The 117,404-nt window shown below is 40.6% G+C and overlaps 2 protein-coding genes across 2 annotated transcripts; both read left to right on the plus strand.

Moving 5' to 3' along the window:
- Window positions 1-34,955: 34,955 nt before the first annotated feature.
- LOC126277893 (inositol oxygenase-like) lies at window positions 34,956-55,611 on the plus strand. The gene is made up of 6 exons (XM_049977448.1): window positions 34,956-35,045; window positions 44,902-45,073; window positions 46,774-46,982; window positions 51,832-51,968; window positions 54,107-54,337; window positions 55,252-55,611. Exons 1-6 carry the CDS (start codon window positions 35,025-35,027, stop codon window positions 55,358-55,360), a joined length of 879 nt encoding a protein of 292 aa, XP_049833405.1. The 5' UTR covers window positions 34,956-35,024; the 3' UTR covers window positions 55,361-55,611.
- Window positions 55,612-70,282: 14,671 nt separating this feature from the next.
- On the plus strand, window positions 70,283-87,112 carry LOC126277894 (inositol oxygenase-like). Its single transcript, XM_049977449.1, has 6 exons — window positions 70,283-70,380; window positions 74,583-74,754; window positions 77,828-78,036; window positions 80,357-80,493; window positions 83,263-83,493; window positions 86,780-87,112. The coding sequence occupies exons 1-6, from the start codon at window positions 70,360-70,362 to the stop codon at window positions 86,886-86,888; spliced, it is 879 nt and encodes a 292-aa protein (XP_049833406.1). The 5' UTR covers window positions 70,283-70,359; the 3' UTR covers window positions 86,889-87,112.
- The last annotated feature ends 30,292 nt before the right edge of the window (window positions 87,113-117,404 follow it).

Genomic DNA, 117,404 nt, shown 5'->3' on the forward strand with positions numbered 1-117,404 from the left:
CAAAGGATACGTCTATTTATGTCACATATTCCGATATTAACTCAATCACTCATCAAAACCGGTAGGGTCCTTGCCGTTGACCTAGAATTATGAAGTTTTGCAAGAATCATGGTTTCCTTGTAGAAGTAGTGGAAAAAAATTCTGAATTGTTAATTTGTAATTATATCACACGAGAAAAAAAATGTTGTCTTTCTATTTTACGGTTGTCTGTCCATCCGTTTGTCAAGACCCCTTTTTCTCAGGAACGTGTGCATTAGGTTGAAATACATGTGATATAACGAAGTCGACGATACCTAGGCTGCGCAAAACAGTAAACGTCTAAGTAAAAACAATCAAAAGATACGGCCATTTATGTCACGTGTAAACTGACTCATTAAAACCTAAATGGTACTTCCCGTTAACATAGAATCATGCAATTTGGCAAGAAGGAACGTCTAACAGTAAAAGTAACGGGGAAAAAATCCGAAATTGCTGCTTTATCGTTATATCACATAACTTATTTTTCATTTGACATCCAACTGTCTCTTTATCCGTCCGCCTGGTAAGACACATTTTTCTTAGAAACGAGTAGACGTGTGTAGTTGAAATTTGTGTCAAATACTGAAGTCTATTGTTCCTTGATGGAGTAAAAAAGCTAAGCTTCTAAGACAGTGAAGTCACAAGACGCAGTCATTTGTACGATGCATTTTCATACTCGAAAACTCAGTCATTACTATGTATAGGTCACTTTCCGTTTACCTAGAACCATGATATTTGGAAGAAGCACAGTTTCACAGTAAAAGTAAAGCAAAAAATGAGATTCTTTTGAGACATCAGTCGTCCGAATGGTCTGATTCCTCCCGCCACGAATTGCTGTCCTGTGCCAACTTTTTCATCTGAGAGTAGCACTTGCAACGTACATCCTCAATTATTTGCTGAATGTATTCCTCCCTCTGTCTTCCTGTAATGTTTTTATCGTCTGTGTCACACCAAAAATATACATTCCTTTTGTCACTTGTTACGGGACTTCTAACTTATGATTAAAACATTCTCGAAAATCTTAGAATTTCCAGGACAAATCTCTTGCCAGTATCGATGTCTATAACGAGAAGAAATTGTCAATATTCTCGAATCCTGGTGTGTGTGAACTGTATATACAGATATTTAAGTTTGTATGGAATCCGTAGAGCGCGAGTTCTGCTCATACCTGAGCAGTTGTATCTTATCGAAACTCTTAAAATGTTGGGCAATGTATTTCTATCAACAGAAATGAACGTCTTTCCGAAATCTACAAATATTTCAAGATGGCATTTATCATAGTCGAAAGACACGAGAGGGAAGCAGTGGTTGGGAAGGGAGTGAGACAGGCTGTCCGCGATTTTATTCAGTCTGCATATTGAGCATGCACTAAAGGAAACAAAAGAAAAATTTGGAGTAGGACTCAAAATCCAGGGAAAAGAAATAAAAACTTTGAAGTTTGCCGATGACTTTGCAATTTTGTCAGGAACAGCAAAGGACGTGGAGGAGCAGTTGAACGGAATGGGCAATTTCTTGAAAGGAGAATATAAGAGGAACCTCAACAAAAGAAAAACGAGGATGATGGAATGTTGTCGAATTAAGTCAGGTGATACTGAGGGAATTAGATTAAGAAATGAGATATTTAAAACAGTAAACGAGTTTTGCTGTAGGGGAAGCAAAATAACTGATGATGGTCGAATTAGGGAGGATGTAAAATGTAGACTGACAATGCCAAGAAAAGCGTTTCTGCAGAAGAGAAATGTGTTAATATCGAGTATAGATTTAAGTGTCTGGAAGTCCTTCCTGAAACGATTTGTATGGAGTGTGGCCATGTATGGACGTGAAACATGGACGATAAACAGTTTAGATAACAAGAGAATAGCTTTTGAAATGTGATGCTGTAGAAGAATGCTAAAGAATAAATGGGTAGATCACGTAAGTGTTGGAGAGGTACTGAAGAGAATTGGGGAGGAGAGAAATTTGTGGTACAACTTGATCAAAAGAAGGGATCGGTTGTTAGGACCCATTCGGAGGCCTCAAGGGATCACCAATTTAGTACTGTATGGAAGCGGGTGCGGTAAAAATCGTAGAGGGAGGCCAAGAGATGAATACAGAGTAATGCAGGTTGTAGCAGTTACACGGAGATGAGGGGTAGGGTTGGGTTGTTTGGAGAAGGAGACCAGACAGCGAGGTCATCGGTCTCATCGGATTAGGGAAGAATGGGGAAGGAAGTCGGCCGTGCCCTTTCAAAGGAACCATCCCGGCATTTGCCTGGAACGATTTAGGGAAATCACGGAAAACCTAAATCAGGATGGCCGGACGCGGGATTGAACCGTCGTCCTCCTGAATGCGAGTCTAACCACTGCGTCACCACGCTCGGTACACGGAGATGAAGAGACTTGCGCAGGGTAGAGTAGAATGGAGAGCTGCATCAAACCGGTCTTTGGGCTGATGACCACAACAACAACTGCATTTCAAGCTTCTGATTTCCTAATTTTTAATACGAGCTTGAAGTTTACAACTTGTTCCTTACGTCTTTATATATTTGTTCTTTATTGTAATTTGATTCAGGTTTGTTATTGCTATAAATGTGTCGTTACATAAGAACTTGGAGTTTTTGGAGTGCTCTGCAAAGTGTGACGCACGTGCTACGCTACCAAATCTATAAATGACGTGTGAATACCTCTTGGCGGACGCAAGCGCCGTTCGAGAGCCCTTGACGCCGGCTGACCCCTGCGGTTCTCGCGTCGCGACGCCCAAACGTGCCGGCTGGTCACGTGGCGACGCTCTGCGGACGCCTCGGCTCTCGTTTCGCAACGGCTGGTAGCCGATACTCTTCGACATGGCGAAACTGCTTACTGTTTTGCCGCGATGTTATACTGATAAATTATTTTAAAATTTACGCTCAGAAATAAACTACTATCAACAGTTTCCGAGCTTGTGAAATGGAAACGAAGACAACAAGTCTGTACGAGGCAGTAACCAACCGTTGCAACGAATAAGATTAACCAGTTGACGACTTCATAAAATGCGTATCTCAAAAGTAATAGATACTGATATTTACATGCAAAACTTCTCCGTAATGGCTCGTTAGACAGAACTTGAAACCCCCCCTTAGAAAAGTTATGAATGACAGTGCTGGAAAAACTCTTACTGTTATTTGATTTTCAAGCAGCTGAGTAAAAGTCACCGTACTCAGTTTCCTCTTTACTTATTCTGATCGTCACTAATCTGGCACACAATATTTTTTAGCGCAACGCAAACTGAGTTTCAATAATCACTACAAAAGAATGGTCCTGACTAACAATAACTAATACCTTTCATGGATCACTTACCTCACAAAAATCTTCGTTACTCGAACTACTGCAATACAGCGAGAGCCAGTACTGCCAAAAAAATAAAAGTTTCTAACTACTTAAGGCACTAACTATTGATATGCATAGCTAGCAAATGAAAGATTTTGATAGAGAACAAATAATGTATTTACCTTAATAGCATTCAAAAGTGTGACATCCATCTTTACAAGTTTTCTTTATCTGAAAATGAACACACGTCCTGATCGTCAGCTCGAAACTCTGGCTTCTCTCTTCCCACTTACACCACTGCTGGGGGCTCACCTCCAACTGCACAACGCTACGCGCTGTTGACATCCAACGGCCCAACGGCCAACACTACACTAGCGAATAGTCCAACAATGCCAACCAATCACAGACTGCACACAGCGCAGTCAGCGATTTTCATACAGAACACTACGTGGCGTTACCAACATAAAAATCTAAACAGCCTACTTACAAACTCCACAACCTCAAGGATACTGCGCAGAGACTATTATGTTGACAGAAATTAGTTAACAGTTTTTGACGTCGTGAATACTACAGATATCGCCCTCTTGCGGATGTACGTTGCTCAGTGTTGGTCACATGTAAACAGTCGTGTGAGATCCGTGCCTAGCACCGAAAACTGTCGCTTCACACCTTTCAGATCTAAAACGATTGACAAGTTAGTACAGAAAAAAATTGGTTCAATTAAGTTTTATTAATGCCGTAAATGCTTTAGAATGACAAAGCTAACCATCGGATGGCGGGTGGTTTTGATTATACAACTAAATTTTCGCGCTGGAAAGCGTCGGCGCCGAACCCGAGAGGAAGAAGTAGTTTTTATACAGTGTGTTCAGAGAATAGATCGCTAGACATAAATTATGGAATTATAAGCCACCACTATACTATCCGTTTGAGCTGAAGAAGATTGGCACTAGAAGGAATCGGATGGCGATACTTGTCCGCAGCCAATCACAAATGAAGCTTCGTAACACTTCCTCGCGTAATATACCGACGAGTGCTAACTTCGGCGTATTACTGGTGTAATAAATTCATATATTAGTCTGGTACATTGTTTGCTACAGCTGTTTGTTGATGACCTTGTGGTCTACAGGAAGGTGTAAAGTATACAGGATTACTTAGATAAAATTTCTAGCTTATTTCATGAACGCCAGCTTGCTCTAAATGTAGATAAATTGGAAGTTAATGCAGATGAGTAGGAAAAACAAGGCTGACAGTCACGTTGATTAAATATCTAGGCGAAAAGTTGCAAAGCGCTATGAAACGGAATGAGCACCTTAGGCGGTAGCAGAAAAGGCTAATGATTGTTCTGGTTTATTGCGAGAAATTAGGGAAGTGTGGTTCATCTGTGAAGGCGACTGCGTATAGAAGACTAGTGCAACCCATTTTTGAGTATTGCGCGAATGTTTGTGATCCCCACCAGGTCGGATTAAAGGAAAATATTATAGCAATTCCGAGGCACGCATCTGGATTTCAAATCGATATTAAGAAGCTGCTTTGTGATCTCAAACGGCAGTCCCTGGAGGAAAGGTGATGTTCTTTTCACGAAACACTGTTGTGGTAATTTCTCCTTACACGAGGCATCACAACCACGTTTCACCTGGCAACGTCGGTCAACTGCTGTTTGTGTATGAGAAAGTGATTGGAAACTTTCCCCATATCAGCACGTTGTAGTTGTCACCATCGGCTCCAACCTTGCGTGAATCCACTGAAAATCTGATCATTTGCATATCACAGCATCTTCTTCCTCAAGGTTGAATTTCGCGTCTGTAGCACGTCATCTTCGTGGTGTAGCAATTTTAATGGCCAGTAGTGTAGCTGGTATGTCTGCCCAATATTTGCTATGTTCAACGTTAAAAACGGATGCGTGTTGTTTAAGAAAAATGTGGCACGGCATTACTGGGCAGATCGAAATCAGAAAACAATCAAAGAATGTAACTAGACCCATAATCCAACTCCTGAACTCTAGTACTCTAAGGCAAGTACGAGTAGCCATGGCGCTAACTTGTAACGCAACCGGACAGTATTGAATTAAGAAGCTTATCATACATGTGATTTCTGTATTGGCCAATCACCTTTAACTGGCGTACATTTACTGCCGAAAATATGCAAGGGAGCAAGGATTGAATGTTTTGTTCACCATGTATCGAGGGGTGGGTTGGGGGGGGGGGGGGGGGGGGGGAAGACTGCAAGCTGGAATCAGAAGGGCTTAGCATGGTTTGCAGAGTCAATGTTTGTTACGACTTCCTTCAAACGAATTCTGTGGTGTTGGTAAAGTCGAAGTCCAACGTACTTTCATTATTAGTTTCTTAAATTAATTTTATTTATTTAGTTGCTAAACTCGAATTTAAATATACGACTGCAAGGCAGTAAATCGATGCCGTGACTTCGCCAAATGGAGCGACATCATGTTTTCGACAGGTAACAAGATGAAGCGTGGCGAGACTCGCTTCAGATGCTTGACGTCATATTTGCAGAGTAACATTTTCAGCAGATTGCTTTGACTATGCACGTTCTGCTATACACCACTTTTGCCTTGCCTTTACAGCACTGAAGATGAACAATTAAGTCTTCAGGTTTCACAAATGAATACCCTCTTCTTCTCATAAAGCGTACTGTTAACTTAAAGTTAGGTTATCTCCCGCTCAGTGTTACTTGAAACGTTTCACTTCTATCATGACGTTAAATGAAACAATAAGTTTATTGTTACCAGTCACTGTTTATTTGTTTCCACGACGCGTTTCAAAGGTTTAAACCTCCATCATCAGGTGGATATACATCAGTTAATATGGCATTTGTGTGTTTGTGTTGTGTTACGATTTCTTTGGAGGAAGTTGTGACACTGTCTCCAGTGGTCACAGGATCCTTTCACAGTCGTAACACATCACATGAACACTATCATATTGTATAAACAAATATTTTTTTATATTTGTTTATACAATATGATAGTGTTCATGTGATGTGTTACGACTGTGAAAGGATCCTGTGACCACTGGAGACAGTGTCACAACTTCCTCCAAAGAAATCGTAACACAACACAAACACACAAATGCCATATTAACTGATGTATATCCACCTGATGATGGAGGTTTAAACCTTTGAAACGCGTCGTGGAAACAAATAAACAGTGACTGGTAACAATAAACTTATTGTTTCATTTAATGTCAATAACAGTCACGGTAAAGCCTAACCTAAAAATGTTCGCATTTAAAGTCTATCATGACGAATAGGTTATTTTATTTCTTCGGATGGTATACAGTTTGATACAAACCTTCGCAGTCAAAAATTGTGCAGCTAATGAAGGATCCTAAACAAGTAAATTTGAGAAAGGTAATCAACAACAGGAAACGAATATTTGTTTTTATTGACATAAACAATTTCTAACTGATTTCACGATAAGCACTGTTGCATTCCGTCATTGATATTTGTTTACACGTTATTTAATTTTATTATCAGGGAGACTTTCGTTGGATACCCTGCAGTATTCCATGATCTGCAGAGAATCGGAGTCGATTTATGCTTCTAAAAACGTAAACCTGGTAGACTTTTATCAACGTCCCTTCAATGTGCTGCTTAATCTGTAATAGAGCTGCGCAATGTTGGAAAAATTTCTGGGCTAAATAAAGGTTTCTTAAGGACGTGTGTTGGCAGTGTTTGAGGGGAGATTGCCATCGTCGTTTATCCCCGATGCGCCTTGACCCGTTGGCCTCGACGCCGAGGAGAGGCGTCGGGACGCCTCAATGTGACGGCAGCGCACGTGCCGACGCTTGCAAGGCATCAGACATATATAAGGAGCAGTCGACTCAAATCCAAACACCCGCTACAGCGGGACCATTGAATGTTTCCATTCAAAGGTAATCACCACGCTCGTTACGAAATTCTTGCCAATGGAAGACTAGACGATCGATTCCGGTTTCGTTGAACGCGGTCGGCAGATGACGGATCCATAATCCTATCATCTCTTGCACTTCCTCGTCCGACTGAAACCGACTCAAAACACGTCTTTAATCAGGTCGTCAAAGACGGGAAAATCACAGGACGAAAGATCCTTGCTGAATGGAGGATGCTCAGGTATTTCCCAACCAAATTCCTGAAGTGTAGCCTTCGTGTGATTGGCAGTGTTTGCGAGGTCGGTATCGTGTATCAGGACGATTTCGTCCCGCAGCATTCCTGGACGTATTGACTTCATGGCCGTCGCAGTTCGTGCAAAGTGTCTCCGTAACGATGCGCATTTATTGTGGTACCACGCTCGAGGAGCTCGACGAGTAGAGGACACCTCCCACGGAAAAAGGATTTTCACATCTTTGACGACTTGAAGAAAGTCATGCATAGACACCGCTTTCAGTCGGACGAACAAGTGGAAGAATGAGTGCAGTTGTGGATCCGTCAGCGGCCGACCGCATTCTACGAAACATGAATTTATCCTACCGTCTCCCAGTGTGATAATTGTGATGATTACTTTTGAAAGAAACCGTTCTGTGTCATCTTGTGGAGGGTGTTCGGTTTTCATATAATTTCCCCTCATACATTACAGCTGTTACACAGGGTAGAAGAACAATGCTCCAGAATACGCCACCTTATATCCTACAGATAACGTCTCTGGCCAATGATATCGCTCCAGAAATTACAATGACATGAACGCCCTTATCTGCTCACAGGCGTTGACATATGTCAACGGGGCAGATGAAAATGTGTGCCCCGACCGGGACTCGAACCCGGGATCTCCTGCTTACATGGCAGACGTTCTATCTATCTGAGCCACCGAGGACACAGAGGATAGCGCGACTGCAGGGATTTATCTCTGGCACGCCTCCCGCGAAACCCACATTCTCAACGTGTTGTCCCGCACTACATTCGTAGTGCCCCCTCCCATTATACTCATTACTCGCGGCGGGTTGCCGATTCCCGTAAGACTTCGGGCACTGTTTGTGCATTCGCACAGAAGAAGAAGATGGTCGTGTGGCCGGTGAGCCTTAACTATATATATATACTAAGATGGTATCTGTCCTTTCTGACGTGTCCGAAACCATCTTAGTATAGATATCCCTCCTGTTCCTATTCCGCAACTTCTCTAAATCTTCCGTATTTCTGCGAGAACATTGTGAAGCTAAATAAATAATAGTCAGTCATGCTATTACTTTTATGAAATACACTCCTGGACATTGAAATTACTTCACCAGCAAGCTTAGCAAATTAAATTTTACTTAGTACGTGCAGCACCCTAAGTCCTCAGCTTATGTTTTGACACTCAAGTTCAAATTGGTGGGCAATGAGTTATTCTGAGACAAAGCCTAAATCAAAATACTAACGTAAAAATTATTGTGCTTCTGTTCCGTTCTGCTCCGTACCAGTGATGGCCGTGTGTTACTTATGAGGAGGCCTGCAAATAACCCGTCTGTGTGCTAGATCCACTGGACCAACATCTCGTGTTATGGTCTTGGAGCACTCTCGTGGTTATCCCACGCATCATGACTGCAAATCTGTACGTCAATCTGGTGATTCCAAGTTTCGTGCCGCCTTTCATGAACATCATTCCGGGTGGTGTTTTCCAACAGGATTACGCCCGCCCAGATACTGCGGTCCCAACATGCTCCACAGAGTGTCGACACGTTGTCTTGACCTGCTCGATCACCAGATCTGTCTCCAATCGAGATCATATGTGACATCATCGGACGACAACTCCAGCATCATCCACAACCAGTATTAACTGCTTGTGAGTTGTTTGGCTAAGGGCAACGGACATGGAATTTCATCCAACAAACTGACCTCCGGCACCTGCTCAACACAATGCATGCACGTTTGCATGTTTTGATTAAACATTATGGCGGTAACACCTGATATTAATGTACCAGCATGTCACGTTTGCAATGCTCTTTCTCGCGCTTCCATTAATATTTGACCTCGCAATATTAATCCTTACATATGTTACCTAGACAAATGTATTCCCGAAAATTCATTGCTCTAGATTACTCATTTTGTTGTTGTTACGTATTCTTTCTGTCGGTGTATATCTATGTAAGTATCGCAACATGTTATTTTCTTTTTATATCTGAAAATACGATCATAAAAATTTCGTAATTCCACTGTTGTCATAGAATTGAAAAAGAAGACATTTCCTTTTGCTGAATGAAAAAAATGGTTCAAATGGCTCTGAGCACTATGGGACTTAACTACTGTGGTTATCAGTCCCCTAGAACCTAACTAACCTAAGGACATCACACATCCATGCCCAAGGCAGGATTCGAACCTGCGACCGTAGCAGTCGCGCGGTTCCGGACTGCGCGCCTAGAACCGCTAGACCACCGCGGCCGGCTTTCCTGAATGAGATTTTCACTCTGCAGCGGAGTGTGCGTTGATATGAAACTTCCTGGCAGATTAAAACGGTGTGCGAGGAAGCTCACACTCCGCTGCAGAGTGAAAATCTCATTCTGGAAACACCCCTTAGGCTGTGGCTAAGCCATGTCTCCGCAATATCCTTTCTTCCAGGAGTGCTAGTTCTGCAAAGGTTCGCAGGAGAGCTTCTGTGATGTTTGGAAAGTCGGAGACGAGGTACTGGCGGAAGTAAAGCTGTGAAGACGAGGCGCGAGCCGTTCTTGGGTAGCTCAGATGGTAGAGCACTTGCCCGCGAAAGGCAAAGGTCCCGAGCTCGAGTCTCGGTCCGGCACACAGTTTTAATCATCCAGGAAGTTTCAGTTCCTTTTTCTACTAAACAGAGATCTATTTTTCATCTTGTGCAGTGCACCAATGTGAAAATCTTTGATTGAGGAAACTCCCACCTGGAGCAACTTTTCTGGATTTCATTCACCGTCCCAGGTAGATCCGTGATATGCGACATCTTTGCTGTTGGTAATGGCACATGCTTTGCTATTGTAAGGCGTTCCTTCGTTGGAACAGCATGATCTTTGTCGTGACCTTCTCACCTTGTTTGCTTCCTTCTTCCTATGCTTTCTTTCATGTGAATGTGAAAATATAGGTCGTCACTGAATTTACACTTAGTGCTACGTCGAAAGAAATATACATGGCATTATTATTTGAAGGAAGTAAACAGCGAATATATCATTAGGTTATACTAGAGTACTGCAGCCTATTCTATACACACTCTAGTTCGAATCTGCTGAAAACAAGCAGAAATTACGTGTGTATTTAGATTTAAGCGAGGAGTGAATTTTTTTTTATCAAAGCTGGGATTCGAACCCAGAACTCCTGCCCACTTGGCAGGTGCGCTAACCTGGACGCCAATCTTGCACAGTAGATTTGCATAACTGCATCGATTCTCTCCTCAACCCAAATTTCCATTCACGCGGTATCTCGCTTGGTCCCCCCCCCCCCCTCCCCCACCCCCTCTTAAACTCGAACAGCATTACAGAGGCTCTCCAACTGTATTGGAACAGCACCTCAGCATCGAACGAAACGACTCCTCATTGAAGCCCAGGCAGAGGTGCTTAATTAAATGGAACAACATGGTTCGAGACACTTTCTCAAGTATCAGACACATATGACGTACATACGTAGACGAATGAAATTTGTACCATGAAAGGTATTCGAACTTGGGTCTCCTGCTCACTAGACAGCCTGGCACAGCGGATTTGCGCAACTGCACGGAGTACCGTGGACGTGATAGTCCTTGCAGTTCTACACTCACTGGCAGCTGATCTACATGCACCCAAATTTATTGGGTTGTTCTTTGATGACACATATGACGTCACGCAAGACATCATGTGACACGATGTAACGATCTCTGCCAACGTTTATTCCCTTCCATTGTTCAGAGTCTATCTTCCAAACGGTGCATTTTCAGACATGGGCTTATTACCGAATATTACAGTGCTGAGTCCCCCCTCTACAGCACTTACAACTGTTTAATAGGACTTCTGAGTCACCCTGTATACAGAACGTAGATGGCATTATTCATACCTATATCGTGTGGTTGAGCTGAGACGTTAATGATTAGAGTATCCAAGCAAGTAGCACGCTTGTTTATGCCAATTCGAAGTTCGCTGCGTGCCGCAATAGCGGTTTTGCTCATTTAATGGCCAGCAACGTAAATCCTAAATTCGGTTCTGTGTAGTACGCAATCAAGTATAACTTAGAAGACAGAATCCATTGGCGTCGGAGTCACTGTACTCTCTTTCCCACATAGCCACAAACGTCATAAAAGTTGCGAATTACTGCTACTGAGAGCTCAAATGTCGTTAGAATCAGGTGCTGCAAAGTTTGTCATGAACAAAATCTACTGCACAGCTAGCATATACCTACGCTGTTGACATGGTGTCGCGACGTTGCAACCGGCAACGTGAATGTTATTCAATGTGTCGATGCTCTGGTGGGGCAACCGCCTCTTCGAAGAACCTGTAGCTCACAGTTATGTCAGAAATATTCCACACTAATAGTCCACTTCAAGACAACTACACCATCTGACGAATGTTGTGAAGCACCCAGAAGACTTGATCGGATGTCAATGTAACTTCGTACGTGCAACACACAATCGTCAGGTAGGTAAAAGGTTAGACTGTAGACTGTAGACCAGTAGAACGGCCACGAGAGTGCATTAGTCTTGTTCGTATTATGTACCCTGGTATGGCATACAGAGGCACTGAACAGTGTCATATATTAAACGATCAGCATGAAAGATATGGATGCCGCGTACGTCTCTGAGACAGCGTTATCAGCATCTAACAGAGATTGAAAGGGGCATTATTTGTGCGGTTGATCGAATCGCGCTGTATACAGATTTGTGGGAAATACACATATGACAGCGTCCCGTGTTGGACGGCTCTACTCGATCTGACCGCCACATGGGACGATCGCCACATTGTGCAGAAAGCATGTCGTAAACCATTTACATTTGCGCCCACCATCAAAGAACAAGTAATGGACTCCCTGCAACATCGTCTGTCATGCTATGAAAGAAACGTAGCCCTTGGTAGGCTATAGTGTTTTTACATACTGTATGTAGCATACGAAACGACCAATCTTCAATTCTTTGTTAATTTTAAATTTACTATGAATGTCCAGGTTGCACCAATCCGAATCGCGATAAAATGAATTAAGTACAAACTGTGGAAAGGCGTATCTGTACATGCTATAGAAGCCCACGTTAGCACATTCATGAAATAATGATACATACATATGTATTATGCAACCAGTGTGTAACGACAGTAGACTACGTATTATGTATATAAATCAAATATCTTGAAGGCTTATACACATTATGTAAATTTATAATTGTCCTCGTGTAATGCACATCATGCAATGGTTAACTGTCGTTTCTATATCTTCACTGAACCATTTATGTATATGTTTGAAAGATACTTATCAAGTCGTAATCGATAGCTATCAACATTATGTATGAAAGAGGTTTTTGACAACAATGAGTAACAGCGGACTGTAGCTGTAAGTTTACATATTCAGTGGCTTCGGCTTACACGTATTGTCATATTTTCTTGTGGACGTAATTACACTCTTTAATTCACGTTTACTACTGGAAATGGACTATGTACAATGAGGCCTCAAATGTAGAATAGAAATTTTAATTACGTGCCACATCTTATCTTATGTTCTTCCCCGTGTCAGTAGAGTCACATGTTTATGTTATGCCTGTAACAAGATTGTTATTACGTCTTGCAGGTGTTTGTAAAGCAGGTACTGATGTTACAGTGTGCTCCATTTTGGTATGTTTCATTTTAGGTGCTTGAGATGACGTAAGTGTTGAAATCTGACGATATCACAGCTAATAAGAAATAAAGGCAATACAGCTTACTACGGATCACAATTTTCTTCATGAAATTTGTAGAGACTGTGGCTCCACACAAATGCAAAACTTTCTGTCATGTCGCACCAATGTTCGGAGATGGCAGCAGCGAGACTAGTGAACTGCAGTCCCATTCGTAGTCTACCATTACCGCCACAGCACAAATGGCTGCGTTTGGAGTGGTACTGTGAACGGGAAGCATGGACTGCTCATGAATGGCGTCGCACTGTGTTCGGCGAAGAATCGCGGTTCTGCACTGCCCGGGATGGCCATCGTAAGTCAGTACAGGGCGACCTGAGGAGAGCTCCCATTCTTCAATACATTTTCTAGTAACTCAATGACGTTGCTCCTGGCGTTACGGTGTGGGAAGCCATCTGATATGACTTCAAGTCGTGGCTGATTGTAATTGATGGGACTCTGATGGTTCAGTGGTACGTCACGGACATTCTACGTCGTTTTCTGTTACTTCTAATGTGGGAGTATCGTGGTGTGATTTTTAAAACAGGTCAATGCTCTTATCCGCACAGGGCTTGTGTGTCTGTAACTGCGAGCTGTTGAGGTACTCCTGTGACCAGCAAGATCCCCATATCTTTGCCAGACATAACATGTGTGGAGACCTTCTTCGACTTGCCAGTGGAGGTATCAAGCGGCCAAAAAGCCTTTATTACACAATCAAAATAAGGTGAAAAGGTTGGACAGGACACCAGTGTCCTAAAAACTAGAGCGTGCAACAATAGTCCAAGATTTATGTGCTTCGAAGCCATCGTCGAATGTTTGTTCACCGGGTTCGTGGCAAACATATGAAGAGTCAGTGTGAGACAGTGATGGTGAGGCCTGATGAAGGGTCGGTCGTGATATGAGGATCTTTCACAGTTGATGGAACATTATAGAAGGAATGATATCACAGGATAATAATCAACATTGCCATTCCCTATGGAAGGGACTTATTGGTCGTAGGTTTGGTATGCAGCAGGACGGTGATTCCAAACATACTTCTGAATTAAGTCAATAGAAAAGAGACATGTGGATACTAAAGAATCTGATTTGGCCACGTCAGTTGCTTGACATAAATCCCATTGAACTCATGGGATGAACATGACAGGGAGATTAGAAATCGAGGTCACCTAATTCTGAAGATCGATGGGATAATTTTTAGACGTATTGGATTGTAATATGTGGAAAAGCTCTACAAAATCTTATCTCCAGAATGCCAAAAATTTGTGCAGCTGTTCTGAAGGCAAAGGGTTTGTACTTTGAAGGGGTTAAAATCTAAACCATATTTTATTCTAAATAATGATAGACAGAGAGAAAATATATGTTTAGTTGGTTTGTTTAGTTTTTAAAGTCCGTTTGTGCATTGAAGTACATTATGCAGTTTTTATCATAGGTGATCGTAATCTTTTGGCCGGTAGTGTATATGTATTGTGATCTCCATAAAAGGCTACCTACATGACGACTGCGGATGAACACCACAGATTATTCGCACTCGTGTAATGAACGCCTTCTTTATACGTAATGAATTACCCAAGTAAGTTACAACATAAGACATTATTAAGTCGAAATATGCAAAATATGTCCGAAGGTTGGTCCGTTTTATTCCAGGACTAGAAGTTATGCAAAGAGAAAAAGTAGCCGAACTTACTTTGTTTGAGGGGCATAGTAATACGCTTCTTCTTTTCCTAGTTTTCATCAATAGATACACCCAAAAACCTGAAACTTTATGCGTAATTTACTGAGTCCTCTTCATGTGTTACATCAGTTGTTGGTATGGCACTATTTGTTGTAAGGAAATGAATACAAAGGGTTTCCTGAAAATTTAGGGTGACCCGATTTTCAGAGAAGCCCTTAATAATTCTTTAAAAACATCATTAGAATCTCTTCTGTTGCTTTCTCTCTAATGGGATTCATTATGACAGTAGAATCGACAGAGGAATGTACCAATTCTGCTAGCTGAATGTTAAGTGGAAAGTCAGTCGCACATGTGTAAGTCGGCGCAAACCGCAGCTGTCGTAGCTAAGCTGATTGCACTAATTAGATGAATAACATCTCCAGTTTCAGATGACAATTAATGATGTTTTTACTGAAGCAACAGTAATGACTACCAGTGTCCCTGTACACACTCGTTACCCCTGCACGTCCGTCTTTCTAACTACTCCTCCTCATTTCCCAGTATCTTAGCTGGCGCTGTACCCAGAAGCCTCTATATGAGACATCTTTTTTACGCCTATAAATTCATTTTATCTCTGCCACGATGATTATTATTATTACTATTATTACTGTTATTATCATCAATAGTGGCAGCTGCAGCAGCAACAGTTGCAGGAGTACTGCCAATATTAATTTTATTACATTCATGGAAATTGAAATACGAACACCGTGAATTCATTGTCCCAGGAAGGGGAAACTTTATTGACACATTCCTGGGATCAGATACATCACATGATCACACTGACAGAACCACAGGCACATAGACACAGGCAACAGAGCATGCACAATGTCGGCACTAGTACAGTGTATATCCACCTTTCGCAGCAATGCAGGCTGCTATTCTCCCATGGAGACGATCGTAGAGATACTGGATGTAGTCCTGTGGAACGGCTTGCCATGCCATTTCCACCTGGCGCCTCAGTTGGACCAGCGTTCGTGCTGGACGTGCAGACCGCATGAGACGACGCTTCATCCAGTCCCAAATATACTCAATGGGGGACAGATCCGGAGATCTTGCTGGCCAGGGTAGTTGACTTACACCTTCTAGAGCACGTTGGGTGGCACGGAATACATGCGGACGTGCATTGTCCTGTTGGAACAGCAAGTTCCCTTGCCGGTCTAGGAATGGTAGAACGATGGGTTCGATGACGGTTTGGATGTACCGTGCACTATTCAGTGTCCCCTCGACGATCACCAGAGGTGTACGGCCAGTGTAGGAGATCGGTCCCCACACCATGATGCCGGGTGTTGGCCCTGTGTGCCTCGGTCGTATGCAGTCCTGATTGTGGCACTCACCTGCACGGCGCCAAACACGCATACGACCATCATTGGCACCAAGGCAGAAGCGACTCTCATCGCTGAAGACGACACGTCTCCATTCGTCCCTCCATTCACGCCTGTCGCGACACCACTGGAGGCGGGCTGCACGATGTTTGGGCGTGAGCGGAAGACGGCCTAACGGTGTGCGGGACCGTAGCCCAGCTTCATGGAGACGGTTGCGAATGGTCCTCGCCGATATCCCAGGAGCAACAGTGTCCCTAATTTGCTGGGAAGTGGCGGTGCTGTCCCCTACGGCACTGCGTAGGATCCTACGGTCTTAGCGTGCATCCGTGCGTCGCTGCGGTCCGGTCCCAGGTCGACGGGCACGTGCACCTTCCGCCGACCACTGGCGACAACATCGATGTACTGTGGGGACCTCACGCCCCACGTGTTGAGCAATTCGGCGGTACGTCCACCCGACCTCCCGCATGTCCGCTATACGCCCTCGCTCAAAGTCCGTCAACTGCACATACGGTTCACGTCCACGCTGTCGCGGCATGCTACCAGTGTTAAAGACTGCGATGGAGCTCCGTATGCCACGGCAAACTGGCTGACACTGACGGCGGCGGTGCACAAATGCTGCGCAGCTAGTGCCATTCGACGGCCAACACCGTGCCTGGTGCGTCCGCTTTGACGTGCGCGTGATCATTGCTTGTACAGCCCTCTCACAGTGTCCGGAGCAAGTATGGTGGGTCTGACACACCGGTGTCAATGTGTTCTTTTTTCCATTTCCAGGAGTGTATTTCATACTCAGTATTATTTACTCAGGTTGTCTCTAAAGTCTATTTTTCGTTTTAAAACTGTTATTTCTTGTATAAGTGTGATGTAAAAAAGGCACTGTATTTGAGAAACCTTGATCAGATGAAAGACAGTGTTTGATGGCCATAGTCAGATAATCTTAAATAAATGAATAAATGAAAATTAATGAAAATGACTTGATGAATTGGTATTGTCACCTTTGTGAGCTGTGTCCAGAAGTGGTCTTCCTCTTGTACCTCAACTTTCGTGCACCAGGGAATCACGAGCAATAACACTGCCACTGGACCCATTGCTGATGCGGCCATGAACATCTATGTCATCATTATCACCTCATCTGGGTCCATATGAATACTGTCCATGGTCTAACAGTAGCAGGGTGGACCTATCATTGACGGGGCTATCGAAGTCTGTGTTATCGTCATCACCTTGTCCGGGTCCATCTGACTATTGCCCCGATGTTTGCAAAGTTTCAGCTTGTAATGACAAAGGGGATATTCCCGTATGAATACCTGAATTCAGTGAAGAGACTCTGCAAAACCACATTTCTCGATATAATTGCATTCGCCAGGAAACTCTCAGGGTTACTTTTATAACATGTGCGGAGTGTAGGATTCATTGAAACGCGTTAAGCATTTCTGATTTAGAATGATTTGTTGAGTTTTACGTGGAGACAGATGTCGTCTTCGTCACGGACGTTTTTGAGAAATTCTGGAATGTATGGCTGGATACATGCTCTCTAGATCCTGCCTTCTATTACACTCTGTCAGGACATTCGTGGGGTACATTGTTAAAAAGGACAGATATCAACATCGAATTGTTGACTGATATTGATATGTTGCTTTTTTTCCAGCTCAGGATTCATGGAGGACTTTTCCAGTGCGTCCACATATACATCAATGCGAATAACCCACGACTGAATGAGGAGGAACACAGGCCATCTGACATTTTGATTTACAGCCTTTACCTCTATGTCAACAATCTCTATGGGCATACCATGCAACAAAATCTACTGTTGCGGTGTTCTGATGGCTATCCAAAGATCACGTCGTCGGACTGAAAGATAAGAACCAAGATGTAGTTGCCGATGCTGGTAGGGGATGTGTCCTGGAGGCAGACCTGAAAAATTCCATCAGTTTGCATGACGAGCACAGCGACATGCTATTGAGTCTGGAGCGCCCTGTCTCGCAAAACAGTTCCATCCCCAAGCTCGGAAATAAGCAGGAATAAATCCTACATACAGGAACCTCTAGGAATGGATGTGACTTCTTAGAACCACATGCGGCGTTTCCTTCGACCAGTGTGCGTCACTGAAGAAGAGCATTGGTATTAACAATGAACAGAGGGCTCCTGCAACGTGCGATTTTGAAAAAGATTTTTATAATTTTATGAAATCTAGTTTTCGGCAGAAACGTGGTGAATGATGGAATCTGTTGCGAAATTCTTTTAGTTTACCGTTGGGATAGGCATTGTGACGCAGGGGATTACGTCACCAGGTCAATTTTTAAGCATGTCACAATTCCACTAAACTAGTCGTTGTGGAGAAAGATAAGATTTAACGGAGTTCCTGAAGCATGTTTATATCGGTTTGTGTGTTCTGCACCTCTCCAAACTGTGCATGTACCAATTCCACTACAGGTTTGAAAAATTAGCAAAACCACACTTCGCTGATGTCGAGTTGCTTTTATGGACACAGTTTCATCTATTGGGTGGAAGGCTGAGATGCATATAAAGTAATTAGCTACAACCTTAAGAAACTGGACAAATCTGGATATGCGGCCGATAATCTTTATGGTGTAACATCTCAGAACAAAGTTATTGACCTGATGAAAGACAAGACAAATGGCTTGCAAATTGAGGAGTTGGTAGGGTGTGTATGTATATTGCCTAGATGCAGGTGTCACCCAGAGAAAGGCTAAGTGTGTGTGGTGTGCAGTCTCACAGACACTCATGTTCGAAGAATGTAAGGAGTGGTTGCTTGGTGATGATGAATCTCCTCTTAAGGTGCAGCTAGTAGTCTTTTGGTCGTGTGGCCGTGAGATGCATACTGCACTGCTAACTTGAACTGTCATACCATGATGCTAAACGCTTCATCTGTGCCGTTGAGATAAGGGCCCTCCCGTTCGCACCCTATTTGCTTGAGTGATGATCTGTGTATGTGTGACAGGAATACATGGATGAAGTGTACGTCATAGTTGTGCGCATGTGAATGACTACACACTATGGTTGCTTGCAAATTATATATTGTTATATATTGTTATCTGTACGAAGTAAACTTTTTATCTTGCACGTTCTAGTTGATATATATATATATATATATATATATATATATATATATATATATATATATATATATATATATATACAGGGTGTTTCAAAAATGACAGGTATATTTGAAACGGCAATAAAAACTAAACGAGCAGCGATAGAAATACACCGTTTGTTGCAATATGCTTGGGACAACAGTACATTTTCAGACAGACAAACTTTCTAAAATACAGTAGCAACAATTTTCAACAACAGATGGCGCTGCAAGTGATGTGAAAGATATAGAAGACAACGCAGTCTGTGGGTGCGCCATTCTGTACGTCGTCTTTCTGCTGTAAGCGTGTGCTGTTTACAACGTGCAAGTGTGCTGTGGACAACATGGTTTATTCCTTAGAACAAAGGATTTTTCTGGTGTTCGAATTCCACCACCTAGAACACCGTGTTGTTGCAACAAGACGAAGTTTTCAACGGAGGTTTAATGTAACCAAAGGACCGAAAAGCGATACAATAAAGGATCTGTTTGAAAAATTTCAACGGACTTGGAACGTGACGGATGAACGTGCTGGAAAGGTAGGGCAACCACAGAGAGCAACGCGCAGCTAGTGCAGCAGGTGATCCAACAGCGGCCTCGGGTTTCCGTTCGCCGTGTTGCAGCTGCTGTCCAAATGACGCCAACGTCCACGTATCGTCTCATGCGCCAGAGTTTACACCTCTATCCATACAAAATTCAAACGCGGCAACCCCTCAGCACCGCTACCATTGCTGCACGAGAGACATTCGCTAACGATATAGTGCACAGGATTGATGACGGCGATATGCATGTGGGCAGCATTTGGTTTACTGACGAAGCTTATTTTTACCTGGGCGGCTTCGTCAATAAACAGAACTGGCGCATATGGGGAACCGAAAAGCCCCATGTTGCAGTCCCATCGTCCCTGCATCCTCAAAAAGTACTGGTCTCGGCCCCCATTTCTTCCAAAGGAATCATTGGCCCATTTTTTAGATCCGAAAGGATTACTGCATCACGGTATCTGGACATTCTTCGTGAATTTGTGGCGGTACAAACTGCCTTAGACGTCACTGCGAACACCTCGTGGTTTATGCAAGATGGTGCCCGGCCACATCGTACGGCCGACGTCTTTAATTTCCTGAATGAATATTTCGATGATCGTGTGATTGCTTTGGGCTATCCGAAACATACAGGAGGCGGCGTGGATTGGCCCCCCTATTCGCCAGACATGAACCCCTGTAACTTCTTTCTGTGGGGACACTTGAAAGACCAGGTGTACCGCCAGAATCCAGAAACAATTGAACAGCTGAAGCAGTAGATCTCATCTGCATGCGAAGCCATTCCGCCAGACATGTTGTCAAAGGTTTCGGGTAATTTCATTCAGAGACTACGCCATATTATTGCTACGCATGGTGGATATGTGGAAAATATCGTACTATAGAGTTTCCCAGACCGCAGCGCCATCTGTTGTTGACAATTGTAACTACTGTAATTTCGAAAGTTTGTCTGCCTGAAAATGTACTGTTGTCCCAAGCCTATTGCAACAAACGGTGTATTTCTATCGCTGCTCGTTTAGTTTGTATTGCTGTTTCAAATATACTGGTCATTTTTGAAACACCCTATATATATAAAATAGTCCACTCACGAACTACTGCTTGGACTGTCACTCTTTAACTAACTAGGAAGTCACAGTGCACTCAAGTAACAGAAATGCACATTGCACACAAACATAACAACATCGTACCTAGCAACTACGCAGATTGTGTAGCCCCAAAAAGTGTAGGGGTGGAAATCTCGCAAAATTTAATATCTCGTAAGCGACTCGCACTAATGTCCTGCAACAAATACCACTTACATTCTCATTTACCTTGTGCATTGTTCACTTTAGAAACTGTATATTTACAAATATACAGTCCTTCCATACCAGACTGGAAGCGCGTATTCCCGCTGCCAGCGGTCATTTTGAACACAATTGTAATGGTCAGTTGTCTTGTTACTCGTTAGAAACCACATAACGATTGTATGCATTTGAGTCGTTTTTTGTTGTGGTACCACGGGTATTGTTCAAGTGTCAGCGTGGAAACTTTACAAAATATGATATCTTGTAAACGACTCGCACTAGAATCCTGCAAAAAACACCACTGGCATTCTAATTTACCCTAAGTTTCGTTTGTTAATGCCAATTCGTACTGCTGTATTTAAAAAAGTGAACGTCTGCACAGGAAATGCACTTTCTAAGTGTTATGACAAACTGTTGATTGCCTATTAATACGACACCCTGACTACGAATACGTTCTGCAAAAACCACACATCAGCAGCATTTCCCATTTCCACAGTATTTGAGGTGCAAGTTTTGGGGTATTCACCCTATATATAAGCCTCTGGAATTACAGTACTGTTAAACTAACTGTTTTCTATAGCGTTTGAATTCAGCTTGAATCATAGTCGGGCGTATAGGTCGCATTGTGTACATCGATATCCTTTCATTACATTTAGCTTCCGCAGATTTTATAGTTACGTACCCAACACTAACACGCTTGAGTACAATGAAAATAGACATTAATGTACTGCTCCATGTGTTCGGAGGTTACAGTGTTGTTCTGCTAACACCGAACAATTTCATAGTACACTGCCATATGGATGACAGTGGCACAATCTTTCAGTTTAGGTATAAGTGAATGTTTTAGATATGTATTTGAATTGTTACAGTTAATTCTAGCATTTCCTCAACAAGCATACATACCATAAACACTTTATAAGTAAACATGTGAATGTCAGTAGGAATATGAAATGAGCCATACTTCTCACTCACCTTCCTGTCTGTATTTTGCATCATACCACACAGATAGTCCCATTCATGCCACTCAATCCACTATTTAGCACCAACACATTGTGAATTTTCTACTTCTATAGCTACTTCAGAGTCATTGTCAGACATAAGACCTACATCCACATTTTAAAGCCACTGGCGGCCAGAGTAGCCTAGCGGTTCTAGGCTCTACAGTCTGGAACCGCGAGACCCCTACGGTCACAGGCTCGAATCCTGCCTCGGGCATGGATGTGTGTGAAGTCCTTAGGTTAGCTAGGTTTAAATAGTTCTACGTTCTAGGGGACTGATGACCTGAGAAGTTAAGTCCCAAAGTGCTCAGAGTAATTTGAACCATTTAAAGCCACTGGCAGTCGCATTGCAAGTATTGGTAACAGTACGCTTATGGTATTTAGCTGTTGATGTGCTACGGCTTAATCGAATGACACCAGATCCAAAATGTTGGGAAGACATCCTGTGGAGAGTGAGAGCTACTGCTGCTGTGGTTCAGGTGGGAAGATCTGAGCATCCGCATCCAGCACTGGATCAGACACTCGTTGTTGGAGCTGCAGAAGCTGTACTACTGCATAGTTGACCAATGGTTGCAGTTGTGAGATAATCAACATCTGTGTGTATTCCTCTGCAATAATGGCAAAGCCGTAAGTATAAAGATAAACACACGCGCACACACACACACACACACACACAATACTAATAATAATAATTAGGGATGGACTGAAAAATACATAACAAAAACCTTCTTCTTCCCAGATGATCGCTGATGCCACTATTGCTGGTAACACTTCATGCTGGGCAGCAAATAAATGCGCGCATACAATCAAATTATTATAAAAAACGATATACAGAGCGTGATGAGCTCAATTTTTACGCCACTGGCTGAGCAGGAATGTGGGAGGCGTGGCAATGACAGGGGTTGGACAGGGGGAGGTCTTGTGGGCACAGGGGATGGTCATGAGGCTGTGTGGACGTGGGTGTGGGGGACGAGGGTGTCAGGAGTAGCCTTGTTGATAAAGAAACTGCACATTGCTATGTCAGGATTCCCATGACAGCCTTGGTGCATTTGGCGGGATGCAATGATGACAGTAATCTGGGAATGGACTTGATAATAAGAAAGTCCTGTTGTTTACATCAGCTCGTTTTCTGCCAGAACAGGCAGTGATCTACTACTGATAATATCTATCATGAGCATGCAAAAAGAGTGCTCATAAGAGAGTACAGCCACAGGGTCATAACATTTTTGAAAAGCAAACTGTGTTGGCAATAGGGTGAAGGTCATAAATATCTGTGCCACATTGCGGTGTAAGCGCCTTTCTGGGGATATAATAATGAAATGAAAGTAAATTAAAGTAAAAGTCTTTATGAATGTTAATGTTGAAGCTGAACAGTTGCAACACAGACTGTTCAAAAAGTAAGTCATACTTAACCCTTTCGTGAGCGGTGGAAAATATGCTTCCCACTACAATGAACTCGCTCCTTGTCACGTGGGATTCACAGTTCCCACCTCTGTACGGTGCTACCACCTAGTGAACAGTTTAGGGTACTAATTCCAATCTGAAGTTCCCGCCGTTTTTGCTGTACCTTCGCGCAGAGGCATTTTATAGCTGAGTGTTGCTCTGTAGAGGAGCATTTCAATGCTGTTTGCGTGACATTTTGTGATTTTTACCCTCAAAGCTATAGTATAAGGTAAATACTTTTGATTTATCCAAATTTATGAAGGAGCACGTAAAATTGGAACGAGCAGAATTCCAGTTTGAAACAAAAGGAACCATTTCTGCAGTAAAATGGATGGATAACCATTCAGTCACTTTCCTGTCCTCAATTCATGACCAATGAGAAACAGCCACAGTGAAAAGGAAAAACAAGGATGGTACTTGTACAGAGATTTCTTGTCCTGAGGTTATGGCAGAATACAACAAAATAATGGGTGGTGTCGATAAGTTTGATCAATTGCGAGAAAGGTATGCTACTGGCAGACGTTCCGTAAAATGGTGGCACAGAATATTTTATTTCCTGGTGGATGTTGCTACAGTGAACAGTTTTATCCTGTGGAAAATTAGTAAAAGAGAAAGTGGAGAGCATGATTAGCTCACATACAGGATCCATCTAGCCAGACAATTGATCGCTGGCTTCTCATCCCAAAAAAGGCGTGGACAAAAACCTGTCTTTCTGGCAAAAAGGGGTAAAGTACCTGAAGATTTTTGTCACGTGGCTGCAGGGGAGCATCAACCCATTTTAGGAGAAACCTACTGGACGTGCCGTCATTGTAGTACCAAAGCTGCGGAAAAGAGCACTCGCTGTGTTTGTACATATTGTCAAATACCACTTTGCATAGACCCATGTTTCAGAAAATTTCATGGCAAGTAATTGTGAACAATCATTGTAACAAGAGGAGGAAATTTATCAGATAAACATGAAATATATTGAAAAAGTTATTTTTGTCATTTAACTCCAAGGAAGGGCAGTAGGAAGAATACCTTATTGTGTGACCTCACTTTCACAGTTGGAGCAAATTTTATATTCTGTATGATAAATATACCTATCTTTTAACTACTATCTGATCTCCATTCATTAAGAAAAAAACTGCTCAATAATTTTGCTCACGAAAGGGTTAAATCTAAGTAAACCATACTTAGATCTAACAGAAATTTCTTTGTGTTGACACAGTAATGTTGCTGTATACTTCGTATGCCCTGCAATACTTTGCATCTAAATTGTTTGCTAATGTTATCTACTACTAAATGTCATGAGACTGACTGTAAATGTAGTCAGCCTCACCACATTTAATGGTAGATAACATTACCAAAAGATGTAGAGGCAAAATATTGCCGGACATATGAAATATGGTTATGTTGTTCCATGGTTAGATAACAAGTAAAAGCTCATACTTCAAACTGAAAACTGGAAGTAAACTTATCTTCGTGTCCATTCCTCAAAACCCATTTCAAGTAGCATATATCTATATACAAAATGAGCCTGAAATGAGTGTAGAAAATTAGAAGGCTGGTGTTGCGTGTCATTACAAATAGCAACCCACGTTCACATACCTTAACGTACGGCTCTAGGCATCGTTGAACAGCATCACGCGCAATCAAGAGGGTAGGCACACAACATAGCATCCGAGCTGTCATGTTAGCAGGTCTGCAGGACAACGTTTTGAATGCATTTGTGGCATCAAGGTAAATGAGAATGTGAACTTTTATAACCTGTATTTCAAAATAGCTACAAGAAGTCATGGAAATTGAAACAAATTTTAAGTGGGGTCAGAAGAAAAAAAATCAATGGGTTTGAAGTCGGGGAAACGCCATGCCATCGGCCCGCCGCGGCCTATCCGGTTCTCACCAAACGTTTCACCCAAATACATTCGCACTGCATGTGAGAAGTGCGCAGGTGAACTATTGTGTTGGTACCACAGTCTCTGTCGTACGTTGAGTGGAACATGTTACAAGAACTCTTCTCGCAAAAAGGTTAAGTATCTGTCTGCGTTCAGTCACCGGGGGAACATGTATGCATCGACTACATTATGTCCTACCAAGCTGGCCCAAATGTTGACAGCGAAGCAATCTTTCCGACCACGAACAAAGACGGCGTGAGGATTTTCCCTTGCCCTCACGTGTTGATTAAGGCTGTTGAATATATTCTCCTGTAAATGATGCCCTATCCGTAAAAAGTACACGGTTTGGGAAATGCGATTGAATGGCAGACCTTTACAAAAACCACTGGCAGAACTCAATTTGTCATGGAAAATTGTCTGGGTTAAGAGCGTGAACCTTCTGAAGGCAGTAGGGGTGTAAATCATCTTCATACCACATTCATAGTAAAGATGTTTTGCTATTTCGGAAGCAAAATAATTGATGATGGTCGAAGTAGTGAGGTTATAAAATGTAGACTGGCAATGGCGAGGAAAGCGTTTCTGAAGAAAAGAAATTTGTGAACATCGAGTATAGATTTAAGTGTCAGGAAGTCGTTTCTGAAAGTATTTGTATGGAACGTAGCCATGTATGGAAGTGAAACATGGCCGATAACTAGTTTGGACAAGGAGAGAATAGAAGCTTTCGAAATGTGGTGCTACAGAAGAATGCTGAAGATTGGATGGGTAGATCATATAACTAATGAGGAGGTACTGAATAGGATTGGGGAGAAGAGAAGTTTGTGGCACAACTTGACTAGAACAAGGGATCGGTTGGTAGGACATGTTCTGAGGCATCAAGGGATCACCAATTTAGTATTGGAGAACAGCGTGGAGGTTAAAAATCGTAGAGAGAGACCAAGAGATGAATACACTAAACAGATTCAGAAGGATGTAGGTTGCAGCAAGTACTGGGAGATGAAGAAGCTTGCACAGGATAGAGCAGCAAAGAGAGCTGCATCAAACCAGTCTCAGAACTGAAGACCACAACAACAACACCACACCAAGCAAATTGTGGAACGGCTTACACCTATTGACGTGCAACAAGCCGCGAACTTGCGAAGGGTGTGTTTCCTGCTGTGCTAACGTCTTATCTTCAAACCTGGTGTATGCATTGTCGTTGAAGACCGCACCCGTCAGGCCATCACACCAATGAATACAACAGGTTTAGAAGTAGGTCTTAAACGCACAGATAGCATTACGAAAACGTGCCACTGGAGAACGTACGTAAAGTGAACCTCTCTCTCATAGGGACCTGTGGATGGCAGTAAATGTGGGCGAGTCTGATTCGGAAACCACCAAAAGTACAAACTTTGGGTAGCGTGAGCATTTACATCCGCCGCTCCTTAAACACAGTGCATGTCTGCCCTTTCCTCCCAAGAACAGCGCTCCATTCTTCTCCGCGCCACACAGTAACAAACACAACTGTGTCCCCATTTAATGACAAATGGACGCAGGGCGAATCAGACTCTACAATATGCACAGGTGTTGTCCTCTATACAACACCTATCAAACAGGCATTTGCAGAGTCAAAAGCAACACGTTCAGTTCCTTTTAAGAGGCGGAAAACCAATAGTGTTGTCCCGCCTGGAATACCCGCAGCTACGTCGATTAAACCGTTTGCAAAAAAAAGGTCATAAAACTTAAGCCGACATCTCTTTTTTCTTGGTGTCACAAATACATTGAAATCACCCTGCAGACTGATACCGGTACGGCTCGGATGACATGTTGTGTGCCGATCCTCCTGGCAGCCCACGACGCTGTTCAACGACACCTAACACCATGAACTAAGGAATGTTGACATGAGTTGCTGTAGAAACATGTTTGTTTTCACCCACTCTACCAACCCTCTCATTGTCTACATTCATTTCAGAGTGGTCCATTGATCGTGACCGGGCCAAATAGCTCACGAAATAAGCGTCAGACGAAAAAACTCCAAAGAACAAAACTTGCCTAGCTTGAATAGGGAAACCAGATGGCGCCATGGTTGGCCCACTAGATGGCGTTGTCACAGGACAAACGGATATTAGCTGCGTTTTTTAAATAGGAACCCCCATTTTCATTACATAATCGTGTAGTACGTAAAGAAATATGAATGTTTTAGTCGGACCACTTTTTTCCCTTTGTAATGGATGTCGCTATAATAGTCACAAACATATGGATCATAATTTCAGACAAACAGTTGGTAACAGGTAGGTTTTTTAAATTAAAATGCAGAACGTAGGTACGTTTGAACATTTTATTTCCGTTGTTCTAATGTGATACATGTAACTTTGTGAACTTATCAATTTCTGAGAACGCATGCTGGTACAGCGTGATTACCTGTAAATAGCGCATTAATGCAATAAATGCTCAAAATGATGTCCTTCAACCTCAATGCATTTGGCGATATGTGTAACGACATTCCTGTCAAAAGCGAGTAGTTCGCCTTCCGCAATGTTCGCACAGCATTGACAATGCGCTGGCGCATGATGTCAGACGTTGTCAGTCGATCACGATAGCAAATATCCTTCAACTTTCCCCACAGAAAGAAATCCGGGGACGTCAGATCGGGCCATAGTATGATGCTTCGACAACCAATCCATCTGTCATGAAATATGTTACTCAATAACGCTACAACCGCGGTGCCGGACATCCATCATGTTGGAAGTACATCGCCATTCTGTCATGCAGTGAAACATCTTGTAGTAACATCGGTAGAACATTACGTAGGAAATCAGCATACATTGCACTAGTTAGATTGCCATCGATAAAATGGGGGCCAATTATCCTTCCTCCCATAATGCCGCAGCAATCGTGGATTTTCCGTTGCCCAATATTGCATATTATGCCGGTTTACGTTACCGCTGTTGGTGAATGACGCTTCGTCGCTAAATGGAACGCGTGCAAAAAATCAGTGATCGTCCCTTAATTTCTCTTGTGCTCAGTGGCAGAACTGTTAAGGACGTTCAAAGTCGTCGCCATATAATTGATAATTGCTGGTGTATAGAAATATGGTATGGTGCAATCGATGTTGATGTAGCATTCTCAATACCGACGTTTTTTGAGATTCCCGATATTCGCGCAATTTGTCTGCTACTGATGTGCGGATTAACCGCGACAGCAGCTAAAGCACCTACTTGGGCATCATAATTTGTTGGAGGTCGTGGCTGACGTCTCACATGTGGCTGAACACTTCATGTTTCGTTAAATAACGTAACTGTATGGCGAGCGGTCCGGACATTTGGAAGACGTCGTCCAGGATACCGAGCAGCATACATAGCACACGCCCGCTGAGCATTTTGATCACAATAACCATACATCAACACGATATCGAACTTTTCAGCAATTGGTAAACGGCCCATTTTAACACGGGTAATGTATCACGAAGCAAATACCGCCAGCACTGGCGGAATGTTACATGATACCACATACCTATACGTTTGTGACTATTACAGCGCCATCTATCACAAAGCGAAAAAAGTGGTCCAACTAAAACACTCATATTTCTTTACGTAATACACGAATATGTAATGAGAAATGGGGGTTCGTATTTAATAAAACGCATTTGATATCCGTTTGACCTATGGCAGCGCCATCTACCGGACCAATCGTAGCACCATCTGGTTTCCCCCTTCAAGCTAGACGAGTTTCGTTCTTTGTAGTTTTTTCGTTTGATGTTTATTTAGTGAGATATTTAGCCCTGTCTCTATCAATGGACCACCCTGTGTATGTCATCATGTGAGTTTCTTTGTCTGATAATGATGATATTTGGTTTGTGGGGCACTGAATTGTTTGGTTATCAGTGCCTGTACAAATTCCCATTCTTCACACTGTTCAGTCTCGCCACTTTCACGCATGACGATGAAATGTTGAGGACAATACAAACACCCAGTCGCAGGGCGGAGAAAATGCCTGACCAGGCCAGGGACCCTGTGATCCAGAGGCAACAACGCAAGCCAATACACAATGAGCTACCAACTCAGTTTGTATATTTCAGCTGTGCTGCGCTCCTAAGCCAACAAGTTTCCAAGACTTTGGAGAGATAAGTCTGTATGTAGCCCTAATTGGTTGTGGATTTTTCAAAAATTTTGAGAGATCCAATGTATGTCAAAAAACCTCTTAATCTCACTGTTTATAAATTTTAGATTGGCGTAGCTCTTAATTAACAAAGTCTCCACTTTTGAATTCTGTAGGTTTCACTCTGCTGCCATGTCTCTGTTTTGTTTTACTATTGCGTTGTTTCATGGTCTTCCTATGTCTTATCTCTCAGCTGCAGAAATACTCTTACATGTTGTAAAGTCAATTAATTCATTGGTAAGGTAGGTAGGTTTCTTATAATATAATATTCATATAGAGAAAAAACAGTTGTGATGTCCTTAGTTTGTTGTCAAGTCATCCAATATAATGTATCCAGTTTGAGTGATCTTATAGTAAGTACTGTCACAGACGACCTGTCTTCTTCATATGTCTCTCAGTAGGATTATAAGATTGTGAGTAAACAGAAATAAGTCGACGTTTTTGTATTATAATCATCACTTAAATCTTTCCGTGCTTTTGTTGCAAATTGACTCCCATTGTCACAAAAAATAGCGCCGGGGAAACTCCCAGTGCGAAAATAATCTTGTGTGATTTTGGTTATAATATATCTACTAGCAGCTATCTTCAAAAGATAAAGTTTAACGAATTTATAAAAAAGTCCACTATAAAAAACATATAACAGTATTCTCCTTTTGCTTTAGGCAGTTTGTCAAATAGATCGATACCAACTATATCCATCTTTTAGGAATTATGATTTTCAAATAACCTTAATATGTTTGGCTGTTGACTGACTCTCTGACATTGTCACATGTGACTCTCCTAGCAATATTATGGAAGTAAATATTTTCTTGAATTTTCTGTATGCATTTCAGTGAACCTCATTAACCAAATCTTTCCTGTCTGCACACAATAAGTATGTCAGTGTACTGCTCAGGCCGACAAACTTTCCATCTGTCACTATCTGGGCTGTATCTATGAAGCAGATAATATAGTTATACTTTCTCATAATCTTTCTTCCCCAAGTAACTTTTAACTAATTTCCAGATATCATCACGATTTTAGTTTCTCCTTAAATGATTGCAAATTCTTCTCATATACTTCTTATCTTTTACTCCCTTCATGTACATAATTTGTGAAATTTATCTTTTGGTTTGTACTTCAATATTCAACATCACCTTCAACTGATAAATTAGAAAAAAATATCAGTAATAACATTCGCCTTTTCTTTAATGTACTCTGCTGTGTAATCAAATTGTTGTAAGTAAACAGGCCATCTGCTGATCGTTCCATGATACTATCTGCATTCATTAAAATAATGTAGCGCTTTAAGATCTGAGTAAACTTTAACTTAATGAGCAAGAAACTAATTCCTGGATTTCTTAAAACTATTGTTAAAAGCTCATTCTATGTGATGCTGTAATACTTCCCATGTGCTTGTGAATGCAGCTGAATGAGATGCAGTAGCTCCATCTACTACCTTTTTCTGAAAAAAGTGAACACCAAAGCCTGTATGCTTCTATGAGTCATTAAACAGAATGACAAACAATGATTTGATCTGTGTACAACTTCACTTTTACTAATTTGTTCTTTTATCTCATTAAAAGTAACTTGACACTCCTCATTCCACTACCGTATACTGTTCTTTTTCAAAATATTGTTTAAGCAAGGTACATTTAAATCTTGTTTTCTGACATGCTACAGAAACCTACAAGACTTGAGAACGATATTAGCTCCTTCTTAGACATAGGCTTACGAAATTTTGCAGTGGCTTGGATTTTCTCATTATCAGACAAAATATCGTCTTTCATTATTTTGTGGCCAAGAAAATTGTTTCAAAGAAAATCTGCATTTCCCTAATTTCAAAGTCCCACCATTCTGTCTCAGTTTTCCCTAATTTCCCTCAAAGTACGCATATGAGATTTCCTTGTCATAGTGGATAATAGAATGTCATCTACCTAAATAGTTGATCTGGCTAAAAGTTCCTTCCACTGTTAAAAATCCAACACCCTAATAAATTCAGCTATAGAAACATTCAACCCATGTGTAACCACATAATACTGAAAATACTAATCATTATATAAAAGTGTAGAATACTTTCTAGACTCATATTCTAGTTCATTTTGATGAAAAGCAGAAGTTAAGTCATGGCTAGTCATGTATTTTATATAATCAGATTTCTTTTGGAACTCGTCTGTGTTTTCTGACTGATCAGTCTCCCTTTCCAAATACTTTTTCAAATGTCTTCAGTCCACAACTAGACCAATCCCTCCCCCTCATCAAGAAACAACCACCAAAGGATTTTTATATTGCCTGCAACATATTTCCATCCTCCTCCACTGTAGCATTTTCTCTAACTGCTTTTCTCTTGCAGATTGATGCACCATAGGGCTCAATGAAAACTGTGTCAGAGGTTTTATCTTTAACTTACATTGAGAAAACTTCGCTTTGTTTGGTGTCTCCTTAAAAATATCATAATATTTCCATACTATTTTCTACTTCCTCTTTATCTTTTGTGCTCAAAGCTTCAGATTCTCCTACTGTTTTCGCTCAAGTTCACTCTAAGAACCATTAGTTACTTCCGCATTCCAAAATCCTTCATGTCCTCATAACATCCTGTATCATAAAATTCTTATACCTCAGACTTGATTGCTATTGCTTTTATTTGCCGTCACAAAGTCGGTCTCCCCAGAAATGTCCCTTTTAGAATCAGCAAAGGATAATTTCATCTCATTCCAGTTAAAAGCAATATTAAAATTTCATTCCAATCCTCAGTCACTAAACATCTCTGCGCAGAACAAACATTATTTATCTTGACACACAACAGAACATCCTTGTTATTCCCTTTACTATTGTTCGAGAGGCACGTTTAATCTGGACTCCAGCTGCAGAAAAGTGTGTAAAATCCTCCCTCTCCTTTATTCTGCCTGTAAGCTCTTTTAGAGATCCACAAGTAGGACTTCTAGTATCGATTAGGCAGTTACAGCTTCAATTATCAACTTACACACAAATATACATACTACTTTGTGTATCACAACGATCAGTGTTTTCATCTTCTCATTTGGTTTCATTGTGTCGTATATGTCATCCAAGAGCGCTGTGTATTATGCTATGAGACCAAGATATTTCTGTGTTCGATTATATCACTTATTACAATAAGATTATTTCGGCGGGACTGCCATTTTCACATCACCTTTGGAAAGTGCATAGTTTGATAATTTAATGTATTATAGACATGATTTATTATGTACATCAGGTGGGCTTGCTACCAAAAGACATCGACGTCTGAGTTGCTGTCACACTGCTTTATAAGTTTGCTCCTTTGATGTTGAAGGAGCTATAATATGTGTTAAGTTTTTCCTAGAACATATATTTGTGAAACTGTCGAATTGTGAGAATTTATTTCATAATGACATTAATTGACGGTTGTATTGACAACTGGGTCAGCGATGGTAAATGGGTTACAGGCAGTTTGCTTCTATGGTGTTCTGAAGATCGGACGATACAGAATACACTGTAAAAACATATCAAATATCATGTTACTAAGTTAGAAATAAGCACTGAAAAGCATAGTTTAAGTATAAAACAACATCGGAGCATTATCGTAAACCATGGGCACTGTATCGATATCTGGCATAAGCAGACAAAAAAAAAAAATTACACATGAGCACAGAACCACATAAACACGAATCTTACAAAATACACAATATTCCTGGTGAGAACAAAGATATGACCCACAGAAAACCATAGAAACAAACAGCTTGTACCATAAAAAGTCGCCAACTCAACTGTCAATGCATCCATCAAGTAAAATTGTTACGAAATAAACTTTCAGACCATCTAATGTACATAGCATATCATAATTCTATATAACATTACATTATCAACTTCAAAATTCTAAATATTCTACCAGACAATGTACTTTCCACAGACAACGTGAAAACGGCAATGGAAAACACCTAAATAGGCCTTGTGTAAAAAACGATATAATCGAACACAGCAGTGCCTTGGTCCCATACTTTAATGTGTTTTCAGCCTCACGCAACAAATACTCTTCTATCTCCCTGAAACCTATACCTTTCTCCTTCTCTGAAGTTTCTCCACTTTCCACAGGCTGTAAGCTTCCCAGAATTACACTGCAGTTTACTGGCTCTTCATGAAGCTCAACATTCACTTCCACATATCCTGAAACAATCCCTTTAACGCATCATGTATTTCACTACCGTTACTAGAATTATCAAAATAATCACAAGTAACGTTCAAAATCTCATCACTATCACCATCGCATTGCTTGCTAGCACCGGAACAAGTGGCCACTATTTCACTTAAGTGATATAAGCAGATCAACAAGTACGTCCCTGTTCTTCACTAAATCTTCACACCGCTCCTTGTACACGTCCACCGCAGCTCTCGGGTGTCACAGCACTAAGTTACGACACCTGAAGATGGGCTTATAAGAGCCAGAAACCGGTCGTGTGATAATAAAAGAACTTTACGACTGTAGCGAGATTTTCAACCTCTGGTATAATGCTGATTACATTTTTGTTAACTGCACTGAACTACATTATTTCAAGTATTTCTACAATGTTTCCTACTTAAACTATTACTACGTTAATTTGTGGTCAAGACGGGATTTCAGTATGTAATCTAATAGCCTATGAAAACACTTCGTTTACATTTTCAGGTAGTTTTGTATTGTGAATTACAGTAATTACAAAGTAATTGTGTGTCATTATGATAAACAAAAGTACAACAAGTTGACAGTATGATAAACGGAGTTGTTACAGGTTTCCATTGCAAAATGCAATATATTTTGTGTATTTTTTATTCAATTGTTTGTAAATGAAACGTCCCAACTGCAACTAAATGAATCGGCGATACATATTCCTATCAACAAATGGACGTAATACTAGCCAGTCCTTTGGAATGAAGCTAAAAAGGTGAAATTACATATATAGTTCCTGCCTAATGATATAACAATTAATCAAGTGATCGAAATTAACATTGAAACCATATGAAAAAAATGTGTTGTTACTTTCTGTATCAGATATATTATAGGCATAGTGAAATGGACACAAGTAAAGCTGAATAATGTGGACTGGAAAACACGAAAACTCTTGTGACAACTCAACATACTATTCTCATTTGCGAAATGCCTCCTGGGATTTTCACCGTAATCCACCAGGTTATTTATATGTAATGTGAAATGTAATGGTCCTATAATACCACCCTGAGGTACCCCCAAGTTACTATTACGTCCGTAGACTTCTCTCCGTTGATACTTGTTCTGTTTTTAGAAACTCTTCAATGTAATCACACAGCTGTTTTGATACTGTGTTCGCTTTTATTTTCTTCATTAGCCGGCAGTACTGCTAACTACTTTAATAGGCTTCGTAACCTTATCAGTAAGTATAGACAGCACTTTTGCACACTGTGGGGTCAAGAGACGGCGAGAAACGTTTCTGACGCAATCTCACATGACATTCGCCATTGTCGGGTGTCGTGACCTTGGAGAAAATAAACGATAATTACTCCGAATAAATAGTGGAGCCCCTGCGACTCTTCCTAGCGCCACAGACGCAGCTACTGACTGTCCACGGCTGTCTGCGGTCTCGCTCTTCAGCAACATGGCCACTGCAGTGCCCCTGGTGAGTACACAGCGCATTTACTGAGCACCGGAGCTCTCTCGGCGAGACGTGGGATACATTACCCTGTCCGCCATTCGAGAATTCACGTGGTTTACGACTCGACAACTCAGGTCCGTTCTCGGACGGTCTCTTCAAAAGGACCGTACGCTACTGTTGTCCCAGGAATGAGCAGTGGATGCTTGTGCTTCGCAGCTAATGATTTTGCCATCGACAAAACTCATCTTCTTTCCTGTCCGCCCCCGGTAGCTGAATGGTCAGCGCGACAGAGTGTCAATCCAAAGAGCCCGGGTTCGATTCCCGGCGGGGTCGAGGATTCTCTCTGCTCAGGGACTGGGTGTTGTGTTGTCCTAATCATCATCATTTCATCCCTATCGACACGCAAGTCGCCGAAGTGGCATCAAATCGAAAGACTTGCACCAGGCGAACGGTCTACCAGACGGGAGGCCCTTGTCACACGACAATTCATCTTGTTTCCTCCCTTCTCAGAAATTTATTAAATCGGCTCAGTATCAGATATTTACATGTTATAAATTATTCCATATTTCCCATGTTCGATCTATTGCGTTATTTTACTGTCTTAACAATAGCCTTTATAAATATTTATCTGTCTGGTAAATTATTTTGCAGAATCTAGTTTAAGTCGGGTAGGACGTCAAACTGGCCGACTTGGAGCAGGAGAGGCACCACACGACATTGTAATTTTCACTGTCTATACTTTTAAAAACAAATTTTAAACATTGTCAGCATGACCCGGAATGGTCCATGATTCACGCTCATAGCAGTGGAAGTTCAAAAATATAACAATATATATATATATTTTTACATGTGAAATGTCATCATTTTTTCACTTGCTACTGGCTGCATTCGTTGCTATAGGTACACTTTTCTTCACAAGTAAGAGAGATTCTTCGATGAATTTTGCACAGCATACAAACCATACTTACAGGTGTATGAAACTCTAGAATTTTCCAAATCTGTGAAAAACTGTGCTAAAAATGGAGATAATTAACCATAAAATACAATTTTTTTCGAAACATGAAGTTTAAAATTTAACAGCTCTTTCATTTTTCCATTAATCAAATAAATTCTAGAGTTTCATACACCTGTAAGTATTGTTTGTATGCTGTGCAAAATCCATCAAAGAATCTCTCTTACTTGTGAAGAAACGTGTACCTATAGCAACAAATGCAGCAAATAGTAAGTGAAAAAATTATGAAATTTCACACCTAAAAAAAATTTATTTTGTTATACTTTTGAACTTACATTGCTATGAGTTTGAATCCTGAATCCTTCCTCGTCGTATTGACAAAGTTTTATGAATTTATTTGTGAAAGTATAGACAGTGGAAATTAAAATGTCGTGTGGTGCCTCTCCTGCTCCAAGTCGGCCTGTTTGATGTCCTACTCCCCTTAACACACAATTGTCGGAGGAGCAAGAATTCTCCTCAACAATTTGTAACGACATATTGTTACAACTCTGAAACAGAGATTTTCAAGATTCCGTAGCCTTTACCTCTTGACTGGAGTTACTTTAGTGAATATATTGTTGTAGGCTTTTCAAAGCTTAATTCTGTGTAAACGTAGTATATTCGAAAGCTATGAACCTAAAAGTCTAATCTTGATGTTTGCCCAGTGGTAACGATGGTAGATACTAAAGGGTGTCGTCAATGGGAGAAGCGAGAGAGTGAGGTGAAATTCCACCCTCAGTAATAGTGCTCGGTAGTAGAATAACAGTATTGTCATGCAACAAGACATGTGAAATGAGTTCCACAAATAACTAATAGTGACATAATATGATAACTAAACTCTATAGACGAAGTTACGCAATATGACTCTCGTTCTGTTTTCGAGGAACAACCAAAATCCAAAGTGATTCACTTACTCAGTAACTTCCTCTAGCAACGCTTTAACTTGTGTAAGACTCAATGCTTAACAACAAGTAAAAAATTGTAAAAATTGCGAGCTAAATGTAGGCTGTACCTTATCGTGTCACAATCCTTTAAACAACTGCAGTTATTGTGGAACAGTAAAAACATAAAATGATAAGATACATTTTAAAACCTGTACCCTAAACTTCAGTTACGTAAGCAGGAAGAAAACTGAGACATTGATGTTATCATCTCTATATAGCGTGAAGATATGTTTAGTAACAACTTACACAATAATTTTTTCAATTGTGTAACTAAACTTTCTCCTCTCCCCGTTCCGCCAAAGAAATATGTTACAGGACACACATCATTCGGTTTACTTGAATCACCGATTAGAAGGCTATCTGGATGCGCAGTCCAAATGGATAGACAAATACTAACATGTAAAGTAGTTAGACGATACGTCTCTTTAATTCTGCAGGTTTACAACTCAAACACCATTCTCAAATATACCAAACACTTAGGAATTAGTAAGTGGGGATCGTCTTTAACGCTTATGAGGTTATATGTACATTAGTAAGAAGAAATAATTTTTTATTTATTTAACGTCATTTGGATGATATCTGGAGATAAATGAAAAATAGCTGACTTTGGAGAGAATGTCATCACAATAATCTGTGATTTTCAATCATGCTCTTCTAAGACAATGTGGTAGTCATATATAAATTTATGTAGGGACAGGAATGCTTAATTGAAGATACATGATATGTAAACTCTTCGACGAATTTATTTGCTAACAGTATGCCATCGTTGAAAAGGAATGATAGCTGCGATGCAAGACGAAATCAATTAAATTCACCACTTTTTGTAAAGTTCACTGAACCTAACAATAAGGATGATTTGTTATTGTGACAAATATTATTGATACCTGATTTATATTAACTTTGATAGCAAACTGAAAATGATGTATAGCCAAATTACATTCAAGTATAAAGATTAATTATGTTGTTAATGTAAAGAGAATGCTTCCAGATTACTCATGTTTGTCAATAAAACTAAATAAGTAATGTGATAATTCGTTTTTGTAATATAAAAATGGAGTTTTTGGTAGTTAGATGGGCCGGGTAGTGTCGATAACTAATAACTACAGCAAATAACTTTCCAACTTTCCTAATAATGGTGATAATTTCAAAAGCAGATCTCTGCTGAACATCCATTTCATGTAATTAACTGCATATCTCTGTAGGAATTATCCTGTCGTCCTTGACTGGTTTACCTCATGTATCAGCATATTATCATCTACGGCAAAAATGAAGAGATGTAATTTCTTGTACAATCATCTTCTGTTGCTACACATCGACAGGTGTGTGCCGTTCGCAGTTATGATAGGAATACACTACCTTCGCCTTGATAAGTAGATTCCTCTTGCTGCCTGTACAATCAGTTTTCACATATTCTCATACTCACCGTATTTATTTTCCCATTGTCTACTGACTGTTCGTAACTCCGACTGAACTCGCAAAATGCATAAGCGTCTGGGTTCGTTTCGCACTGTATGCAGTGATTTTAATTCGTTATTTCATGTCTCAATATGTTTACAACTACGTATTTTATACACTTCTAACAGTAATATGACCTTGGAATCTGCGTAGATGACCACAAAACTTAGCGTCACACCATGTTAGTATATTTCCTGCCTATAGACATTGCCTGTATGCTGCGTGTAGTCAGTACACCCTTCTTCGTAGCTCCCTTTGTACTGTTTCACAGGAGCAGGTTTCATTTTGGGCCAGGTACTACATCTTCTCACCCACAATATGTATAGTAATGTTCGTTATAACACAAATTCAGCTGGACACTGCACTTCACAAGTAATTGCCATAGTTATCCATCCAAAGCAGATACATCTTGACATTCCATGCAGAAAAAAACAGATGTTTATAAGTATTTCAGTGCGTACCACGAACACTCATAAAAAAAAATTCAACGTACGCTCTAATACGTAATTCTAGGACCCTCACAATCGAAAATCTTCGGATCATAATTTTGACTGAGAGCACGACATTAGTCCGCAGCCGTCTGAGGACTTAAAGAATATGCTGCTACAGTTAATGGAAAATGAAACGAGATGTACGGATAGTGCTGAAAGGACTCAGAATTATGTACCATTTTTCACGCAACCGATAGATACGGAACTATCGTTAATTCTCTGTAGCTGTCAAACATCGAGTCGGAATAATAATGCATACACAAAATTATCACATTATAAAGATTTCTCTTAACTGCCTACTCCAAACAAAACACATTGGTCCAAAAGTACGTGGAAAGTTCCGGTAGGGAAGTTAGTGATAGTGAATAAGTAGTAGATGCTCGACGGAGAATCTCAGGCTGATTCCATATTTGCAGATTTTCAGAAGTCTTTTGGTACGTTTCTCATAAGTCAGTTGTAATCGAATTACATGTCTATGGACTGTCGCTTCCGTTGTGCGACTGGATTCCTTATATCCTGTCAGAATGCTCACAGTTCGAAGTAGATGACGGGAAGTCATCCAGTAAACAAAAGTGGTATCATTCATGTGACAGTTGAATTTCAGTTACACAATAAATGAAAAAAAATTGTTTTCAGCTACATGCGTGATGTTTACAATTAGTAACAAATGAACCTGGAATCATCACATAGAAAACAAAGTGGGAAAGAAGACCGAAAAATAAAGTTTTGTTCGCAAAATTCTTGGAAGATGAAACAAATTTACTAATGAGATAGGCTACAGTACAGTTGTCCGTTCTCTTCTGGAATCCTGCTGGGCGGAACGGTATCGTTAACGGAGGAGGTTGACGGAGGACACCCAAAAAGATCATAGAAGGATAGTTTGTTTTGTATCACCACGAACTAGGGGAGAGACTGTTATGGATGTGATACGCTAGTTGTGGTGGCAGTCATTAGAGCAAAGACTTTTTTCGTTGGGTCGAGCTCTTTTCACACAATTTCAGTCACCAAGAGTCTCCTCTAGATGTGAAAATATTTTGCAGACCCTTACCAACATAGGCAGAAATGACCACTGTAATAAAATAAGGAAAACCTAACGTAAATTACTTCCTTTTTCTCTCAAGCGTTACTCTGGAACGGTCGACAAACAGTCTGAAAATGCTTCTATGACCCTTCTACCATACACCGAAATGTGTCTTGGAGAGTAATCATGTAGGATATGGATGTAGACAAGTTAGTAATGTTGGTATCTTGTACTTTTACCAGGCTTGCCTACCTGCTACGCTTCTTTCTATTTCAACTACGGACACATCTGTACAAGCCATCGGTGGTTGCCGTAGGTCGTTCCTGAAATAAAAAACAGAAAACTTTTACACTGACTATTGACTCAACAGTTGGCAAAAGAATTTTCGTCGGGAAGTTATCCAAACTTACTGCTGATAACGCCTTGCATCAATGAATGTCTTTTTTGGCACGTTTTTATTACGTCGCTTTCTTCTCTGTCTGTTCGGTAAAATTTTTCAGCTGATTTTAATCTGTCTTCTTAGAGAAAGACTTTAAATTTTAAGCTAAGAACTGGATGCAATACCAACTCGGATTCTGTCCGTCTATGGGTAGCGTCAGGAGCGGCGGAAAAAGGGTTGGTGACGCCTGACGTCTCAGCTGACATGCGTGTTGTGCGGGTACATCTACATCTCCAGCTACGTACGTACTCCGCAATCCAACGTCCGGTGCATACCGGAGGATACCTTGTACAGCTACCAAACTTTTCCTTTTCTGTTCCAGTCGCAAATGACGCGAGAGAAAAACGTCATGCCTACGTATAAATTTCTCTTATCCTCGTAGTCCTCACGCGAAATTTACTTAGCGGAAATAGAATTGTCCTGCAGTTAGTTTCAAATGTAGCTTTTCAAAACTTTCTTAACAACGTTTCGCGAAAATCTCCCCAGTCATTCCCATTTGAGTTCACGAATCATGTATGTAATACAGTACTTCCACCCTGATCGAACATACCAAGAACAAACCTAGCAGCACACCTCTGAATGCAGCGATATCTCTCTTCAGTCAGACATGGTTGGTATCCCGAATGCTCGAGCAGTACGTAGTGTGTCGAAGTAGTGTTCTATACGAGGTCTCCTCTATAGGTGAGCCGCACTTTCCAAGAGTCTCTCAGTAAACTTTTCCCTACTACCGTCCATCCTTTTCATATCGCTTCGCATTATGTCGAGATATTTAACCGATGTGTATCTAGCAGCACACTACTAATGATGTACTCGTACATTACAGTACTTTTTTCCAAGAGACAGTCGCATGAAATTTTAAACAAAACTCAGATATCAAAGACATTGCAATATTAACTCGCTTTTTGACTGTCGTCTGTTCCAATCGCAAATGATTTTTGAGAAGAACGGTTGCGGTAAACCTCTGTGTGATCTCGAATACAGTTTTTTAATTCTGGGTTTTTTCACCAGATATACGTAGGGTATGGTAAAGAGAAATTAAAGAAATCTGAAATGTATCAAATGCCTCTGTTGTAATCTAATCAAAATTTTAGATATCGATTGAAAAATTTCAGATAAACAAGACTAAAAAGCACAAAATATTTATTTAACTAAAATGAATTTTTAATATACTACGGTTTGCAATCCGACTAAAAGAATAAAATGTTTCTCCCAGCCCCATACAGATTTATAACCTCACATAAACGATCCGGAAAATTTGTTTGCATTTGTAATAGCGTCCGCCCCCGGTAGCTGAGTGTCAATCCGAAGATCCGGGTTCGATTCCCGGCTGGGTTGGAAATTTTCTCCGCCCGGAAACTGGGTGTTGTCTTGTCCTAATCATCGTAATTTCATCCCCAAGTCGCCAAAATGGCGTCTACATCTATATCTACATGACTACTCTGCAATTGACATTTAAGTGCTTGGCAGAGGGTTCATCGAACCACAATCATACTAACTCTCTACCACTCCACTCCCGAACAGCTCGCGGGGAAAACAAACACCTGAATCTTTCTGTTCGAGCTCTGATTTCTCTTATTTTATTTTGATGATCATTCCTACCTATGTAGGTTGGGCTCAACAAAATATTTTCGCAGTCGGAAGAGAAAGTTGGTGACTGAAATTTAGTAAATAGAACTCGCCGCGACAAAAAACGTCTTTGCTTTAATGACTTCCATCCCAACTCGCGTATCATATCTGCCACACTCTCTCCCCTATTACGTGATAGTGCAAATTGACTTGCACCAGGTGAAAGGTGTACCCGACGGGAGGCCCTAATCAAACGACATTTCCTTTCCATTTGTAATAGCTATAAAAACGCAACACGAACGAATTATCCGAATGGGAAGGATATCCGTAGATGTTATGTACATTTACACACGAAGAAATGATTACAATTTTTGAAAAATTGAATGATTTATTCAAGAGGAAAAGTTTCACAAATTCAGGAAGTCAATGAAACGTTGCTCTATCTCTGGCTATTATGCAAGCAGTTATTCGCTTGGCATTATTGATAGAATGGTTGGATATCCTCCAGACGGTTATCGTGCCAAATTCTGTCCAATTGGCACTTCAAAATCCCGAGCTGATTAGAGGGCTTTTTTCATAATGCCACAAAATTTCTCGATTGGGGAGTGATCGAGCAACCTTTCTGGCCAAGGTAGGGTTCGGCAAGCACAAAGAGAAGCAATAGAAACTCTCGAAGTGTGTGTGGGCATTATCTTGCTGAAATGTAAGCCCAGAAAGGTTTACCATGAAGATCAACAAAACGGGACGTACGATATCGTCGACGTGCCGCTGTCCTACAAGAGTGACACGAACGACAACCAGAGGGGTCCTGCTATACAAAGAAGCGACATCCCAGAGCATCACTCGTAGGTGTCACGTTGTATGGTGGGTAACAGTCAGGCTGCTATCCCACCGCTACCCACGGCGTCTCCAGATATCTCTTTGCTATGAAGAAATCATCCACTTTTTCTGAAACTCTAGTGATTTGTGGATCTGCACGTGTACATCACATCTACAGATTTCCGTCCCATTCGGTTCTTTGTGGGCCTTTTCCGCTTTTCTTCATAGGGAGTATTTTCATGGCTATTAAAAATTCACAATAAAAAAATTTCATGCCGTCTTTGTGGGGATAAGAATCTATATGGGGCTTGAAGAAATTATTTTGCAATTTTTACTCCGATTTAAAAACGTGGTAAATTAAAAAGTCATGTTTATTAAACTATTGTTTTAATTTTAAGTTATGTATTTGCTGTGCGTGCGTCCTATCTTGGACTCAGTGCGTAAGATCAAGTGCTCTCCAAGAAGTAATCGCCAGGTGAGGGCTGTAAATTCAACTAAATACTTAGGGATCACAATTACAAATAACCTAAATTGGAACGATCACACAGATGATATTGTCAAAGACTGCGATTCATAGGCAGACCACTTAGAAGGTGCAACAGATCTACCATAGACTGCTTACACTACGCTTGTCCGCCCTATTCTGGAATATTGTTGTGCGGTGTAGGATCCGCATCAGGTGGGACTATCGGATGACATCGAAAAAGTAGAAAGAAAGGCAGCTCATTTTGTATTATCGCGAAATAGGGGAGATAGTGTCACAGACATGATACGTGAATTAGAGTGGCAAGCAATAAATAAAGGCGTTTTTTGTTGCGACGGGATCTTCTCGTGAAATTTCAATCATCAGTTGTCCCCTCCGATTGCGAAAACATTCTGTTGGCACCCACTGTGGCGATACCTGTGTGTGGTGCGTCGTGCGAAGCACAGTAGAAGTCACAGCACCACACCACCTACGTAGGGAGAAATGATCATCACGATAAAACAAGAGAAATCAGGACTCGCACAGAAAAATTTAAGTGCTCGTTTTTCCCGCTTGGCGTTCTAGAGTGGAACGGTAGAGAGACAGCATGAAGGTAGTACATTGAACCCTCTGCCAGGCACTTTATTGTGAATAGCAGAGTAATTACGTAGATGTAGATGTTATTTGACTGGATTTGTGATTTCCTGTCAGAGAGCTCACAGTTCATAGTAATTGGCGGAAAGTCATCGAGTAAATCAGAAGTGGTTTCTCGTGTTCCCCAGGGTAGTGTTATAGGCCCTTTACTTCTCCTCATCTATATAAATAATTTTGGAGAGAATCTGAGCACCGTCTTCGGTTGTTTCAGATGACGCTGTCGTTTATCGACTAATAAAGTCATCATGAGATTAAAACAAACTGCAAAACGATTTAGAAAAGACATCTGAATGGTTCGAAAAGTGGCAGTTGACCCTAAATTACGAAAAGTGTGAGGTCATCCAAAAAGGAACTCGTTAAACTTCGGTTGCAGGATAAATCAGTCTAATCTAAGAGCCGTAGGTTCAACTAAATACCTAAGCATTACAATTACGGATAACTTAAATTGGAAGGAACACATAGAAAATGTTGCGGGGAAAGTCAGCCAAAGACTGCGTTTTATTGGCAGGACACTTAGAAAATAAAACAGACCTACTAAGGAGACTGCCTACACTACGCTTGTCCGTCCTCTTTTAGAATACTGCTGCGCGGTGTGGGTTCCTTACCAGATAGGACTGACGGAATACATCGAAAAAGTTCAAACAAAGACAGCGAAATATGGGAGAGAGTGTCACAGAAATGATACAGCATTTGGGCTGGAAATCATTAAAAGAAAGACGTTTTTCGTTGCGACGGAATATTGTCACGAAATTCCTATTACCAACTTTCTCCTCCGAATGCGAAAATATTTTTTTGTCACCGACCTACATAGGGAGGAACGATTAGGACGATAAAATAAGGGAAATCAGAGCTAGTACTGAAAGATACGTGTTCATTCTTTCAGTGCGCTATACGAGATTGGAATAATAGAGAATTGTGAAGGTGGTTCGATGAACCCTCTGCTAGGCACCTGAATGTGATTTGCAGAGTATCCATGTAGATGTAGATTATATTGTGTTGTTGCGGCCACGCTAACCCTGGTTTTCGTTTGCCCACAGCCGCAGCCGCTGCTCGACCCTTCGGAGCTGCTCAGGCCGGAACCTCTGTACGCAGGGAAGCCGGTCTCGCAGTTCCGCGACTACACCATCGACGAGAATGACCCCGTCAAGGAGCGAGTGCGCAGGCTCTACCTCGCCATGCACACGCACCAGACAGTGGACTTCGTCAAGAGTAAGTACCCGAGCGTCTCTCACAACACAAGTACCTACAAACGGATGGCTCAGAATAGGGGCTATAAAATTCTTGTCGACTACAAAACATTATATTGTTGACAGAATATCAAGCTACGGAAGACAAGCTGAAATTTAATACAGAAGGTTTCAAAGTGCTTTCCTTCTGTAGTGTTGATTGTATAGAGCCCCAAACTGAATTCCGACGTTTTGAAAAGCATTGTTTTAGACTGCACAGATCTCTCTGGAAATTGCAATACCAACGCCCTGGAATGTTGTAGATGTATCTTCGAAATAATCCCACGTGTTGAGATCGGTACCATAAGGAGACCATTACGCAAGATTTCCAGTGACTGGTAAAGCGGACAGGAGGACCATCGGATCTCTGAAGGTCTCCAGAAAGAAATCGAAAGCGTTGTACGGTGTGGATATGCTCTATCCAGCGTGAACCAGAAGTTTCGGGGCATTCAGCCACGTCTCACAGCCGGTAAAAATACGCGTTCCAGTACCTGCTGTATTTGTCCGCGGGGACAGCTCTCTCCATAAAAATGGGCACGTAATGGTTTGTGCACTGACTGTGCCCCGCACGTTCACTTTTTGTTGTTGAGATGGATTAGCAGCTTGAGCGTTAGAGATACAATAGCCCTTGGAGCCAGTTGTGTTTGTTGGTGTACCTATGGAGATGGAAGATGCCTCATCACCAATTACATCTGATCCGTATCGACTGTTATATTTTCAAAGGCCTCAGTCATCCCATTTACAAAATAATATCGCCGCTCCACATACGTAACCTCCAAAGGTTGCCACCTTTGATTTTTGTGAGGGAAATGGTTAAGTTTCTCTTTGATTATCCTCTGGAGAGACCGTCGTGACGTCCTGAATCGCTGTGCAGAGTGTCCTTGTGTGTAGTGGGCTCCTCGTTGTACAAGGTTCGCACCCGTTCCATATTCTCCAGTGTCGTCCTGCTGACTGTCCCTCCATGTATGGATCCGGTCTTTTCAAAACAGTTAAGAAACGTGTTAATAACAGTAAGAACATCACACAGACTCTGTACGAGAGGATGTTTGAATTTTAATTCAAGTTCTGTATCGTAACCTCACCGAGAGGTGCTCATTCCGCATGGTACTGTTCTTGGACGAGTGTGCTGTTAAATGCGCGTCTCACCGGCAACGGTACGTCCAGAACTTGGTACGATCAACAAATGCTGTTCCAATGTTAGTGCCTCTATTCTGGTACGTGAAATGAGACGTCGTGGCCTTAGCTATAGAGCTCCCAGAGCTACAACACAACAGTATCACAACGAAGCCGTTTGCGGCATACAGTTGAGCCACAGTATAGTAGTGCTTTTCAACACCTATTTTGCGCCACCCTATACTTCATCGTACTAAAGCAGTTACTGCGCTTTGCTAGGGCACAATAGCACCTTATATGTACCTCTTATAGCGTCCATAACTTCATTCACCTATAAGCTCCAGCGAATTTTTGACGTAACATATTAGCACTAGGGACACCCGATGTTGGCAAATCACATGGTAAAGTAATAAGGTAATTGTACTTATTTGTTCGTTATTGTGTATCCTTGCTCACATATTTTAAGTTGCATTAGAAGAGAGACTTTATCAGAGCTACAGATCTCCATCTGAGGGTAAAAACTGCACGAGGTAAAGGGGACAGCCGAACTTAGCCCCTTTTTATCCTCAGGTCGTCACGAGAAGTGGCGCAAGTTCGACAAGTTCCGCGCTCCCGTGTTGGAAGCCCTCGACACGCTGAACAAGCTGGTGGACGAGAGTGACCCGGACGTCGACGTGCCCAACATCGTGCACGCCTACCAGACGGCCGAGCGCATCCGTGAAGACTTCCCGGACTGTGAGTGGCTGCAGCTCACCGGACTCATACACGACCTGGGCAAGGTGTGTCTACCTCGCTTGTTTGTGTTTTGTACGAAATCACATGAGACTCTGTAATGTCGGCTGGCACTTCACCTGTTTAAACGGCGACCCTACAAGGCACCAAGCGCTATGTGTCACAAAAACTGCCTTTTGCTTCAGGTGCCAACAATTTCTCGGCTATCGACCTTCGTTTTACTTACGGTATTCAGTCACATTCAGTATTAAACGTCGTTTACTCATAACTGGGGCTATCCCTCAGATCGAAAATCCCAACGAATGTTCGTGTCAAATAAGCAACCAGATTCCTAGCTCTGGGACGCAATGTCTTCTTTGTTATGAGGACGTACTGCAAAGTAGGGCCCCCAAAATTTTTATCTGAATACTCTTAAAGATTTAAAAAAAGCAAGTGTCATTAACATTCTACTTCTTTATTCTTCATTTCTCTACATAGTCACCATGGCGATGAACACATTTGTCCCAACGAGAGATCCGTTTGTTGGTACCGTTACTGTGAATGACTTTGTTGACGAAGTCACACACTAGTCTCTGATGGCACCGCTTCATCACTATCAAAGTACGGCACTTGAAAGTATTCTTCAAGTTTCAGGAACAGACGAAAATCAGATTTGGCCAAGTCGGGACTGTATGGAGGATAGTCGACGGCATTGAATCCAAACCGTGGGATTCTTAGAGGTGACGCGGCGCTCTTGTGTGGTGTAGCATTGTCATGCTGAAGGCGAGGATGTCCCATGTGTGGACGAACTCTTCGAATCGTTAACTCGATTCTCGCACGTGCCGACATAGTTACGTTACCCATCGCCGTGTTACACGCTTCAGTTTGGAGAGTTCTAGCAGCACAGGGCTGTTAATATGTAGACACGAAGAACAAAGGTGCAGAATGTTGGTAACGTTTGTTCTATTCAAAAAGTTCGGAGGCATTACTTTTGAGCACGCCCTCGTACGTACTCTTTCCTGTTGAATCGTTAAATCCTTACTCATTCAGTCCATCAGTCTCCTGTAACACAAATTTCAAAAACTTTTGATCACTTCATTTCAATTTTAACCACTGTCAACTTTCTGCACCCATAGCTTTTCATGAATACCATTTCTTTTGCCTTAAGATCTCTATTTTTTAGGTATTGTCAGCTGCCTAATTTTTGCTACTTATTCGGAGTACGTACGAATACGTATCCTCAAATAGGTCCTCAATAAATGCTCTCCTCTTTATAAAGTTGAGTTCCACGAATTGATATTGTAAAACGACTAGAACACACTGGTAGGGTGTGCATAACTTACTTCGCGCAACGCGAGAGAGTAGTGGGTATCAATGAACATTTGAGTGAATTCTATGAAGGCACTAACTTGTGATAAGTTCATAATCTTGTTTCAAGAGCGTTTAAGCAGCCGACTTTGTAGGAAAGTTACATTGAGTGATTATGCATGGCCCAGTCTGTTAATCTAACCTTCTGAATTTTGAAATCTGAATTGTAAATACACACAGCAGTCACGTAGTACACCAGCTCTCTAGGCATCTCCAGATAGTCGTACCTTCTGGCCTGAAAAGCATGCAAAGACATGGCTGAAGCGTATTGCGTATTTAGATACTGAGAAACGTGTATACTGATTATAATAGCCGCTCTCTAACACGGGAATACCTGCTGAAGGCAGAAAGTCTGTAAAGTTGCATGTGGTAACTGGATGCAGGCACACTATCGAATGTTTAAACAGTGACTCAGGATTAGGAATAAATCTCGAACATTTGGATTCAAATATTTATTATTTCATCTAAAGCAGAGTCATAGCTACAACAAAGCTCACAATCGGGAATACATGAAAAATGCGATGTTAGAGTTCAACACAAGAGAAAGAAATGAACAACAAGAATTCCATATTAAACTTCCAGGAAGGCTGGAACTGCTTTTCGGACGAACACTCGAACTCGGGACTTTTGCCTATCGCGAGAAAGTGCTCTCCTGACTGAGCTTCGCAAGCATGACTCAGACCTATCCTCTCAGTTTAACTTCTGCCAGTACCTAGTCTTCTATTTTCCCAACTTTAAAGAAACACTCCTTCACATTCATTGGAAAATAATGAAAACATTCCATTAGACGTGGGTGTGATGAATTAACAGTGCTATTACTTGAGTGAATTAACGTAAACCCGGTTTTGTACCATGCCACGAAAACTGATCATTTCACCTAACAACAATCGCCTATTTTGAATACAGCGAAATGAACGTTAAAAATCTGGAAATGCTGGAGCTTATACTATTCCATGCTGCGCGATGCGAGTCAGAATCTCAACAAACATTTATAACACGAAATATGTGAATAATCAGCAGACACTGTCTTCAAAGCGACTTAACACATTACTCAACCATAGCAGCGCTTCTGACCCGAAACGCACCCACACGAAGACGTAAACAGATTAAACTTCTCCTATGTCATTTCATAAGGCCAGTTCCCAGTGATATAGGGGGCCCGATCTCCTTTCGTTGGATTTTTTTGGATAAAGTCATACACACGACCTGGGTTCTTTACTTATTTCTGCCTCAGACTTTTACGTCAGTATGCTACGAATAGGCTGATGTGGGAGCAGAATCGCAAAGTGTTCTCACTTTACGTTCTAGTGACATATCGTGGAGGTCATGTTACAGTTAAGTAAGGGACGAAATACAACCTTCTTCTGTCGGCACCTTCAGATAGCTGGAATTCGATATCCTGATAAATCTCGTACATTTGGATTCAAGTATTTATTATTTCATCTAAAGCATAGTCATAGCGACAACAAAGCACAAAATCGTGAGTGCGTGAAAAATTTCGATATAAGAGATCAACACAAGAGAAAGAAATGTACAACAAGAATTCCACAGAAATTTTTCACTATGTCGGCGATCTAGAAAAATTAGTTTCTGAAAGTTAGCATTGTAAGAGGAAACTTTCAATGTTAAAAGCTCGTTTCTTTAGTGTCCTGTCCCAGATTAACATTTAACCATCCATCATGTCTATCTGCTGCACAGACACACCAATATTTTAATTTACGTTTTCTTTATGTGCGTTTGTAGCTAACAGCCTGCTCACGTTCGGTTTCTTTAAGTTACCGAACCAGTTAATATTGATTTTCAGCGACCACGTCTGTGGAGCCATCGAACCGTATCACTCTGATTTCCTGAATAAAACTTCACTAACGGAGATAATCTTTCGCGTCTCATGTTGGATCTTCAGTAAACAAATTACTATGAATGGTGGCAATGAGCAACGTATTTCCTGATTTTAAACTCTTGCACTAGTCTGAGTGTTAATTATTCGAGCCTCCTTCGCATTATTACAATGGATTTCCTTTCAACCCTTGCAGTTGATAACAATGTGTCTTAGAACAGCTAACATTTTATTCGATTAAAGATTAGCGAAGCCTTCTCTTCTTAGCCTTATCATATAAATAACGTACAATGCCATTCTTAGAGGAGGGAAACACTTTAGAAAGATGTCTTCAGCGATCACAAGAATTACGTTACATAAATCCTCCAGTGATTCTGGATCGAATTGGAGAGAAATGAAATTTATGCCACAACTTGACTAAAAGAAGGAACCGGTAGTTCACACACTTCCAGAGATATAACAAATTACTCAGTTTGATGACGGAGTCACCTGAGGTCTGTCAAAACTGTATACTGAGACTAAGGCTGCACTGTAGTGAGCAGATTGAAATGAATGTCGGTTTCCATCACTATGCAGAGATGAGGAGGCTTGTACAGAGTAGACCAGCAAGGAAGGTTGAATCGAAACAGTCTTAGAGTTGAAAACGACCGCTGTCATAAGAACAACAACCAATCCTCCATAGTAAATCGAATTAGTGTATGAAGAAAGATATCTTTCATTAAACATGGGGGTCTTTCGTTTACGAACCGACCGGTGGAACCGTTTTTCATTAAGTTACTGACTGCTATAGGTAATACATGATCCAGGCATTAGTTAATTGTGTAGATAAGGGAGAACAAGGAAGAGAGAAAGGAGAACAGACGTGGGAGAAAACAGGAGAGAAACTGGAATAAAAGAAAATGCTTGAAGAAAATGGGACTCGCTGGCCGAAGTGGCCAAGCGGTTCTAGGCGCTTAAGTCTGGAACCGCGCGACCGCTACGGTCGCAGGTTCGAATCCTGCCTCGGGAATGGATGTATGTGATGTCCTTAGGTTAGTTAGGTTCAAGTAGTTCTAAGTTATAGGGGACTGATAACCTAAGATGTTAAGTCCAATAGTGCTCAGAGCCATTTGAACCAAAAATGGGACTCGTAGCCTTTGGTAGGTCAGTATGTGCTGAGAACGCTGGGGAAAACAGTCTCGGGACAAGTAATTACCACACGTAAGAACTGTAAAGGAAAAAAATCTTCTTAATACCAAGTACTTAGTGAATTACCGATTTGCGCGACAGTATGTGGATCAACAAATCTGAATGGTGTGTTCAGACTAAGATGAAGAATTGTACAATTTGTTATACACGACCCTCTTTGTTAAACAGAGTTTTTATATTTTAATGATTACGATCTCTGCCGTGCCACATGTCGTGAAACGCCTGCCCCCGTTATCGCATTTGCTTCATAGCCAGACTGGAGGTAATTTTTTAATCTGTCAACTTACGGAGAGCAATCGTTATATATTACTCAAAAGATGTTCTATTAAAAATTGTGAGATACGGTTTTTAAAATTTTTTGTGCTGTGGTTTGAGGGCTTTAGAGCAGGATTGGTTAACACGGAGGTCTAGGAGCTATGGAATAGGATTGTTTAACACCACATTGAGTCTCTCTTGAGCAGGACCTAGGTAACTAGAATTTCCGGTTCGTCTTCTGGGAAAGTAAAGTGTTTCTTGCGTTTCAGTTCATGGCGTTCTACGACGAGCCTCAGTGGGCCGTCGTAGGCGATACTTTCCCAGTGGGCTGCGCCTGGGCCGACTCCATCGTCTACAGGGACACCAGCTTCGTCGACAACCCAGACGGCAAGGACCCACGATACAAGTACGTCGTTGACATTAATAACTTTCTTCTACTTTTTTAGCCAAATTGCTTTCATAATACCTCGCAACGACTAAATACTACATGCAGGTCTTCAGAAATTGGCAATAACGATAATACAAAGTATTCTGACTGGCGTTCCCAGTTAGAATCCCATCCAAGACGTGTCGGAGACAGGTTCACACTTGGATATCCCGTTAGTAGTTTTTTTTGCAACCTGCAATATTTTGCACAAATTTTCTTATTATTTTCTATAATTATTGTATTTGACTACTATGTGGCGTTTTACTTTAATGTATGCATGTTAATTGATGAATACTTAACTAATATCTGTAGGTACAAATTGAATGCAATGTAGATGTCACATGTGTGCATCATGTTGACCAGGAACCTGCAGATGAAACAAAGTTCTCTTGAAATCGGCTGTACATCAAAATAAAATAAAAGATACAGCTGCAAGGAAATCGAAGTATCAGTGCTGCAATAAACGTATCTCATGACGATCTACTATTCTTTTGGCTTCATTTCTGATTTCATTATATTTTTCTTTAGCTTTCTCAGTTTGTTTCTGTAAGAACTCGCTGTATGCTTTAAATCACTTGTTCTAATTCTTCGTTCCAAATCTTAAGTCTCCTTTTTCGATTCGTTTTCGATTTTTCACCAAATTTCTTGTTTAGCGATCAGTATTATGGTATTTTTAATGTTTGTCCATTCGTCAGTTAGATCTTCACTAGAATTTTTTTTTTTTGCAGAGTTGTTTAGCGTGCACTGATATATATATATATATATATATATATATATATATATATATATATATATATATATATATAGGATGAGTCACCTAACATTACCGCTAGATATATTTCATAAACCACATGAAATACTGACGAATCGATTCCACAGAACGAACGTGAGGAGAGCGGCTAGTGTAATTGCTTAATACAAACCATAAAAAAAATCACGGAAGTATGTTTTTTAACACAAACCTACGTTTTTTTTAAATGGAACCCCGTTACTTTTGTTAGCACATCTGAACATATAAACAAATACGTAATCAGTGCCTTTTGTTGCATTGTAAAATGTTAATTACATCCGGAGATATTGTAACCTTAAGTTGACGCTTGAGTACCACTCCTCCGCTGTTCGATCGTGTGAAATCGGAGAGCACCGAATTATGTAGGGATCCAAAGGGAACGGTGATGGACCTTAGGTACAGAAGAGACTGGAACAGCACATTACGTCTACATGCTAACACCTTTTTATTGGTCTTTTTCACTGACGCACTTGTACATTACCATGAGGGGTGAGGTACACGTACACACGTAGTTTCCGTTTTCAATTACGGAGTGGAATAGAGTGTGTCCCGACATGTCAGGCCAATAGATGTTCAATGTGGTGGCCATCATTTGCTGCACACAATTGCAATCTCTGGCGTAACGAATGTCGTACACGCCGCTGTACATCTGGTGTAATGTCACCGCATGCTGCCACAATAGGTTTTTTCTTATCCTCTGGGGTTGTAGGCACATCACGTTACACATTCTCCTTTAACATACCCCACAGAAAGAAATCCAGAGGTGTAAGATCAAGGAAACGGGCTGGCCAATTTATGCGTCTTCTCACCATCTACTGAAGTAGATTAGCTTCCAAGCTAGACTGTTGCTGTAATGTAAAACACAATCAGGTAAAGTACCTGACCTGTGTGGCTCATATTGGTGAATCTTCTACTGGACTGAGAACCGTGCATCAATGAAATGTGGCCTACTCATAGCAGACGTTTCTTATATACAATTTCCAGAATTCGTATTGATGAAGGTCCATGCGACATATCAGACTGTCGAGTTCACGCATTTGTCATTGAAATAAGATGTTCTGAATTTTCTACAGTTATTTATCTGCTAGGTACACGATCTGAATAACAAGGTCTCATGGATAGCGAAAACACTGAGGTGTTTCATCATTCACTGCAGTGCAAAACGGTGTAACCTCAGTGTTGAGTCATTTTATGTTCATAGTTACCGAGTAATTTAAGAAATGTGGTTTTTTTGTTTCCAGAGAAACCTAACAAAAACCCTAAAATCTTCAGTGAAGTTGTCTTTTGAGCACAATCTGATTTGCTTGTCGTTTGTTATCTTTTACAGTACCAAGTACGGCATGTACAAACCGCACTGTGGACTGAACAACGTGTTGATGTCGTGGGGCCACGACGAGTACCTTTACCACGCTCTCAGGCATAACGGTTCCAAGCTGCCCGAAATCGCGCACAGAATCATCCGCTTCCACTCGTTCTACCCGTGGTACACCAACGGGGAATACATGCACCTCTGCAACGAGGAGGATATGGAAACCCTCAAGTGGGTTAAGGTGTTCAAGTAAGTAGCGTGTGTCTGCTCTTGCTCTGATAAGAATCCTTTCACAACTGCAAATTATTACTTGAGATAACAGTTTTCGACTGACTAATGTGATGTCACACACCAATTTCTATATTACTTCTCTTCCTGACCTGAACATGATGCATTCATCACACTCATAGTCCTTCTCATAGCAAAGTGTCTGCAGTCTGCTGTTCTTCAAGCACTTCATCTAACAAAGAAGACAATCCATCCTACTTTAAACATCACATTTATTAACAATAATTGAGGTGAACAGGTCCCACTGTTAAACTAGAAAAATGAATTTTATTTATTCATTCTTCACACTCAGTGAAACATATAACACAGATACATCAATGCTACAGTTCATTCCGCTTTCACTAGAAGCATTCAAAGGAATTACCTTAAATGAAAATTTATTGCTTCCTAGTCTAGTATTTAGCACTGGAAAAAGAAATTTACTTGTGTTATACAGGATTGTAAATGTAATACTTAGCTCAAAGGAAAAAACAACCCATTTCCACCATCAATTCATTTAGATTTCTTCAGATGACATTGGCAGGGGTAGGAGGGGGCTGGGGCAATCTGACGTTAAATGACTTGTTACTTGCGTGAAAAATTTTCTCTAATGAACCCTGTCCACCTCAATTATTGTCAATAAATGTGATGTTGAAAGTAGGACGGATTGCCCTCTTTGTACTGACATTTAATTTCGAAATTCAAGCAGATATCCAGACTGATTTAATGAGAAAAAAACCTCTTCAGCGTTCCATCCAAGAAAGTAATACTTGAATTTAAGCATAGTAATTCTTGCCATGTTTGAATGAATGACTACATGTCACCTGAACGACTAGTACTATGCGGTAGGTAATGCTCCGTGTCACTAAACAACTTTTCTTTGTCGTCTGTTGCAGCAAGTACGATCTGTACACGAAGAGCGACGAGACGCCAGACATAGACGCGCTCAAGCCGTACTACCAGGGCCTCGTAGACAAGTACCTGCCTGGAACGCTCAGCTGGTAGTGTTCCATGTGTCCGACGGGTCTGCGGTTGTTTCCATGGTCTAAATAAGTGTATGAAAATATTATCATAGCAAACGCTGAAGGGTTGATCAAAAACATGCTGTACATTATGTTGTGTGTTTAATCACTAGGAAACTGAATAACTTTTTCTGTAAGTTTTTTAATATACACAATTTCATTATATAAATAAATATTTTTATTCGATGCCACTCTGTATTTCTTTTTTGAATAAAAATTTTGTATGTAACTGTATTTAGTTGTCTTATTATCCTACTCTTTGCAGTAACTCCTCAGAGAAAATGAGTACCGACGAAGCGCAATGATAATGATGTTACCTATTACGTGGTCCCACTAAAACATTGTCCTCATATTACAATCAAACAGATATCTAATCTTGACGTTCCTTTTATATCCCTAGATCACACTGAATAATAGCAATGTGTATATTTAGCAAGTTTGTCTACTTAAGGGGCATGGTTAACAAACGCAAGGGGAAATCTTGAATAAGACAGATTCGTGAAACAAATGAGAACCTTGAAACATTAGTCACTTTCCTGAGTACTAGAGATCAAAGAATATGAGTTGCTAGCCCATGCAATTCTTATCATAATTTAAAATATCTTTTGAGAACAATTTGCTGTAAGAACCACAGCTCTTGGTCTTACACTTTTTTCTGTATTGTGTGCTGTGTTGTAAGTGAAATAAAGCAAGTTAACTATTTATGTAGAGCATAGGAACACATTTCTCAAAATGAAAACAGAACAGAAGCTAGATTTTTTCTGGAAGTTCTTTACTGTATTGCATTTAAAATAGACTTTTAAAAAGATTCTGCTGCCATAAATTATGGCTGAAATTTTTTTTATGAAATGTGTTCCAAAGTCTCAGTAATTAACTCATAGTTTTTCTTTAAAAAAGTGTCAAGGTCATAACAATATTCCTCCTTTAGTTAAGAATGTTTTAAGACAGTATAAAAAGTTTGTCTTCTGCCTTCAGTAGTTTTTAACCAGCGTGTACCAGAACAACAAGAAAGTAAACTTCCAGGTAATTCTAGTTAAAGATGGTTTCTTTAACTACCCTACGTAACACTATTGCATTCTAAGTCCATATTAATATTGGTCCTATTGTCGTTCTCCTTCTCTTATCTTTTTCAGACTTTTTCTCATCATTTTTGCTTCTTTGGTAGCTTCCAACACTGATATCTATGCAGCGAAGAATTTGCTGTGGTTAGTGGCAATAGTTCTTTTCATATTTGGTCATATAGTCCCCAGGGACTCTCATCAATTCCATAACCTTAAACCTTGACCTTGTACTATCAATGAAACATTTTGAAGAATCACATCTGTGTTCAAAATATATAGAACAGATTTTGGTATACAGTCCACTATAGAGTCCTTAAAACCCTCATGTGGGTTTTAAGTACTGCCATGTAATTACTTCTCTAATAATCTTGCGTTACTGAGACTTCAGAAACTAAAAAGTTATAAAAACAAACGAGTGAGAACAAAATTTTGTTTCTAACAGAGCTGTCTTCGTAACATGGGGACGTCACGATGTTTGCAGATACTTCTAAATTCCTCTAAATTTTTAACTTTCTTCGGTACAATTTAGTCAAACTAATCTTTTTCTTGTTCAGAACTCTAGGGGAAATTTTTTTAAAAAATCTGTTTTTTGCCACTTAGTCATGTACAAGATAATGTATGATCTGTACGAAAGTAGATGTCAATCTCACATTCAACCTTAACTAATTACATACAGAAAAGCGATATCACCCAAACAACGGAGGGTTCAATTAGCACTATATGTTTTCTTGATAACAGTTTAGTGTGTTAGACGTTTGTTCATCTTCAGATCACTGTACAGTGGGGTGACAACAGGATGGAGCTCTAGCTGCGATCTGCAGTTAACATTGCCGAATCGGGAATAACTTGAGACTCCCGTGATTACCTCGAAGAAGGCCAGGAAAAAGGAGACAGAAGGATAATATGTAGTGTTGAAATTATAGTATACTTACACTCTTGTCGCTTTTCACTTTTAATTATGAGACACCATGCGTATTGTGTGCAATAGTCTGTTATGTATTCATACAAACAGACGGTAATGCTAAAGCAAATGCTACAGCATTCTAATGACTCTCGTTAACAGTCGTTCCACGCTGTACACACTGCACACACTCGGTACAGTGCATACACAACCATAGATAGCACCATCAGCACGTTGATATCCTAGACTTTCCAGCACATCCTCCTTGTTCATACATTGTTCTAAAAATCTGAATCATTGTCCTTCCATGACGAAGGAAACGTTAACACTAGGAAAGTGAAATGAAGTTAGTACTACTTCACAAAGGCCTTGGGGGTCCAATTATACAGTTAAACTATACATCGACAAAAAGCTTTCCATTAATAATTTATGTGGCAGCTTTACAAACTATTGCTTTTCCTTATTTAAACAGTCGTCAACTACACAACTGGCCATTAAAATTGCTACACCACGAGCTTTTCAGAGCATTCACACAAGGTTGGCGCCGGCGGCGACACCTACAATGTGCTCACATGAGGAAAGTTTCCAACCGATTTCTCATACACAAACAGCAGTTGACCGGCGTTGCCTGGTGAAACGTTGTTCTGGTGCCTCGTGTAAGGAGGAGAAATGCGTACCATCACGTTTCCGACTTTGATAAAGGTCGGATTGTAGCCTATCACGATTGCGGTTTATCGTACCACGACATTGCTGCTCGCGTTGGTCGAGATCCAATGACTGTTAGCAGAATATGGAATCGGTGGGTTCTGGAGCGTAACACGGAACGACGTGCTGGATCCCAACGGCCTTGTATCACTAGCAGGCGAGATGACAGGCATCTTATCCGCATGGCTGTAACGGATCGTGCAGCCACATCTCGATCCCTGAGGCTACAGGTGGGGACGTTTGCAAGACAACAACCATCTGCACGAACATTTCGACGACGTTGGCAGCACCATGGACTATCAGCTCGGAGACCATGACTGCGATTATCCTTGACGTTGCACCACAGACAGGAGCGCCTGCGATGGTGTACTCAACGCCGAACCAGGGTGCACGAATGCCAAAACGACATTTTTCGGATGAATCCAGGTTCTTTTTACAGCATCATGATGATCGCATCCGTGTTTGGCAACATCGCTGTGAACGCACATTGGAAGCGTGTATTCGTCATCGTCATACTGACGTATCACCCGGCGTGATGGTATTGGGTGCCACTGGTTACACGTCTCGGTCACCCCTTGTTCGCATTGACGGCACTTTGAACAGTGCACGTTACATTCCAGATGTGTTTGGACCCGTGGCTGTACCCTTCATTCGATCCCTGCGAAATCCTACATTTCAGCAGGATAACGCACTACAGGATTTTGCAGGTCCTGTACGGGCCTTTCCGAATACAGAAAATGTTCGACTGCTGCCCTGGCCAGCACATTCCTAGATTTCTCACCAACTGAAAACGCCTGGTCAATGTTGGCCGAACAACTGGCTCGTCACAATACGCCAATCACCACTCTTGATGAACTGTGGTATCGTGTTGAAGCTGCATGCGCAACTGTACCTGTACACGCCATCCAAGCTCTGTTTGACTCAATGCCCATGCGTGCCAAGGCCGTTATTACGGCCACAGGTGGTTGATCTGGGTACTGATTTCTCAGGATCTATGCACCCAAATTGCGTGAAAATGTAATCACATGTCAGTTCTAGTCAAAAATATTTGTCCAATGAATACCCATTTAACATCTGCATTTCTTCTTGGTGTAGCAATTTTAATGGCCAGTAGTGTAATTTCAAACATTAGCAAACTTTTTCTTGCCAACAGCCCCACAAAGTTAAGAAGGGAAAAAAAATTATCTCTTACCACATTTTTCCCGTTCAAGCAGTGATATACCAGCATTGGGCATGACGTTTTAATTTATTACCTCTGAACTATTAATTCTGTATTTATAATACATTTTTCAGACATTATCTTCATGTAGTATTGGATGTACTTGCAGAAGCATTTCAATATACAACATTCAGTTAGGAGATACACTGAATAGCCAAAGAAACTGGTACACCTGCCTAATATCGTATAGGACTCCCGCGAGCCCGCTTTGAGTGCTGCAACTCGACGTGGCAAGGACTCGACTAACGTCTGTAATAGTGCTGTAGGGAAATGACACCATGAATTCTATAGGACTGACCATAATTCCGTAAAAGTACGAGAGGGTGGGAATCTCCTCTAAACAGCACGTTGCAAGGCATCCCAGATATGCTCAAAGTTCATGGCTGGGGAGTTTGGTGCCAGCGGAAGTGTTTGAATTCAGGAGAGTTTTCATAGAGCCACTCTGTAGCAATTCTGGACGTGTGGGGAGCTGCATTGTCTTGCTGGAATTGTCCAAGTCCGTCAGACTGCACAGTGGACATGAATGGATGCAGGTGATCAGACAGGAAGTTTACGTACGTGTCACCTGTCAGAGTCGCATCTAGACGAATCAGGGGTACGCGATAACCTCAGCTACAAACGCCCCACACCATTACAGTGCCTCCACCAGCTTGAATAGTCCCCTGCTGACATGTAGGGTCCATGGATTCATGAGATTGTCTGCATATCCGTACACGTCCATCCGCTCGATACAATTTGCAACGAGACACGTCCGACCAGGCAACGCATTACAGTCGTCAACAGTCCAATGTCAATGTCGTGCAGTCATTAACGTTACACCGCTCCGAAAGCCCATATCGATCACGTTTCGTTGATGGTTCGCACGTTGATATTTGGTGACGTCTCAGCATTGAAATCTTCAAAAGGTTATGGAAGTGTTCCACTTCAGCATCGTTGAAAGATTCTCTTCTGTCGCCGTTCGTCCCGTTCTTGACACCGCGATGTAGGAGTTCTGATATCTTATGGTATTCCTGATATTCACCGTACACTCGTGGAACGGCCATACGGGAAAATCCCTTCATCACTATCTCGGAGATGCTGTGTCCCACCGCTCGTACGCCGATTACAGCATCACATTCAAACTAATTTAAATCTTGATATCCTGCCACTGTAACAGCAGTAACCGATCTAACAACTGCGCAAGACACTTGTTGTCTTAGGCGTTGCCGACCGCAGCGTCGTATTTTGCCTCTTTACGTATGTCTGTATTTGAATACCTATACCAGTTTCTTTGGCCCTTCAGTATATGACGCCACGAACAATAAGGTGCGTCAAAAACTCGTTAATTCATTCCTAAAGTAAGCAGAAGTTTACTGGATGAACACTAAAAGGACTGAGATGATCTGAGACATATAACAATACTCAACAATTAGAACTCACGTCTCGCAAGAAAATCACGATTTCGCTTGTACCATACCCTTAGTTCGACAATGATTAATTTAGAGACGGAATCCGATCCTTATAAATTGGTAAAACATTAATTCGAAACGAGACAGATAAGAAAAGAGGCTTTAAGGGCAATAATAACCAACGAATTTGATGAGATGGTTCAGATGGCTCTGAGCACTATGGCACTTAACATCTATGGTCATCAGTGCCCTAGAACTTAGAACTACTTAAACCTAACTAACCTAAGGACATCACACAACACCCAGCCATCACGAGGCAGAGAAAATCCCTGAACCCGCCGGGAATCGAACCCGAGAACCCGGGCGTGGGAAGCGAGAACGCTACCGCACGACCACGAGATGGGGGCAATTTGATGAGAGACTACAAATGTTTGTAACCATATGGTTAGACAAGTGAGTGGTATATGGTAGTGAATTCAGTACTCATTCTGTTCGAGAGATTCGGTTTTATCACCGAATTTGTGAAACAAGAGCCATTAAGCTTATTCTGCCACCAGCTACAGTGACATAAGACTTGCCGTAGTCAGACCTTTGGAGCAATAGAACATCCTGTGGAGTGATGCATTACGTTTCCGGGATCTGTATCTGGACATTTTTCGTGTCGGGACGCATTAAATCTTCCGCCTTTAATGCCCTCTTTATTTTCTCTTCTTAAAGCTAAGCACCATTGTTAATTTAATATCTTTTCTGCTTCAAATGTAACATAACTTTCAGAGTTTTCATAAAATGCTGCAAAGAGAAAAAAGAAAACCTACTGTAAAACACGGTAGTTATAAAATTAGCTATGAATCAGGTATGCGGTAGGAATAGGACTGTAAAATATCGACAGAAAATGTGTAACAGGTCAAACAAATTCCTGCCAATAAATATGCAAATGAAATCGAAGCATGTGGAGCACTTTATGACATTTAACGTTTGTTGCATACCGTCTTCAAGGTGTTGCAGTTTTGTGGCCACTACTGTAATTATTGGTTGTGGGCACTTCGCAAGCATAGTTGGTAACCGTTTTTTTAAAAATTCATATCTTACAGAACTGTTCGATACCGACTCACTGAGAGACATACCGCAGGAAGGAGGTACAAAAGAATAGATTTCGTGGAGTCTATGGAAATTTTAGTCTGCAAGCTATAGTAGGCCATCATTTAAGGCAGATTTATAAAGTGCATTAAACTAGATAAAGTTCTATCTGATTCAGTTCTTTTGGGAAATCTATCAGCTTGTCACTCAGAGCAGAACTAGTTATTCAGTAACTGTGTTAGGCCGGCCGGAGTGGCCGTGCGGTTCTAGGCTCTACAGTCTGGAGCCGAGCGACCGCTGCGGTCGCAGGATCGAATCCTGCCTCGGGCATGGATGTGTGTGATGTCCTTAGGTTAGTTAGGTTTAATTAGCTCTAAGTTATAGGCGACTGATGACCTCAGAAGTTAAGTCACATAGTGCTGAGAGCCATTTGAACCATTTGAACTGTGTTAGAATTACTCGAAAGCCACTGTGATACACTAGGGCAGGAACTTCTGGACGTTGATGTTCAGTATTGTGGTACCGATTAGCCATACTTCAGAGTAAGTTAGTAACATTAAAGATATTTCGGAGGAAACGAGCAGCAATTCTATGGAGGTCGTAGGTAGGATTGAGAAGTATGTCGAAGAAAAGGATAAACCAACGGAAGAAAGGTTGCATGAGAAACTTAGTGAATGGAAGATAACGCAAACTCTAAACAGTGAAGCACTGAGAACGTTAACCAAGAAGCACACTCTGTGTCACTGGAGTGATGAATACCAACAAGCTTTCGACAGTAGCAAGACGGAATTAAGTAATGCCAGAATGTTCTACCATCCCATTATGAATATGGAACGCGGATATGTAATGAATGCTTTGGTAATTGCTGTGGGATGCTACCCTTCAACTTAGGAATAGAATATGTCAAGGGAGAATAAACATAACTGCAGTGTTTTCTTGCAGTTACATGAATATTGGAACCAAGTGTCTGTAAATTCTGAAGCTATTTCTGATATCAATGTTTTACTGGTCAAGAAGCAAACTCATTGGAGATACTGTTGGATGTGTGTTGCCACAGGGCTGATTTGCAAGAATAAGATCTGCACAGGCAAGAAATTTTTGAGAAAGTTCAAGAGAAGAAAGACGACACTCTGAGTCAACACTGTTATCAGTCATTGGCAGCATGTCAACACTGCTTACTGTATGGTATGCTCTCTGCATAAACTGGGCTAGAAATTGGTGTACCATACTTATTACAGTTGCGGTGACTTTGTTGTGGTAAAATGTGTGAAAAAGTTAACTGTTCATTGTTGTTTCAACCACACGTGGAGGCAAAAATAAACATTTTAGGACATGTGTCATTTGCCAGAAAATTAAAGTACTCGCTAAATATACAAAAGATGATTATACCGACACAACCACTGGAGATTGTAGTTGTCGGCATATGTGGACCTTTATCTAGAATAAGAGGGGAGTATGAAGTATTTACTTACAATATTTTCCACAAAATACAAGAAGTTGTATGCACTGTAGAAAGCTGTCAGCACATCAGTGCATCTGTAATTACTTGATCTCTGTGAGAAAACCTAATGCTGTACTGTCATATAAATAATGGGACACCAATAACATGAAGTAGAATGATATCCAGCACATACTCATTTCAAAATTTCTTTCAGAAGCATATCTTGCTATATGGATTTGGAGAGCTCAACTGACATATGTGGGCATATTGCTCAGAACTAGAGAGCTTATAGACAGAGCGTCTACATACTTTTGAAGAAAGGAGCTTCTGTTTGGTCACGGCACAACATAAGCACCAGCTGGGGACAAAATTAGATAAGCATTAATTAACCTCAGCCAAAGGCTGACCCTGCAGGAAAAGTTTACTTTAGCTTGCTTGGCGGTGACATGAGGAACTTACCTTCGACCTTAAGTTTTGCACACCAGTGTAATTGTACTATGTACAAGTAATGAACTGTAAGCATGTTGTGTGATATCAAGTTATGTGTTTATGTTATTACTAGGCAGATGTAAAATTTCTTATGTAGGAAAGAGGATAGAAAAATATAGTTTAATAATCTTACGAATCATTAAGCACTATAACTTAACATCTATAATCATCAGTCCCCCAGAACTTAGAACTACTTAAACCTAACTAACCTAAGGACATCACACAACACCCAGTCATCGCGAGGCAGAGAAAATCCCCGATCCCGCCGGGAATCGAACCCGGAAACCCGGGCGTGTGAAGCGAGAACGCTACCGCACGACCACGAGCTACGGACTATGTAATTTTAATAGTGAAATATTCATACGCTTGTGGATTATGTTTCAGGATCTGATTGTGTTGTTGCTGACGATTACTTCATTGTACAAGAGCTCCTGTGGCCTGCCTACATCAGCTAATATCGCCATAAATGCCAACACCATGGGTCGAGCCATCATTGGCCCCCTCTCCCGCCGTCTTTCGGCGGTGTACCATTATATCATGCATGAGAATTGGGGGAATGATGCTCTCTTCATGCTAGTTTTCTCATCTGGTTCTTTCTAGCACCTAGCACCGGAACTGGAGAGGAAGAATTTCTAGAATCAGAAATTCAGTCACTTGTCATGTCAACCCTCTTCATCTTTACAGACACTGCCAAGCGGCGAAGAAGCGCCGGCTTAGGAGAAAGAAAACGTTTGTCTCAGTAGTTACTGGGGACAATTTAATGACCCTAAATAGTGGAACTTTTTAATTATACCATAAACAAAGACATGAATTAGTTCTTTATACATTTGGATCCATGTTGTATGCATGAAACCGGAGGAGGAGGGTAAAACTGAATAGGGAGCGCATCAGATCCAGATGATTTTTTCAACGGACTGGCTCAAAAATGGTTCAAATGGCTCTGAACACTATGGGACCTAACTTCGGAGCGTCGTAACCACAGAATATTAATCTTATGTCAGGTTGCGCATCTTGGAGAAAACAGTATCCATGTCCGTCGCCTGTAACATATACCTTAAAATTTGTAGTTTCACCAGGGTGCTAATGCCATTGATGTTCGCCGGCCGCTGTGGCCGAGCGGTTCTAGGCACTTTAGTCCGGAATCGCGCTGCTGTTACGGCCGCAGGTTCGAATCCTGCCTCGGGTATGAATGTGTGTGATGTCCTTAGGTTAGTTAGGTTTAAGTAGTTCTAAGTCTAGGGGACTGATGACCTCAGCTGTCAAGTCCCATAGTCCTTGGAGCCATTTGAGCCATTGATATTAATGGTATGTCTTCTCTATACCTGCGACATAAGTTAGTTATTAGGGCTAGAAGTGGTCTCGGCAATGCTATGAGCGTGGACTAACCATTATCCTGTCACCAGGGCGACAAACATGCAAGTTTAAGGTGACCTCGTGTTCGGAGCCTGTTCGACGCAGCTTCGGCGAGGGGCATTAATTGATCATCTGTCTTTTGCATATCATGGGTCCAGTCCCATTTTATTAGCCCAGTCTCCTAATGAATTTTGTGGGATAGGTTCCACCAGTTGGCAGGCGCTAGTCCGTGCGTTCTTCGGAGTCATTATGTTGCGTAGTGGCATCCACTTCGTCGCTATGCGTTTCGTGCTCCAGGTCGGCCTGTGGCAGTTGTATGAGGGCAGTGACAACATTTAATACAGCTGGCAGTGACGTGATCGTTCTCGTTCTTCGCTTGTGCACTTCCCTCACTCATCCCTTCTTCTGTGGACAGCCGCCTCTTTTTACGCCGTTCCAAGGACTTCAATTTCGTTGGCGCGTCTCCACAGTAGACTTGGGCCCAGGGACAGTAAAATCCTCTTGAACCCCTTCCACGTCAGGAGAAAGGGTCGACTGTAACATCCGTTGTTCCTGACGCTGATGTAGTTGTGGAGCAATGGGATAGACATACCGCTGGATTGAATGTGACGGCTGCACTACAGGATGGTGGCAGAACTCACACTTGCCTGAGACGAGTGCTGGGCGTGGTTCACATCCTTATCATTCCTCAACGCCTCCGCATATGTGAGAAGGAGAGACATCATCTGCGGTGTCAATGTCTGTCCTGCAGGAGGCACGGCATGAGATATCTCTGACGGTAGTCTGAGTGAAGGTGTCCTTGTCCACCACTGGGGCCAGTTCTCGGTTGTCCATCACAAATGATGATTGAATGACACCCACCAACGGATACAAATGAAGGTGTGTGCTTTCGGATTTTGTTATAAACTTGATGCACTCCACTGAGTATGGGATGAATGCCACAAGTCTTTTATTTTTCGTCCACATGGCTAAGAACCGCGCCATATGGCTTTGAAGTGTCTATGACCTGATTGGTGAGGGCTTCAAAGGAGAGTTCGATAATACGCACTCTTCGAAATCCCAGACTAGCATGATCAAACGCCACCACAGTCACGTTCCTCTCAGAATGACAAAAGTGGAAGCCATCGCGGATCTGCGTAGGAGACTAACACAAGTCGCTTCATCCGGAGACTTGAGGTAAGCGTGCTGGAGAAATGAAAATGGTTCAAATGGCTCTGAGGAATATGGGACTTAACATCTGAGGTCATCAGTCCCCTAGAACTTAAAACTACTTAAACCTAACTAACCTAAGGACATCACACAGATCCATGCTCAAGGCAGGATTCGAACCTGCGAACGCAGTGGTCTTGCGGTTCCAGACTTAAGAGCCTAGAACCGCTCGGTCACAGTGGCCGGCCGTGCTGGAGACAATGGAAAGACGAATTTCTAGCAGATATTGTTGTTCTAAATAAATCACGTCACAGCAAAAAATGTTTGACCTCCTGAGTTTTGCGTGAGACATGTTGTGCATTGCCTTTCAGTACGACAGAGCCATCGAGCTTCGAGTCGATCTAAATAATATTACTACACACCTCCGTCAGCAAGTAAACAAACCCTTGCTAGTGAAGTGAGGCTAGAAACGCTGATTACGTCTGCGCCGCTACACAGCCTAAGGCCGACTGCATCTACTCAGTGAGCTGCAACATCTAGCACGGTTTTGTTGAGTGACATATGTTCCTCTGTACATTCCGATACCCTGTACGATTGACAGAGTTCCCAGCTCCTCATTTTCATACACGTGTTTCCAAACTGCACCCAATCTCATTTTACTAAATAAACTATATCTTTATGAAACTTTGACTTTACATAGAAAGTACTGCGACAATATAGCACAGTAGACAACTGAAAGAAATAGCCAATGAAATGAACAGAAATGACTCAAAGACAATAATTACGCTGCCATCACCAAGATTTACAGAGATCCACTGGACGTTGCAAAAGGCGGTAACACGATTCTTAATAGGGTATGTGAAGATCATCGACGGTAATGCAAATTCTGCAATGTGCTTCCGTGTTAGCCACAACATTCGTTGGGAGTTCTTGTGGGTAGGCACTCCATTCCACCACCATTGCGGTCGATAACTGCTGGATGGTCGTTGGTAGGTGTGAACGTGCAGCAATACGTCTTCCTAACGCGTTCCACACCTGCTCGATGGGATATGTGTCGGGGGACATACATATCTGTCCATTCGCTGAACGTCCTCTTCTTCGAAGAGATTCTCCACTTATGCAGTTTTATGCCATCATGCATTGCCGATCCTTTCCTTACTGCTAAAGGACGGGCGCTGATGACCCTGCATCGCTCAGCTCTAGACCAGTACTGACTGATACCGATGTTAACGACGTGGAACCCCGACATATTACTGCAAAGAAATTTACGCTCTCTGCACCAGGCTGACGAGTCTGCTTTACAAAAGACAGAGTACACCGGTTTTGCTACGCGGCTTTGTCCTGAGAAGTTTACGGTTTTTTAGTTGTGAGCATGTATTCTGTTGAGTACTTAATTCATACGATAAACAAATTTTTACTAGTGAGGTGGAGTTTTCCCAGTTTTGCCTTCAATTGTGGAAGACGAAAGTACTGGTTCCATTCCAAATCTATGTCTCTGTTTCACAAAGCGAAAAATGTGGTCCCACTAAAGCATTCATATTTCTTTACGTACTACAAATATGTAATAAAAAATAGGGGTTCCTATTTTTAAAAAAAAACGCAGTTGATATCCATTTGACCTGTGGCAGCGCCGTCTAGCGGGCCAGTCATAGCGCCATCTGGTTTCCTCCGTTCAAGCTAGATGAGTTTCGTTCATTGCAGTGTTTTCGTTTGACGCTTATTTCGTGAGATATTTGGCCCGGTCACTCTCAATGGACCATCCTGTATAACAGCTTCCAGTGATTGAATTGTGTAGTCATTTAATGACGGGTCTTTGTGGGTGTTTGTGAACAATACTATACATATGTTTATGTCGACGGTGAATTCCTGCAGCATGTGTCGATTCTCTGCAGGTGTTCCTGCATGTCTCTACAGTTTTCTAGCGTTGCGACTTCTCTGTATACAACAGCATGATTTGTAAAAAGCAGCACAGATTTTCTGACGTCATCCACTAGGTCATTTATAAAGGGTGTAACTAAGTTCCCTTTGCAGGGGTTGAGGACTTGCAGTGGAGTCCAAGGCGGTATGTGTTTTGCGTAGTTGCTCATGTCGGGAAACGTAGCATTTTCCCTCTGCTCGCAAAATTTCGTAACACATGTTCAAATTTCATTCATTCGGCGGCACTGACAAGGGTATTAGGTACATGGTGGCCCAATTGCTTGGTCTGTACCTTCTCACGAGTCGAGCCCGCTAGAATACTACTTGTGGGATCGCATGAAATTATTGATTTACGAGACCCTTGTGGCATCCGCGAAGATCTATCGGCACTTATTATGACTTTGGCAGGTGTTGAAGGACCAGGAATTGACGATGGTTTTTACCAAAATATGGTTCTGAGATTTCGCCTGCTTAGCTGGGTGGTAACGTGCTTGCCTCTCATGCCCTGGCCGCGGGTTCGATTCCCGGGCGAGTCGGAGATTTTCTCCGCTCGTGGACTGGATTTTATGTTGTCCTCATCATAATTTCTTCCTCATCATCGGCCGCAAGTTGCCCAATGCGGCACTCGGTGACCGAACCCCACTGGGACAAAAAAAAAATGGTTCAAATTGCTCTGAGCACTATGGGACTCAACTGCTGTGGTCATCAGTCCCCTAGAACTTAGAACTACTTAAACCTAACTAACCTAAGGACGTCACACACATCCATGCCCGAGGCAGGATTCGAACCTGCGACCGTAGCAGTCCCACGGTTCTGGACTGCGCGCCTAGAACCGCGAGACCACCGTGGCCGGCACTGGGACATCCCGGCCAACAATGCCATACGATCATTTCATTTCACCGTATCTGTGTTGACGCCAGTGGTTGTCACATCCAGTCTTACTTCTAATTGGATCCAGACGACAAGCGGCAGAAGTCAGAGAGCAATGTCTGCTGCGGTATTTTCCGTGCAGTGGGGAAACGTTACGTTTTTGAATATGAGTTCCTGAGCTAAACTTATCTTGTGCCTACTACAAGTCCTCAAAGTCTGTATACTGTAGAAAGTAATGATGTAAGACGCTGTTAGAGTGCGTAAGAAGTTACTTTTACGTCTGAAGATTTCTCTCCGTCTGCTAGGAACATTTTATTCCAGCCACCCAACAGGTCTGATATTTCATACGCTTGTTGTTTTTTGTTCATTAGGTGGTAGTGCGGAACTATATGAGTTTCTGGAAGTCCAAGAACACAGAATTCACCTCTGTGCCGATATCCACTGCTTTTTCCGTGGATGGACAGAGTAAACTGGATTTCACAGGATCTCTGTTTGCAGAATCCGTGTTGATTCCTGCAGAGGAGATTCCAGTTCTTCATAATTGTCCCGAGCTGTCCAGGGCGCTGCAGTCATGGGCTGTGCGGCTGGTCCCGGCGGAGGTTCGAGTCCTCCCTCGGGCATGGGTGTGTGTTTATCCTTAGGATAATTTAGGTTAAGTAGTGTGAAAGCTTAGGGACCGATGACCTAAATAGTTAAGTCCCATAAGATTTCAAGCGCATTTGAACATTTTGAACATAATTGTTATAATACGCAAACATGAAACCTCTTCCAGAATCCTACAACAGGCCGATGTCATCTACATAGGACTCTAGTTGTGTTTGCCTATCCAATGATTCTTTTCTATAACGGTCATGACTTTTGATTTTTTCCCAATCACTAGCAACGCTGCACTCCTCCTGCGTCCTAAGGCAAGAGTATGTTCTTTCACGTACTCAATGTAGTATCCTACTGGTGTCCCATCAGTGGCCTCTTTTCCGTTGAGGGCTGTCAGTTGCTTTTCTCTCCCGTTGTCACTTCTTTCGATATGCGCCGTTTTGATGTAAGTGTGACGATTTCAAGGAGGGATAGCTGTACGCTCTTCCACAGTGAAACAGTTACAGAAGAAAGAGTTTAGTATTTCGACTTTTTCTCTGCCTGCAGAATACTTTTAGTCGATCTGCGGAGTCCTGATCAAAATTAGGCAGTACTTTTCCACAGAGAACTGCGACGTCGAACAGAGGAGTAGCGTATTACGCAAGTTGGCATCTCGCGTGATATTCGCCATCGACGGGCGTCGTGACCTTGGCGGACGACGCCGATAACCTCTGCAAATAAATACAGGGGAAGCAACGACGCCGGCCAACACCAGCGTCGCTGCTCGGAAGCAGTTGTGTGCTCACTTACGGTCGCCACCCGCTTTCCTTGTCAGCATCATGGCCACTGCTAAGCTTCTGGTGAGTAAACAGCAGTTCTCATTCCTCAGAAGTGGACTCTTTTTCGATTGAAAATGGCATTCGAATTCCCGTTCGCTTACCGAGAACAATTTTTTTCGTCGTTTCCTAAATAATTTAGATGCGTGACAGGTTAAATTGTCTGAAAATGCTTTGGTTAATTTCCTGCTCAGAACCTGTCTAACTTTAACTGGTGCTCCGAAACTAATGATTTCGCTGTGGGTGGGACTTAAAATATCTACATATTTCTTTCATCCTGTTTTAGTAGTTAGTTACAACTGCAGATATATAGAGACATTCATAATTCATAATTCGTCAACTCAGATGGTGACAGATACTGTTTACATATTTTTTCCCACCGGATCTATAGCACTCAGTTACAGTGTTAATTGCTTTTTTATTTTAGAAAATTCTGCGATAAGTTGTAGTGAAAAATGTAGTGTAGTTGATGGAACCAGAGCGCAAGGCTTTTAGGGATTCTCTGTCACACTTCGATCAAGGAGAGTGTAATGGTATATTATTACTATTCTGAAATATGAAATTTTATCTTTTTTATGATTGACCCGCCTAACCCTTTTGCCTGAGGTCGCTTGAGCTGCAATCAAGAAAGTCATTTTGTGGTAGCTACGGGCATGGAAACTGTGGAAAGTGAAGCATTTAATTCCCTCCAGAGTTAGGAATCAAGCGCTGATGTTTGCACCAGTGGCAAAGTTGCTAAATATGTTTGAATGAAAATTCCTTTAATTTAAGTGTAACTGAGTAATGGCAGGCATGATCAGCAGGCATGGAACAAGATAAAAACGTGGAATTCAGCACCAATCACATTCCTCGACAGTAAAGTAACAGCAGTATCAAAAAACTATCATAAGTAACACATCAACTGTATGCTACAAGATCTATCCATGACACAAGAAGGCAAAGAAACACTGTAAGTGAAGCAACTTAATACAGCAACAGAGAAGACTACAAAGTCACTCACCTTCTGAATAACTACAGCAGACTTGACTTCCGTGTGGTACACATTACTCAGCAACATATTGAAATACAACACAAAAATTACAAACCGTGTATAGTTTATGAATATATTTATATTGCCAATGGGTGAATAAATTTACTAGATCCGGAATCATTAAATATCTTTTTCAGCAATAATGTAAGTTATTAAAAACGATGCGATGTGTATTAAAACGTGCACTTTCATAGACTTTATACTTATATTAACCTAATGTAGAGGTTGCCGTTGAAAAAAAAGACGTCTCCAAAGATCTTGAAGTTAATGTTGTCAACAAATTATAGCAGAAAAGTTTCAGTGATAAAAATATTATTTCAAAGAAAATAAATGGGGCTAATGATTACAAGGTCTGCGAACTACATAAAGCTTAAAATGTAAAGTAACTTCGATAGAACCATTATATTAAATTCTGCACATCAATGACTACATCTCCAGACATAAAAGCGCAAAATAATTAGGAGTTATTAAATAGATGTTATTTTCATCACAAGAAATTCAAAACTAAATCACACATTCAAACGTATACTAGATGGCAAAACGCAGAAAACTTTGCCTTTAATGTCACTACAGCTTTTGAAGAGAAAGAAAATGTGATGTATTCTCCCAATTTTAACTTTCTAATGTTTTAATGATATCATCAGGTTACTTAAATTTCACAAATAAAGCTTTCTTTGTGTTGAAGGACACAATAAAATTTTGCTTTTTCAAGAAAATCTTGCAGAAAGCTCTTTAGGCTTAGAAACGTTTAACTGCAGATAACCAATACAAATAGTTTACAAGAAAATTTTTGCTAATAAACCGTCACAGTATAAATAAGTAATAATTAGATACTTAACATCTTTAAAGTGCACTTAAGCAAATAAAGAAATGATTAACTTTATGATAAACGTCAGTGATACTGGAAGTGTAGGAGCTATAGACACTTGACAAAACTAACTTTAAAAGCAAGGTTTAATTCTTGTATTTACTCATCTGCAAATTGACAGCTTGCCTTCGTGTGAGGGATGAATGTTAATTATATGTAAACTGGTTGGTCCCATATTTCTAAGATACTCCGTACAAATAATCCTATGAAAAAAGTAACAAATTACCTCGTATAATTTGTTCGTAGATAACGTGAAAAGGGGTATTATTGACAGTCGTATGGCGTGGTTACTATTTAATGGTTTTGGTGAATCCGAAGGTATTTTTATGCGGTGTTCTTGTATGTTTAAGCTGGGATACTGCATTTTTCTTAAAATCTCTCTGCTTAAAATATTACGTATAATGTTAGTATACGTTAGCAAATATTAGACATACTTGTAATTGGATGCAGCAGAGTTGCAATACATTTGAGTATTTGTTCAGTTAGTTGTAGTAATTTGGATATTTGTGGGTAATGCCTCTGCAAAATCCAACATTTTTCTTCCAGACCACAGATATGAATTAGACCAAACTTTGTAGCACACTTTGATACTATTCGAAAGAAGCTACCTAAATTCTAGCCTCAGGTTACGCAATCCTCATCCAATCTGCATACTGGGGTCTGTAACACAGAAAACAAAGTATAGTATTGTAATGTACTTGTCAAGCCACTGTGAACTGCGTTTCTCTGGCTATAAGCAAGATAAGCTATTATGACATTTTTTAATTTAACAGATTTTTCATTATTTTTCTTATTCGTATATGAACACTGTTGGGTGAAAAATCTACTCTGAGGAAACGGGAGGGATGCTGTCTCAGCATTAGAATACAACCGACGAACACCCATCAAAACGAAGTGTATGTTGTTGTTGTTGTTGTGGTCGTGATCTTCAGTCCGAAGACTGGTCTGATGCAGCTCTCCATGCTGAGGTATCCTGTGCAAACTTCATCTCCGAATAACTTTTGAAACCTACATCCTTCTGAACCTGCTTACTGTATTCGTCTCTTGGTCTCCCTTTATGATTTTTACCCTCCGCAGTTCCTTCAGAGACTAAACTGTTGATACGTTGATATCTCAGAATGTGTCCTATGCACCGATCCGTTTTTGGTCAAATTGTATCACAAATTTCTTTTCTCTCCAGTTTCTCGTTAATTACACGATCTACACCTCCAATTTTCAGCATTCTTCTGCAACACCACATTTCAAAAGCTTGTATTCTCTCCTCGTCTGAACTGTTCATGTTTCACTACCATACACAGTTACACTCCATTCAGATACCTACAGAAAAGACTTCCTAGCACTTATGAGATGTTACAAATTTCTCTTCTTTAGAAATGCTTTTCTTTCCGTTGCCAGTCTACATTTTATATCGTCTCTACTTTGGTCATCTTCAATTGTTTGACTGCTCATACAACCAGCTAATGTACTAAAATTGGTCCCACTTCATTTTGGCTGTCTGCTCCAGGAACAGGTTATGAATAATTTGAATGAAGAAAGTCTCGGTTGCAAAATTGTTGTTACTAATACGAGTAACAGTTACATGCTTCGCTCTTGTAAGACATCATCAGATTAAATACGATCATGAAACGAAGTCTCCCCAGCACAACAACAGTTCTGTTCTTGTGCTGTGTGAACCTGCCTGGAATCTGTACACAGTGCTGAGCCTGCTTTTGTACAGATATGGTCCTTCATACATATGGTAAGACATTTGACGAGTGGACGTTATGTCCAGACGCTGCTTATATTTAATGCCCTTGAGCGCCAATTGACATTTATCCTACTTCATTTTCACATAATCTGATGATGCCTCACAAAAGCGAAACGCGTAAAAACAACTTTTCAACCGAGGCAGTTTTCTTCGACATTAATCTATTACTTTTAGTGTCTCATTTTCTAACCTAATTGCCTCAGTATCTCGCATTTAATTAGACTAAATTCCATTATCCCCGTTTTGCTTATGTTAAAGTTCGTCTTATATCCTCCTTTCAAGATAATGTCCTTTATGTTCAGCTGTTCTTTCAAGATCTCTTTTTACCTCTGGCAGGATTAAGTTAAGGTACGAAATAATCATTACCACTGACACATGTATGACAAATACTACGTAGCCAATATTTGAACGAAGGCCGTAAATATTATAAGGGTCTTCATACAGACTTAATGCTATATCTATCTGAGAGGAATATGATTTTTTGACTGGGTAGGAGAATGACGTTCTCTCCAAGAGGGAAATGCCATCCGGTGAGGTGGAAGATAAGGCCACGCTAACCCTGTTCTTTTTTTTTTCCACAGTCGCAGCCTCTGATCGACCCCTCTGAAGTACTCAGGCCGGAGCCCCTACATGCAGGGAAGCCGGTCTCGCAGTTCCGCGACTACACCATCGACGAGAATGACCCCATCAAGGAGCGAGTACGCAGACTCTACCACGTCATGCACAAGCACCAGACCGTGGATTTCGTCAGGAGTGAGTATCTGGTGTATCTCGCCTCAAGTACTTAATATTGTGTTCTGTAGAGCTTGCCAATGGGGTGAGATTGCTGTTCACTGAAATACTTCCCTACCACTCTTATGTCAACATATAACACATCTAATTGAAAGCGACCGATTGTAATGAGTTTGAATACTAATCACCTTTGAAATGAAAAATTGTTGCAGTGGAGAGGGGGAAGATATTAACGATCGCACATATTTTAGACATCCTTGGTTCAAAAAAGTAAGGCACTCATGGTTTTAAATTCTAATTAATGTTTGCTCGATTTCCTGTTGAAGGATTTTCACGAAGTATCGTAGTTTATTCGTCGGCGTACCTGCAAACCTCTTGCAGAAGCTACTTAAAAATGATAATTGTCATCTTCGTAGACCGCCTGGAGTATGCACATGTGCTGATACTGTGGTTGCCTAGGTTAAAGATCGTAAAAGTGTAAAAAAAAAGTATTATGATCATTTTTGAAGACTCGAACCATTCACCCACTTTTAAAAAATTGAAAGAATTCGACCTTTGGAATGTTTGTGTAATAATTTATTACGTCAGCGATCGCTTGGATACATAAGAATCATTCACATTACGGATTTCGGTAAATATTGACATATTGAGATGTGCTTAATCCACAAAAGCTTCATACAAACAAACAAATATAATTAATCACTTTGAATGTCATAAAGTCGTTTAACATTTGAATAAAGACTGAAATTACAATAAACTTTCACATTGTTACATGTGGATATTGAAGGGAGGAGTGGTGGCGGGGGGGGGGGGGGGGGGATTGTATGATAGGGGAAAGTATTCAAAGTGGGAGTATAACAGCGTAATCTGTAACACCTTGTAATTTCTATGTAAAACAATTCAATGCCTAGGACACAAATTGAAGTGGAAAGAAAATTTTGTACAAAACATTTAAAGGTATATGCAAACGCAAACGATCGTCATATCTTAAAGTCATACTAAAATCACAGCCCTTGCACCCTAATTTAACATTCAATACCAAGTTTCTGTATATGTACTCATAAAAACACTCTCATGTGTCTAACTGGATAATGAAAAGAACCATGATGAAGTACATTTCATAAATTCATGTACCATTAATCAAGAAAGTAAGCACGGGAAGCTTATAATTACAAAAAAATTACAAGCGTTATCTGTACGGGGAAAAAAGAGAGAGGGAGAGTGCAAACAAATACCACTGAAAGCAGTTGAAACGAAATTATAATAAACTCGATATTAATCATTAATCATCGGCGAGTTGTGAGCACAAGTAAAGGTACATCTCTGCCCGCAGTAGTGGATACATCTCGCTCCAGGCTGTAGAAGACCGTCAGCAGACTCGTTAGCGTTCGATCGTAGTTCACCAAAGAACTGGTCGGTTGCGAAACTTTTGAGTCTGACACGATTCGTCTGCGGATGATAAGAAAGTTTCCTGACATAGAACTTGGCCCCGAAGTTTAACACTGATGTTCTGTTACCATGCAACTGTAGTGTTCGAGACAGTATGAGCCGACACTCAAATAGTGCAAAAAACTTCTACTAACATACATTTTTCTTATAGTTGTGACTTAATTATATTTTGTATATCACTGAATATAATAACAATAATTGCTGCTGTTCTGTTCTCTGTTACTATACTACTGTACTGTTCGAGAGCACGAGCCGACACTCAAATAGTGCAAAAAACTTCTACTAAGATTCTTTTTTCTTATAGTTGTTGACTTAACTAGTATTTTGTGTATCACTGAATATAAGAACAATAATTATTATTACAACAGTACTAGTTATTATTATTATTATTATTATTATACCAAATTATTATTGCATCCACAACATTATGTAAGAAAATTTCTTATTTTAATATATACATATGTTTAATTTGAAACAACAGTTTTCAATAACGCATTCTTCATACAAAACGTTGGATTGTCTTTCTTTTTTTTTCTCACTTCAGTGACTGAAGTTCGGACAAAATGTTGTGGATAAGTTAAAGGATCACCTGTTGGTTTTTCACTTTCATATACATGAACCTGATAGCTGATCAAATGTGTCTACAGCCTCTTTCGTTGAATTATAATCCAAACCCGCTTTACGTTTGTATCAGCCCTCACACTGATTTCGTTATCTTGGTGGAGTGTGCTGATTAATGGAACATTCCTATTTCCCTTAGGAATATAATTGCCCTCAGTAGCGTAATTTCTGAATTAGGATACAGATCTATGACCCTCCTTGTTGGTCGTATTTAGTAGAAGCTCTACCTCCCCTCAGAAACTCATCATTCCCTGTTTTTTTTCTGGTGGCGCTCCACTTTCCTTTCCTGTACAAATTCGGGCTTTCGGTACATATTTAATATTTACTGTCATACGCAGTCCATGTCCTTATCACTTATTCTGCCGCTTTGCTTGTGATACACTGTTTGAATAGAGAGTGAGGTCTGTTACTAACAGTTCGTCAACAGTTAAATTTTCTCGCATTTTGTAGTGTTCGGGAACAACTTCTACTCACTTCTCGCAAACACGACGAGCAACAGCGAGGTTATACCGAGTAACTAATGGAATACTAAAGCGGAAAGGAGCTTCTTGGTGCAGCTTAATTAAAACAAGGTATTGGCTCTCAGGAAACGTTCAATGAAATAAAGGGATCGACTGTTTGGCACTGGAAAGAAGTACGTGTGTGAGGTGGAGAAAGTGGGAGGGGGAGGGGAGTGTTCAAAATTGTAGAGAGAGACGAAGTCTTGCGTACAATAAGCACGCTGAAGTCGATGTCAGCTGGAGTAGGTATGCAGAGAAAAAGACAGGTTAGAGTGGAGAGCTGTATCCGCCCAGTCTTCTGAGTGAAGACCGCAACAGTAATATAAGATGGTGGCTGCATCGTAAGTATAACAAACGATAATTTAAAGAAACAGCTTCTTTTTGGAACACCGTGAACTATTTTTCATGCAATCCCCTTTAAATTTTGAAGTAAAACACAAGGAACTGCATTCAGTTTCGTTTCCAGTTAATATTGAACACCAGTTCCAGTTTTGTGGGGATGAAAATGCTTTCCTGGTGTGCAGGTCGGCACGAGAAGTGGCGCAAGTTCGACAAGTTCCGCGCCCCCATTCTGGAGGCCCTCGACACGCTGAACAAGCTGGTGGACGAGAGCGACCCGGACGTCGACGTACCCAACATCGTGCACGCCTACCAGACGGCCGAACGCATCCGTGAAGACTACCCGGATTGTGAGTGGCTGCAGCTCACCGGACTCATACACGACCTGGGCAAGGTGCGTCTATCTCGTTGACTTGTGTTTTGTATGAAATCACGTGAGACTTGCACTGCCTTCGGGGGTTCTTTAACTGTCAGTGGTTGTCTCACTAGTTGCCAAGTGGCTTTCCCACCGCATCCTTTTTGCCTTGTAGCTTCCCAACCCTAAGGCTGAGCGATCATTGAAACCGTTTTCTCCGACTAGTTGGACGCTGGTGTACGGCCACACGCGGCCGGCTAATCTCAGGGCATTTAGGGACATTGGAACGTGTCCACTGCACACCACCAAGTAAGCCACTGACGGACGGGTCACAGCGAAATGCGATTGGTCGGACGTAGTTGGACATGTATGTGTAGTTTGTACTTAATTACTAACTATGGATGTAAAGAAGCATATAGATCTTGTGAGTGACAATAGGCCACAACAATGACGAAACAGAAACGTTCCCTAAGCCGACAGCGGCATTCTTAAACGAAATATTTTATCTCATCCTTATTTATTATATGTAAATATAACAACGAGCTGTCCATTATTACATATAATTCGTAATGTATGTTGTTATATAATTCAGGAATGTTATCACAATTCTGAGATCACCGAAGTTAAGCGCTCTCGGGCGTGGCCGGCACTTGGATGGATGACCATCCAGGCCGCCATGCGCTGTCGCCATTTTTCGGGGTGCACTCAGCCTCGTGATGCCAATTGAGGAGCTACTCGACCGAATAGTAGCGGCCGCGGTCAAGAATACCATCATACGACCGGCAGAGCGGTGTGCTGACCCCACGCCCCTCCTATCCGCATCCTCCTCCGAGGATGAAACGGCGGTCGGGTGGACCCGGTAGGCCACTCGTGGCCTGAAGGCTCCGTACAGTTTCTTTTCCCTTTAGAGACCATTATATGTGCGTAGAACTTGCTTAAATGTTAAAGCCAAACGTTCTTCAGGTTGTATAGATCCCTTGAAATTGGACCATTTCGCAATTGCCTGCTGATTAGCTGTAAGGATGAACTGAAACGTTTCAACGTTGATCCTATAGTTACTGAAAAATTTATCCGTGTCTCTTTTCAGTTCTTCACGTAAGTGATGAAATTTTCCTGATCTGCTTCGTCTGCTTAGGCATGAGATTGGCCCAGAATTCCCTTCACTTTGGTTTGGTCCTTTTCCTCCTGAGGAAAGTTAAAATCCCTATCCCTTAGTCAAAAAACAGTTAAGTTGCCTAGCGACCGACTGACTGTGAGCCGCCTGTCATTTGTTGCTTGGCTGCAGCGGAGCGGACGAGTTTCATCCGTCGGCCGAAGTCTTAAGACTATACGGACAATAACGTAAGGACATCACACACATCCATGCCCGAGACAGGATTGGAACCTGCGACCGTACCTGCGCGGTTCCAGACTGAAGCGCCTAGAACCGCTTGGTCACAGCGGCCGGCTTTCGTGTTTTAATTGGGTTCTGTGTTTCTGGGGCGGAGATACGAAACCAGCAACGCCCATGGCAACTGTACTGTGGAAAACCATCTAAAAACCACATTCTGGCCGACCGCTGAATCAGACTAGAGATCGTTACTACGTTTCGCGTTTGGAAACTTAGTCTCGTATACCTGGTATTGATAGCTGGTCTGCTACTCTACCGTAAAAGATCAGCGTAGACAGAGAAGATTGAGGAAAAACGTTTCTTGGAATACGTACGTCTCATACCAAAAAAAAATCAAGAGTTACGTTTCCTGTGACCCCCACAAATCACTTACGGTGAATACTGCGATGTTTCTTTGTAACGGTACGGCCAGCTTCCTCCCATATACTTTCTCGAATCGAGTTTATGATCCGTCTTAAATGATTCCTTCCTCGACGCGTCGTAAAGCATAACTTTCTTTGTGATTAATTCTGGGTAAGTAATTTGATTAAGTCCATCACCACTCTGAGAAATAATATATGGATCAACAAATCGAAGTAATGTACTTACATTCAGACAAGGGAGGTAGTGATGTATAAGACTCTCCCGGTTAAACGTAATGCTTATATTTTCTGTTAAACTCTGTGGGGGCGCCTCATGTTATTTGATCACAGCCTATACGTCATATTCTTTATTGCATTTACTTCATATCTACTGTTGATCACAGGTATTTTTAACCTTGTAGCCGACATAGAGCAATGGTTATACCCTTCTCAAAAGATGATCTGATGTTGAATAGTGGAATACCGTATTAAAAAGTTTCAACACAGAGAGCAGGATCATTAACAGCAAATTCGGATAACGACGCGTCAAGCCTTGCTTGATCAGAATTAAGGTAACCGGCATTTCCGGTTCGTCTTCCGAAAAAGTAAAGTGTTTCTTTCGTTTCAGTTCATGGCGTTCTACGATGAGCCTCAGTGGGCCGTTGTAGGCGATACTTTCCCAGTGGGCTGCGCCTGGGCCGACTCCATCGTCTACAGGGACACCAGCTTCGTTGACAACCCCGACGGCAAGGACCCACGATACAAGTATGTAATTCACATATCAAAACTTCCATGTATTACTGAAGGCATTATTTCTTCCGAAATGATATCTCACAACCAGCAAACATTACATTCCTTTTGACTGACATTATCGATGTACGAAAATCTGTTTACGATTATGTCTTTAGGAACTGGGCAACAATGATAATTTGAAAAGTTCTTAAAACGGGCACATTGATATAGGTATACTTCTTGCATCCGTCACATATCACTACTGTGTTCGGTATTCTACCGCACCTGTCTTTGTCAATTAGAAACAAATACCTTGATGACAGTGAAAAAACCTGTTATTTGTAGTCACCAAGAAGTGTAAGACAAAGCAGAGTGTAATGCAACAAAATAAACCTGAGACACAAACAAGCAGTGCTGAATGTGAGCTTGTGGGTGAGGGGCAAAGTGAGGATTACTGTTGTCATCGGCAGGCACCGTGAATGAATGGAGCAGCTTATTTCCATAGAGACATACAGTGGATTCCTCTTGCTGAGGTCTTCGGTCGTAAGGGTGGATGGTGCAGCTCTCCACGCTACTCCACCTTGTGCAAGCTTCTTCATCTCAGAATTACTGAAGTTTGCACTCATTTTAATCTGCTTGCTTCATTCATCGTTTGGTCTCCCTCTGCAATTTTAACCCCCACCCTTTCCTTCTTTTAGTCAAGATGTGCCACAAATTTCCCTTTCTCCCATGTCCATTTAGTATCTCCTCATTAGGACCACCTATCTACTCTTTAACACCTCATTTCAAAAGCTTCTATTCTCTTCTTGTCTGAGCTGTTTACTCCTCACCTTTAAGCTTCATGTTTGAACGATAATAAAATTATATACAGAATGTTGTTTGCAAACCTTATTTTTTCCACAGCGAACTCGTTTGTGTCAGCACTTTTCAAATCCTTAAAAGCTACAACGAAGAGATGAGTGTTAGAATTTAAGCTTTGGTATTATTTGAGTATCTTGTACGACGACAGCCATTACAGCTTCTTTTTTGGTCTTCGCACAGTGTCTTTGAGTATGGTTTGGACAAAAGCTTGTTGGGTTCATTTTGTCATCTCCACAGCACTTTTACCACAACACAGAACTGACTTCCTACCAACGACGAACAAGCCAGGAAGGACAAAATAATACACACATAAAAGAAAATTTTGACGTTAACTAAAGCATGACCTTTGGGCAATCTTTCCTGGAGTTAATCTGTAAGTTTATTAGTTAATATCTTAATGTCAGTCACTGCAAGTGAAATTGCATGAGATAACAAATTCTTAATAAAATTTAATATATAAAAATAATTCTAGCAAAAAAGTAAAAAAAAAATAACTTTATTTCTTCTAGATTACAGTTTAAACGCATGTCTTGTATTTAAATACAAATAACCATTTCATTTGTATTATTGAAACTATGAAGGATCCGCAAAAAATGAGGTTGGCAATTTATGGGACGTGTCGAGTTGTTCACTAAATGGTGACTGTGTCACTAACGAGTTCCATTACAAAAGCCGCATGCAGACAAACAATTTCAGAAAAGACTTTCTTACACTAAAATTTGTATGCAATGTTAACAAATTTCTGCTCTTCAGAAATGCTTTTCTTGCCATTGCCACTCTACATTTTGTATCCCTACATCGCCACAGACAGCGCATAGTGTCATCATTTACACATATGCACGGATTTTTTTCAGTGCAGTAGAAACGCCAGGACCGATAGGGTTAAGAAATCAAAGTGTAATATGGCGCATTTTTCGACCTGCGACAGTCTGTTTAGTTTCGTGGTTGTGACGTAGTGTTTCCTGTAATATGTTTCGATAATGCTTCTTTCGATATCGGCTAGGCGCTCACTTGAACAAACGTATCTGTGCTGCTGACTCATTTTTATTTGTCATCTACGGTAGAAGAAACACACACACACACTCACACGCACACGAAAGATATTCATCCCTTATTGATCTGGTAGCAGCCGTAGCGAGTCGATACAAACTAGAACGGCGCTAGATTTTGTAAATGATTTTGCTCGATGCAGTCGCGAATTGACACAAAAGTTATGTTATGCTATTTTCCAACATCATCTAAAACTTGATGTTATTATATATTCAAGAGTAGCACCAACCGGAAAGCGGAAAGTGAAATGAGGAATACATTGTAAAACCGAGAAGAGTGAAGCTTCGGATTTTGAGACAGCGGGAAATGATTTTTAAAAATTACAATCTTTGTAGCTAGCCACTGGAGACCACAGTTACCTCACACCAAATTAATTAGAAAATATCCCAAAAAATGTGTTGATGAAATATAAAATATGTACAGTTATAATTAGGTACACTGAGATGTGTACGGAGGTTAGAGCAGAGGAACCAACCATTGGTGGATCCTTTAATGATGTAGAAACCCATGAAATGTGTCCTTGTTTCCCGGAATTATCACAATTCTTCTTTGTAAAATATCCCGGTACACATAAAATAGACACCTCATTTTGAAGCATTTTTTTAATAAACGTGGATGTGCTAAGTGGTCTAAACTTCTTTATTTGTCAAGCACAAGCATTGCATAGCGATATCTCACAAACAGGGAAATATTTATTAATTACAGTGTTCATTAGAGAGTAAAATTTTCTATGTTAAATGGTGAATTTTGTTCTGCACACTATTATCACTGAATTGAAAAAAAAAAACAAAAAAAGGAAAAGGAAACGTAGTTTTCATTTTCCCACAGAGAGCTGAACTTGCCTGCTGGGCAGTATTTGCTTTGCATCTCACGTGCTGTCGTCTTTTACAGCACCAAGTACGGCATGTACAAACCGCACTGTGGGCTGGACAATGTGCTGATGTCGTGGGGCCATGACGAGTACATGTACCACGCCCTCAGGCACAATGGCTCGAAGCTGCCAGAAATAGCGCACAAAGTCATCCGCTTCCACTCTTTCTACCCGTGGCACTCGGGCGGAGACTACATGCACCTCTGCAACGAGGATGACATGGAAACTCTCAAGTGGGTTAAGGTGTTCAAGTAAGTACCATTTATTACCCTCTAAAACTGCTATTGTAATAATACAGTCATAGCTTCATATTGTTACTTCAACTGATAGTCTTTAGATTGACTAACTTATGCTCTAAACCGTTTTTTGTATCATTATATTCTGTAAGCATTTCTCATAACTTGTACTGTAAATGGTAGTAGTATAATCTTCTCTTGATTTATTCATGGCTACAGGTGTAACTGATTATCATATTAAATACTTCCAGATGCGTTAACGAATTAACAACATCTTTTTCTCCCAATAAGACGTCCTCAGTATGCTATTCCACAAGTACTTCGTCTAACATCTCCCGATTTCGAATGTTATATGACCTCTTGGATATGCGACGAGCTGAGAAGCAGTCTGTTTTATGTCAGTGGGTTACTAAGTTGATTTATCCGATGTTTCATTCTGTAGACTGTAGGGACCTAAGAGTCACATACTTAAGCGGAGACATTCATAAAAACCACGCACTGTTTAAAATATACAAAAAATACACAGTTTTGAATAAAATTTTGTACCATGCTTTACATGAAGTTAATAGTTGCTGTTAAGTTCCACGGATTACATATATGTAACTTTTTTACGGAATATAAATTTTCTTTAATATATATTTCCTTTTCAAGGCTTCTCTTCTGTTTTTTTTCTGCCTTATTTCCGTTACCAGGACTTTAACTGCCTTTTCAGCTGCAGAGAGGCGCTGTAAATCCATTTTTCTCAGAATGATGTCTTGAGTGAAATTTCCTATCTTAAAGCCCATTTCGCTAATACCTTCATCCTCCTTACTTTCTCAATTCACACATTAGCAATGGAAAATGTGGAAAAACAAAAATTGCTCTTTTGTTGTTGTTTGTGAGATACAAAACAGAGTCACAGATGATCTGTAACACCAAGGAGTACATTTCACAGCCTTCTAGATGCATCCCGCGCCAGTTTGCTCGAAAGTAATCCACGGAATCACTGTTCACCGACTAGTATTCTAGCTATGCTACAAAAAATGCTTTTGGCAGGGAAATAGTGCCAAACATTTCGTTATTTTTCAGGCAGTTTGGACGCGATTTTATCACTGAATCTTAGGAACCTAACTCTCCGTCAGTTCTACTAATAAATAAAAAAGCTGAAAATTCACGTTTTCAGACAATTTCATGTACGTTCTCCCTTAACTTGTAATACGAACTTTCAAAATGCACTGAACCAAATGATACATTGCACAGGCTCTACTAATAAACTTCACGAGTTATTTAATGCTCTTATAGCATTATCGTCGAAAGGCTAGAATTCACAGTGTGCGATCAGTCAAAATAATTCCACTTGCCAGTCATAAGATTGTTTTTCTATCAATGTCGTTAGATTATCTAGTGGTGCTGGGTCTATTTGTAAACTAACCAATTAGACCATTTGAATCCTATTACAAACAATCACAATACAGAGTGAGAGAGACAGTTTTCTTACCAAGGGAATATACGAGAACAATACTTACAACAGGACCTTATCCTTTAAATAAATGTGATGTTCATCCCAACCTTCAACTACATAATTTATTTATTTATATGGCAACGCTTTGGTCCTGGTTTTGTCTGCTGAATGGAAAATACTAGCAGCATAAGTGTCAATGAAATATGGCCCAAAATATCGGGCCGGCCGCCGTGGTCTCGCGGTTCTAGGCGCGCAGTCCGGAACCGTGCGATTGCTACGGTCGCAGGATCGAATCCTGCCTAGGGCATGGGTGTGTGTGATGTCCTTAGGTTAGTTAGGTTTAAGTAGTTCTAAGTTCTAGGGGACTAATAACCACAGCCGTTGAGTCCCATAGTGCTCAGAGCCATTTCAACCATTTGAACCAAAATATCGGTACAGAGGCGAGTGTGTACGCTCTGTATGTTTTTTTATATCTTCTGATGGACTAGTAATCCGAATAAGGTATTGAAGGTTCACCTAAGTCTTTCTAACAAGTCATTTGTAATGGCCCACTGCACTGTCATCGGGAAAGATGCCATTACTATTTGCGGACAACGTTGTTAGATACACTCACTGTTCAAGCATAATTCCACATTGGGAAATTGTCATGCGTTTATCAAGAGTCAATATGGGTCCCATTTTCTCTATCTAAATATCCGCAGCACCTTGGAATCGTTCCTAATAACTTTCACCGAGAACGAGATCCTGTGTAGTGATATGATCATTTCTTGGTGGCAATACGGCCACAACCAATCATATAATTGGGTACGGGGAGAGTAGAGTAGAAAGTTGGTCTATATCCGCCTCCGTAGTCGAGGTCGCCAATGTACGCCTCTGTGGTGGCGCCCGATTCAAAGTCCGGCTACGAAATGAATTTGTACAAACAACATGTAGCCGGTACTGGAAAGAGAGCAGTTGACGTGAATTTCTTGATCTTCACGCTTTGCACCAATGTTCAGGAAACAATTGTGAAGATCCAGTAACGCTTCACCAAGTGAAGGTAAGTGATTACGACCTCTGCATGAGGGGTACGTTAAGCTCGATGCTCCCTTCGTACTTCAGTATGCAAGAGGCGTAGGATAAGTGGTGACACTTGGTTTCACTCTCTCCCTACTCTCATCAGAAAACGGAATAGCAATGAACAAATCTCTCCAACAGACAGATGCAGCAGGATAATACTATTGGCTAATGTACTGCGGAGTACACTCGAGTAGTAAACTTGTTATTACACTGCTCACTCCTGTCTCCTTTACACACTGTACAGTATTGCTACCTTTAGTTGTCATCCTTTTGATTTTCTGAGTTGTTTGAAGTCCCAGTATTCTTAACTAAGGTAGTACTAACACGACAGAAGAGCATCTGCCTGGGAAATCGTAACACCGGTCTTTTGTGTCCGTTGCTACCGATAAATTTAATTGTTTCCTCATTTAAACTGTTTCTCTAATTACCAAACCGAGAGAGTTGTATTATCATTATGCTGTACAAGGCTGAACAAAAATCAGTCATGAAATTTACAAGGTTTCTGTGTAATCAACGTACAGTAATCATGTAGTGAACTGTACATTTAGTCAGTAATTATAAGAGAATTATTGGGAATAACTGTGACGTTCAAAGTGAAACGTTGTCATATTTGAACTAAAAATTTCATTTAATTAAAAAAAAGCACTTCAACGCACCGCAAAACGTGAACTTCAAATTTAAGCTGCACCTAATTCTTACCAAGTTTGAATGAATGACCACATGTCGCCTGAAGGAGCTGTTAATATACAATACGTACAGTTGCGAGTACACTGACGAAGTGCTTTTTGTCGTCTCTTGCAGCAAGTACGACCTGTACACGAAGAGCGACGAGACGCCAGACATTGATGCGCTCAAGCCGTACTACCAGGGCCTCATTGACAAGTACCTGCCTGGAAGCCTCAGCTGGTAGTGTTCCACACGTCTCACGGCTCTCCGAACTGTTCGTGAAGTGCGGCCAAATGCTGTTTCTTCTCATTGTGCGTATATGTGAGTGTCTGGAAATGTTATCAAGGCATAACCTGAATAATTCATCAATGTATAGTTTCTCAATAGATTCACATTCATTATGTAAGTAAAGATTTTCATTAATTGTAAGTCTATATGTCTGTATTCAATAAAGTGTTAAATGTAAAATCGTTTACTTTTTCTGTTTGTCCATTTCTTCTCAATGGCACTCGAAAGTAAGTGGATTTCTAGGAATCGCACTCATGATGACGATCGCTACCACGATGGGCATCGAGGTATTGACCTCATACTGCGACGAAGATGATATCAAACCTTGTTCATTTCATCAGTTCCCTAGCTTACGCATAATAAGAGTTGGGAGGATTGTTTGAAAAGTTGGTCGGTTTCAGAACATGAAACTATATGGTAGCTACAAGTTAAGAGTTAACTACTGAAATGCAGCAATTCGTTATCAACCAAACAAAGCAGATTTGATTATCACCATAGCCCCCCTTGATAACATGTCTGTTAGTAGTTAGTTCATTCTCAAATTATTTGACCACAATAACAGACATGTCAGCTTTACACAACCCGAACAAACAGTTCAGTTCACATTTAAAAATTAGCGAAATAAGCCCCTGCTGGCACATAACTATTTAAATCCCTAGTTTCACAAGGATTAATGCAGGCTGCAGCACGTTGTAAGTATAGAGAAAACTGATGTGGGTGAAGCTACACGCCAATAAGGGCTAAGAGAGTGGCTGCATGAGGTAAGGTGAGTGGTGGCGAGAGGCCCAATGGAAACATTACTGACTAAAAGAAAGGCGTTTACTTAACTTCACATTGCGTAGGTAGCTTAGTTGTTTGGTTGGTTGATTTGGGGGAGGCGACCAAACAGCGACGTCATCGGTCTCATCGGGTTAGGGAAGAATGGGGCAGGAAGTCGTCCGTGCCCTACAGAGGAAACAACCCGGCATTTGCCTGAAGCGATTTAGAAAAATCAGGAAAAACCTGCATTAGGATGGGCGGACGTGGGTTTGAAGCGTCGTCCTCCCGAATGCGAGTCCAGTGTGCTGATAACTGTGCCACGCCGCTCGGTAGTTAGCTTTATGAGGTGTGGAGACACCGAGCACGCTGCTACGCCCATTACCACTGTTAACCCATCTCCCAATCCTTCTGCGTGCATGTTATTTTGACCCACATGTAGGCACATTTTGGACTACTAGCTCGAGGTTGCTATTGCAGTACTTCACGGCTAATTATTTCCACTTCTTAATAATTTTACTAAAAAATGGGTATTGACGATATAGAAGCAAAACGTTCCAGAAAATATGGGTTCGCAAATGGCTCACTTGTGAGATGGCTGCGAGTGTGTGGTTGTGGGTACCCACTATCTTAGGTATAAAATTTTGTCCTAATCAGTACAAATTTATATGAAATTTAAACTTTTTGAACAGGTCCCCATATATTTGGTACAAATATCACTCTTGGCCTGTTTCAACAAGAAATACTATACCATCTCAGCACATTACACATTACTGTTTGTTGTTTACTCGTTAAAGGAGTCGTTTCACATGTCGTCGTCACATTTACGTGTCGTCATCGTCAGTGAAGCGAAGTGGGAATTTTTTCAAACTGAGAGATGCCAACTGAGCTCTTGACTTACGTTTTGGTGTCTACATAATCAGCTTTGACTGGACAGATCGCTCCCCAAAGACTCAGAAACTGTAATGAAAACTGGTACATAATGGAACAACGACGTGAAAAACGGATGGCGCTAAAAAATGAATCGTGGATTTTGGTTCTCTCATAAAAGTGTTCAAGAACAAATAACCGAAAACGAGGTCACCTAACTAATGAAATGGAAGATCAGTCCTAAATTAATCCCAATTTATTATAATATTCTCTGTTATTACAGACATAAACTTGGCAGAATATTATGGTATGTTGACAAGTTTTACTATGGGACTTTCTAATCACACCGAATTATTTCAATACTATAAAAGTTGAAGATAGTACAACTGCTATGTCAAGAATTCCTGTAGAACAAGATCAAGAAAAAACACCTGAGACTCCATTAGCCGATACAGCACATACCAGTCAACGAAACCTGCAAGAGCAATAACTGAGTTTCAAGTTACATTAACGTCAAGATTAAAAACGGCACAAATATTGAAATCATTTGCAGAAATGTATTGGTTACTAAACAAAATTCAGATGCCGTATTCGAAAGAACTGTGCCTGATTTTAACAGTGTATGAGACTCATTTACAGTTAGCACAGTACACAGGATATTCTTCAGTCCTGGTGGCACTAATATAAAAAACTGAACACTTTCAATACACGACTGTGAAATATATACAAAACAAGCATAAACAGAAAATAATGAAACTAACAACAAAAAAGACACATACATTTACATTTGGAATGAGAAGCTACAAGGACATCAACACACATTTCACTCCCCTTTAATAATCATGACAGAGACAGAATAACACAAGTAACAAAACATGTTCTTGGAATAAGGGTTGAGGCACTATACCAACAAAAGGATAACCCCAGCACATAGAAAAAGCGGAGTAGAACAGAACACATCGTTACACTTGAAGAACAACAAAACAGTTGTGAAATTAACATAAGGCTAACAAAGGAATTAGTAAAACAAGGACTAACGAGCTTAATAAAACGAACGTAGCATAATAAGAACAATCATAAAGAAGCAACAAACATGAGAACTTTGAATTAAAAGTTAATAAGCAATTACAATAAGTAGAGCAGATAGGGGAAAGGTAACAGAACTTTCGGACAAAGAAAGATATATCACAAAAACCAAGGAATATATAAATGCTAATTACATACAAAAACTGAAATAAGAACCAACCACACGATTTCAGACACATCTGAAATGGACATATAAAAACACTGAACGTGCACTCACTGATAAACAGATGCATAACACAGAAGAACCAACAAGCACTGACGCTCTGCAATCATCGAAAAACACACAAACAATGAGAGCAGTTGTAAATTTCAGGAAGCCTCAACATGCCACATGACGAATCATCTCCAAAAGATAATCACAAAACACTTTAAAACGGAAAACAACAGTGATAATCACACAAGTCCAAATGGACCATACACAGCACGTAGTGGTGCCACACAACACCACTGAATTCGTTTGATGCAGAAAAGGTGTACAAGTCCTTCCGTATCACAGAAATACAATCGTAGAACGAAATCTAATACCCAATAGCAGCCTCACTACAGAAGCAATAACATGATTATTATTTGCAAAGGTGATAGACTTCCTGTCAGATAACCAATTTCAGGAACTTTAACCAACATTTCTATCAGTCATTTAGAAAACCAGATATCTGTAAAGATACCACTGACTAAATATTTAAGATCATATCTCGGTATAGATATAACATTAATTGTTTGGTGGATGAACTAAGTAAAAAAATGGGTGAACAACACTCTAAAATCTACAAAATAATTTCTGCAGTAGTCCAAGCTGTTTTTAATCTTCTGATTCGTTGACTCCACCGCAATGACTATCTGAGACCTTCACGTCTGGCTAGCAAAATCAGTAACAGCGAAACAAACATTGCGCAACAATTTATTGTTTTATCTGCAACAGCCTTTGCCACACTGCAGTACTGTACTTTCTAATGCCCACGAGATCAAAATGTAATTGTGGTGTTCAGTCTAGTAGTCTCTGTCCTAGTTTATCCTACGTAAGCCTCTTCACCTCTACATAACTACTACAAGCTACAATCATTTGAAACTATTTTATTCATACCTCAGTGACACTCTACAGTTTATACCGCCAGACGTACTCCCATTATCAAACTGACGGTCAATGATGCCTCAGAATGCATTCTATCAACCGATCCCTTCTTTTAGTCATGTTCTATCATAAAATTCTTTTCTCTCCAATTCGATTGAGTACTTCGAAATTAGTGGTTCGATCTTCAGTATTATTACGTGTCACCCTCTTTAAAAAGCTTCTGTTGTCTCCTTCTCCGAAATAACTACTGACTTTTGTGTGTCACTTTCCAGTCTAATGCCATCAGAATTACATAACTTAATTAGACTACATGCTGTTATCCTAGTTTTCATTTTGTTGATTTCTATCGTATAAATTCTCCTCAAGACACTATCCATTCCATAAACTGACCTTCAATAATAACAGCCATATTAAGTACTAATAATTGTGGAACTGCGATTTTGCTGTTGTGCAATACGCCGCTTTAAATGTTGCAATACCATGATTCGCTGGGACGTTCTTGTTCCGCAACATGTGAGTAGCTTTCACTGGAGCAGAATCATAAAGTGTTAAATGTGCCACACCGTTCTACCTCTGTGCTGTGTCCCTCCTATAAGACAGCAACCTGCACACCTATAACACGTTTACGTCCTGCGTGTGACCACACTTCAGACATCGTCTGCCTCAACAGGCGCAACCGTCTGCACACCAGCAGCTGATCCGTGCTCTTCTCGCATGGTGGTAAATGTTCTGGACAACAAAAATCGCCGCCACAACAACAACAAAGCATGCCTATTTGTTGCCGACAGAGCCTCTGGCAACTGCCATAAAAGGTGTCAAACCCTGTGCCAGAAGAGCGAGTTTCAATGATCACAGCACTGCTATCACGAGCACTATTTTCCTACGAAATGTCACGTTTGCGCCCGCAACTTGCGCCGTATCCACGCACCGCGATAACTATGGATCGGCACAACGAGTCCAGACTATTATGTGAAGCTTATGACTAACTTTCTGACTGATCGGAAAATCTTTGTTACTACCGAGGGTTAGTCACCCGACAGCAACCTGGCTAGAGCGTTGTTGCCATTGTCCTATTATTCCATTTAATATCTATCTAAACGAGACGCCAATTGTTGAGAGGTCCCCAACTGCACAATTTACCGATGATCTTACTTTCGCTACCAGAATACAACATGCACTAGCCAATACCCGGCGCTTCCCACGTCAGCTGGATGACACAGTAACAAGGTTCAGCTTAACCTGCCTCAGGCAAAGGCGGTTCACTTTACCAAGGAACGCTCTCTACTTCCTACCACCTTACGATCCTGCGTCTCAAACGGTTCTGCGATCGTGTGGACTACAGGTTCCTCGTCGTACTCATTGGGGTGGGAGAGTATCGGCTCCTCCTTAATAGGTCAGGGGTCAACTACGCACAGGAAGCAACTACATGGGTAGCGGGCTCTTTGTGGAGTGGACTGGGCAGTATTTAAGGCTAGAGGGTTTTCGGAAGGAACAAAAAAGATACAATCTCAAAGGCTGCAGGTCATTTACAGGACAAGGATAGACGTAGGAAGCATAGGTATTATAGCAGTAAACTGGAAGACTTGTGTGGGGAAACAATAAGCGCTCCTGGTGCTAAGAGAAAGAACTGAAGCACAAATCGATATAGGTTCTGAAAGCTGGCTAAACCTGGAGATACGTTAAAAAGAAGTTTTTACAGGAGACCTGACATTGTTCACAAAAAACAGATGAAATACAGCTGGGGGTGGCGTGTTCATTGCCTGTAGCGCAGATGATGTAGATAGCTCCTGTGAGTTAGTATGGATAGAGATTATACGTGACAAGTGGAATAAGTTAAAAATTGGTTCTTTTCACCGACCTCCAGACTCAAATGATACAGTTGCTGAACACCTCAAAGAATACTTCATGCCCTTAATTTGACCCGTGTGTGCAAAAGCGCAGCCTTACTTACCTTATTTTAAGTTTCGTTGCGGCACGAACGTTCGCAAAATGAAACGGAATAATAACATTGGCTCAAATGGCTCTGATCACTATGGGACTTAACTTCTGAGGTCATCAGTCCCCTAGACTTAGAACTACTTAAACCTAACCAACCTAAAGAAATCACACACATCCATGCCCGAAGAAGGATTCGAACCTACGACCGTAGCGGTCGCGCGGTTCCAGACTGTAGCACCTAGAACAGCTCGGCCACACCGGCCGGCGAATAATAACATTATTAAGTTAACTAATGGAGTATTAATTAACAAGAAATGGTTACGATCTCGTCGCAGTGATAACACTGGTACCCGTCAGATCGCAAGCGTTAAGTGCTGTCAGGAATGGCTAGCACTTGGAAGGGTGACCGACTGGGTCTGCCGAGCACTGCAGGCACCCGAGGCGCTCTCAGTCCCTTTGAGACCAATTGAGAAACGACTTGACTGGGAAATAACGGCTCTTGTCACGAAAACTGACAATGACTGGGAGAATAGTGTGCTGATCACATGTTCTTCAATATACAGATAACCTGACGCCTTTGAGCTGAGGATGTTACGGCCGTCGGTTGGTACCACTGAGCCTACAAGACGTTTTTCGATAGACATAGAGATACCAAGAATTAATCGATACAAAACTCAAACTACAACCCTTAAAACAAAATATAGCTACTAACTGCACATACGTAGCAGTTGCACCTAATAGATACAGCTCGTGCCATACAGATGTTTCAGCTCTCTGTAATTGATTATGTTAAAAAAGTTTTGAGCTTGTATACTAGTAGAAATTAGCTTGACGTTTCCGTATTCACTAGCTCATGTCTTGAAGTTGAACAGCATCATAAATTTACTTGCATAGCGTATTTAATAAAATAATTAACACAACTCAGGAGGAAAGAAATTAAGCTGATAGAAACATGAAATTGTGATCTCGCACAATATAATATTCAGCACTCGAGTATGAAAAATCATATTTCATGTAGAAATCTAATTCAATGACCATGTCCCTTTACATTAACATTTGCACACAATAGTCAAAACGAAATCATCACTTATCAGTGTTAATGTCCGAGATGTCATTTGATGAGCGGGAGAGCCATTACATACGTTGGATGGTTGAAACAGCATTGTGTAATGAGCTCACGCGTTGCGGAAACTTGAATGTGCGAAGAAACACATTACTTTTTCCTTGTAAAACACGACTGCAAACAAATCTAACCCTTCCACTGTAAATAATGCCTCTCATATTTGAGACCATATCAGTATTTTCCGTTGGTCCTAGCTATAATGGGTATTGGGATCAGGCGTATTTAATTGCTGTAGCAAAATATCCTTTGCGTGTCCTAAGCACGAGGAAGAAGTTTCATTCGGTGCTCAGGTAATGTGTTAACAAATGATTCGTTGAGAGAAGAGGAACTAAATTTCCCACTAGAATGTAGCCTGAGAAGCAAACCTCGAAATGTAGCGAACTAGAATAACTCCATTTACTATAGTTTCATTCTTTCAATAATTTTCTTCTTTCTGGTTTTGTATTGTACATGTAAAACAAACTTTCCTGATGGAGGAACATCGACAACTGAGCATTATGCCAGAGGTTGAAAATATCGTTTCAATTGTAAAGTTATTTTATCATCTCATGACCGGTTTCGGGCTCTTATAAGCCCGTCTTCAAGTGCCGTAACTTGACCCTGTGACCCCCGAGCGCGGTGGTTAAGCTGTACTAGGCGTTGTGTGCCACCTAAAAGCTCTCGTAGGTAGCACACGGAGCCTAGTGCTCGTCCACCGAGGCGCTCGGGGTCACAGCACCAAGTTACAACATCTGAAGAGCCCGAAACCGACCGTGTGATGATACAAGAACTTCACAAATTTGATTGTCATCTGTAACTATCATGATGTATGAGGAGCAATTTGTTACTGTTTGCAGTCGAGTAAGTGACACAAAGTCCAAAATGTCATGTTATTACACACACACACACACTCAGCTTTTGATGTTAGAATACTATTTGAACACTATCAGATGACATCCACTGTAATGTTATGGCCCACATATATCAGTTCCTTGTTATTATAACAAGAGCTTGAGATCCTGTAGCTAGATCGACTTTCATCACGTTATTTTTCTTAGTTGTTAAATAGAACAATGCATATGGGGAATGATAGTCACTATGAGCAAGGTAAAAATTACATCACACCCCCAATAGTGACATATGAGGCAATGTGTTACAATTTTATGCCACAATGCTGATTTATGAGGCACTTTACTACAATTTTGTTTGATGTTTATGTGTGATAGAACATGAAATGCGGGCATTTCGTTTTAACATTGGTATGTATGGGAAAATTTGTTATAATTCTGCTGTATCTTGTAATATATACAGCCAAGTGTCATGCAGTCTCATTTGTATGACAGGATTACTTAGCATTGCCAACAGAAAATTAGAGAACTACTGTACTGCAAGATAAAGTGAATACCTTGGCAAGAAGTTACTACAGTGTGTGGGTGACTTTCAATAGTAGTAAAAATGTATAGTTAAAAGCGTAATAACCTTCATTTCTTACCTGTTCAGGTGTATATTACTACTGTTCTGCACACTATTTCATTACACTGTTTGATAACTGAATTCAGTCTTTGCCAAGCACAACTTAATTTATAGTTCGGATCATTATTTCCAAGTGTTTTGTCCCTTTATAGAAGAAATTATTTTTGTATTTTTTTTACACAATGCAGAGGATTTTCGGTTTACTTAAAGCATAGTACAATTATCGGTCTTAGCTCATCGTACAGTGCAGATTAATCCACAAGTTCAAAGAGCAGTAGTGCCACATGTATTTCCACAAATAAAGGAGACGTTTTTTACATGGAAATATCGTCTATCGTTCCTTGCAGCAAGAATTGTAAAGTGGTGGAACTATGTTAATTTATAAGTGTAGTTTCACCCGTAAGTTGGATCAGTAATGGTAATAACCAAGTCACAACTATTTTCTTCACTATAATTGAACAATTAAGTTGCAACAGTGGTGCCATATGTGTATCATGCAGAAGAAATCTTCATGTGTTTTGACAAATGATACAGACTGATACTTTTAGCACAAAGACATTTTCGATTATTCTTTGTGTGGAATCTTATTTATTATTTTCTTTGAGAGTGATGTGTTAACATACATTATTAAGTTCATAATGAATTTAATACATGTGTATTACACAAAGTGTCCCATTTAAGAGATACGTATTAGACATCTCATTAAAATGCACCATTTGTAATATGTATTGTTCTGTTAATGTGTTGGCCACTTTGGTGGGTAAACATTCTACCACAGGTATATCCAAGATGAAAAGTAACGAAAACTATAGTGGGCTATTAATAACAACAATTATATTTTTCTTCATGCATTATCATCATCTGCCTTATAATAAAAGTTCATCCAGTTGTATTGTCTCATTTAGACCAAAGATTAAGAGGCAACTATTGCTGCAGCACGTTATTTTAGCCAAATACATTTTGCACTATTACAGGAAAATTAGAGATGGAAATATCATAGTGGCATTCAATTCGATAGTCCACAATCACGTTTTAGGGGTCAAGTGTAAGTTACACAATAACTAAACTCTTCCAGTAGTGGGCACATTATTTAAGCTAATGTTTGTTTAGTAGGAAAATATTTCTGACATCTTAGATGTGTTAATAACATTGATATAATCATTGCTTTGGATATGATAATAACATTGACACAACCATAGTTTTGGGTTCAGTTGCGCCTTACACCAAGTGTGGTGCAATAATTGTACTGTGCTCACTAAGAGGTACAGATTAATCTGTAAGTTCTATCAGCATTAGTGTCATGTGTAATTTGATAAACATTACAGATAATTTAGATGTGAAAGTATCTGTTTTTATCACCCATTATGGCTTGTACCACATGTGATACAAAGATTGAACTATGCTCATTAACAATTGGGAGGAATGAAGAACAAGAGGAAGACAGGATGAATGAATCTTGGCATGTGACATCATGAGCCATGCTACAGAGCCACACACAAGCCAAAATATAGCACCTACACTAGCAGCTTAGAACACTAATTGAGGTCCAGTAGTTGGCACCCACTGTCAGGTTATGTCAAATACATTGTCACCATGACTTCATGGTAATGGCAGTCACCACATCAACTGGACATCATTGAAATGAACACTATCCACCATATATTCAGGATAACGGTAGTTACCATGACTGAAGTAATAATAACAATCATCCTACAAAAGTAATCGCATTGCATTTGTGGTTTAAGGGGAAATTTCTTAGTTTCATGTGGTGATGTATTTGGAAATCTATTACAAGTTTACTGTAACATTGTGATGTAAGAAGCAGTTTGTTCAATTTTGTTGTAACGTAGTGACGTATAGAGAAATTGTGATTTTTTGTATTTTTTATTCAATTGCCTTGATAACACAGCTTTTTTGAACAGAATTGCTCTATAGATGATGGAAATACTCTTAATCTCTGCGATCCCTTGATGGTGCCTGATGATACTTCATACTGAAACTCAAATTCCAGGAAGGAGGTTCTACAAAGAATTTGAAATAAAAGTTTAGGTAGAATACACGTTGTACATTATTAACAGGAAGAAGACATTGTCTTTACTATCAAAACTCTCTAGATCCTCCAAAATGTTTAGGTCCCTGTTTTGGGAACACTGTGCAGAACATTAAAGTGATATTAACTGAATCAACTCAAATTCATTGTGAAATGTTGTAAATTAACTAAATAAACACTGCTTTTGTCCTTGTTTCACAAATTTCATTATTAATGTTACTGCACAGCCTAGATTTCGGGTTATGATCCAATTTCAAATACATTACTGATTCCCACAGATGATAATGCAGAGATAAACATGATGACTAGACAAAGAAAAGCGTGTCAACTTCTTAAGGTATCGATCCATAGCTTAATGTAAAATTAGGTCAATGACCAATTTTTAACATATTACATCTGTAATAAAACAGTTCAGCAATTACACTAACATGACAGGACTAAACTTATGACAAGTCAAGAACTTTCTATCTGCTTATGGACTGAGGCCCAAAGATTTGTCTCTATTCCCGGGGTTGTGATCTCATCCAAATAAGGTAAATAATTGAATTGGTTTTGTGTTTAATAATAATAAGTGATCAGATGTAAACGTCTGTTATTTTGATTCTAAAATTTCTAATTGGTTGAGTTTAGCCCCCTTTTCCTCCAAGTGTAAGACTTTTACATCTATTATGTATTTGTGGTTATTGTTCAGGCAATGGTCTGCAAATGCTGAATCAGGCTTCTTCAGTCTCTGGCTTCTGTGACATTCTTTCAGCCTGGTGTAGATTGACCTCCTATCAGTCCAATGTAGCAAGACTGACACTCATGGCATATGATTTTATAAACCCCACATTGTATGATGGCTGGTTGTTTGTCTTTTGCATTGAACAAGCAACTACCAATTATCTAAGGGACACAAAAACACAAAGAGAATGCTTTTGCCTTCAAAATGTTATTTATCCTATTTGATGTTTTCCTATGAAAGGTAATCTGCACCATTTCTTTTCCAGTTTGCTTGTGTTTTTCACTGGGCTCGGTAGGAATCTGACTTGATTCTTAATCTTTCTATCTAAAATTTTATCAGTGTTTTTTGGATTGAATTCATTATTTGTGACTATTTTTTTATTGTGTTAAGTCCCTGGTCAAAATCTTCCCAGGACACAGGGGTAGAAAGGAGACAGGGGATCACATGGTGGAATGCTGCATGTTTATAAGTTGTAGGATGTTGGGAGGAAGCTGGGACGAATGTGTCAGTGAAGGACTCTTTCTGGTAAATTTTAAACTTATGGTCACTGTCTTTTATCTTTAAGCTAATGTCCAGAAAATTTATGCCGGGCCTCCCCAACTCTGTGCAGGCTTTATGTGTGTGCCATTGGTTCATATTTTCCACAAATTTGTGGAGTTGTCTATTGGAACTTTCTTAGTCATGAAGGAACGCATTAATTCGATTGTGACTGGGCGAGATATTGTTGGGACTGTAGTGTTGTTAAATAATACAGATTATACAAGCATAGTAGAAGATTTTTTCCAGGCCGTGCAGCTACAAAGACTACAGAGAGATCCAACAGGTAGTTACAATGATCAGGCTAAGAGGTAGTAAACAAGTGCTGGAATATATTTTCTGAATATGCCTGTAAGAGTATTCTACAGATGAACTCTAAGGCACCACAGCTGTATGGTTTACCGAAACTCTACAAATCAGATGGACCAATCTGTCCAGTGGTATATGCCATACAAGTTCCAGTACACCTATTGCCAGAAGGATCAACACCACCTTGATGAAGAAACTAAACTTCAAAGGGAAATATAGCATTGTTGTTGTTGTGGTCTTCAGTCCTGAGACTGGTTTGAGGCAGCTCTCCGTGCTACTCTATTCTGTGCAAGCTTCTTCATCTCCCAGTGCCTACTGCAACCTACATCCTTCTGAATCTGCTTAGTGTAGTCATCTCTTGGTCTCCCTCTACGATTTTTACCCTCCACACTGCCCTCCAATACTAAATTGCTGATCCCTTGATGCCTCAGAACATGTCCTACCAACCGATCCCTTCTTCTGGTCAAGTTGTGCCACAAATGTCTCTTCTCCCCAATCCGATTCAATACTTCCTCATTAGTTATGTGATCTACCCATCTAACCTTCAGCACTCTTCTTTAGCACCACATTTCGAAAGCTTCTATTCTCTTCTTGTCCAAACTAGTTATCGTCCATGTTTCGCTTCCATACATGGCTACACTCCATACAAATACTTTCAGAAGTTACTTCCTGACACTTAAATCTATACTCGATGTTAACAAATTTCTCTTCTTCAGAAACGCTTTCCTTGCCATTGCCAGTCTACATATTATATCCTCTCTAATTCGACCATCATCAGTTATTTAGCTCCCCAAATAGCAAAACTTCTTTACTTCTTTAAGTGTCTCATTTCCTAATCTAATTCTCTCAGCATCACCCTATTAATTCGACTACATTCCATTATCCTCGTTTTGCTTTTGTTTTTGTTCATCTTATATCCTCCTTTCAATTTTCTTATTGGTAACGCCACATAGTGCTCTGTATGAAAAATCACTGGCTGTGCTGTGAGCAGTCTGTGGCTAGTTTGCATTGTTGTCTGCCATTGTAGTGTCGGGCAGCGGCAGCTGGATGCTAACAGCGCGTAGCGTTGCGCAGTTGGAGGTGAACCACCAGCAGTGGTGGACATGGCGAGAGAGATGGCGGAGTTTTGAAATTTGTAAGAATTGGTGTCATGAACTGATATATATATTATGACTACAAAGGTAAATACATTGTTTGTTCTCTAGTAAAATCTTTCATTTGCTAACTGTGCCTATCAGTAGTTAGTGACCTCCGTAGTTTGAATCTTTTAGTTAGCTGGCAGTAGTGGCGCTCGCTGTATTGCAGTAGTTCGAGTAACGAAGACTTTTGTGAGATAAGTGATTTGTGAAACATATAGATTAAGATTACTCAGGGCCATTCTCTTGTAGGAATTACTGAAAGTCAGACTGTGTTACGCAAAAATATATTGTGTGTCAGTTTAAGCACAGTCGTGTATAATTTTTCTAAGGAGACGTTTCAAACTGCTGTTCCAAGTCCTTTGCTGTCTCTGACAGAATTACAATGTCATTGGCGAACCTCAAAGTTTTTATTTCTTCTCCATGGATTTTAATATCTACTTCGAATTTTTCTTTTGTTTCCTTCACTGCTTGCTCAATATACAGATTGAATAACATTGGGGAGACAGTACAACGCTGTGTCACTACCTTCCCAACCACTGCCTCCCTTTCATACCCCTCGACTCTAATAACTGCCATCTGGTTTCTATAGAAATTATAAATAGCCTTTCGCTCCCTGTATTTTACCCCTGCCGCCTCCAGAATTTGAAAGACAGTATTCCAGTCAACGCTTTCTCTAAGTCTACAAATGCTATAAACGTAGGTTTGCCCTTCCTTAATCTAGCTTCTAAGGTAAGTCGTAGGGTCAGTATCGCCTCACGTGTTCCAACATTTCTACGGAATCCAAACTGATCTTCCCCGAGGTCGGCTTCTACTAGTTTTTCCATTCGTCTGTTTATTATTCTGCAGCTGTGACTTATTAAACTGATAGTTCGGTAATTTTCACATCGGTCAACACCTGCTTTCTTTGGGATTGGAATTATTATATTCTTCTTGAGGGCATTTCGCCTGTCTCATACATTTTGCTCACCAGATGGCAGAGTTTTGTCAGGACTGGCTCTCCCAAGGCCGTCAGTAGTTCCAATGGAACGTTGTCTACTCCAGGGGCCTTGTTTCGACTCAGGTCTTTCAGTGCTATTAAATTTTTGTCTCCCTTCACTATCTGAATAATTTCTTTTATTTCATCATACATTTCTTCAATTTCTTCGTCATCTGCTGAGCTAGTTGGCATATAAACTTGCACTACTGTGGTAGGTGTGGGCTTCGTATCTATCTTGGCCACAATAATGCGTTCATTATGCTGTTTGTAGTAGCTTACCCGCGTTCCTGTTTTCCTGTTCATTATTAAACCTACTCCTGCATTACACCTATTTGATTTTGTGTTTATAACCCTGTAGTCACCTGACCAGTAGTCTTGTTCCTCCTGCCACCGAACTTCACTAATTCCCATTATATCTAACTTTACCCTATCCATTTCCCTTTTTAAATTTTCTAACCTACCTGCCCGATTAAGGGATCTTACATTCCACGCTCCAATCTGTAGAACGCCAGTTTTCTTTCTTCTGATAACGACATCCTCTTGAGTAGTCCCTGCCCGGAGATCCGAATGGGGGACTATTTTACCTCCGGAATATCTTACCCAAGAGGATGCCATCATCATTTAATCATACAGTAAAGCTGCATGCCCTCGGGAAAAATTACTGCCGTAGTCTCCCCTTGCTTTCAGCCATTCGCAGTACCAGCACAGCACTGCACAGCACAGCAAGGCCATTTTGGTTACTGTTACAAGGCCAGACCAGTCAATCACCCAGACTGTTGCCCCTGCAGCTACTGAAAAGGCTGCTGCCACTCTTCAGGAACCACACGTTTGTCTGGCCTGTCAACACATACCTCTCCGTTGTGGTTGCACCTACGGTACGGCTATCTGTATTGCTGAGGCACGCAAGCCTCCCCACCAATGGCAAGGTCCATGGTTCATGGGGGGAGATAACATAGCATTAAGAACAGTTTAGATTTAGTTAACGAGTTAACAGATGTCAAGGTTCTAACAAATTCAAAATTAATCGCTTTTGATGTGCTTAGCTTGTTGACATGTATTCCAGTGAAAGATTATGTATGTATTGTGTCACAATCATTGTATTCACACAAAATTAATCCAGTAGAACAGCTGAGAATTGTCAGTACAGTGGAATGTTGTTTAAATCAAAATTATTTGTGTTTTCAAGTGAGCTATTATCAGCAAGAAGATGGTCTGGCAAAGGACTCACCTTTATCTCTCTTACTAGCAGAAATGTTCAAGGACAAGTTGGAAACCGATTTTCTTAAGAGAGAACTACTGGCAAAACATGTTGTGTATTGGTAGAGATATGTAGATGATATTCTTTGTATGTGGAAAGGTTCCAATAGACAACTCCATAAACTGGTGGAAAATATGAACCAGTGGCACACTGACATAAATGTCATCATGGAGTTGGGGAGGCCCAGCATAAATTTCCTGGACATTAGCTTAAAGATAGAAGACAGTAACCATAAGATTAAAATTTACCTAAAAGACTTCTTCATTGACACATTCAACCTGGCTTCCTCCCAACATGCTACAACCTATAAACATGCAGCATCCACCATGTGATCCACTGTCTCTTTTCTATCCCTCTGTCCCTAGAAGACTTTGACAAGGGACTTAACACAATAAAAAAATAGCCACAAATAATGAATTTAATCCCAAAAACATTTCAGGTAGAAACATTAAGAAGCAAGTCAGGTTCCTACTGTCCCTAATGAAAAACACAAACTGAAAAATAAATGGTGAAGATTACCTTTTATAAGGAAAACATCAGATAGGATAAATAACATTTTGAAGGCAATGGCCTTCTCTGTGTTTTTTGTGTTCCTCAGATAATTGGTAGTTGCTTGTTTAATGCAAAAGACAAACAGCCAACGGTAATACAAAATGGGGTTTATAAAATCACATGACATGAGTGTCAGTCTTGTTACATTGGACTAATGGGAGGTCCATCTGCACCAGGTTGAAAGAATCTCACAGAAGCTGGAGACTGAAGAAGCCTGATTCAGCCTTTGCAGAACATTTCCTGTTAAATAACCACAAATACATAACAGCTGTAAAAGTCATACACACAGAGGTAAAGGGGGCTAAACTCAACCAATTAGAAATTTTAGAAATTAAATGACAGAAGTGTACATCCCAACATCTATTATTAAATGGGCAAACCCAGTTCACTTATTCATCTGCTTTAGATGAGATCACAACCTGAGGATAGAAGGAAAACTTTGGGCCTCTATCCATCAGCAGATAAAAAGTTCTTTGTTATTGCGTAGTTTTATTCCTGTCATGTTAGTGTGATTGCTCAATTGTGTAATTACATATGTAATTTGTTAAAAATTGATCACTGACATGACTTTTATAAAGCTATGGATCGATACCTTAAGAAGTTGAGGTGCTTGCCTTTGCCCTGTCGTCATGTTTATCTGTGCATTATCATCTTTGGGATTCAGTAATGTACCTGGAAATGGGCTTATAACCCGAAACTTAGATTGTGCAGTAACATTAATAATGAAATTTGTGAAACAAGACAAAAAACAGTGTTGGTTTGCTTTACATTCAAGTTATGTCAATAATTCTGTGTTTTCGATTTTTAAGTGAACCCTGAAAGTTGTTTTACTGCAGGTTTGTGTGCATAGTTTAAATATTATTTCAATGGGAAGTTCCATGTTCCCAATATCAATCACAGTCATCACATGTAATTTTGTAAACACTTAACTCTGAAAATTTACTGTAATTCTGGGCAGTCTTATGGCGAAGATGTATTTGCAAAGTGTTGTTAATTTGGAATCCTAATTTGACATCGGATTTGCGAAAATGTTTTCTAACATCTTAATCTGATATTCTGTCACAATATATTTCGGTTTCTTCGAGTATTTATTGCGACATTAGTTTGCTAGGTCTGTCATTCACTTTTTAGTCTTGTCATGAATATGAAATAAGTTTTTTTGGCGTTATTGCCGTTAGTACAGGCTATTTGCTTTAGGATGTTGAGTTCATTATCTATTTCCTCTCATGGCAAAGGGAACTGTGTCATATGATGCATTATCGAATTAAAGAAGTTTTTCTTGTATTATTGACAATGTCATGATTTGGCATGAATTATGTTGTCTCTGGTCGTGTAATTTCTGTAGATTCCAAACAAATGGTCATTGCCTTTGTCCGTTATTTTCAGACCTACAAAATTGTGATGTTCTCCTTTTCTGCTTCCACTGTGAATCTAATCTTAGAGTGGATGGTACTTATCCCTTGGAAAAATTGTTAATGAGTACAGAAAAATTATATAATCCATGTACCTTTTACAGTAGATAGTGCCTTGTTTAAAAATAGAGAATTGGGAGAAAAACTCATTTTACAAGTGACTAATAAAAATTTGTGCCCTGATCCCTGCCAAATTGTTTCCTGTACCGAAGCCATCTTTTTGTTGGCATATTTTATTATTCAAAGTAAAGTAGTTGAAGGATCAAGTTTTCTGAAGAAGCTGAATATATTTGATGGCCTCGGCAGTATACATCATCTTGTATCTCAGTAGGTTTGGTTTAATAGTCTGTATCTTTTATGAGCTGGGACATTGGTAAATAAATTAACAGTTTTTCGAGTGGTTAATACCGCTTCTTCTTGTAGCTCTATGTTTCCAATCTCTCACAAAATCATAGCTGTTCAATATGCTAATATACTGTTATTGAAAGTAAAACAGTTGGAGGATAAAAAGGTATCTGAAGGAGCTCAATAAATTCAATAAAGTCTGTAGCGCATGTCTTCTTGTATTTGGGTGGCTTTATTTTATGCTTTATGCTTTCATCGTCTGGCAGACTGGTGTAGAAGTTAGCAATGTCAGAAGAGCCTCATACCCAATCTTCTGGTATCTTTCATAGCCGTTTTTCGTGCTAAAACATTTATGAAAAGTATAGGTAGCTTTTAATTTGTTATTAGGCATTAATTAATTTTATACTTCAGACACACAGTTAATCACAGGGTATATAAATTTTTGTTCTTTATGTATTCTGACTTGTGACATCAATTCCGGAGCACAGGCACTCATTACTTTTGTGGGATTCTTCTCACAGTCTGAAAATATGACTGAATTGTCTATTTCTTTGTTTCATGTCATTTTTTGCCAAATTCTGTTCTATTTAGAAATTTGCTACAAATTTGTTTGACGCCAATGCGTAATTGAATATAAAAGTGAGTAATGTATTACAGTTGTTCCATTAAATATTCATATGTAGTTCAAACTTTATTATTATTTTGCTTTAAAATGTTCTTGTTTAGGAGAGCTTTACAGTTTTACTATAACAAGGATATGTGCCAGGCACTTTGTTAAAGTTTTGTTTCATTCTTATGTGTGAATAATTACAAAATGAGGTACAATTCTTCAATTTTTCTGTAACATGGTGTATAGGGTAAATTTTTTGGCAAAAGAGGAAGGTGAAACGTGTTAAGTTAGTGTTATGAGCGCAATATGGGAAACTTTTTATGCTGCAAGGTTAAGTTTATACCCCAAGATGGAGTCGCTCTGATGCTGAGGTCACTTTGTAAAGTAGCTGAAAGCATAGTAACTCTTCTTTCTTACTTCCCTATACAAATCTGCAATACAGCTGTTCAGTATTCTATTTTCCACCACAGGACAAGAGATTAAATCAATGGTATCATTAAGCAAGCAACATGTGTTTTGATAAATAATACAGACCAGATTTTATTTCTTTAAAGTGTGGTATAAATACAGAAATATTCTTGAGGACAAGTGCAGTTCAACTTCTAGGTTAGATCAGTAGTACCAGTATGTGAGCCATGTGTTTTTTTGAATGTCCTAGAATAATTAAGATACCAGAATAGTATTATGTGTGCTTTTTAGTATTGTAGAAGAAATGTTGACGTATTTTGATAAATAATTTTTATATCGTTCAGAAACTGAACATTCGAGAGATAAAACTTTTTCCCTGTGTAGAAGCTTGTCATCCATGGTCTTTGATTGCATTGTGTCTAAATATTGTATCTGGTGCATGTTGTAGCTATACCTACATGTTACAAAATATGCAGCTTATGTGATACAATGCAGTGAAGATTTCGACAAATCGTGCTATCTGTAGTAAGCTTTTGTGTGCTAAGGCTTTGGAAAATATGACGTTGGTGAATAAAAATGCTACCACAGGTATTTCTAAGATTAAAAGTAGTACAACGAACGTATATTACTTTGTGAAAAACATTAAATATTTTTTGGTGCGTTATTTCATTCCCTCGACAAAACGGTGATTGGTCAGTTCATCTCATAACGTAGCCTCATTTAGGCCTAAGATGATGCGTCAGCTATTGCTAAAACACGTTATTGCAGCTGTTCGTGTTTTTTATCTTTACAGAAGAGTTTAGATCTTGAAATAGCATCATGGCACTTACTTTGAGAGTTCACAGTCATATTTCAGGTGCCAGGTGTAGCCTGTCTTCTCCTTCCTACATAATTGCATTCTTCCAGTGTGTGTGTGTGTGTGTGTGTGTGTGTGTGTGTGTGTGTGTGAGTGTGTTCAGTCTTATGCATTTTTGATGAATAATGCAGACGAGAAAATTCTGAAAGTTATACTGTTTGAGAGACATTTTAGATGAGGTAATAAGAGCGCGATATTTGACAAGAGTATTACTATACCTTATATCCGTTTTTTACAGTTATAGAGCAACAGTACTGAGAATTTGGGTGCGGAAATACACTCCTAGAAATTGAAATAAGAACACCGTGAATTCATTGTCCCAGGAAGGGGAAACTTTATTGACACATTCCTGGGGTCAGATACATCACATGATCACACTGACAGAACCACAGGCACATAGACACAGGCAACAGAGCATCCACAATGTCGGCACTAGTACAGTGTATATCCACCTTTCGCAGCAATGCAGGCTGCTATTTTCCCATGGAGACGATCGTAGAGATGCTGGATGTAGTTCTGTGGAACGGCTTGCCATGCCATTTCCACCTGGCGCCTCAGTTGGACCAGCGTTCGTGCTGGACGTGCAGACCGCGTGAGACGACGCTTCATCCAGTCCCAAACATGCTCAATGGGGGACAAATCCGGAGATCTTGCTGGCCAGGGTAGTTGACTTACACCTTCTAGAGCACATTGGGTGGCACGGGATACATGCGGAAGTGCATTGTCCTGTTGGAACAGCAAGTTCCCTTGCCGGTCTAGGAATGGTAGAACGATGGGTTCGATGACGGTTTGGATGTACCGTGCACTATTCAGTGTCCCCTCGACGATCACCAGAGGTGTACGGCCAGTGTAGGAGATCGCTCCCCACATCATGATGCCGGGTGTTGGCCCTGTGTGCCTCGGTCGTATGCAGTCCTGATTGTGGCGCTCAGCTGCACGGCGCCACACACGCATACCACCATCATTGGCACCAAGGCAGAAGCGACTCTCATCGCTGAAGACGACACATCTCCATTCGTCCCTCCATTCACGTCTGTCGCGACACCACTGGAGGCGGGCTGTACGATGTTGGGGCGTGAGCAGAAGACGGCCTAACGGTGTGCGGGACCGTAGCCCAGCTTCGTGGATATGGTTGCGAATGGTCCTCGCCGATACCGCAGGAGCAACAGTGTCCCTAATTTGCTGGGAAGTGGCGGTGCGTCCCCTACGGTCTTGGCGTGCATCCGTGCGTCGCTGCGGTCCGGTCCCAGGTCGACGGGCACGTGCACCTTCCGCCGACCACTGGCGACAACATCGATGTACTGTGGAGACCTCACGCCTCACGTGTTGAGCAATTCGGCGGTACGTCCACCCGGCCTCCCGCATGCCCACTATACGCCCTCGCTCAAAGTCCGTCAACTGCACATACGGTTCACGTCCACGCTGTCGCGACATGCTACCAGTGTTAAAGACTGCGATGGAGCTCCGTATGCCACGGCAAACTGGCTGACACTGACGGCGGCGGTGCACAAATGCTGCGCAGCTAGCGCCATTCGACGGCCAACACCGCGGTTCTTGGTGTGTCCGCTGTGCCGTGCGTGTGATCATTCCTTGTACAGCCCTCTCGCAGTGTCCGGAGCAAGTATGGTGGGTCTGACACACCGGTGTCAATGTGTTCTTTTTTCCATTTCCAGGAGTGTATCTAATTTGAGGCTCCATTGAACCTTATTGGATGTGTGCTGCAATGATTAATCTATGATCGTGTATTGTAATAAATAATATAGACTTTTGGACCCATAAACATGTAATTCAGCGTTTATTGTGCTTTGCACCAAGTATGAAACAAAGATCAAGATAAGCTTCTTTACAATTGGTGGGTACAGAGAACGAATATTGGGACTGGATGTTTAGTTTGCATGGCCAGTGAAGTGCTAGAATCTGATTGGCTGTTTCATTTGAATGGCTGTTAAAATAATGGACTGTAATTGGTTGTTTCATTTTAATGATCAGTCAAAACTGAACTCTGATTATTTGAAGTTGCCAATATTGAGACATCACTGATTTCTCTATCTTGGCTTGTGACGTCATAGATAGGGTTCTAACCTGTGTATGTCACATCACGAATGTAGACTAAGTACGCCAGTGTCACTAGACCCATACCACTCATGTGCTCTTCAAAATTCGATCATGCTAATTATTCTTTGTTTTTGGAGAAACTTGCCTTGTCTCGATATGTGATTCTTCTCTCTGAAAAAAATATTTTACTTCTTTCCAAAACCTGAGATTTCAAAAGGTATTCCCGTTCAAAATTATTGTATTCCAGAATGCACAAATCTTAAAATGTAAAACCTATCAATATTCCAGTAGAGTAGTTCCGTAGTCTCGTTTGTCCTGTTTCGAAAAATGCATATTTCGACGTAAGAATAATACGCTAGTTCACAGAATATTAGAATTACGAAATCTCAATTTTCAGAAAATTCTTTATGAGCTGAGGAATTCCCAGCGGACGTTAAAACTTACGTCTCATAAAATAATACCTACCACTTTGCCTTTTTTGGATGAGCAGTTTAGATCTGAACCAGATTACTTCACTGTTTGATGTGTATATATAGCGACAGAAAAGAATCTCAACGCTAAAAAATAATTAATGTAGAGTAATGAAATTTCGGGATTACATTTGTCTTGGTAATATATCTAAGCGAGCAACATTACAAGCTTATGTGTCAATGTGAACACGAGATAAGCCACTGCAAACGTGAAATGCTGGTACATTAATGACAGGTGAAAGGACCAGGATGTTGAATGCAAGCATGCAGACATACATGATTTGTGTTGCACAGATGCCGGATGTCAGTTTGTGGAAACGAGTTACATTCCTGTTGCACTTGGTCGGTCATGGAGGGAAGGTTAATGCTGTTTGTAGATGACGCTGCAGTTGTCGTACGATGATGTCCTATATGTGCTCGATTGGAGACCGATCTGTTGATCTGGCAGGGCAAGGCAACATGCCGAAGTCTGTAGAGCGTGTTGGGTTACAACAGCTGTTTGTAGGAGAGTGTTATCCTGTTGAAAAACCACGGTGGAAAGCTGTTCATGAATAGCAGCATGACGGGTTGGGTCACCAGCTTGACGTACACAATTACTAGGTGACTTATCTGTGCGCCGAGATTTATGAATTCCTAAAGATCACTCAAAGAATATTTGAATTGCTGACATGTATCTGTGAAAGTTACTGCTTAACAACTGATCATCATGACTGAGTTTAAAGACCATAAATGCAATGAAAATTAAAAGTAATTGATGGTTACTACATACAGTCATGATTACCAGTTTTTAAGGTGCATCGTTGACAGATAACGCACGTAAGCAACTCAAACGGTCTACAGGTGATCTATCAACAGTTGACAAGTCGCAACACATATAATTAACGTAGTAAATCTGTTCTTAAAATACTAGACAATGATAGAATAATACTGACTGACATGGAACTGGCATAGAAGTTTATGTATTGGCTACTGGAGGAGGACTGACTACCACATAGTAGCTGTACACCTTTATTGCTTAACCACGACTGACTGGCTTTGTGTGCGCGGCCTATAGGAAGACAAACGCATTACATAAATTACAAAATGGTAAAATACCCACTAAGACAGGAGAAACAGCTGAAACAGATACACATGGATCAATGAATTAGCTCGGTTTAACTCTAAACTGCACAATGAAAAAAAGGCAGCAGTATTAGATATTATTTTATGAGAGGGAAGTTTTGCCATGATTTTGCAGAGCACTGGTAATTCGTAAGTCCATCAAGAATTTTCTGGAAAGTTAAATTTTGTAACTGAAATATTTCGTCAACTAACATGCTATTTTCGTGAAAGTATGTATTTTTGGAATCAGTAAGAAAGAGAGAGCAAAAACATGTACTGGAATTACGAAAGGATTACATTGTAAGAGTCTAACATTCTCAAATACAATAATTGTGAACGGGAATAATTTTTGAGGTATTAAGTATCTTGAAGAAGTAACGTATTTTTTTTTTCAAAGCAGTACAATTACTTAATAACTGTTCAGAACAGCAAATAGTGATCAGCAGGTTAGCGGTAGCAGAAGATGAAAGAGACATAAAGGGCATCAAAAACACGCTAATAGTTTCACAGCCTTGTATCGAGCATCCATCAGCCTGAAAAACCGTATGCGGTCATGTGTGCGACCCGGACGCCTGTTCGTTGATAACGCGGGACGGCCAAATACTGGGGCCCGCGACTGGGCAACGAACTTATAACTTGCTCTTACGGCAGAGTGCAACGACCTCGAATGAAAGTTAACGACGCTAAAGACAGCATTTTATATCTTTCGTCGCAAAATGCAAGTACATCAACCACAATCATACTTAGACGAGGTAGTTGACTGCGGTTAAATTTGAGGTTGGATCACATCCGGTTTTCTAGAAAATACCAGGGTTTTGTAAAAGTGATGCACTGAGACAGAATCAAGGCATCGTATACTGAACGCCATACGTAAAACGAATCCATAAAATGTATTCATTTATGAATCAAGCTTACAAGGAGCAGAATTGAATTGTGTCTCCTCATTGTTTGTGTGATGACTATTGGGCTTTTGCAACTTCTTATATCTGTGGTACTGCGTGGAGGGCGTGGGTTCGATTCTATGTGATTCAAATTTGTAAATAAAGGTGCATGTTCTATGAGCATTCGCGTGAAGTATGAAATAAAAAACGGTAAAAAATTAATTTGTAGCTTTTTAATCACACAATCTTGATTAACATCCTTTTAAGATCTATAATAACCACTTTCGTTTGCAATGAAAACGGTTTTTTTGTATGCAGTGTGCAGCTATAAATAAAAACACGTGTGCATGTCATATAAATGACAAATAGATGTGTTAATTAGCGTATATTTAATGACTTTTAGATTTAAATGACATCGGTATTCGCATTGAACAAAAAAAAAGAAAGAAAGAAAAAAAAGAAATACCAAATAGCAGTAACCGAAACGAGACTGTACATTTCTTCTTCTATACTGCAGCCGTCATTTCTTTTATTTTGAAAAACTAATGGATTTTAACCGACCAGTTAGAGAAGTATACCCATCTTGACGTACAAGGAATTTAGTGATCTTCTTTTTTTTCCATTTCGCTAAACATAAACGAATCGACTCGTAGCGAGGTATAAACACATTTCTGCTTGTTGAAGAAAGTAAATTCATGTGACAATGACGTCACTCACTAGCAACTCTCCAGAAAACTAATATATAAAAGCAACCGTGTGCAAATTCATTTCTGAACTAGCATCTTTGTACCTCCAGGGCGTCTTCCATTGCAGTACATGATGTCAATCGCGATCAGATGTACGCTTAGCTGAGACAGTTTGCCGACGGGAGATTAATGTTGATTCAACGTAGAGGTATTTTTAGCGCGGTTTACTTTTAACTGTGATCCTAGGAACTCGTTTATCTTGCTTTTTGATCGAGGTTGTTGCACTCTGCCATTAGTCTCTTCGCTAAGCGGCAGCGACAGTAAAAGGGGACTGTGACAGACTTGGTGAACACACCCTGCCGCCGCCCACTCTTGGCTATTGTGTCGTAACCTTTTGTATCTACCACAGCAGTTAAAATGCAAAAAGTGCAACTTCAGAAAAAGCGGGATCGTAGAAGCTGAGAACCATGAAAGGTGAAAGTTTTTTTTTCATCTTCTGCCACTGCTGGCAACAAGGGAAACAGGCAGTGCACTTCGAACATGTAAAAAAAGATAGATAATAAAAAACATAATTTTGTTACTGTGTATACTGTAACCTCTGGAAATGCATATCCCCCTATTTCCATCTATTGTACAATAAATTTTTTCCTTATTTTGTTACCTGTGTTCATGACATTTCTGTGTCTTTATGTATTATAATTGTTTTACTATCTGTATATAACTATTTATGCATTTATGTCGATGCATAATTGGTTTGTTTTGTAAATATTATTTGTATTTTTACGCTGGGTCTGGATAGGGAAAACTAAGCTATCGAACGATTACATCGATAGGTCGTGTGGAGAACCAAAGTGTTTAGGATCTTTGGTAGTGTTAACTCTGCCGGGTGGAGCGCGAGCAGAGTGAGTCTGGCTGGAGTAGGGCGGTGGAGCAGGTGTGTTGTGTGACATTCCCGCGAGTTGCCGCGCTTTCGGGGTTTGGCAGCTTAATTTGCGCTCGACTTGCTATGATAGTTTCTGGCATGGTGTCGCGGACGGGAAACATTGGCTGCCACACATGAAGAGCCCATTTCGCCTGGTGACCATGTCGAGAAGAAGGCGCGCTAACATCCAGCTTCTGCAACAGCGACGGCCGTCAATAAGTGATTGTCGCCACCTCCTCGATCGACGACTTGAAACCTTCAATGAACCAACAAAGAAGACTGAAAGAACGTAAAGTTTTAGAACTGTGTGGGAAATCTCAGCTTTTCAAACTGTTCCATTTGCATCACAAAAATACAGCAACTTAGCATGAACCCTTGTTGCTCATTGTCCCAATTGCATTACCAAGCAGGGTCCCTTCCTTTTCCGAAATGAACCCGGCTGTCGTTGAAATTCAAACACCAGTATTAAAGTAATATCATTCGATTTCACTGCTTTAATTTCAAAATTAGTTAAAGTATTCATAACTGGCTACCATAACCAAACATAATTATATTTAGATTACACAAACACAAGTTAAGAGTGCGAGTTTTGTTGCCATATTTTAACTTACCTGTGATTGCAGCTCAGCTTGGTACATACTAAAGTTTACTATTATTAATTGTTCAAAATCATTCAATGCAAGTTCAAAGTTAAATCACTTAGCTCAAAATTGCATAGATTCAAGTTGCTTTCGAGATGATTGTTGAGGTAGCCCAAGACTAACCTTATTTTATTTTATTTCGTAGTGCTTCAGAAACAAAGTTTGCTATTAATTTCAGTCACTAAATTAACTTTCAATTTTCCGGTTTTATTAAATCTTTTGCTAAATTAAGTCAGAGTGTACACAAATTTATTACTTCTGACAAACATTCAGTTTTCACACAACACGGGTCAACCATCAGCTGCCACGCTTTTAGTGCTGATTATATGTGCATTAGCCTTTCTTTTTCAGTTATTGCAGTATTATCCGTAGGACTGGCGACCATAGTTTTCCCAAAATCTCAAATATCTAATAAACTCCAGTTAATTGTTAACGTAACGACCGCACATTTATTAACTATCCCCTTTCTCAAAGTTAATTTCCTCCAATTTCATTTGCATTTTTCCTTTCATTTATATGTGACCCTTCCTGCCTCTTTACCGACAGATTAACTTCGGTGACGATTGCTTTTCCCAAATTTCCATTAGGTACACGTGGTTTAATTATTCACTGTCATTAAGGTCGATAAGTGAGGGGGAGATTACAATACCATATTTACAGAATGATTCCTGAAGATCGTAATCATAAAGATGTACGTGTCTGATGAAAAAAACGCTCTTACACTGCAGTAAATTTGAGACCGGAAAAATAATATTTGTTAATAATGTATCGTGGTTTATAACATGGCCATTATGGTGGTTCCTGCTCTTCAAGTTTAATTTTTGCTTCATGCTTCTTTGTAGTTTAGTTTTACTGCAGTCTGAGTTAACTAGACAAAAGGAAATAGGTATCCCTCGGCTACTAATCTCAGAAAAGAAAAAAACAAACGAAAACCGCAAAAGAATCAGAATTAATTAGTCATCTAAAAATACTGTACAGAACTAGTTCATTTAGCCAATAATTTTATTACTCTCTACTTAATTATTGATACTGTTCTATAAACGTTTATAGTACAATCTATGACATTAGTATGTACAACATTCACGCAATGAATAAAGTGATAAATATACATTGGCCATTTATGTTAGTACAACGTAAAATTTAGATGGACGTGTTTCAGGAACGTTATTTTCTTGCACCATATGCAGCTAGGCAATAGGATTGTTTTGTCTGCTGTGCCTTGTGATATCCATGACAAATTCATTGCGATAATGCACATTTTGGCACGCGCGCTCACGCCCGAACACACACACATGCAGCAATTAGAGTGCGGTCACTTTATCGCGGCAGTAGGCCGCAAGCGTAAACAAACCATAATTTAGATTGTCTGAGGCGCGAGTGGGGTTCACGGGAACAACACCAACTTCCTTCTCTCAGAGTTGTCGAAAAGGGTCGCTGTTGTAACTTAAACAATCCCTTTTCGGTTACACTGGTTCTTTTCGTCTCCGGTTTAACCTGACTGTTACAGGTGCTCAAAATAACACGTTCCTGAAATAATCGATTTCCAGTTTTTTCCTGTTACTTCGAATAATAAAATTAGACTTCGAGCAGAGACTGAAAAATTCTAAGAAGGTGAAGAAGGGTAGGAGACTCAATCGATATGGGGTTGAGGCTGTTGTAGAAGTCGTTCTCATGGCGTCCAGCAAAGGTTGCGAAGGTGAAGGAGACGGGCGCGGCGACAGCGAAAGGTCCCAAGTTGATAACTTCCCTGTATCACCTCTTTTTGATGACATCAGTTGTTTACCCTTAAGCAAGCACAAGACTATCGGTTCAGTTATCACCCCAAGCTTACAGCACGCCAGCAAAATTGGTGGTAAACCAATAAAATTTTTCTTCTCTTCCAAGATACGATGTGGATGTTTTTTTACTTTTATGGTGTCGCAAGTTTGTTGTTCCTCCTCGAGCCTTTAATATTCCGAAGAAAAAGGAGCACCTTATTTCTTTGGTGTGGCACTTCGGGAAATACTTCCAAACTAGGGATAGTACCATTCTGCAACACAACTGATGTCCGAGGACGACGGCGACAAATTACCGTATAGCCCAGATCGGGACAAGTCTTGCACACTGCACGTACATGTGTAGCGCCTAATAGGCCACGCCTATTGTATAGGCAGTGCTACGATGGGAAATTGATAAGCCAGATTTGTTTCTTTTTTTTACCAGGCTATTAGTAAACACATGGAAAAAACCTGTTAGAACTGAGACCACAGAAATAGCAAAAAATACCAGTTATTCAGAACTAAAATATTTGTATCGGTTTTAATCGGTCGGTTTTTCCAGTCAGTAGTTGGCAAGCTGAGTCCATATTGTGTTTTCCTGCCAGAGCAGAACTGACGCATGCTTATACGGGTCGTTGATCCCTTCTCGTGTTGTGAGAGTCGTAATCAAACCCCGTGATGGACTAGGATCGGTCCCTTCATTAATTTCAACACAAGAAAAAGAAAAAGAAAAAAACGAACAATGCACTCCAAACAAACCTCACTACGCACTACATATGGTAATTGGTACAGCGCTGTAGTTTGCTGAGTTTGGCAGTGTAGTAAATGTGGTAGCATGACGGCCTCAACATGCATCTTACAGAACGATTCATAAAAAATCCCACCACCTTTAACTGGCACGAAAAAGTCACCGCATAAGTGGTGCACTCCATCCCCCAGTTAACTAACACTCAGACACTGAGTGTTTTTTTACTCTGAACCAAAGGGCGCGTAAATATTTCGTAAGTGTTCAAGAATATACTGTCTCCGTAACACCTCCAACTGATGACCAAGCAGTAGCTCGAAAACTAATTAATGTTACATGAAATCGCCCAAAATTCGAAAACCGTCTGGAGTATATCATATCTAAGGAAACAGTTAATTTTAATCACAATTCTAGTTCGTTCTCCATAACGGATGTGGTGAGAAATTGCCCATTTTTTTCTTAACTTATGACCACACACATATACAACCTGAATCACATACTACTTATGTTTCTCGTCTTTCGTGCAGAATGTATAGTATAATCGTCTTTGACTGGAGGCCTGTATCAGTCGGAACAATCACAAATTTCACTTTCTTAAGAAACCTTTTTCATACATCTTTGAAGGATCTTTCAGTGCAATTAATCTGGTAAATAATAGTCTTTTGTAATGAATGAAACCGTTCATTCGCGCTACTGATCCATATCAGATCCCTTTTAATAATTCTGTCTTATGGTTCCGCCACACAATTCAATGTATTGTCCATTTTCATTTTGAATCATAAAAATAAATTAGGATCAAAGAATATCAAGGTGACAGACTGAGGAGATAGGTAGCATAAATTTGATTTTTTGTAAAGTCACACGAGACATTTCACGATTGAAAACCTTTTATAGCGCAGAAGAAATGCTTTCGCGAAAGATATAGCTCGGAACCACGCCTGGAAATACACACAGGCAAGGAAATTATCAAGATTAAAAACTGTTTTTTCTCCTTGTTGCCATATGTGAGATCCACCATGTAAAATTTTCAGGCAATAAAAACTTCCGCCATTCACTTTACATAACGGATAGTACTGGGGGAGAGAAAAGTAGTCTTCAGGATCATGCTTCACAATACGCTGCAATTAATCGTCTAACGCCTCGATAATCCTCTTCAGGCTGCTGTTCTGCCGAACTACATAAATCAAAATAAGTTTTGCATCACCCCGTTTCCCAGAACTCCCGAAGAAGGACGTTAACTGTGGATACTATATCACAGACACAGTCCATATGACTGTTCATAGACGTCATTAAACCCTCCCAAAGGTATAAACAACCATGCATGAGCAGCTCCTATTAGACGGAGGGAGTCCGACAGCCGATCAGTTCCAGTCATTCCACCAGGAAGCAGGTACACTGTTCGTGTTGTCTGTAGTTCAATCATGCCTACACGGTCAATACCGCGGTTCGATCAAGGCCGCAATGTTACTTGGTGCCAGGAAAGGTTGTCAACAAGCGAGGTGTCCAGGCGTCTCGGAGTGAACCAAAGCGATGCTGTTTGGACATGGAGGAGATACAGAGAGACAGGAACTGTCGATGACATGCCTCGTTCAGGCCACCCAAGGGCTACTACTCCAGTGGATGACCACTACCTACGGGCTATGGCTCGGAGGAACCCGGACAGCAACGACACCATGTTAAATAATGCTTTTCGTGCAGCCACATGACGTCACTTTACGACTCAAAATGTACGCAAAAGGCTGCA

This window comes from Schistocerca gregaria, chromosome 6 (assembly GCF_023897955.1).
Source record: "Schistocerca gregaria isolate iqSchGreg1 chromosome 6, iqSchGreg1.2, whole genome shotgun sequence".
In the NCBI taxonomy this organism is placed as follows: Eukaryota; Metazoa; Arthropoda; class Insecta; order Orthoptera; family Acrididae; genus Schistocerca; species Schistocerca gregaria.

What these genes read in the sequence shown, in the direction of transcription:
- LOC126277893 (XM_049977448.1), top strand. Translation starts at nt 35,025, where the DNA reads ATGGCCACTGCAGTGCCCCTG. An exon ending in TCATACACGACCTGGGCAAG is followed by an intron (nt 46,983 to 51,831) that starts GTGTGTCTACCT and finishes CTTGCGTTTCAG; the next exon opens with TTCATGGCGTTCTACGACGA. An exon ending in GGCAAGGACCCACGATACAA is followed by an intron (nt 51,969 to 54,106) that starts GTACGTCGTTGA and finishes TATCTTTTACAG; the next exon opens with TACCAAGTACGGCATGTACA.
- LOC126277894 (XM_049977449.1), top strand. Translation starts at nt 70,360, where the DNA reads ATGGCCACTGCTAAGCTTCTG. An exon ending in TGGCCACTGCTAAGCTTCTG is followed by an intron (nt 70,381 to 74,582) that starts GTGAGTAAACAG and finishes TTTTTTCCACAG; the next exon opens with TCGCAGCCTCTGATCGACCC. An exon ending in GACCGTGGATTTCGTCAGGA is followed by an intron (nt 74,755 to 77,827) that starts GTGAGTATCTGG and finishes CCTGGTGTGCAG; the next exon opens with GTCGGCACGAGAAGTGGCGC.